The 104,388-nt window shown below is 41.4% G+C and overlaps 2 protein-coding genes, 1 long non-coding RNA gene and 1 pseudogene across 3 annotated transcripts; 2 read left to right on the forward strand and 2 right to left on the reverse strand.

The window, feature by feature from the left end:
• Nucleotides 1-3,966: 3,966 nt before the first annotated feature.
• On the reverse strand, nt 3,967-10,868 carry LOC141567886 (uncharacterized). The gene is made up of 2 exons (XR_012490828.2): nt 10,655-10,868; nt 3,967-4,708 (listed from the first exon to the last, which is right to left on the reverse strand). It is a non-coding gene; the product is annotated as an uncharacterized LOC141567886 (long non-coding RNA).
• Nucleotides 10,869-20,471: 9,603 nt separating this feature from the next.
• LOC109446954 (isopentenyl-diphosphate Delta-isomerase 1 pseudogene) lies at nt 20,472-27,175 on the forward strand (annotated as a pseudogene).
• Nucleotides 27,176-27,686: 511 nt separating this feature from the next.
• Nucleotides 27,687-75,331, forward strand: LIN9 (lin-9 DREAM MuvB core complex component). Its single transcript, XM_019730928.3, has 15 exons — nt 27,687-27,786; nt 39,576-39,608; nt 43,324-43,418; nt 44,890-44,994; nt 53,470-53,603; nt 54,957-55,082; nt 57,515-57,672; nt 60,632-60,765; nt 62,329-62,448; nt 62,721-62,822; nt 65,748-65,828; nt 70,006-70,131; nt 72,930-73,109; nt 73,261-73,358; nt 73,852-75,331. Exons 1-15 carry the CDS (start codon nt 27,708-27,710, stop codon nt 73,955-73,957), a joined length of 1,677 nt encoding a protein of 558 aa, XP_019586487.1. The 5' UTR covers nt 27,687-27,707; the 3' UTR covers nt 73,958-75,331.
• A 2,758-nt stretch (nt 75,332-78,089) lies between these two features.
• MIXL1 (Mix paired-like homeobox) lies at nt 78,090-84,108 on the reverse strand. Its single transcript, XM_019730849.3, has 2 exons — nt 81,218-84,108; nt 78,090-79,799 (listed from the first exon to the last, which is right to left on the reverse strand). The coding sequence occupies exons 1-2, from the start codon at nt 81,623-81,625 to the stop codon at nt 79,497-79,499; spliced, it is 711 nt and encodes a 236-aa protein (XP_019586408.2). The 5' UTR covers nt 81,626-84,108; the 3' UTR covers nt 78,090-79,496.
• Nucleotides 84,109-104,388: the final 20,280 nt, after the last annotated feature.

The raw sequence follows: 104,388 nt of genomic DNA on the forward strand, positions 1-104,388 counted from the left end.
ATCACTGATATACCTAAGAGCTAACAGTAATTCTCAGTGAATATGGCTTCTGTATTTGTGTGCTTGGTCTCATTCTGATTACAGATCTGGTTCATGTTCATGGTGCAGGGTCCACAGAGACTACAGGGGGTTGGTAGTGCACGTATCTATGAAACCCCAGAATGTGCCAGGCCGCAAACAGGGCATTGCCTCCTCTGAGGGGCAGGAAACCAAACACCAAACATAGGAAGGCACTCCACTTCAGCTTTTCACATACACTGTGGTGTGAAACTCATGGCAGCGTATTGTTCTGTTCAACACTAGTAGTTCACATACAGCACCTTGGCTCGTAGCACTGCCGTGTTTTTGAGAAGGATGCTTACATGCTTCCATTTAAATTCCCTGAAAGCTGGGTGGTGTCTTAGGGCATTTCTGGCCTTTTATAGAAGGAGATTAGAAAGTATGGACCAGAAGGTAGGGTCACAAGCAAGAGAAGGCAGCAACGTGAGCTGTGATCTCAAACCCAAAAGTTCTCCTGAGTTGTTTGGTGAGGAGACAAGGGACAGGCATCATTCAAGACCGGAAAGAAGAAAACACGTAGGTTCCCTCCGACTTGAGCTACACTTAAGTGATTATAGCAACAGGTGCAATTTCTGAACTGTGGCTCTGTCCTCCTGGAGCTGTTGTGACTTCATGCTGTTAATAAACTGAGGGCCATACAAACCCAAGTGAAGGGTTAGATTTCAGGTAAAGAAACTCAGCAGATCAACTTGATCACAGTGGCGTCCTCGTCTTTCAGTGTCCTTGATGAGAATCCGTAGCCTCTAAGCTGAGATCCCCTTTCCTGATCAGCCATTCATTCAGTATGGTTCTTGGGATCCTGAATATTCTGTGTTCTTTGCCTTTTTTATCGGCACTGAGAAAGGCAATTACCCTCACAGTACCTGATGAAACCAAGTATTTTTAGGTTGGAGTGATTGCTTAATGGGTTCCCTGTAATCAAAACTGATTTCTGTCTTAAAGAGAGCTTCACATTTCTGACTCCATATTTTCCTTTTAAAAGAGGGACGCTACCCTATCACGTTTCAGTTGTCATGGTTTGGTTTTCTTCACTTGGGGAAAATTCACGTCCTATGTCAGGGTGCTGCTGAAATGCGTGCCGTTAATTTTAAAATTTAAAAACCACTTAGCTCAGAAACTGTGCTGCACGAGAAGAGGTGCTGCCCTCCGTGTCCTGGTGAGCTGCCTCCCTCCTGCCTCTGTGTGCCTGGAAGTGCCCTTGGACGCAATAGCCCGGCTCACATTTCAGACCACAGTGTTCTGCGTGGTGGCCGTGCACCTGGTTTTACGCGCTCCGCGGAGAAGCACCACGCGTGCCTCCAGTGCTAACCGATGCATTTCGCACTGGCGGTTCGCTTGCTGCACTTGTGGTGTGGTCCTCTTGCAGAGGTGGAAAGCAGCTCCTTCAACATCCCAGAGCATTCTGCGAAGCTACCCCAGAGAGATTTGTCTGGAACTTCCCCTTGGGGTGCACCTCAGAACACTGCTTTTAGACAGGCCCCCGAATGGAGTCCCGCAGCAGCCTGGCCCCTGGTGCGTACGTAGTGCGTGCTCTATGTGTCCGGTAGTCACACCTAAAGCCTGTGAGATGCATTGTCTCACCCTCCAGAAACCGTGTCTTCTCACTGCTGAGATCTGAATATCAGAAATGATGTGTCTTCCCCTGTTGGGCTGGTTTTATTACACTCCAATGTCAGCAGGTACCTTAATAAGGATTTCGTGTTTCCCCAAGTGCTGTCATTGCCCTGTTTGAACTCAAAAGATTTGGAATTGAGCTTGTTTTGTTAAGGAATGGTGTTCTCACCACTTCTTCAGGCAGGGCCTTTCCCATTGTGAGTCATTTGGTGGTAATAGCTGGTGTAGTGAGGTCTGGCCCAGGGATAGCACCCCACTCGCCCCCTCACTTCTGCCATTTAACCACTGCCTGGAAGATGAGACAGCAGCCTCTATTTGCCCGTTTTTCTGGCTTAAAGAGAGCAGGGCGTTTTCTCATTGTTTACTAGTCTCTAATCTAGGTTACAAGAAGAGATTACTCATTTGGAAAAGTTAACCAAGAAGTGTGGCCTATCAGCATTTTCCTCTTTGGTGACTTGGCTCTTGTGTAGAAAAGGTTGCCCCCCACCAGATGCGTGGGCAGTGCTGGTCACAGGGACCCTGGAGGTCAGCCTTGTGTGCTAGGGGGCCTCCGAGTGCCACCATCATGGCCTGGACAGTCCTACTTCTGATCAAAGGACTCATTGCCCAGCAAAGGAAGTCAGCAGTGGGCTCATGCCTGTGACTTAACTGGTTTTGCCACACCTCCTACCACCCAGATGTGACCTAATTGAAAGGTGGAGTGGCTGCTAATGGCGCATACCTTGCAGGGATGCCGTTTGATCTTACAGGGTCCAGCATATGCCTTAAATCAGTGTAGGTATGTCACCCTCCCCAGAGCCCCAGTGTGTGGGGGGGGCCCCTTTCGCTCCCACCACATCTAATACCCACTCAGAACCTTTGCTGCCCATCCCCGAGTTCTGCTGGTTTGGGGGTCTGAGGCGCTGAGGGAGAGATGTTTCCCCTAGGGGACAACGGTTCCACTGCATCGGAAGATGAGGCCACTACCTTCCTTAAAGGCCACTCTGTCCCCCACAAGCAGAGGAGGTGGCTACTGTACCAGCCGGAGAGACGTTACCGAGGGGGAGATTGGAGCACTGCCAGGGAGGCGAGGAGGACGAAGCCGGTCACCAGGGGAGTCTCGGGAGCGCCTCGCATCCACAGCAGAGGTTAGTGGGTATCCGCAGCCACAGCAGGGCCAGGACTGGTGAGGACTCAGACCCTCAGGAAGGGAGGCTTGGAGCGCTTCACCAGTGAAGAACCACAGCCGCTCAAGTTCTGAGTAAGCGCAGGAGAAATACGGAGTGGGGGTGAAGAAGGCAGTTACGGGAACGACTATGGTTTTGTCACCATCTGTGGAAACAGGACTGAAGCAACCAGTTAGCGGGTCAAGTCTAGGGTTTGTGATGATGGGTTAGGACGGTTATAAACATAAAACTGGACTCTTGTCATGGAGTGTATAAATATGTAGATGACATTTGAACCCCAAATTCTTCACTGCATATAGGGCAATGGATTCTGAACTCAGGGATACTGTTGCACCCCCCTGGAGAACCAGCGACGGGCTCAGCTTGGGGGAAGCCGAGGTCAGGCCCTGTATTCCCGGGGTATTTGACCTGGGGTTCCCACCTGGCCGGCCCTCTCAGCCAAGCCTCTTTCACTGCAGAAAGATGACTCAAGCCGCATAAATCCCTGAAATCTTTTGGTACTTACCTCTGAGTTCTGAGAACGAGTGCTCGTCCCTGAAAAGTACTCAGCACAGTTCCTGACCTTGATGTGTGCTCGTTGTTCAGCCGTTGCTGAAATCCCAGACAGTGGTCTTGCTGGGGGCGGAGTCCAAACAGGAAGCTGCAGGTAACAAAGGAGCAACCAGGTACCAGGACAAAGAAAACCCTGTGCTTGGGGAGCTGTTGGACAGTCGGGAGGAAGCGCCCATGGCCATACAGGCGACCTTCGGCCTTGTCACCCTGTGAAACCTGACCACGACACTTGCCTTCCCGCTGGGTGGCTTCACCCTCACATTCTTCCCCGTCATCCTTACTTTGATGAGAATCCTTAGCCTTCACGGAAGGGAACCAGACTCTCCAATACTGTTGCCCCCCCCCCCCCAAGGCCCAGCCCCACTTCCAAGCAGGCCCGCTGAGGCTCAGAATAGCCCAGCTGCTGTCTCAGCAGATGGCCAGGCTAATTTTAGCCGTGTGGTGCTCACCCAGGGACCAGGCTGGGCTTTTTCGTTTTGAATAAGCCAGTGTGCAGTTTGGGTTTGGAGCCAATAATAAAGCTTTTGCGTTGTGATCTACGTGTCTGCCTAGCCCTTCACAGGCATTCCAGAAATACAATTTTTAAAGAATTTTGTTGGAACCAACAAGACCCCACACTGTAGGGCCGGCAGGCAGTAAGGCCAGTGGGGTGCTGGGAACGAGCCAGGAGACAGTGTTGATGGAGGGCCATGAGAAGCAGGTGGTGACACTAGCTCCTTCCTTCCTCTCCCTGATAACAGGCAGGTGGCCGGTCCTCAGGATTCTGGGTACTCTAACCTCTCATTGCCCTTTGTCAACATGAATGAAGAAAGCCAGCCCCTTAGCTTCCCACTTCACCCTCTGAACCACTTCTGGTGGGTGGGCTGCCAGTTGATCCTGTAGAGGGACCAATCAGGAAGGACTTCACCACAGGTGCCGGCAAGAAGTTCCTGACATCCTGGTATGAAGTAGGCAGATGTGGAAACTGAGGCGCAGACAAGTACGAGACTGTCCACAGTCCCAACACAAGTTGGAATCGGGCAGGTTGATCACCTGTGCTTTCCAGCGTGATGTGGCTTACTCATCACCCTGCTCCATGTGGGAAGATTGCCCTTCATCCAAATGATCTCAAAGTGGAGAGACAGCCTATTAGGGCTTGGAGACCTGTGTTCCAGCCTGCTTTTCCCTCTCTCTAGGCTGATGGTGAGTCACTGAAGGAGGTGGAGGACCAGAGAAGACATCAGTAGACTGAGGAGATCAGACTCTCGTTCCCGGCTTTCTAAGCTGGGTCCTTGACCGCTTAGAAAAGGCTTGATGGTCCTCAAGGAATCTTTCAACTACAAGAAAAGGAAATCCCAATTAGTAACAGCTCCAACAATAAGAACACGTGTGATCTCCTGTCAAGAAGTGGACAGTGGAGGATTGGTTAATTCAGCTCGATATTTCTCTTGGCCTTCCCTTCAAGTTGGGAGCTGGACTCATAAGGCAAGAAAGGAGGAGAGACTTGCCCCTCATCCTTCTCTTTGTCCCAGAAAGAAACACTTTTCTCCATCGTTCCTGGTAGACCAATCTCATTGGCCAGGGGACACGTGCTGGTGCCCCAGCTGCAAGGTTAGACATGGAATAACTGGTATTTTAGCCTGTTTAGGGAGAGGTGGGCTCTACCAACAAGGACCGAGGGTGGTGGCTGCATGCATAGCACTCCCTGGGAAGCATATGCAGACGTTCAGGCACAGGCACACTGTTTTCTGGGCAGTGGGTCCACAGAAGCCATCAGATTCCCAGCGGTCCCTCAGTGCAAGGACTTTCAGAACCACAGCTGTAGAGAATCACTAAAGTTCCCTCAGCTCCTCTATCGTGATTTTTGTGAATACCGTGTTTCCCCAAAAATAAGTCCTAGCCGAACAACCAGCTGTAATGTGTCTTTTGGAGCAAAAATTAATATAAGACTCTATATTACATTATATAAGGCGTGGTCTTACAGTAAAATAAGACCAGGTCTTATATTAATTTTTGCTCCAAAAGACGCATTAGAGCTGATGGTCCGGTAGGTCTTATTTTCAGGGAAACATGGTAAAGATATGAACCATCACGGAAATAGAAAATTCCCAGAATAGTTTCGATGGTGGTGCTTAGTGCGAATGTCGCACAGGCTTCAATGACACCCCTGAGGTCGTTGTCAGACAGCCCTGGAACCGCCAAGCTCTTCTTTTCCTCCTCAGCTTGGCTTTTGCTGTGAACCCGTGTCCTTGCCCTGCTTGTCTGGAGTTGAAATCCTTTGCCTGATGGGTTACCACATTCCAGTCATACTGGTGCTGCTTCCATTCCTTCTTGGGGTGGTGCCCAGAACAGCTCCAGCTGGCTGTGACAATCTCTAAGGAGATCTCCCAGCGCTACAGCCTGCTCTCAGGCACCTCCCACATTATCCCCCGTGCAGGGACCATCTCCAGACAAGCCCTGGCTTGTGGTAAACAACTGAGGAAACACATCTAACATCCCCGCCAAACGAATGTATGCTTGACAAAACACCTCTTAATGACATTACGTTAAACAAGCACAACTGGTGATCAAAACCATTTATGTTTCTTCCCCCTGCCCTTTTAAGATTGTTCAGTGAGGGCATCTGTCTCCTGCCACGGGAAGAAAATTCTACAGGCAGGCCCTGTGATTCCTTCTCTATAAAAGACACACATGATCGCACCCTACAGTGACTAAGATTTGAACAGAGTTTCAACTCAGCAATTGGAATGCCCCGTGCAAGATAACAGTCAAATCTCTGAACTTGATTTACCATTACCATATCTCCCTCCCTGCCTGCTTCCCTCCCTCCCTCCGCTCAGTTGGGGCTGCTTTAGGCTGGAGACCTGCAGTCGGCAAGGGACACAGTTGCTATTTCTCAGCCTCTGCTCTTCCTGTCTGAGTTTCTAGCCAATTTCAGGGCCCCAGAGAGGTGAAGGGGGGCAAAGGCTGGGGAATGGGAAGGATCTCCCTTGCTCTGGCACCTGATTAATCTGGCTCTGGCCAGTGACACTGGCTCTTTCTTAGGGTGCTTTCATCAGCTTTTCAGGGTGTCCCTAGTAGACCCCTCAAACATGGCAGGTGTATGTCTGTTTTGATCACCTGTGCAGGTCTTAGCACTCAGGCATTCACCTCCAATTTGCTGCTGCCAAACTTCCCCACCCCACGGGCAATACCACTGCACAAGACCCAAAATGACCCCTCGCTGCACACCCCCTGGTCACCCACCTATCCCTTGCCCTGACCTCTCTAAGAGCGTGGCCAGTCCCAGTGCAGTCACCTGCCAAGCGGTCAGTCCTGTGTCTTTCCCAGGTGTGGGACAGACCTCGGCCCTCCATGCCCCCAGCTGAGGGGTTACAAAGAAATCCCCTAGGAGACAAGCCATCCACTGCCCCTTCATAGCTGAAGGGGATGGGCTCCCGGCACATCTGTTTTCTGAGATAACCTCACAAAACACCCTCTTTCCACATACTGACCCCCTTTTCTACCCCCGAGCTGGCTGACGGTTCTAAGGGTCAGAGAACGTGTCTCAGACTGTTTCGTTTCGGCACATTGTATTTTGAAGTGTCCATCAGACCCCGGGTACCCTCATCCGAAGCACGACAGAAGGCACTATGACCGGGTACATGAGCACCTATGGATGGCTTTCTGCTGCCGCCTCCTCCCCAAGACCGTCATCTGCTGCCCACTCAGCCATTTTAGAACAGGCAAAGGCTGGTCATCTCCCTCAGAGGGAAGAAGGCTGCGGGGCAGGCCTGACCAAGGGGCTCGGCCTGCACAGTGGGAAGCCCAGGATGGAGACCCCAGCAAAACCCCCTTTCACACTATAAATCCCAGGTCCTGAGTGAAGTCTGAGAAGGCTGACTTAACCTCCAGGACCGCCCCCTTTGGGGTGCTGCCTGTCCAGTTAATCCACCAGGCCCTCTTCTGTGCTTTCACGCTTGGTGACGAATGGTGTCCGCTGTTCAGGAGCAGTGGGTGACCTCCACTGTAAGGACACTGACGTTTGGTTTCCCACGTGTGAGAGACCAGTGAGTGGTGTGTGGTATCTGCTCCCTGAGGAGTTGGCTCATTGTTTGTTTTGCACAGTGCGTTCATGCCACAAACTGCCCACTTCCATCCTGAGAGGGCCTGAGAAGGGAGGCCCCACTGCCAGACAGATGCCATTTGGCCAGAACCTCCCATTAAAATCCAGATCTCTGAGGAAGTGGACGGCGGTTCCTGAGCCTGACTGTTCTCTTCACAGTCCTGCTTGTTCCAAAGGTGATCAAAGGGGCAGCAAGGAGTAAAATCGGCAGCATTTCCAGGCCAGGAAAAAAACCTGGACCCTGTTTTAAAAACCCTTCGCTGCGTTGGTATTTTGCCCCAAGTGCTCAGCTGAAGCATTTCAAGGGCAGCTAACCAAGTATATTAATTTTTTCCCTTTGATCCATCAAAGCACTGGATTGAGAAAGCCGTTTTGTATCCAGATGCCTGTAAACACTTCCCTCTCCAGTTTGAAAACAAAATCATTACCAAGAAACGATTTTGTAGAAAGTCTTGAAAAATGTCCAGGTGAAAAGTTTAAATACATTCTGTTCTTTCTTATTCCAAGCAACCCTCTTGGAACCACCATCTTGGAAATTATTCATATTTAATAGAAAGCAAATAAATTAATGGACTGAATTAATTAAGGTGGCAGGGAATCGGTGAATGAATCTGAGCGCCTCGCTTACCTGGGCTGTCCTTTGTGATCTCTGTCTAGACACTAAGGACGACCTTGACTTGCAAGGTCAACCGTCCTACTTGGGTTATGTCTCCCAGTGAGGGAGGTCTCAGAACTGCAGCCAGTCTTCCTCTTGAAATGGAGTCTCAAACCCACAATCCGTAAATGGCAGTGGCACAGCACCTCCCTGTTGCTTGAGGATGAAATATAGTAACACAGTAAGTTGCAAAGACTTGGGGTTGAAAACCCAGAAGGAGGTAAGGAACGAGAGGGTGTGAAAGCAGGGGCTTGAACTATGACAAGGGTGGAATCCTGAGGGTTTGGTTTTGTGGTTTTGTCAGTTTTTCCGTGTCCTTGCAGATTTCCTTATCATAGTTTATTAGATTATACCTGTTGGAGCAGGAAGGGACTTTCGGTGTATTTAACATAGAGGTCGCATGGAGGGGCTCTGGAATCTGTGAAACCTCAATGTTTTTTATTACTAAATGTATTGGGGTGACAGTGTTAATACTGTATTTCCCTGAAAATAAGACCTAGCCGGACCATCAGCTCTAATGCGTCTTTTGGGGCAAAAATTAATATAAGACCTGGTATTATATTATTATACTATATTATATTATATTCACGGTCTTATATTATGTTAAAATAAGACCGGGTCTTATATTAATTTTTGCTCCAAAAGACACATTAGAGCTGATGGTCTGGCTAGGTCTTATTTTGGGGAAAATGCGGTATGTTATATAAGTTTCATGTGTACAATTCTATAATACATCCTCTGTATATTACATGTTCACCACCCAAAGTCCAGTCTTATTTGGTCACCATATATTTGACCCCTTTTATCCTCTTCATCCTCCTTCACCTTCCCCTCTGGTAACCACCCTTCTGTTGTCAGTGTCTATGAGATTGTTTGTCTTGTTTGTTCATTTGTTGCTTTCTGTTTTATATCCCACAGATGAGTGAAATCATATGGCTCTTGTCCTTTTTCATGTGACTTATTTCACTTATCATGATACTCTCAGGATCCATCCACATTGTCACAAATGACAGTATTTTATCTTATGCCTGAGTAGTATTCCATTGTGTATATGTACCACATCTTCTTTATTCAATCATCCATTGAAAGACACTTAGGTTGTTTCCATGTCTTGACTACGGTGAATAATGCTGCAATGAACATTGGGGTACACATATCTTTACAAATAAATGTTTTCAAATTTTTCAGATAGCTACCCAGAAGAGGAATTGTTGGGTCATATGGTAGTTTTATTCTTAATTTTTTGAGGAACCTCCATACTGTTTTCCTTAGTAGCTGTACCAATTTATATTCCTACCAGGAGTGTCCATGTGAAACCTCAACTTTGATGTGTAAAATTGTGTTGTGTGTGGATGTGGTGGTTTTAAAATGTATCTACAAATTCTTTGCTAATTTTCCTCTTGAACAGTGGAAGCTGGTTCCTCTCCCTTTCGGTGTCGGCTGTATTTGAGCAAACAGGTCATAAAAAGCATTGTGCTCCCTCCTTGCCCTCTTTCTTAGACTGTTCGCTCTGGAAGAAATGTGAGGATATGAACAGCCCCCACCAAACGCGTGAGTGAGCCATCTCAGGAGGGGTTCCTCCAAACGCACTCAGGCCTTGGGATCAGGGGTTCTCACCCTCGGCACTAGTAACATTTGGGGCTGGATGATTTTTGTTGTGGGGGTCTATCTGCCCTATGCACTGTAGGAGATTTAACAGCATCTCTGGCCTCTGCTCACTAGATGCCAATAGCACATACACCCCTTAAATGACAATCAAAAATGTCTCCAGACATTGCTAAATGTACTGGGGGGCAGAGTCACCCCCAGTTGCATTAAATGACTGAAGTCCTGGTCGACATCTTGACTTTAACTTCATGAACCAGAATCACCCAGCTAAACTGCTTCTAAATTCCTGACCCACAGAAACTGAGATACACTAAGCTCTTTGGGGGCACGGGGTGGGGGGGAATTTATTATGTAGCAATACATAATCAATTCAATGGGCATGTGAACTTTTCAGAGGAAAAGAGGGCTCCTTACCTTTCTTCAGGTTCTCAGGGGACACCCCACCCTAAAAGGTTTAAGAACCCTGGATCTAGTCCAACCTCCCGACCAATGTCAAAATCCTTTCCACAGCATCCATGAGTGTTGGTCAGTTACTGGCAATATTCAGGCAGTGTTGGTTTGGCCATTTCCAGTAAATATACTTTGTAAGGTCACTGCTAAACAGAACAATTTGACATATACGGAGCCAAAATCTGCCTGAGCTCCACTTATGTGGCTGGTGACCTGTGTTTTTTTTTCAGATTTCTTTCCTAGCTCCTCAATCCCCGTCAAAGTTTATGACTGGTCCCTGCTGGTGGATCCTGTGTGTGTGCAAGGTGTCAGATACCGCCAATTGTTCGTCCTTTCTCTCCACATCCCCTGAGGTTATGGATGTGCTTCATCCATAATTTCTTCCTGTCCCTCAGTTCCCTTGACTGCAGTGATGTTTATGATTTCCTTCATCAAGTCAGAGGACTCCCATTAATCCTTACTTACCTGTTTATCCTCCTTTTCTGGACTGCTTCCTTGAAGGCTCCTTTAGTCTGTTGAAATCCAACATGATACTTTTCCTTTGCAACCTTGAAACAAGTCTAGCCCTATTACTTCTAAAGCAGGCCATTGTGGGTTAGAAGTACTTGCCAGAAACTAAATAGAGGCAGAAAGTAAGGCTGTAGAGGAATGAACCTCACCCTTGGCAGAACTTATTCAACCAAGGAGCATGCAAAGGATATTCACTGGCTGAGAGCTTATGCAGTAGAAGACTCGTGCTCATTGGCCAAGGTTACACAGCAGTCTGTCTCACTAGCTCTCATTGGCTGAGAGCTTATGCAGTAGAAGGCACTTGCTTATTGCCTTCGTCCCCTATTGGCTCAGGCTCCACAGCATGGCCTGCTCTCATAGGGTAAAAATGCATGCATAGTACTCTTAGAACAGAGGAAAGAAGTTATTAATAAAGTACTGTGAAGAATTGTGTTGGTTCTGTTTTTAAAGAAAAAGGTTTCTAGGGATAAATAATCTTATCACTGAATGAGTGCTATGCAGGATGGCATATAAGGGTATGCATGTGTATTCACCCTCCTAGTTAGAAAATGGACTAACTGAAAAGTATTTGTCTCCTCAAAAGGCATAAAAATTGATTCAAATAACAGAACTTTTATTTCTTTTTTTAATATTTCTATTAAAATATAGCCAACATATAATATTCTATTAGTTTCAGGTGTACACCATAGTTATTCAACATTCATATACCTAAAGAAGTGATCACCATGATAAGTCCAACAACCATCTGACACCGTACCATGCTGTCACAATATTATTGACTATATTCCCCATGCTTTGTTTTATACCTGGAAATTTAGACCTCTTATTCCCCTTCCCCTTCCCCCCCATTTTTAAATTTATCAATTACAGTTAACATTCAATATTATTTTATATTAATTTCAGGTGTACAGCATAGTGGTTAGACATTTATCTAATTTAAGAAGTGACCCCCCCCCCGCCCGACTAGTCTAGTACCCACCTGGCACTATACATAGTTATTACCATATTATTGACTATATTCCCTATGCTTGACTTTACATCCCCATGACTATTTTGTAACTACCAATTTGTACTTTTTTTTTAACTTTTATTTATTTTAAGTGTGTTTTTCCAGGACCCATCAGCTCTAAGTCAGGTAGTTGTTTCAATCTAGTTGAGGAGGACACAGCTCACAGTGGCCCATGTGGGGATCGAACCAGCAACCTTGTTGTTAAGAGCACCGTGCTCTAACCAATTGAGCTAACCAACGGCCCCCCCACCCCCAATTTGTACTTTTTAATCCCTTCATCTTTTCCACCCTGCCCCCAACCCCCCTCCATCACCCCAACAAATCCAGTACCCATCTCACACCATACAGCTATTATAATATTATTGACTATATTCCTTATGCTATGCCCTACATCCCCATGACTACTGTGTAACAACAAATATGTACTTTTTAATCCCTTCCCCTTTTTTCATCTACACCCCCAACACCCCTCCCATCTGGCAACCTTCAAAATGTTTTCAAAATGTTTGGCCGCCCTTGATAATCTTGATAAACTACCAAAGGCAGTTGGTATGGTTACCGGTGTGTGTCCCTCTTTTAAACTGAGGTCCTGTTTATCATTGTATTCTTCAGGCCTCCTCATACAATTAGTGAGATTGTATTAATACACTTCCCAAGGATGCCCACCAACGGGGTGAATGAGGGCTGAAATCCAGCCCACTCTTCCCCAGTCCAGCTCTGTGCCTTGGGATCATATCCTCCCGGTGGAGGTGTATTTTTTCTGTTTTATCTGACCTGTAACTTTTTCTCATTCCCTAGCAGTGTCCTTTGAGTTCTCATTTCCTGAGCATTATGGGAGCCCAATAAATGTTGGTTGGAAGAGGAAAGAAATCAATGAAAGAATGAATGGATATACTTTGCTTTCAATGGCAATGAATGGGTGAGGTAGACGCTATTTTCAGCCCAACAATCATTCCCCTGCTTCCTAGCCCCATTTTTTTTCTGGTATCCACCCCTCCCCTACTTCCCCCCACCCCCACCCCCGACTCAGGGTAAATCCTGAGGAGTGTAAGCCAGTAGTTCTCAATAGTGGCTACACATTAGAATCACCTATAGAGACTTAAACAAAAACTCTCTATGCCCAGCGCACACCCCAGACCAATTCCCCAGGTGATTCCATATGCAGGGGCACCTGGTTGATAACCTGCCACCGCCGGTCTAACCGCTGGTGGTCCCATGCCCCTTGCTGGCACATCAGTTAGGAAACAGCCCAATTCTGGCCCGAGAGGCATGAGGAAAAGTCTGCTGAGGGCTTTTGGAAAAGAAGTCTTCACTGATAAGAAGTAAAAGAGGTGGTTCCTTCCACTGGGCATCGTGGTATCTGGATGTGTAGACAAGCTGTGACCTTCAGGCACCATAAGAGGAGCTCTTTCAAGGACAGGTTGATGTGCTGAGGAAGGCAAGGTGAGGAGCGAGAAGGGACCCAGGTTCCTGATCACCTCCCCAAACTCCACAGCCACCTGCCTGAAGGCACCTTCCTCCAAGAGTCTCATTACCTGGGACAATACCATTTCTTTATTGTTCCAGGCCATTTCTTTATTGTTTCAAGTCATTCCTGTTACTTAGAAAGATATCATAAGGACTTGTGAAAGGTTTTCCTCATTGGAGGGAAATTTCAGTGACTCTGTGTGTGTGTGTGTGTGTGTTTTCCCCCAAAGAAACAGCAACATGTGGAGTACATACAATAGAACCTGAGGGCAGAGGAGAAGAGATGCATAAAAAGCCAAGAGTTAAATATAGACAAAAATCCATATACATAGTTTGGGAGGAAATTATGCTTTATAAGAGGAATTAGAATGATACAGGAAGGAATTAAGAGGAAGTGCTAAAGAACTTGGAGAAGTTAAAACTGCTGGTGACTAATAGAGATGTAATATGGCTTGCTGAGCACAAAGGCCCAGGGGAAGGATTAGAATTAAATAACTGAGGTCGTAGGAGAAAGAACAAGTTCCAGGACCGCGCGCGTGGCAGCCTGGGAATGCACAAATAGTAGCTGTCAGATACCTGCTCTGTGTTTGCTGAGGCAGGTGACACAATAAGTCCAAGAACACTTGCAACCAAAGTACAAGGTTTGCTTTCAAACAACAATTGGAGAGCACTCTGTCCTGCATATCAGATGCACATAATGAATATTCAACTAGCAAATTAGCTGAATGGGGAAGCGAATTGTTGGGTTCGGACTATTGTGTCTTTGGAGTGTGGAGAATGGAAAAATCAGCCCAGTTGCTTGAGTGATTCTGGAAGGGACCATGAAATACAGGAGTTGGGTCTTGAAATTTACAGAGGATTTATTTGTGCACAGAAAGTGTAAGAGACTTAATGACATCATGGGGGGTGAATTCTCAGTGATAGATCCCCAGCAGTTGATTCAGGCCAACTAATTCCTATTAGTGTGTTCCAGAGACAAGTACATTATCGACCACCAACGCAATAGAATTTGGTATGTGACTAAGTGTGTTTAATTTGAAAAATGCAAAGTGTTCTACTCAAACCAAATCATGTATGAGCTTGGGAGTGACTAATATAATCCCTGTGCCATCTTTTCAATGTTAGCAGTTTTCACATTTTTTAATTAATAAGTGGGCACCATGTAGGAGCTTAACTGAAGACCTCTGTGAGAAATTGGAGTTGTCACAGTCACTCTGTAATGAGCAGAAACTGCCTGACAGCCACTGGCTAGCTGTGGGACCCAGGGAAGTTTCTTAAACTCTTGGAACATCAGCAAAGTGAGGAGAATAATGGTGCCTCATTCAAAAAGTGTGAGGATTAACTGAGAAAAACGTAGGTAGTATTAACTAATGACTGGTGTGTAGTTGGTATTGTGTAAATCTGTTAACTACTCGTTATTATATAAATACAAAATAATAATTGCCACAGGCTTGTAAAATAGTCTAAGTCCTAAATTCAAGCAGGCCAGAAAAAAAAATTACCAATAATAATCTAATAACCAACATTAACTACTATTAACATTTTTGGTATATTTCTTTCTAATTTTTTTCTATTTAAGATATTTTGGTTGTAAACCTACTATATGTACAATTTTGCAGTTTACTTTTCTGGAAGGAATGTGTTAAAATCCACACCTTCAAATTATAGTGTCCTTTCAGGTTTATCCAGGTACAGTCTCCTGAGCTCTTTCTTGTTTATAATGTTTTTGGTTTCATGGAAATGCCCATGTTTTGGGGACTCTGAAGTGTCGGTCTGCCTCAGGCATAGATGCCCTTTATCCTGTTCTCTGATTCTTGAGGGCAGCAGGTATCACCTGACCCAACTTTACACTGTCAGCTCCCAGCAAGTAAGTGCCTGACATCAGGACAGGACTGAGGAAATGTTGACTGACTGACTGACTGACTGACTGACTGACTGACTGAGTTAACAGGGATGTAGGTTGCTTGAAGCTCATTAAAAACTAAGGAGACCATTTTAAAATCAGCCAGCTTTGCTCTGAATTAGGTTCTCTCTCTCTCCACCCCCACTGTTGCTTATGCATATGTGGCAAAATCATGTCTAGATTATGACACTCATTTTTACACGACTTTGACCCTTTATCCCAAAATTGGACATTTTGGGTACTAACCAGGTACAAACTAGAGATCAAAAGGCCTGATTTGTCCTCTTAGGCTCAGCACTTACGAGCCGTGGCATTTCATCTCTCTTTCCCTGAGCCTGCAGTGCACGCCCCACCTGCATTGATTAGCTAAATCATCCTTTAAAACCCAGCTCAAGCATCATTCCATCCAGAAGCTTTTCCTGACCCCAGATACACCCCCTACCCTGCACAGTACCCATTGCCTCCTACGTTTATCACATTCTGCCTGTTTGCTTATATCTCCGTCACTGGACTGAAAACCTCTGGCAGGCAGGGACTTTTCCACTGTCAGTGCCTTGTACTTAGTTGATGCTCAACAAATGTTCTGGGAATGAAAATGGATGTGATCTTGGGCAAGTTACTAAATCTTTCTGAGCCTCCCTTGCTTCATCTATGAAGTGGTGAGAAGAATGAGATGATGGATAGAAGTGTACTTAATGTAAAGTGTGAATTAGCTCGTGAAACATGAAAACTTCCGTTACATATTGCCAGCATCCCCTGGATCCAAAATGACTGTCCTCCCCTCAGTAGTGTTTATTGAGTGGGCAAGAGTGGCAGGCAGTTACCTGAAACCGATGAGACCACAGAGGAGGCTTGTATGTTGAATAATATGATCAGCCACCATTTATAGTAGGTATAAGGCAGGTACTGTGTGAAATGCCTTAAGTATCTTATTTTTCTACTTTCATTATGATCCAATGAGGTGGGTTAAATTATAATTATGATTTAGCGTAAGGAAACTAGGCATGTAGAGGTAAAGTCACATGTCCAAGGTGACTGGTATTTTGTTCCATTGATGGCCCCCAATGAACCATGCCTCCCAATATGTATAGTCCCTTCATCCTGCATCTAAGTTGACCCATAGCTCAATTTAACCAGTAGAATGTGGCAGAAGTGATCACTGGGCCATTTCCAGGCCTGAACCTCGAGAAGCCAGGTAGCTTCTGCTTTTGTGCTCTTAGAAGCCCTGAGGCACCACGTAAGAAATTTGGCTCCTCTGCTGCAGAGGTCAGGTGGGAGGTAACCTGGGGCAGCAGAGCCCATAAGCCTTCATGGAGAAAGAGAGAAGGGGTCTCATAATTTGAGAATCAAATGTGTCCCAATATAATTTTACTTATTTCTACTGGAAAGATCCACTTAAAAGCCTCAGCACTGAATTACAAAGAAACACTGATGGAAGATCATCTTTTTACTATGTCAATAAACTGAGACTGACTGGCTTATCTGCTGCTCTGAAAGCAGGGGTACCTACCTTGGCTACATTGAATAATGGATATGGTCACTATTTATTCAAGGATGAATATGATTACCGAAAAGTAAAATAGAGATCTGACACATTTTGAAAAAGGTAATCTCAAAGAAAACCAGGTAGTGTTTACATGAGTTGTCTTTTTTGTTTTATTCACTAATCAAGTGTTTAAAAAAGATGAGTACTAAAAAGCCCAAGGAAGGAAGGCCAATATCAACAGAGCATGTTAGGATCTGAAATGTTAAGATTTTAATTATTGAGCGGACTTCTGTTTCCAGCCATGACAGTAATAGCCATCAGGCATGCTGTCTGGCTATAAGGAAATTGAGCAAAACATAGGAAACAAATGTTCTTAGGCTTTGTACAACTGTGATCCTTGAGGAGAGAAAGGGATTAAATGAGCCCAGGACACCTCGGCTTTCCGCCTGGAGATACTTCCCAGATTACGGTGGTGAAAGAAGAGAAAACCTAAGCAGAGTGGCAGTTTCACTAGGCTGAAGGACAGAGATTGGTGTCAGGAGGAATGGGTGGCTGGAGTTTGCAAGGCAGAGGAACAGAGAGAAAGGAGCCCAGAGAAAGAGCGCAAGAAATCTGCATAGGGATCCCTTTGACTCATGCCGAAGACTAAGGTGTGTGCATCTACATACCGCAGGTGAAACTCTACAAAGCTAGGCAAAAAATAGCCACGGGGAAATGTGAGTTGGACAATGCCCAGAGCTCACCCTGTGCGGAAAGATGTTTGAGTTCTGTTGTTAGTCCGTCCATGCTGCTGTAACAAAATACCATAGACCCATGGCTTACAAAGAACAGAAATTAAGTTTTCACAGCTCTGGAAGTTGAGAAGTCCAAAATCAAGGTGCCAGCAGATTTGGTGTCTGGTGAAGGCCTGCTTCCTGGTTCATAGATGGCTGTCTCCTCTCCGTATTCTCACATGGTGGAACGGGCAAAGGAGCTGTTGGGTCTCCTTTATTAGAGCAGCAATCCCATTCATGATGGCTCCACCTCCAAACACCATCACACTGGGGATTCAATTTCAACATTAGAATCTGGGACAGACAAACATTCAGACTATGGCAAGTTATAACCAATCGGAGAAAACGAAATAACAAAGAGGTATAGAATAAGCAGTGGAGAAGGAAAAAAATGGAATCCTAAAAAACTAATCAAAAGAAGGTAACAAAAAAGAAAACAAAAACAAATAGAATAGATGAGACCAATAGAAAACAACAAACAAGTGGCAGACTAAAATTCAACCATGCTGGCAATTATGTTAAATATAAATGACTTAAACATTTCAGCAAAAGGCAAAGATTGTCAGATGGATTAAAAAAGCAAGACCAAACTATATGCTGTCTAAAGAAATGTACTTTAAAGACACAGACAGATTAAGAATAAATGGATGAGAAGATGATATACAATAGTCTCCCCCATCCACAGCTTTGTTTTCTGCAGTTTCAGTTACCTGTGGTCAATCGTGGTCTGAAAATATTAAATGGAAAATTCTAGAAATAAACAATTTAAAAGTTTTAAATTGTCCGTTGTTCTGAGTAGCGTAAAATCTTGTGCTGTCCTGCCCCATCCTTCCTGGGATGTGAATCAGCCCTTTGTCCAGTGTAAGCCTCTTAGGAACCATCTGGGTTGTTACCTGATCAACTGTCGAGGTTTTGCAGTGCTTGTGTTCAAGTCACCCTCATTTTACTTCATAACGGCCCCAAAGGGCAAGAGTAGCAATGCTGGCAATTTGGGTATTCCACAGAGAAGCCATAAAGTGCTTTATTTTACTTTAAGTGAAAATGTATGTCTGTATAGGGAATAAAAAAACATAGTATGTATAGGGTTTAATACTATCTGCAGTTTCAGGCATCCACTGGGAGTCTTCAAATGTATCTTGGAAAGAAAAACAGATAAAAGAGGGCTACTGTACTACGCAAACACTAATAATAAGCAATCTAACTTAATATCAGACAAAGTAAACTTCAGAATAAGGAATAGTACCAGAGATACCGAAAAAAACATTTCATAGTCAGAAAGGGGGCAATTCATCAAGAAGAGTCCTAAGAATGTATATACCTAGTAATAGAGAGTCAACTTACAGGAAGCAAAAACTGACAGAACTGAAAAGAGAAATAAACATAGCCACAATTACAAGTGCAAATTTCAACAATCCTCTCTCAGTAATTGGTAGAACAGATAGAAAGAAAATCAACAGACAGAGATTTGAACATTATCAATCATCTTGACCTAGTTGATATTACAGAGCACTGCACCCAACAATTGCAAAATACACATTCATTTCAAGTGTCAAAGTAACATTCACCAAGATAACCCATGTCCTGGGCATAAAATAAGTCTCACATTTAAAAGGACTAAAACACTATAAGACTATGTTCTTTGACCACAAAAGAATCCAAAAATCAATACCACTCCACACTTATCGGAATGGCAAAAAAAAAAAAAAAAGAAAAAAAAGCCATAAAAGCCATAAAACTGATAATACCACGTGCTGACAAAGATACTGAGCAACTGGAAATCTCATTCATTGCTGGTAGGAGTGTCAATTGTCACAATCAGGTTGGAAAATGATTTGGGAGGTTCTTATAAAGTTAAAAATGCACCTACCATATGAGCCAGACATTTCACTCCTAGGTATTTACCCAAGAGAAATGAACGTGCATGACCCCAAAAAGACTTGTACACACATGTTCGTGGTAGCTTTATTCATAATACCCCCAAACTGGAAACAATCCAAATGTGCCTCTACCAGCAAGTAGATAAGCAAACTGCTGTATGTTCACACATTGGCATACTACTCAACAACAAAAAGGAGCAAACTACTGATACATGCAACACGGGAATGAATTCCAAAAACATTGCTAAGCTAAAGAATACAGACCCCAAAAAAGTACATATACTTATATATGGATCTTTCTGTACAAAGTTCTAGAACACATAGAACTACTACAAAGTGACAGAAAGCAGATATGTGGTTGCCTAGCACTGAGAGAGGGTGGGATGGATTGCAGAGGAGCACGACGGAAACTTTTTGGTGATGAAAATGTTGTGTATCTTAAATGTGGTGATGTATACACAGAGGTCAAAATTCATCCAACTGTACGCTATGTGTAGTTTTACTATGTATAACTTTGACCTCAATAAAGTTGATTTTTTTAAGTGTCAAGATGTTATATATTTAAGACTTGTGCACTTAACTAAATATATGTTATGCTTCAACTGAAAAAATCTTGAAATAGATTGTGGTACAACTATTTGTAGAAATTAAAGGCCAACATTCACCCACGATCCCACCCCCTAAGTAAACTAAGGTGTTCTCACTTTCCTCTTTGCTTCCCAGCCTTGGCACATACGCAGCTGAGTTTAACTACAGCATGGAAATATAGGTTAGTGAGGCCTCATGTTGCAAATGACCCCGGGGCAGGAATGCGGCCAGGCCTCAAGAAGGACAAATGGAACCAGACCTGGGAATACTGCTGGGGCTTTCTCCCTCTCCTCTGTCCATGCCTCCTGTGCGTCCACCCCTTTCTCTTCTTGTGGACTGGGTTTTTTCTGCTTTTTCTAACTGCAGGACAGAAAACAGGCAGAGGAAAAGACAATTTTGTGCCTGATTGTGTAGCCACTTGAAAAGTGACTAAATCCAGTCGTTTGGATCCCATTCCACAATCTACAGGAGAGACTCATTGATGTAGCTTCCCACCCTTGAACCCATCAACTGTGGCAAAGTGTGAGAAAGAAAATCTTGGGTAGGCTCCAGAGGAGACACGTTTGAAGCACTGCAGTGTTTGTTTAGTTCTCGCTGTCTGATGCAGACGTGGAACCCTCGGCTGCAGCCGGGCCAAGAATATTTAGGACACGACAGACTCATGTTAACATGCCTGAAATAAATACTGACAACTTTAATGAACAATGGATTTAGTTTCTGGCGGGAAGTGTATGCTTATTGATGAAAATAACAATAAAATTGGACCTAGAACCAAAACGAATTATCAGTTGAATGACAACATTCAGAAAAGACTATTGCATCGAACCTTAAGTGTCATTTTACTCAGAAAATAAGCTACTACTACAGCAGAGGTGAGAGGCTAAAATTGCCTTTCTGGGTTGTTTGACCAATACTTGTAGTTATCCGTTCGGTCTTCTAGAAGAACTTACAGAACATAATGCAACTGGCATAGGAAGGGCAGCACAGAGGCCTTTAAAAGCTGAATTAGAAATTCCTGTGGAACAGGTTTCCCCAAAAGACGTTATTTAACATAAATTCACTGCAAGGCTCAGTCTGATGATATTTGAGGTGAACATGAAATTGACTACATTGCATTTGTGAGGAAGACTAACTTCAGACCCAGATCTGGGTGACATGAAGAACTATTGTTGACATGTCAAAGGAAAAACTAGAACTGAGAAAAGCGGCCAGTGATGAAATCAAGATAACGTCATGGTTAAAACTGCACAGACTTTTCCCTTTACATGGTGAGGTAACTTTATTTGAATCAAGTTGTTGAACATGAAAAAACACAAATGTTGAAGGGATGGCTGAATGATTTTACAAGTACTGAAAAACTTGTCCATATTTGTGAAAAGCAAATCCGAGATGTAACTTACTTTTGATCTTCAATGATGGCACTAATCTTCACCATCCCCTCCCTCCACCCCCAGGATTTGACTCTGTTTGTTACTTGTGTTTTGTGGGAGGAGGCAAAGGCAAGTTTCACAGGCTTCCACTTACTCTTTTAAGCTTCCCCACGACACTAGCTCTTATCCCACAGGCCAAGAACCAAAGAGGGACCTTACTCCAACTGCCAAGTTCTACCCTCAGAGCCTGGAGAGATGCCCACCAAGTGTGTCGTCCAACTGTACCAACTGTAAGCCAGACTTCAATCAGGAATCCATTTATTACGTCCTACCTCCACCCCACACACCCCAACTTTAGAGGGGTTTTTTGATGACTTCAGGCCTATGACTATAAATATCAACTCAGATCCTGTGTTCAATAGTCCTTAAAATGTCTAGATGCTCCCTTTCTTCAATGTACAGTCACCTGAATAAATAGGTCCCTTGGAGGAATGACTAGGATCTTTACCATGTACGATTGTCACAGTGTTGCAACCTTCCTCCTTGGGACCTGGCCATCTCCTTAATCAATGTATGCCACATGGATACATTTGTTACCATTGATGAACCTACAGTGACACATTGTCACTCTGAATCCATAGTTTACATTAGGGTCCACTCAGCACAGAACAGTGTTTTACGGGCAAAGGATACATAGTAGTAACAGCAGGAGCAGTTACACAACAAAGGGGGTTAGAGACCTCAGGCACAGGCTTCTTTGTCCTCTCACTGCTGGATTGCACAGGATGGACGCACTTTGTCTCCAGGTTTCAAACAATCACTGGCCTCTGTACCAAGAGGTCCAAAATTGACTTATGGTGGGGATCTCTTCGAGTGAGCTGATCATGTAGGCATATTGCAGCTCCATGACCAGCCTTAACTGTTGAAATCCCCAAGCGTCCACCAAAGCAATAATTATTCAACAATGCTGACAAGCTGGTATGTTCTGCCCTCCAAACAATCCACAGACCAAAGGGTCACAGAACATCATTTACTATCTTCTATAGCATTGGCTGAGGGTCACCTTCATGCTCCAGGCAGCTCTGTGGGTAAGAATGCAGCCGATCCAGACCATGTCATGCAGGAGCCCCAGAGCAAAGATTGTCCATTATAGGAGACTCATGCTGGGTGGTAATGGCCTGGCTCTAGCAGCTCTGCCATGCTCAGGTATTATCTAGAAGCATCCTGGGGAGAGCATGGTGTCGACATAAATGCTATAGCAGATCTTAGGGTGTGGCAGTTGGAGGCTGTCAGCCATCTATGCTCCCCACAGCTGGAGACCTGAGAGGCGTATATACCTCCATAGCTACCAAAACCCATGTCAGGAAAAGTTTTCAAAAGCTGCCCCCAACTCTTGTGTGGCCCCCATTTATCGCTCTAGTCTTAGCTCTTGCCATATCTTAAACTCTCCAGCCATCCTGAACTAATTCCAGTTCCTGGAATAAAAGTCATATTCTTTCTTACCTCTGGGCCTTTGCACGTGACCTTCTGCCAATCACACTACTTTCTTCTTCCACTTCATCTCCCTCACTTCTACTCATTCTTCAGGTCTCAGTTCAGAAACTATTTCCCTGAGAAAACTTTCTTGATCTCCACCCTCCACCCAAACACACACACACACACACACACACACACACACACACACACACACACACATTCTACACCCCTATAGCATCCTGTCCTCAACCCTGTCTATGGTAGCTCTCATCACACTACTGTAATTGCCTATAGACTTTGTCTATCTTCCCTTGGACCATAAAATCGGTAGGGATAGGCATGATGTCACATTGAATTTTGCTGAATGCCTGCCATACAGTAGGTAAATATTTGCTGACCAACTAGTGGATAATTGCCTATTAAATTGCTTAAAATACTGAAGGTTAAGAAAACAAAGCAAAATCAATGCTTATCCAATCTTAATGTGTCCTTACATCTCATGGACACATACATGTCCCCCATCTTTCTGGGGCCACAAATCCACTGTGTGAAGCCATTGATCTTCTGGTTTGGGCAGCTCTGATTACAAGGTGTCCTCCTTGGGTGGTTCCCCTAGTTGATGCCCCCAGTTCATTTAGGAAATTCTGGAAAATTATTGAGTGTGTTCATGTGTATGGAGAGTCTCTCTCTCTCTCTCTCTCTCTCTCTCTCTCTCTCTCTCTCTCTCTCTCTTCCCCCCCCCCCATAGGATAATCTATCATAACTTTTTCATAGTTTATTACACAAGATATCTGGTGAAAGAGGTTGCTATTATTCCTTAAAAGAAATGGTGTTCTTCCTTAATTTTGGCTCCGTTTTGCAGACTGACAAAGAGGCCTCCATAAATAACCTGGGATACACCAGTAAGTTTTGCCAACATAATGTCTTTAGAAGTCGTGGTTTGGAAATACATTTAGTTCCTTCTGGGTACAATATAGGGAAACAGAATATAGAAAAGAGTGGCAGGGAGCTAGAGTTTCTGTGCACGGATGTGGGCCAGATATTTTACATAAGTGCCCTCATTTAATTCTCACTACGGCCCTAAGAAATAGGTTTAATGATCCCCTCCTGTTTTTTAACCAAATGATAACTTTTACCTGGGTCTCAGGAGAAACAGGTATTTGATTGTTCTACTAGGGGTTCATCTAAAGAAACAAGATCTGTCAAGAATTCAATTTGCATCTTCCAGTAGCCCCTTGGGTCCACAGGAAAAGTAGCTTCTCTTTCTAGCATAGTTTGCAGAATAGTAAGTAGAATGTTTGGCAGAAAAGAGAGTGGAAAGGAAAGAAGTTTGATACTGGTCTTTTGTTTGTAGCTATCCTTTAAAATGACCCAGAAGAGCACTTTGATTTTGCTCTTCATTAGATAAGGATTCTATAAAAAGTGAATAACACTAACAATTGTCACCCCAATAAATTTAATTTTTTAAAAAAGTGAATAACAAAGATTTTAGATCAAGACAAAAACCCAAAAAGTCTGAAAATAAGATTTTTCTTGTAACTGCTTTATTGAGATATAATTCACACACCATACAGTTCACCATTTAAAGTGTACAATTCAATGTTTTTTAACATATGCACAAAGTTGTGCAGCCATCACCACAATCAGTCAATTTTAGAACATTTCCTTCACTTCAGAAAGAAACCCTGTACACTTTAGCAGTTACTCTCATTTCCTCCCTGCCTCCACCCCACCCACCACCACCAGCCTTAGGCAACCACTTATCTACTTTCTGACGGGATGGATAGTCCACTCTCTAAAATGTCCTCAAGTTTCATTCGTGTTGTAGCATGTGTCAGATTTTTTCTCTTCTAAGCCTGAATAATATTCCATTGTATGTATATTCCACATTTTGTACATCCATTCACTTTGTTACTTCCACCTCATGATTTTTGTGAATAATGCTGCTATGAACATGGGTGTACAAATACCTCACAACCCTGCTTCTTTTGGATTTATACAGGCATACCTTGTTTTATTGTGCTATGCTTATTATTTGTGAACATGTGTACTCCAAAGGACGTTATCCATCCAGAATGCAAAAAGACAACCTTCAAAATGGGAGAAAATATTTGCAAATCCTATATCTGATAAGGGACTTATATCCAAAACATAAAGAAGTCTTACAACTTTATAGTAAAAAGATAAATAATCTAATTCAAAAGTGGGCAAAGGCTCCAAAAAAAGGATATAATAAACTAACAACCACATGAAAAGATGCTTATACAATCATGTTCAATTCGAATCCACAATTCAAGATTTAACAGCCCTGTGATGCTGTTACCCTTCCATCACAGAGGGAGAAATGGACGCACACAGTGGGCCAGAGTCCTGACTCTATCACCTGGTCGGTGTTGTCCTGGAACAAGTTACCAGGTTGTTGGAAGAACCAAGTAAGACAATGATTATAAAACCTCTCTCATAAATATCCAGTAAAGAACCTCACTGAAAATAAATGATTTATTTGTAGTCACGGATCTACTAGGGGTAGATCTGTGGCTGGTATACAGCTTTAGGCTTCAGAGTGTGAGAAGACTCATTTAGGTTTTTTGTGTTTTGTTTTTTTAATTAAAGTTTATTGCGGTGACAATGTTTAATAAAGTTACATAGATTTCAGGTGTACAATTCTGTAATACATCATCTATATATCACATTGTGTGTTCACCAGCCAGAGTCAGTTCTCTTTCCATCACCATATATTTGGACTCATTTAGGGTTTTTAAAATGCACATTATCAAGAGGGGCCTAAAAATACTTCTAACAGCAGACCTGCTGTTGAGTGTGTGACAACTGCCTTAGGATAAAACCGGGCCTGCCTTGGGCTAATGATGGTGACCATAGGTTACATTCACAACTTTTACTTCTCACTCCCCTAACCTACCTTGTGTTTATTTCTAGTCTTTCATTTTCAGAGGATTGACCTTTTCTTGAATTTCTCTCCAAATTGATAGTGTCCTACCCTCCATGCTGACAACAGGGATCCGTTGTTTTTCATGTTAGGAGGCAGATCTGAATGTGTTCAGATGGCACGGGAGGGGTTATGTTACCTATGAAAGACGGATTACTTCGTATAACTGAATTTTTAAACCTTCGCTGCTCACATCCTGCTGCACCTTCTATCTCAGCAAGTGGCAACACTCATATAACCAAGGCACAACGTTAATATCACCAATGGTATTTTCTGTTCTGAAGTAGTGGTAGCAATGGCTAACATTTGAGCCAAAATGTGCGCTAGAAATTACTATAAGGTTTTTACATCCATCAACTCATTTAATCCTCAAAACAACCCTGTTATTATCTGCATTTTATATGATAAACTGAGGCACAGAGAACTAAGAAACAAACTTGCCTGAGATTACTGTTTCCCCGAAAATAAGACTTAGCAGGACAATCAGCTCTAATGTGTCTTTTGGGAAAAAAATTAATATAAGACCTGGTATTACATAAGACCCGGTCTTATAGTAAAATAAGACCGGGTCTTATATTAATTTTTGCTCCAAAAAAGCGTTAGAGCTGATTGTCCAGCTAGGTCTTATTTTCGGGGAAACGCAGTATATAACTAGCAGCCAGAACCCCTACCAAGCCTTGGGGCTCCAGAGCCCACCCTCTGAACCCCTCCCGTAGCTAGTGCAGACGTCTCCCTCCTCTCCTTGGCCTGCCTACCCCAACAAGCTTGCTCCTGACTGATTTCCAGGACTCTCATCTTGTCTCAGAACAATTCATTTCCCACATTTTCCTTCTACCACACAAATAGAAACGTGCCACCCCCATTATTTAAAACCCAACTTCACTGCTCCAGGGCTCTTAGCAAGTTCAACTCCTTAGCCTGCGCTGGTCCGTGTACTTCTGTCCTCATCTGTCTACCACCTTTTAAACTTTTTATTTCTTGGAATTCACCCTAGCTGTATGTTCACTGCTTAACCATCCCACCTCCCATACATTCCTGGAGCTCAGAAAAGGGCTGGAGCTCAGAAAAGGACATTTGTTAAATGCATTGTCGAAAAGCAACAGTGGTTTATTCCTGGACAGTGCTACAGACAGGAAGTGGTGAGATCTTTTCCCCAGGCTTCTTTCAAACCTGGATGACTTCTCATCCAGTGTTCTCCTAACATTTTGATCAGAGCCCTGTAGCATCCTGTAGTGTTAAGGCTCATTGTTTTCCGCATCTTCCGCAAACCTGTTACAGGTTTTGTAATTCTCTCCCAGCTCACGACACGGTCTAGTGCCCAGTGGATGAAATAGCTGAGCGAAACAGTTGAGCTGCCGACCTAAATGACTAACTTCATGACCTCTCAAGGTCTCTCTTCCAGGGTCCACGCCACTCCGGTTCTGACACTGGGGCGAGGGGGTGTCCTCGACCGGAACCCCAAGTCCTGGACGGACAAGCTGTGGGGCTGCGGCCTGAGCCTTCCTCCCCGCTCCCTCCCTTCGCTTTCCCGAGAAGGGAGGATGGCGACGCCGGAGAAACGTGGCTTGTGGGCACCGTGAAAAATCAACTTCGAGTAGAGCCACCCGGAGAACGCGACCCCGCACGAAGGGCTTCTTTCCCGGCGCCGGGCCCACAGGTGCCACCTCCCTGCCCCGCCTCAGCCCGCCCGGGCTTCCCTCCCACCTTCCCTCCCTTTCCCCACTGGGAACAAACAGCCTGCAGTTCCCGCAGCTGCAGCGCGAGACGCGAACCGCGCGCCGGGAGCGAGCCCCGGAGGGGGCGGGCGGCGCGGGCCGGGAGCGGGGCCGGCGGGACTTGGGAGCTCGCGCGTCTCCCCCCGCGCTCCGGCGCCGGGCCCGGGCAGGGGCGGCGCGAGACGGGCCTCTCGGAACGGCATTCCTGCCTCCTCCCTCCAGCCGTGCTGGGGGCGCAGGGGCGAGGCGCGGCCCCACTCGGCGCCCCCCGCCCCGGGCGGGCGCGGGCGGAACCCGGGCTGCCTCCGCCGGCCGCGGCGGGAGCGGTGCGGCGCGGTGCCGCGGGCAGCGAGCTCCGCATTCGAACCTCCCTCGCAAAGACAGTCTCCGCCCCACAATGCACCGCGGCGGGCAGCCTTTGAAAAAGCGGCGCGGCTCGTTCAAGATGGCGGAGCTCGACCAGTTGCCTGACGAGAGTGAGTAGCACCTCCAAGCACCCCCACCTCTTCCAGCCGGCCGCCTGCTCCCGGGCGGCACCGACCGGGACGGGCGGCCGTGCCCTCTGCTCGGCAAGTGGGCGGACTGCCAGCCCCACCGTGGTCCCCCAGTCCTCCCACCCCGGTGTTGCCGCCGCGTCGCCGCCTTTGTTATGGTGTCTGTGTGTTGGTTTCTGGGGTTGTGGGAGCGCCAGGGCCGGAAACCGAAAGCCCGGGGGCCCAGCCCGTGCGGGGCGGAGGCGGTGGCTGCTCCCCTGGCCCGATTCGGGCCCCTCGCCGAGGTAGGGCAAGAGGGGCCCCCGGCCGCGGGGACTGCCCTCGCCGCCTGCACCGCTCTCCCGGCGCGGAGAGACGCCTGGCGGGCTTATGTAACTCGCCTGTCCCGGGGCCGGGAAGGACTCGGGCTGGGGAGGGGTGGTCACAGCACCTTCGTCTCGCCCCGGCCTCTGATCTTGTTCTGTCACAGTTCCTGCCTCTCCAGGCACTTGTGATCGTCACTGTCCCCCCCACCCCCCACCCCACCGTGTGTCCACCCCTGGAAGTGTTTCCGTGTCAGAGGGCTGGCCCCTTCCCCCGGGACCACAGGTGGCTGTGGACCTTTCCAGAGAGAATCCAGACTTGGGTACACAACTGTTCAGGTGGCCCCTATCCCACCGATTTCCTTCTGTGCGAATGTGTCTTAAGACTCATGGGGGTACCCGGGTCCTGGATGTGACAGTCACCGCAGGCTTACACGGTGCTCTTCCTGGGGTGCTCTGCCACCCCAGTGCATTGCCTCCTGTAACCGTGTGTACTCACCCTGCCATCTCAGACCTGTGTGTTTACCTGGAGGGTAGCAAGTAAAAGCCCTAATTCCGCAGTTTGAGCAGGACAGAACTTAATATTGTAATTTACAATGTTGTATCAAGTACATTAAAAAGGCGAATTGTGGAGAGGTCTTGAGCCACACTCACTATTCAGTCTATGTGTTTGTCATTTCTGAGAGTTTAGTGTAACAAAAACGAGAGGCTCAATCACTGTTAAATCTGTGTGTGCAAGAGGCAAATAGACACTTTCAAAAATGACAGCTAATTCTGTTTTCTTTGTGGGGTTATATACTCTTCATGTGTTAATAAAGTTAAAATGAAAGCGCAAGTTGCCAGACTGGTGAAAAGTTGTATTAGAAGAGTTTGCATTTTAAATTTGCTCTAGGCCAGCGAGTGCTAAGTTCCAATAGAAGTTTCTCCGTGATGGAAATTATCTATTTTGCCACCTCCAATTGGGTAGCTATTAGCCTACATGCGGCTGTGGAACTCTTCAGATGTGGCTACAGTGACTGAGAAACTGAATTTTCAATTTTATTTCATTTTCGTGCATTTCAATTTAAATAGTCACATGTGGCTAGTGGCTCTTGTTTTGGACAGGGCACATCTGTAGACTAGCCAGGAATTTTACTGTTTCGTGTTTGCAGAATACAGTTGATTGTGCTTTAGAATGCTCTCAAATAAGGGTGGACCTACTATGCACAAACTGCTTGTCATCTGAAAATCCTTGCTACCTTTATCGTAAAGATATTCTTATCACCTCTTAGAAGTCACAACCACTAGAACTGTTACTTTGCTTACTGTAGTCGCTCTGTTGAAATGAGAGGTGTTCTAAGTGTCTTTCTTACAGCTGTCATTTGGAACATTTGCTCGTCATCATTAAACATTTATGGAGGACTTACTATGGATCTTTGTAGACTTGGGGCTCATACTAGGGTTCTAATTCCAGCTACACTCTCCAACTGTATACCATCATTTATGTTACTTTGTGACATCTCTGGTACATTGCAGAGTGTGGAGGTGTGCATGTGTGTGTGTGTGGTGTACGTCTTGTTTAGCTAGATCACAGCTTGTTGAAAGCAGGGATTACTTTACGTGGTTTGTCACAGAATGCCACAGATCAGATATACATTGATATATATGGATTTGGATGTAAAGTAAGAGGCATTTTTCACGAAACTGGGGTACTGTCTTGAAAAGGGAAAGTAATGCCAATTTGATATTGGAAATAGCAATTTGTCTCTTTGCCAGTTTTAGTTAAGGGGCTAGCAATAAATTAGCCAATAGCCAGTATAACATTATCAATAATAAAAGCTAACATTTATTGAGTACTTAAGGTGTGCAGGTTGAAATGTAGGAGGGTCGTGGTTTGGTTGGGGCTGCTTATGGCATAACTAGCAGTCAAAGAGGCCCCTAGCTATTACAGTAGAAAATTGTACAAAGATATTAGTTTCTCATTCTCCCCAGTGGAGCCCCAGGAGGAGAAGAACTAAAATGACGAAAATCATAGAGATAACTGAGTATGGTTAGGAAAGAAACAACACTGTACGGGGAGCTAAAATAAGGCTCAAGAGAAGGGCAATAATTAGCAAATCCAGAAGTCTGGAGTTAGTCATCAGTACTCATCAGTCTTGGGAGATTGACTTGCTTGTCTGTTTGAAGAGGAGCTTAAGGTCTTCACTGGCTCACAGGAATAGGAAGGTATTTCAGTGTTTTCTGAATGACAGTCTTCCTCTCTGGGGGACTTCTGCGGGGGAGTCCTGTGGAGACTTAAATGAAACAGGTTTGATTCGAGAGAGAGTCCTGATTGGACCCAGCTATTGACTCCTTGTAGCTGACAGTGGTTGGAGTGCTCAGCAGGACTGTATATGGTCCCTTCCATTTAGGAGTTACCTGGTCTGCCGGGGACCCCTCTTTCCAGGTGCTTTTTGGTTTTTAAGGAGGGCACAGCTCACAGTGACCCATTGTGGGGATCGAACAGGCGACCTTGGTGTTATTAGCACCGCGCTCTAACCAACTGAGCTAATCGGCCATGCCTAGGTTTTTAATAATATTAGGTCACCTGGTTCTATGGAGCTGTAATGGGGGTAGAGGGGTCAGTGTGGGGGGCGTGCTGGTCCCCATATTCCCTGAGTGCCTGTTGAACCTCTCCCAAGTTAATGATAGAAGAAACAACAGAATTGAGGTCAGAGTCTACCAGCAGCCACCTTCTAAATCCCGGGGGCAGTACAGTCCAGGTAAGCTGTTGGGACAGAGCAGAGTCAGGGCCTCTCCATTCAGAAGCGAACAGGGATTGAGAGTCTGGGTGTAACGGGATACAAAAGAATGCATCTTTGAGGTCCAAGGCAGAAAACCAGCTGGAGTGCCCCCAGCACCTGAGTTAGTATTGAATATGGGTTTGGGACCAGCGGGTGGATAGGTACAGTAACCTCATTAATAATTTTCAAGCCCTGGACTAGACGGCTTTCTTCATGTAGCTTCAAAACTGGCAGGATAGGGGCATTGAAAGGGGATTGATGGCACTGAAAGTCCGTAAGTTATACATTTCTGTATCAGGTTGGAGCCCCTTACGAGCTTTAGCCTTGGGGGTACTTACTGTCTCTTTTGGAGGATGTGACGGGATCCTTCAGAAAGACCTCAATGGGATCTGCCTTAAGGGCTCTTCCTGGGATTCTCTGATCCCAAACCTCAGGATCAGCGCTGCTTCATATGTCCTGGGGTGCCCCTGAGGGGGTTTCTGAGACAGGAGAACTTCAGAGGTCTGGGAAGGATGTTCAGAACTCCGGAAGACCTAACACAGCCCCTGAAGCCGAGAGCAGGTCTCTTCCCAGCAATGGAGTGGGGCAGTTAGACATAACTAAGAATTTCTGAGTTACTAAATGTTCACCCCGTTGGCAAGAGACAGGCTGAGTAAGAGCCCGGAACCTAGGGGTTTCAGCAGTTCCTCTAACTGAGTGGGTTTCTGAGGAAATAGTTCCAGAGTGAGCAGTCACGACAGAGTAGGTGGCTCCTGGATCAATCAGAAAATTAACAGGCTTACCTGCCGTGTCCAGGATCCCTGCGGTTCCTCCCCTCTGATGGTGATGGTCTTCTGGGGAGCCACTGGGAACCCCAGGCCCTGTCAGTCAATCACAGCCGTTTGTGGGGAAGGAGTTGGTCCCCTGCTCCTTTCAAAGCAGGGGACAATCTCTCTTCCAGGGCCCTTTTTTTTGCACAGAGGCACGGCTGTTTTGGAGGATTAGGGCACCCCTTGCTCCAATGGTCTGGGCTTCCACGTTTAAAGCAGGCTCCCTTACCTGGCGTTCCTCTTCTGGGGTGGCCCAGAGGTGGCTTCGGCCTTGGTCCATCTGTAACTGTGGCCAAAAGCCTGGCCTGTCTCGGATCTCGTCTCCGGTCTTGCTGTGCCTCTCTTTCCTCGTTTTCCCTGTTTGAGTTATTAAAGACGTTGAAAGCAATGTCTATGAGTTAACTAGTAGGGGTTTGGGGTCCCATAGCTAACTTTGGGGTCCCATAGCTGCGGATGTCAGGTGCACACTAGCTAATAAAATGCATCCCTGCTACACCTGGGTGGTGGGATCTACATTACCGTGTTTCCCCGAAAATAAGACCTAGCCGGACCAGCAGCTCTAATGCGTCTTTTGGAGCAAAAATTAATATAAGTCTTATATAAGACCCGGTCTTATAGAAAAATAAGACTTATATTAGTTTTTGCTTCAAAAGACGCATTAGAGCTGCTGGTCCGGCTAGGTCTTATTTTCAGGGAAGCACAGTAGTATATTTGTGTAGGGCATCTACTAAGCGAGCATGAAAAAGGGCTGGGTTTTCATATGGCTCCTGTGTAACTTCTTTAATCTTATCATAGCTCACAGGCTTGTTTGTGCATCTTTTCATCCCCTTCAGGAGGCACAGATCCATGTGGTCTCTGTGAATAGTTCCTTCCTGCCTGATAATTCCAGTTGGGATCTTGAGTGGGAACAGCCATCATTCCCACCAGGTATTGGTTAGGTTGAAATACATATAGGGAGGTGGCACTTGTCCCCAAATACGAGTGTTTTTTCCTCTGGGGTACAGCAATGAGAGAATAATATTTAAGTCCCTCCAGGTGAAATCAAAAGACAGAGCCAAACCTTTAAACTCATCAGTGAACTTACCTAGATCCTTCAAGAACTTTCCTAAATGGTGTTTGCATTGATTAAAGTCTGACATAGAAAAAGGGACATGGACCTGGGTGGTTCCATGACGTTCCTCTGCCACCTCCTAGAGCAGGCATAGAAATTCTCCCAGCAGTTTAGAACTGGGTAGCAGGGCGTAGATGGGCCGGTATGGGGGTAGGGTGGGTGCAGTCTCTGGTGGACTCTCTGGGAGAGAGACCGGTGACTCCAGTGGGTCCGTGGGGTGTTTAGGGCCTGAACTGGGAGTCAGGTCAGAGGAAGTCTCTTTCTCTTGATTACAGTCAGGTGGAGGAACAAGGCTTCCATGGCAGCGATCAGAGTGCAGGCCCCAGTCCTGGGGGTTGTGTCTTAAGCAGATGAGTGCCTGGACCCGGGGGACCTCCATCCGCTTTTCTTCTCATCTACAGAGACCCATCTGTAGGCCGGTGTTGTAATTTAGGCTTCCATTTCCCATCTTCTAGTTTATACTGGGGCCACGCAGTGTTACAGAAGAAAATAAGCGTTTTCTTTCTAATACTGTTTCGTTTCAAGGTGGCCCAGTTCTGAAGAAGAAACCAAGAGAGTTGTCTCTAGGAACTGAAGAAGTAGTACCCATTTCAAGTCCTTGGGAGGTAGCCTGAAAAGGGTAAAAGAAGGGATTAGGGGTCTCCCGCAGAGCCCTCAAGGTCTGTGACTCCTGAAGAGGCTGGCCAAAGTGGGGGAGGTGGAGTATCTTTGGCTTCTCCCTGCCAGCCTCTGGTTGCCATGGCTATGGCCCGTTGCCATGGGCCCCTGACTGCCTCTGGCATCCCAGAGCTTATAGTCCCATCCCAGTGGTTGCTGCCTCAGGAGTTCGGATCCCTGCCCTGGCATCTGCAAACCAGAGGACAGGGGTTCTGTAAAGTTCCTGGGAGCTCCGTAGATTTCATGCCGTAGGATGGGGCATCCAACACAGGGGCAGACCCCCGTGACCTGGCGTCATTACAGTTCCAGGACCTCTGTAGATCCCATTCCCCTCTGGCCAGAATGGAACTTATGAGTTTCAAATAGGCCAAAGTGGCTAGTGGGGAAAAGGAGACCTCCCTCCCCCTCTCGTGAAGAAAAGCCTCCTGGTCCAGGTGAGACTTAATTTCATTGATTCCTTAGGAAATTGAATGGTGTGAACCTTATGACCGTTAAGCAAATGAGGGATTAAACAAACCTATTGTCCAGATTCTCTTTCTTTGGGGTCCCTGGCCTGGTGGTGGAAAGGTTGGTACCCTGTCTTAAATATGACCCCGACAGAGACAGCATGAAGGGCAGGTCCTTTCAGAAAGTCAGCAGAAAAGTGAGACAGATTTAATCCTTCACCAGTCGGAGAGAAGAGTAGCAAAGTAAGTGTGATTTTCAGCTACAGAGGCAAAGCGAGGAATCGGTTGGTCGTTCATGACTTACCTGAGATTTACTTGCCTGCCAATAGCGGGATAGGTGCAGGAAAACCAAAAACAATTTGGACAAGAAGCTAAAAGCGCCTGCGCTCAGAAGTGAAGGCAGAGATAAAGTCGAGAGCCCTGGCTCCCGAGATGCCGTACTAATCCCAATACTGGCAGTTACCACAGGAGGGGGTATTGTATGATTATGGAACCGGGTACCTGTAGCACGGATATTGTCTTGAGGTTGGCGTAGGCACCTACTGCCAGTCTGCCCCCATCTGTGACCCGCTCATCCTGTCAGGGGAGTCTTCAAGTGGCGAGCGCCCTCCTGGCTCTTAAGCGCTTGACCCACGCCTGCTGTGCGACTGAAGCCTCCCCGGAGTGGTCTCTGAAACAGAAAGAAAGCAGAGAGCAAAAGTGGCTTGCAGCTTTCTTCTTACTGTGGAAATTCAGTCTAGATGTCGACGAAGAAGAATCCCTTCCTTCATGGTTGCCACAGAGGTTGCTGGACAACAGTTCTTGGTGTACACAACAGGAAAGGATTCAAGGACACACCGAATAAGCCAAGCAGGCAGATTTATTAAAAGGATAGGACGTTCTTAAGATGGCGAGGGCAGGCAAGCCTGGAGAAGAGCAGCTGCTCCGAAGAACAATGAGACTTGGAAATTCCCTAAAAATGAAGGCACAAAATAGTCAAGACTTAGGTAGGGGTGGCATTATACGAGGTTGGACAATTATTATAAGTTCACGAATTCATCCTGGAAAAAGTGCTATACACCTCATTGCTGAATATCACTACGGTCACCTTCGAAGGACCCCCCCTTGGGAAGCTATGCACTGATGTCAGAGCCTAGTCCACCCTTCAAAGCAATTTTGGAACTCTTTCTGGAATGGCCATCAGAGTTGTCGATGTATTACCCTTGATGTCCTCAATGTCATCCAAATGCCTTTCTTTCAAAATTTCCTTTATCTTTGGGTAAAGACAGAAGTCATTGGGGGCCAGATCAGGTGAGTAGGGAGGGTGTTCCAATACAGTTATTTGTTTACTGGCTCAAAATTCCCTTACAGACAGTGCCGTGTGAGCTGGTACATTGTCGTGATGCAAGAGCCATGAACTGTTGGCGAAAAGTTCAGATCGTCTAACTTTCATGCAGCCTTTTCAGCACTTCCAAATAGTAAACTTGGTTAACTGTCCAACAGTTGGTACAAATTCATAATGAATAATCCCTCTGATATCAAAAAAGGTTAGTGACATCATTGCAACAAGTTCCCGAACTTCATTGTTAGACCTTGTAGGTGTTCCTAGGTGAGTCCTCTCTGACCATTCCTTCCTGTCTGAAGGAGGGATTTTTGTCCTTATTTGGCTCAAACAGAACTGTCATGGCGATACAGGGGGTGGAGGTTTCCCCTAACTGCAATGCTAATAATCCATTACAATTAGCTAAAATTCACCTTGAGGGGCAAGATGGCATCCTGGATCTGCCCTCTGCCACCGACATCTACCACCAAAATCTAGTTCTGGCTGGTCTCGTAGCAGCACTTTTTCTTTTTTTTCTTTTTTTAATTTTTATTGGGTAACATTGTGTTTTTTCCACGACCCATCAGCTCTCACGTCAAGTCAAGTCGTTGTCCTTCAATCCAGTTGCAGGGGGCTCAGCTCACCATCCCATGTGGGAATTGAACTGACAAACCTTGTTGTTAAAAGCTCGCGCTCTAACCAACTGAGCCATCCAGCTGCCCCACCGGCAGCTCAGAGACAGCTTGTTGTCTTCAATCTAGTTGTGAAGGGAGCAGCTCACTCGCCCATGTGGGAATCAAACCGGCAACCCTGTTGTTCAGAGCTCACACTCTAACCAACTGAGCCATCAGGCCACCCCGTGCTTTTTCTTAAGGACGATCTCATCTCCTCCCGACTATGTCTCCTTTTACCTCCTCCTTCCCTTCCTCCCCTTTTCTCCCCATGGCCCTAGTCTTTTTGCCTATGGTAACACTCTGAGTATAGTTACCATTTTATGTACTTGTTTATTGTGTGTCTTCTCCCACTAGAGAGTAAGGTCTAGAATAGTGCTATGTCAGGCATTCCGTGAATATTTGTTGAATGAATGAATGAACATATCCAGTTAGAACAGGATTCTAACTTAATCAAATTCACATACCTATAAAATCCGTGTTCTTAATTTAATGGGGTTTTTTTTGACTGATCAGAGTAATACTGACAGCATGATATAAAAATTATCCATGTGCTATGTGTCTTTTACGTATATTAACGCATTTAATCCCCATTTTACAAATGAAGAACCCAGTAGCACAGAGAGGGTAAGTGATTTACTTAAGGTAACACAGCCAGAACATGTCAGAACCAAGATTTAAGCACAGCTAGTCTAGACCTGTGCTCTCAACCACCATGCTATACTGTCTTTCAAAAAAGGTAAAAGGTTGGGGCCGGCCCGGTGGTTCAGGCAGTTAGAGCTCCATGCTCCTAACTCCGAAGGCTGCCGATTCGGTTCCCACATGGGCCAGTGGGCTCTCAACCACAAGGTTGCCAGTTCGATTCCTCGAGTCCCGCAAGGGATGGTGGGCAGCGCCCCCTGCAACTAAGATTGAACACAGCACCTTGAGCTGAGCTGCCACTGAGCTCCTGGGTAGCTCAGTTGGTTGGAATGCATCCTCTCAACCACAAGGTTGCCGGTTCAACTCCCGCAAGGGATGGTGGGCTGTGCCGCCTGCAACTAGCAAAGGCAACTGGACCTGGAGCTGAGCTGTGCCCTCCACAACTAAGACTGAAAGGACAACAACTTGACGCTGAACGGCAACCTCCACAACTAAGATTGAAAGGATAACGACTTGGAAAATAAAAGTCCTAGAAGTACACACTGTTCCCCAATAAAGTTCTGTTCGACTTCCCCAGTAAAATCTTAAAAAAAATAATAATAATAATAAGGTAAAAGGTTAAAAGTGGCAGGTCAGAATCCCCAAGATATAGTTCCTGCATTACTTTTTTTTTCCTTCAGATCTCTGCTCAAATATCACCTTTCAGAGAAGCTAATCATGAACACCTTAGAGAAAAGTAGTCTTCCCAGCCCCACGCCTCATTCCCTACCCTTATTATCCTTCATTACTTTTTTTTTCAGGTAGCGCTTATCATTTGGGGGGGGGGGGGGGGGGCGTGTCCTCTCACTAGAATATAAATTCCAGGAGAGCAGAGACTTTGGCTGTTCTGCGTGCTGTCCTATCCCAAATGCCTAGAGCAGGGCCTGGGATGCAGCCGGCATCCCATACAAATGAATGAATGAATGATTACTACTTTTTCTCAGATGAGCCGTATTTCTCGTGGTAGCTGCATGGGTATGTGCCCTGTCTACTACTGCTGCTTCCCAACTGTGTTGTATTGTTTGAGGGTTTTTTAGCAAGACTTTACAGCATCTCTCCCCGACTTCTTCCCCCACAAATTTACTGCCTTTGGTCATTAAACTTCAATTTGCCATACAGAAACTCATAAGGTGTCCTGTAAACCATTCTCCACATCTAGGCAAGAGGGTAGAGTGAAAGCAAGAGTGGCTTTGATGTTGATGGGTTGTCTGTTTTGTAAGCCTCTCTTACTGCCCTGTGGAGGAAAAGTCAATTGAGGTTTAAGTATCTGAGATGCATAGACATATTTCGTAGCTAGAATCGCAGTACTTTATCTGTTGCTTCTCATATAAAGTCTCTTGTCCACTTATATGAGTTGTAAATCATTGCTGCTTTTATTAAACACCAAGGAGAATTCATCTTTCTTCACTGAGTTTTGTACTAAGTTCATGTTCTTCTTTCTTTATCCCTGAGATCATTATTTATTGCCTTTTATGTTTTATGTGATAATATAATGGACTGGCTCCTTAAAGATTTTTACACACATTTAGAACGTGCCACTTAAAAATTTGTCTTTTTTCAGTGCAAGTAACTGACCAACATTAAAACATAAATGGATGTCACAGTAACTGAGATGAGAAGTAGCTGGTTATAAAATAAAACAAAATTGAAAATGAGGAATGATAAATAAAAATTTGACAGAAGGAAAAGGAAAAAAGGTGTTCTAAACAGTTTTAAATTTTAAAGAGGGAGATTTGCTCATCTATAATTCTATGAATAATTTCTACTTCGGAGCATAAGAAGGGTTTTTTCCCTGTTAATTTCTTTTATTTTATTGAGATGTAATTGACATACCATTGTATTAGTTTTAGGTGTACAACGTAATGATTTGATGTTTGTATATATTGCAAAATTATTACCACGGTAAATCTAGCTAATACCCATCACACATAGTTACATTTTTTTCTTATGGTGAGAACTTTTCAAGATCTGCTATTTTAGCAACTTTCAGATGTTTAATACAGTATCATTAACAATAGTCACCATGCTGTATATTACATCCCCAGTACGTTTTTGTCTTATAACTGGACGTTTGTACCTTTTCACCTGTTTTCCCTCACCCCCACCCCCCACCTCTGGCAACCACTAATCTGTTCTTTATATCTGAGTTTTTTTTGTGTTTTTTTTAGATGCCACATATCAGTGAGGGAGATCATTCTTATTATTTTTCAAATGGCTTGGACTTCTTTGCAACATACATATCCAATTCAGAAATGTCCAATTTAGTGCTCTCCCTTTCTAATAATAGAAACGTCTTTTCCTGCTGATTCTCCTACTTCCCTCACCCATAGATCCTATCCTTTATTCACTCCAGGAGCCCAGTGTTTCTCTCAAAGTGAGCCTTTGGCTTACCTGCAACAGAATCCCCCAAGGATCCTTATTAATCATACAGATTGTGTGTGTGTGAGGAGCTTCCTGGTTGTTCCAATATACACCTGAGTTTGTTTTAGTCAGTGAACCCCTCCAGTGTCATGCCCTTCTTGGCTGTTCTGAACTCCCTTTTGCAGCTTGGATCTTTTAAGTGTTGCACAAAACCTGCCTGCATTCTAGACTTCCAAGGGACTTATTCCCTGCTATGACAGTCCCTGGATAATTTCCATTTTCTGCTTTCTCCACTCTCTTACCACTTCTGATCTTTGTCTCAATAAATGTCAGTTCCCTTTCTCTTTTCCTTCTCCAGCACCAGCACACTTCTGGATGAGATCCAAAATTGCTTCTGTTCCTCCTCTTCCTCTTTCCACCCACATTTTTTTCTCTTGGAAATGTCTCCAGTTCTCACAACTTCAGTAAGACTCCCAAATGTCTCTTTCCAGTCCTTCGTTATCTGAATTCTGGTCTATAGCTTGAGTTGTCTGCTAGTTATTTCTAATTGCACATCCCACCGTCACTTCAAACTCAACATTGCTAAAACTAAATGGATCACGGGTACTCCCAAACCAAGTTCTTTTTCTCTCACTTTGATTATGCAATAATATTGATTTGTTTTATTGCAGGCTCTTCAGCAAAAGCCCTTGTCAGTTTGAAAGGTAAGAATCATAGCATCATTCTTTAGATATGGCATAGCTAGGAATTTAATTTTTTAAATTAATTTGGATACAGTAGTTTTTTTCTTTCTAAGTTAAGATTTATTATTGGTTTTCACTGATGATAACTTTAATTAAATATGCTGTTATAGGAGAATTGGTCCTTGGTTGTTAGAAATTATTAAATTTTTTCCCTAGACTTATTGATTAAAGAACTTTATAACATTCCAGACAGATCTTACTAGATTTAAAACATTTATGAAACAATTTTGCTAAGCTGTATTTTTGCATAATAGTTTATTTTTATTAACCTTGCCTTTTAAGTAATATGTCTCTTAAAATAAAAGAATGATAGTAATTTTCTTTCTCTGAGAAAAAAAGTTAGACATGTTTCTTGGTCTTGCTATTTCTTTCTGTAAGTACATGAGACCAACCCTCTTAATATAATTTATTTTGAAATTTTACCTCTTGAGCAAGATTCTACTGGTTAAGTAAATTTGGAACCAAGCTAGGTTGTCTCAAAGGTTCATTAGTACTTCTAGTTTTTTAGAACTACTTTTGTCTGGCTTGAAACACTTATCTTCCAGAATTATTCTAATTTCTTTGCCTGCCAAGATCAACCCCATCCCACCTCTTTTCTTTTTTCCCTTTTCCCTTCCCTTCCCTTCCCTTCCTCCCTTCCCTTCCCTTCCCTTCCCTTCCTTCCCTTCCCTTCCTTCCTTCCCTTCCCTTCCCTTCCCTTCCTTCCCTTCCCTTCCCTTCCCTTCCCTTCCCTTCCCTTCCCTTCCCTTCCCTTCCCTTCCCTTCCCTTCCCTTCCCTTCCCTTCCCTTCCCTTCCCTTCCCTTCCCTTCCCTTCCCTTCCCTTCCCTTCCTTCCCTTCCTTCCCTTCCCTTCCTTCCCTTCCCTTCCCTTCCCTTCCCTTCCCTTCCCTTCCTCCCTTCCCTTCCCTTCCCTTCCCTTCCCTTCCCTTCCCTTCCCTTCCCTTCCCTTCCCTTCCCTTTCCCTTCCCTTCCCTTCCCTTCCTTCCCTTCCCTTCCCTTCCCTTCCCTTCCCTTCCCTTCCCTTCCTTCCTTCCCTTCCCCTTCCCTTCCCTTCCCTTCCCTTCCCTTCCCTTCCTTCCCTTCCCTTCCCTTCCCTTCCCTTCCCTTCCCTTCCCTTCCCTTCCTTCCCTTCCCTTCCCTTCCCTTCCCTCCCTTCCCTTCCCTTCCCTTCCCTTCCCCTTCCCTTCCCTTCCCTTCCCTTCCCTTCCCTTCCTCCCTTCCCTTCCCTTCCCTTCCCTTCCCTTCCCTTCCCTTCCCTTCCCTTCCCTTCCCTTCCCTTCCCTTCCCTTCCCTTCCTCCCTTCCTTCCCTTCCCTTCCCTTCCTTCCCTTCCCTTCCCTTCCCTTCCCTTCCTTCCCTTCCCTTCCCTTCCCTTCCCTTCCCTTCCCTTCCCTTCCCTTCCCTTCCCTTCCCTTCCCTTCCCTTCCCTTCCCTTCCTTCCCATTCCCTTCCCTTCCCTTCCCTTCCCTTCCCTTCCCTTCCCTTCCCTTCCCTTCCTTCCCTTCCCTTCCCTTCCCTTCCCTTCCCTTCCTTCCCTTCCCTCCCTTCCCTTCCCTTCCCTTCCCTTCCCTTCCCTTCCCTTCCCTTCCCTTCCCTTCCCTTCCCTTCCCTTCCCTTCCCTTCCCTTCCCTTCCCTTCCCTTCCCTTCCCTTCCCTTCCCTTCCCTTCCCTTCCCTTCCCTTCCTTCCTTCCCTTCCTTCCCTTCCCTTCCCCCTTCCCTTCCCTTCCTTCCTTCCCTTCCCTTCCCTTCCCTTCCCTTCCCTTCCCTTCCCTTCCCTTCCCTTCCCTTCCCTTCCCTTCCCTTCCCTTCCCTTCCCTTCCCTTCCCTTCCCTTCCCTTCCTTCCCTTCCCTTCCCTTCCCTTCCCTTCCCTTCCCTTCCTTCCCTTCCCTTCCCTTCCCTTCCCTTCCCTTCCCTTCCCTTCCCTTCCCTTCCCTTCCCTTCCCTTCCCTTCCCTTCCCTTCCCTTCCCTTCCCTTCCCTTCCCTTCCCTTCCCTTCCCTTCCCTTCCTTCCCTTCCCTTCCCTTCCCTTCCCTTCCCTTCCTTCCCTTCCCTTCCCTTCCCTTCCCTTCCCTTCCCTTCCCTTCCCTTCCCTTCCCTTCCCTTCCCTTCCCTTCCCTTCCCTTCCCTTCCCTTCCCTTCCCTTCCCTTCCCTTCCCTTCCCTTCCCTTCCCTTCCTTCCCTTCCCTTCCCTTCCCTTCCCTTCCCTTCCCTTCCCTTCCCTTCCCTTCCCTTCCCTTCCCTTCCCTTCCCTTCCCTTCCTTCCCTTCCCTTCCCTTCCCTTCCCTTCCCTTCCCTTCCCTTCCCTTCCCTTCCCTTCCCTTCCCTTCCCTTCCCTTCCCTTCCCTTCCCTTCCCTTCCCTTCCCTTCCCTTCCCTTCCCTTCCCTTCCCTTCCCTCCCTTCCCTTCCCTTCCCTTCCCTTCCCTTCCCTTCCCTTCCCTTCCCTTCCCTTCCCTTCCCTTCCCTTCCCTTCCCTTCCCTTCCCTTCCCTTCCCTTCCCTTCCCTTCCCTTCCCTTCCCTTCCCTTCCCTTCCCTTCCCTTCCCTTCCCTTCCCTTCCTCCTTCCCTTCCTTCCCTTCCCTTCCCTTCCCTTCCCTTCCCTTCCCTTCCCTTCCCTTCCTTCCCTTCCCTTCCCTTCCCTTCCCTTCCCTTCCCTTCCCTTCCCTTCCCTTCCCCTTCAAGATTTTACTGGGGAACAGTGTGCTTCTCCAGGGCCCATCAGCTCCAAGTCGTTGTCCTTCAATCTAGTTGTGGAGGGCGCAGCTCAGCTCCAAGTCCAGTTGCTATTTTCAATCTTAGTTGCAGGGGGCGCAGCCCACCATCCCATGTGGGAATTGAACTGGCAACCTTGTTAAGAGCTCGCGCTCTAACCAACTGAGCCATCCAGCTGCCCCCCAACCTCTTTTCTTTTGTACGTATTAAAATATATGTCTGGAAAAGCATTTCATTATTTTTTCCCAATGTTAAAATAATTTTTCTTTAAAAAACCATACATAAGTAATGTAAATTTCATATAGAAAAATTAGAAAATACTGATAAGCAACTAGAAAGAAATGAAAATAACTATGTTGGGTATACTTGTCCCAGTTTTCTATGTCTCTCGCTATATATAAACATATCCTTTACATAAAAATTAAACTCACCCTTTATTTTCATAATATGTCTAATCACTTACTTGATTGGATCTTTTCTGGTTGCATACAACTCTGAAGATGTTTCTTTGAGTTAAAGGAAAACAGAAACTCCACACATTTCACTTTTAGATATCAGGAGTCTCGTATACTGAAGCAGAAAACATTTAGAAATATGCTCTGAATTCAAAGTTAAAAGGAGCTTTTGCCATTGCTCTCCTCTCAATTATATTGTTCTTATGAGATAGTTCTTGGCAAATTAGAATAGAGGAATTATTAAAAACCAAAAAGAAGGAAGCCACCGTTTTAATAAGAACATTTAATACTTTCAAGATGCATTGCCTTGTCAAATTATTTAGAGAGTTTGAAAAATCATACAGAAGAGATTTTTTTATCTGTAGTAAACTAAAATTATTATGGTTAAGTGTATGTTTTCCATATTGTTAAATATTTCAGGTATATTACTATTATTAAAAAGGCAGTGTTCATAGTATGAAATCCTTTGAACTAAGCTTAAATCTCATTAGTAATAATTATTTATTACAGAGGGAAGCTTATCTAACACATGGAATGAAAAGTTCAGTTCTTTACAAAAAACACCTGTTTGGAAAGGCAGGAATACAGCCTCTGCTGTGGAAATGGTAAGGAATTAGTTTTCTTACACTTTAGAATATAGCTATGTTTTCTTTCTATATTGTCACGTGCAGATTCTTACAGCACAGTAAAAATTTTCCAAGGTTTTTCCCCAACTCCAAACATTTGAGTCCTCAAGTGTCACTGAGCAGTATTTGATCACATTTTGATAAATAATCTGTAGCCTGTGATAATCTGGTCGTCATTAAACATTTTTAAGTCATTGCAGTTTGTTTACATAGGCAAAAACAAAAAAAACTTCAACAACCCTAAATCGTACTTTTTTTAGAACGTGAAAAATGTTACATGGCTCTAATTCCCTACGAAAAGATACATAACTAAATGGTAAGATACTAAAATCTTGTGTAGGTCAGGATTACCCTTGCGCATTTAGGGCTGGGAAGTAGAGATGAGCGTGTAGTTGGGATGGCTAATGATTTGGAGGCCTCGGCTCCTCCCATGCCTAGCCAGGTCGCCAGGAGGGTTTAGGGGTCAGTCATGAAACAAGCCTGGATCTGGGACAGACAGCAGCGGTCACAGTAGTAGCCTGGGCAGCTGGCATGTGCAGGACTTTCCCCACTCGAGCAGTTCTATCACCATCATTTTCTTCCTTCTCTCTACCAATTGTCAGGGGAGAAGGGACTTCCTATCGGGACTATGGAGTGTTGAGACTCGCAGTGGGTTTAATTTCAAGGATCCATACCTCTAGCCTTGACCCAGTTGGATGCTGCTCGTATATTGCTAGCCCTCTACACCTACCTCCATTCCAACTAGGCAGGGAGCTCTGTCTTGAATGATGGGAGAAGGATTTGAAAAAGGATGCTGTTGGGTACTATTGGGATATTATTTCTGTTGTTCTATTAATATTAATGAAGCATCTGAACCTCGGATGGATTGTAAAATTTTTCATATTTTAGACCCTTAAGTGTGTGATGTACTTTGGGTACTTAAAAATGTTACTTATACGCACATTTATCAAGTATCGTGTATTTTTATTTACAAAAGGAAATTCAGTTAACAATTTCTGACAGCAGATGTAGTATAATTGTATATACATTTAGATTTACCCTCCAGAGTGATCTAGGAACTTTGTCCCAGCCCAGCCCTGTGCAACAGATGTATCATGTGTTACACCCACTGGTATTAATTCAAACACCAACATAATGAGAACTGGAATTTCCAGAATTTATTTTCCTGTCTTCACCATTCTAGGCTGCCAGTGTACTAAGGAGACTTGGATTCTAGTTTTAATCATCAGCTAGGTGTTTCATTTATAAATACATCGCATAAATATGTGTCTTACTACCTTCTAAGTCTAAGATTATTTATATTTGACTTTGTGCACTTTGTATTCCCCATACTTCATCCTCTATACTGCTGATAATCCAGTTAGTTATATTATCCAAAGTATAGAATTATATTTTGGAACAAAAATGAGAAGTGTTCAGTCTTTTCATTATTAAAAAACTTCTATCATAGCCTTTCAGAAATTCAAAACGAAGTCGACTCTTTTCTGATGAAGATGACAGACAAATAAATACAAGATCACCTAAAAGAAACCAGAGGGTTGCAATGGTTCCACAGGTATGTGTGTGCTAAAATTTTGTTTCATGTGATAGGAAGTGAGCAATTGCTCAGAGTAATATAGTTTATTCTGTTAACATTTTGAGTAACAAATTCTTTTCTTTAAATCAGTGCTCCAGCTCAGCTCCTATTTTAGTTACCTAGAAAAGACCATTATTTTATTGATGGACTTTAAACCAGAATAGAAAGCCAGTCCTCAATCTTACAAATGCACACTTTTAAGCATGAAGATAGTGGACATGAAGCAAATGGATTTGGCAATATGGAATCAGTTTGGAGTTTTGCATGGAAATGAGAGGGGATTCTATTTTATCACTGAGAGAAAGATGTTGAGGACTTCTTTATCCAGAAGAGGAACATAGATAGCCTGAAATCTTATCTCTTTCATTTTTGGCATCTTTTAAAAAAAAAAAAAAGATAGCAGACATGTAAGAATCAAAGGAATGAGTGAAAATTGGATAAGGAAATATTAACTTCAAGAATAGTGTAATTTTTCTGTCAAATTTACTAATTTTGATATAGTTATTCCCTACTTCCCTTTCTTTCTTTTTTTCCAAAAGTGTAATAAGGTTTTCTAGTAAGATGGGCCGTGGTAGAAGTGATTTTCTTAACCAGGAATTGGGCATCATCAAATAGATTAAAGGCATGACCAACAATGTGCCCTACCGAAAAAAACCCCCAAAACCCAAAACTCTTACATTACTGTATGATAATTTCAAATAGTAAAATATGTTCATGTTCTATAAAATAAATAAAAATGTATTTTGAATTTTTTTAACATCAAGGACAAATGCACATAAGCATCAAAAATTCAGTTTTATAAAATTGGCACAAATACATAATATGCATTTCTTGACTCCGTAGGTGTTGGATACAGAGTTGAATGAATCTAAGAAATAGTTAACTACTATTTCTTGCATTGACTTTAGAAGAGCTGTGATATTAGGATGATTTGAACGACTTAACTCGGTTTAGATTTTTTAAATTTCCAAGTTTGTATTTTTCTTTTTTTTTCAGTTCTTTTTTTCCTCCAACTAATTTTTAGGGAAATTTTCAAATGTACAGAAAACTGTGGTCTTTATGACTATAAAACCATCCAGTCCCAACTCTATCCACTGCCTTCCTCCCCAGCCACCTCATCCCTTCTAGGACTATTTGACAAAGTCCTTTCCACTTCTGAGCAATGCAGAGAAAATACAAGACAAACATGATCTGAGACTTCTGAGTTTTCTGTTTTTTAGCCTTAAGATGCCTAGTTCTTTTGATCTCATTTACATGACATGGCTCGTTCCCTTACCCTCCTAGTCACATCCTCTAAATCTGTTGTAGTATGTCTGTGTGTTTCTTTAAACAGCTCTGTCCAGTAGTGAAATTATAAAAACCGACTTTTATTGAATTCTTAGTATATAGTAGGTCCTTTTCTAAACACTTCGTATGTATTACTTTGATTTAATCTTCGGCAATCCCAATGAGATAGGTTACTATTATATTATAATATTTCCCGTTTTTCAGATGGGAAAACAGATGTACAGAAAAGTATCTTGCTTAAGATCACAGAGCTAGGAAGCTGATACTAAAATGGCAGGCATCCTGTTTCCAGAGCCTTGCTTTTTTTGTTTCTTTGTTTTAACAGCTTTATTAAGATATAATTTAAAAAAAAAGATACAATTCACATATTATACAGTTAATCTATTTAAAGTGCATAATTCAATGATTTTAATGTATGCACAGAGTTGAGCAACCACCACCACAACCAATTTTAGAACATTTTTCTCACCACAAAAGAAACTATGTGGCCAGTAGCAGTCACTCCTTTTTCCATGTGTTGAATAAACCCTTAGAAGTGTAATTGCTACAACAAGGTTATTAACTTTTAAACTTTGGAAGATACTACCAAAAAAATCTATTCATAAAAGTTGTAGTAGTTTATATTTCACTAACATTTTGAATATATTTCTCCACACACTCAACAAGGGATTTTTAATACAGTTTTATATCCAATGAGCCTCATGTAAAAATCTGGGTCAATTAACTCATTGGAAAGAAAAGTAGCATTTTTTCTGACAATATTTTATAGTAATTTGTTATTTATGCTTAACAACTCATGGCATACAAAAAAGTGTTTTTACCTTAGAAAGTTAATTTTCTAAGTGCAGTGTGGTATCTTAAATTGGATGCTGGGACAGAAAATAACGTTAGTGGAAAAATTGGTGAAATCCAAATAAAGCCTGTACTTTAGTTAATAGTATTGTACCATGTTAATTTCTTATTTTTGACAAGCCATGGTTATATAAGATGTTAACATTAGGGAAAGCTAGGTGAAGGGTGTATGAGAACTCGACTATCTTTACAACTTTTCTATAAATCTACAATTTTTCCAACGTAAAAAGTTTATAATAAAAAAAAAGTTATTTTGACCTCTACTTACCCTCCAGATCTAGTTTCCTCATCTACTGGTAACCACTGTAATTAGCTTGATTGTTCTTTTTGACCTTTTTAATACTTCTAAAACTTCATGCATTGATATAAAATATCAGGTATTGTTTAAAATATGTGGTTTTCTTGTTTGTTTTTGTTTTTTATTGGGGAATACAGCGAGCAGTGTGCCATTCCAAGACCCATCAGCTCCATGTCAAGTCGTTGTTTTTCAATCTCGTTGTGGGGGGCATAGTTCAGCTCCAAGCCAAGTCATTGTTTTCAATCTAGTTATGGAGGGCGCAGCTCACTGGTCCATGTGAGAATGGAACCGTGGATCTTGGTGTTATGAGCACTATGCTCCTTAATCACTGAACAAACTGGCCGCCCACCGCTGGCCCAGCTCCAAGCTCAAAGCTACTGCTGCTCACTGCGCCATGTGGGAACCAAACCGGCCGGCAACCTTCGTGTTAAGAGCTTGCACTCTAACCAACTGAGCCATCTGGCCACCCCAAAATATGTAGTTTTAAAATTACATTTTTAGTATCATTTTGATGGTATTGTATCATGCATCATTCTGTAATTTGTTTTTTTTCACTCAAAAGTCTGTTTTTGAGATCTGACTGTGCTGATTGATTTAGAGGGAGGGAGGGAAGAAGGGAGGGAGGGAGGGAAGGAAGGAAAGAAAGAAGGAAGATCAGGCTTCAATATTTTTTTTTTACTGTTATATAGTATTCAATCTTTTATTTATAAATAATTTATCATTATAAATTCTCCTACTTATGGGTATTTAAGTGGTTTCTAAGTTTTTACTATTACAAACAATGCTGTAGTGAACATCCCAAGCATGTTCATACAAATTTGTAAGTGTCTTTCTAGGATAGATGCGTAAAATGTGGATATGCACATTAAACATTTTTTAAGTAGTGCCAAATTATTCTCCAAAGAAATTATACTGGTTTATACTCTCTACCAACAATACATCATACCTATTTTTCCAAATGCTTTCCAACTCAGTATATAACCAAACTTCCAGATTTTTGCTGAATTCATAATAGCATCTTACTTATTTAGTTGACATTTTATCTATGAGTGACTGAGAAATTTTTCATATATGTTTAGAAACTATTTCTTTCCTGTAAACTGTCTTTTCCCCATATTCTATTAGATTGTTGGCCATTTTCTTATTAGTTTGTCAGAATTTTGTATATATTAAGAATATTTGGGGGCGGCCGGGTGGCTCAGTTGGTTATAGCACGAGCTCTGAACAACAGGGTTGCCGGTTCAATTCCCAAATGGGCCAGTGAGCTGCTCCCTCTACAACTAGATTGAAGGACAACGACTTGGAGCTGATGGGCCCTGGAAAAACACCCTGTTCCCCAATTAAAAAAAAAAAAAAAGAATATTATTAGCCTTTTCACTGTTTATGTTGGTTGTGATTTTTTTCAGAGTTCATAGTTTGTCTTTTGACTTTGTTTCTGTATTTTTCACTGTGGAGGACTGAAAAAAATTTTAAGAGTCACATGTAAACTATCTTTTCTTTTTATGACTTCTCAGAAAGACCTTCCCTAGTCTAAAATTTATAGTTTTCGAATTCTCTCGTATTTCTTATTTTGTTTTTTTCAATGTTTAAATCTTTAATCCATCTGGAATTTATTTTGGAGTAAAGAATGAGGTAAGGCTGCAACCTAATTTTTTTCCAGAGGACTACTTTGTTGTCCTGGTAACATTTACTGAGTAATCCATCATTTATACATTGATTTAAAATGCTGCCTGCAACACAAGCTAAATTCCTGTATATATTTGAGTTTATTTCTAGGCTTTTTACCTCTTTATGTCTATTATGTCTCTGTATGTCCTAGTATCAAATTGTTTTAATGTGCCTTTATATTGTGTTTTAATGTCTGGTAAGACAGTATTCTTTTTTTAGACTTTCCTGAGTATTCTTGCACATTTTTTTTCCCATGTAAACTTCAGATTCAACCTGACTAGGAAAAAAATCTGGATGGAAGTTTTATTGGTATTTCACTAATATTATAAATTGATTTATGAGGTCTGACATATGTAACATTGAGACTACCTATCCAAGAACTGGTTGTAGTTCCACTTATTCAAGCCTTACTGTACCTAAGTAGACTTTGAAATTTTTTCCATGTCAGTCTTGCACATTTCTTAAGTGTATTCCTAGGTATTTAATACTTAGTGCTTGTCATTTTAGCTGTCATAAGCAGGATATTTCTTCAGTTTTATTGTATAACCAATTCTCATTTATATACAGAAAAGATAGTGATTTTTTTTAAAGATACTGATTTTTGTATATAAACTTTGTATTCATCCACTTTATTAAATTATCTTACTATTTTTTTTAATTTTTTTTTTAGATTTTTATTGGGGAAGGGGAACAGGACTTCATTGGGAACAGTGTGTATTTCCAGGACTTTTTTCTAAGTCAAGTTGTTGTCCTTTCAATCTTAGTTGTGGAGGGTGCCGTTCAGCTTCAAGTTGTCCTTTCAGTCTTAGTTGTGGAGGGCGCAGCTCAGCTCCAGGTCCAGTTGCCGTTGCTAGTTGCAGGGGGCACAGCCCACCATCCCTTGCTGGAGTCGAGAAGTTGAGGCAACCTTGTGGTAGAGAGCCCACTGGCCCATGTGGAAATCGTACCTGCAGCCTTCGGAGTTAGGAACATGGAGCTCTAACTGCCTGAGCCACCAGGCCGGCCCATTATCTTACTGTTTTTAATGGTGATGGTTGACTTCTTGAGTTTTCCGGAGCAGTCATAATGGTAATGCAAATTATGGCAGTGTTTTCTTCCCCTTAAAATTTTTATTCCTGTTATCTAATTGAATTGGCTAATTCCATCAAAACAATGTTAATAAATAAATAGGACAAAAACAGTGTTACAAAATAGTGGTGATAATCAACATCTTTGTCATATTTCTCACTTTAATGAAAATGTTTTTAATATTTTAGCATTAAATATGATACTGACTTTTGGATTAGAATAGGGAGAAATGTGTTTTATAGATTAAGAAAGTATCCATCTATTTTTATTTTCTTGGCCAGTCTAACTAAAAGTTTGTCAATTTTGTTAATTTTTTCAAAGAACTTGTTTTCATTGATTTTTCTCTATTGTTTTTCTATTTCATTTATTTCTGCTGTTTATTATTTTCTTCTTTCTATTTGCTTTGGGTTTTCTTTGCTTTTTTTTCCCTAGTTTTTCAAAGTGGAAGCGTAGGTTATTTATTTGTGATCTTTCTTCTTTTCTAATATAGGCATTTACCCAATAAATTAAGTTTCCCTCCAAGCATTACATTAGCTGTCTCATTTAACTTTTAGCATGTTGCATTTTCCAGGGATTTCCTCTATTTCTTTTGTATTAAGAGTTGTTTTAATGGATATTGAATTTTATCAAATGTCTTTAGCATCAGTGGAAATGATTATATGATTTTTATTGTTTTGATTTATTGATAATGGCAAGTTACATTAATAGTTTTTTAATACTGGACCATCCTTGCATTTTTGACATAAATTCCACTTGGTTGTATTGTATTCTTTTGATGTTCTGATGGTGTTTATCTGGTAGCTTTCTTTTTTTTAAGCTTTTTAACTATTGAGATATAACACTATATTACTTTTAGGTATACACTATAATGATTTCATATTTGTATATATTGCAAAATGATCACCACAATAATTCTAGGTAACATTTGTCACCACAATTACAAAAATATTTTTTCTTATAATGAGAGCTTTTAAAAATCTCTCTTAGTAACTTTTAAATATGCAATACAGTGTTATTAACTATAGTCACTATGCTGTATATTACATCCTCGTGACTTATTTATTTTGTAACTGGTTGTTTCTACCTTTTGACCCATGTTGCCCATTCCCCCACCTCCCACCTGTGGCAACCACCAGTCCATTCTCTGTATCTGTAAGTTTGGCGTTTTTTGTTTTTTGTTTTAGATTATGTAATACATATTAGTGAGATCATGTATAGTATTTGTCTTGCTCTGTCTCATTTATTTCACTTAGCATAATACCCTCAAGGTCCATCCATATTGTTGTAAATAGCAAGATTTCATTCTTTTTTATGGCTGAATAATATTCCATTATAAATATATACCACGTTTTCTTTTATTCTTTCATCCATTGATGGACACTTAGGTTGCTTCCATGTCTTGGCTATTGTAAATAATGCTGCAGTGAGCATGGGGGAGCAGATGTCTTTTTGAGATCCTGATTTTGTTTCTTTCAGATAAATACCAAGAAATGGAATTACTAGATCATATGGTAGTTCTATTTTTAATTTTATGAGGAACCTCCATATGTTTTCCATAGTGGCTGCACCAGTTTACCTTCCCACCAATAGTACACAAGGGTTCCCTTGTCTCCACATCCTCGCCAACTCTTTATTATTTCTTGTCTGTTTGATAATGGCCATTCCAACAGGTGATCTGATATCTCACTTTGGTTTTGATCTGCATTTCTTTGGAGATTAGCGATGTCAGCATCTTTTCATGTACCTGCTGGCCTTCTGTATGTCTTCTTTGGAAAAATGATCCTCTGCTCATATTTTAATCAGATTGTTTGAGTTTTGCTATTGAGTTATATGAGTTCTTTGTATATTTTGGTTATTAATTCTTTATCAGGTATACAATTTGCACATGTTTCTTCCATTCTGTAAATCGCCTTTTCATTTTGTTGATGGTTTCCTTTACTGTGCAGAAGCTTTTTAGTTTGATGTAGCCTGACTTGTTAATTTTTGCTTTTGATGATTATGCTTTTGGTGTCAAATCCAAAAAATCATCACCAAGAGCGATATCAAGGAGCTTACTGCCTCTGTTTTCTTCTAGTTTTATGGTTTCAGGTTTTATAAGTCTTGAATCCGTTTTGTTAGTTTTTATGTTTGGTGTAAGACAGTGATCCAGTTTCATTCTTTACATCCTCTTTTGCATTCTTTGTGTCTGTCCAGTTTTCCCAACACCATGTATTGAAGAGACTGTGCTTTCTTCATTGTATATTCTTGGCACCTTTGTCATAAATTAATTGACCACATATGTGGGTTTATATTTGGGCTCTCTGTTCCATTCCATTGATCTATGTGTCTGTTTTTGTGCCAGTTATCATACTGTTTTTGATTACTATAGCTTTGTAATATATGAGTAATATACATAGTTTGAAATCAGGGAACATGATGCCTCCAGCCTTCTTTATCAGGATTGCTTTGGGTATTTGGTGTCTTTTGTGGTTCCATACAAATTTTAGGATTGTTTTTTCTATTTCTATGAAAAATGCCATTTGAATTTTAATAGGGATTCAATTAAATCTTAGATCATTTTGGGTAATACGGACATTTTAACAATATTAATTCTTGTAATCCATGAACACAGAGTATCTTTCCAACCATTATTAAAATTATTAGAAATGAGTGATATTTACTGAGGATTTCTTTTATTAGGTTGGTGCAAAAGTAATTGCGGTTTTTGCAATTATTTTTAACCTTTTAGACCACAATTACTGTTGCACCAACCTAATATTATACTTGGGCACATTTTGTTTTCTATGTTACGTTGTCTTTATAAAAATAGTTGAGAAACTTTTTCTTCTTCTTCAGTGATTTTGGAACATTCTAACAGCATTGGAGCTCTGGTTTGATACAGAATTTACTGGTGAAACCTGGACCTAGTGCTTGCTTGCATGTTTTCTCTCACTCTCTCAGTAATAGCAGAGTTTTTACTGGTCTTTTCTGGCCCAAGAATCCTAGGAATATTTCTCACAAGCATCTTCTTCCTTCCTACCTTAATTGAAATTGTACTGCAGTGGTAGGGGCCAATATTTCACCTTACTTGTCAGAATATGTTATGAAACTAGAGACTTTAACTTTGTAAGAATTAATCAGAATGTTTATTTGTCAAATAATAACAAAAAATTCCATGTTGAATATTGTTGAATCTTTTTTAGTACTTAACCATGTCTACCTTTTGACAAATGTATTCAGTGTTATAGATGCTCATTTTTACTTAATGGAACTAATTAATCTCTGTTTTTTTTATTGTATAGAAATTTACAGCAACAGTGTCAACACCAGATAAGAAAGCCTCACAGAAGATTGGTTTTCGATTACGTAACCTACTCAAGCTTCCCAAAGCACATAAATGGTGCATATATGAGTGGTTTTACTCAAATATAGATAAGTATGTATCATGGCTTATGTCACAAATATTACTTGAACCAAAATTTAAGTTTTTCAAACGTTACAAGCTACAACCTTTTCTGTAGGTGTATTTTGATCCTATTTTTTCCTAAATTCCTTTTTCTATTCCTCATTCTGGTTTGACCCATTTCCATTTCTCATAGTTTTCTTCCCCGTTCTCTCTTTTGGGGAGGAAGTTATTACACATTTTTGTGAATAATGAAAGTATAATTTCTATATTATAATTTACAAAGACTATGGAATGGAGATCTCTAAAACAAAGCACTATTATTAGCAATGAATGAGACTTGTTTTATAAATCTTGGGATTTTTAAGTGCTGTGTAATAGAAACAGTTGATTCAATAAACTTTTTTTAGGAGGGTAGCCTTTCTCTTTGGTGGATACTATTTACACACTTTACTTATACATAAATATTTAAATAGAACATTAAGAGATTTGGATAAGAACTAATTGTTCAACTGAAGTTACTAAGGAAAAATTCTGATTTCTAATCCATCTTAATCTAATCTAATCCATTCCAGTCATTGGTGCTTGCTTTGCTGGCTACTTATATTTACTTCCGTTCTCTGCTTTCCAAAGAAGTTGCCTGCTCTGAAGCTTGTGAATCTCATTAACATTCATATTTAAGCCCAAGACATTCATGATCATTCATTGCTAAGACTGGTTCCTGGTTGCCCAAACTCATGAATAGAATTGTTTTATTTGTGTCCACAGATTTTCCATTGATTTAAGAGAGCTCTCAGTGTATCCTAGTGTGATCTGAGTTCTTCTGGCATTCCTGAGAATTAACCTAACCCTCTAGAGTGCTCCACTTTTCTTTTTTCAGCTCACAGTGGCCCATACAGGGATCGAACCTGCAACCTTGGTGTTATTAGCACCACGCTTTAACCAACTGAGCTAACCAGCCATCCCTCCACTTTTTCTAAAACTGATTTACTCTCAAAGAGGATTCCTTGATGATGGATTACCTGTGGGAGAGATACTTTGTAGCTAACATTATTTATCCTAACCAGATAACATACCAGTGCCAGGAAAGCCTCCCAGAGGACATACTCCTGGTAGGAGATTTAACAAAAATCAGTGTCTCCTGGACATCTCAAGCACAGACAGTATTTCCTGAGCAACTTTTACACATTATTTGTTTTACAAATGCCAAGGATTTAGTTTTAGCACTTTGAATATGTACCTATTGTATATATGTTTTGGGTAGAAGTGAAAGTTTGGCGTTTTGTAATTAGTTTGATGTTGAAAATTGGAATGTGTATCTTGAATTTTAGTCTCTTAAGTAACACATTATGTATTAACCATTAAAATACTATTTCTATTTTATAGACCACTCTTTGAAGGTGATAATGACTTCTGTGTATGTCTAAAGGAATCTTTTCCTAATTTGAAAACAAGAAAGTTAACAAGAGTAGAATGGGGGAAAATCAGGCGGCTTATGGGAAAACCACGGAGGTAAAAATAATGTTTTTGTTTAAAATAAAATCAGTATAAATTGGTAGGATCATTACTATATTGATTTTTTTTAATCTTCCGAAGGACTAGCACCAAAACATAACTTTTCAGAATAATTAATTGTATGTTAAATATATCCTGTTAACCAACTTTAATGACATTTTTATACTTATGCATCTTATAATTAAATGTGCAATTTAATTTTTGTTTACATCAAATGAAGCTTTTGAATATGTTTGTGTATATATATGTGTGTGTATATATATATATAAATATATATATACATATGTGTGTGTGTATATATATATCCCATTATGTTCCAAAAAATATTTAAGAATGCACTAAAAAGTATTTATTGATGCTATAAGATTATATATACATTCTTATCTTTTGTGAAACTCTTTTTATCACCTCAGGAGCCTTTCCACAAGTGCATTTCACTTTATTATATAAATAAAGAAATCAAGTGAATCTAGTGTGTTGCTTCCTGAGAATTACTTTTCATGTGAAATGACTTTTCTTTATCCAGTGTTATCCTGCTTTCTAACACATTGCAAAACCTTATATTACTTTTGAGTGGAATCTTGAAATATATTCAAAGAATTAGATCATTAGTTCTCATAATATGTCGGCCTTCCTAGTAAAAGCATGTGCAAGATTTTTTTAATTTTTAATCTTGGAAAAATTCAAGGAAGGCCTAGAAATATAAAGTGACTTGGATAAGTAGAAATGAAATTTAGTTTTAATGATTTCTGAAGATAGTGATGAAATGCAAGAATAAATTTTAATTGAACTGGTAATATTGTGTTTTATCTCTTATATTTAAAGGTAAACTTGCTGATGATGTTTTTAATATTTTCTTAATTTACAAGAACAAAATTAAAATGTGATGTGTTAGTGTTTTCGTACTGGTAATTTATGGTCTTTGGTAATCACTTTGGGTAATCTGGGGTGTTTTTGCTGTGACTACATGTTAGAGCAAATTGAGCTACACTATTTCTAATTATTTTCCATCACAATGGATAGTAGTCACTATTTATTTTACTGTTGTGTTATAATTCTGCAGTTTGTTTAAGAGTGTCATATTTCTCTCATTAATTTATCCTCGATTATCTTACCATGACATCGCTTAATCTTGTAGTCCTTTACTTCATCAAGGCTAATTAACAGTTAAAACCTTTATTTTTAACAAAAGTTTGTAGTTTTTCTTTTCTCTGAGGAAGTCCAGGTACAATACAGATTATTGATATAATAAACTTTTTAAAATATCCTTAAAAAAAAAAAAGATGAAACACCAGGAAGGAACTTAACCGGAAATATGCAGGATGCAGATGAGGAAGTGCAAAGACAGCATGACTTGGATAAGAAGACTCCAAATCCTAAATTAACCTGTAAATTAAAATAGTCTTCATAAAAATATCAGTAGGCCTTTTTGTTTCTTAACTACATGAACCAATTCTAAAATTCACATTTAAAAGAGGAGAAATCAAGCAAGACAATCTGAAGAAGCAAAGTAGTGAAGGGAGACTACATTTATCAGATATTAAAATAGATTATAAAGTGATCATAATTAAAACACTGTGGTAGTGATGCATGAATAGAAAGATGAATTCAAAGGGAAAGAAAGTCCAGATAGACTCACAGATATCTGTGGGAATTTCATACATGATAACAGTGGTTGTATCTCAAATACGTAGGGGAGAGGAGGGTTAAATTATTTATTTGATGGATATTGAGATCACTGTGTAGCAATCTAGAGAAGATAGAAATGATAATGACAGAAAGCAACTTAGTGATTGCTTGGGAAAGGAGAGTGTAGAAGTGTGAGGATTGCAAAGTAGGGCACAGGAAATTTGGGGGGTAATTGATGTCTTCATATGTTCATTATCTTGACTGATGGTTTTATGAATATATATTTTGTGGCATGAAACCTATGTTTAAATATCTTTGGTTTGTTGTAGAATTTGAAAATAAAAGTAAGACAGGCCCTAAAGATAAGAGTAGATTCGGTATTCATACTTCAAGGCAATAAGAATAATTAAAAGTTTACACAGTGGCATGTCTCATCTTTAATATCTATATTAGTATGGTCCCTGGGTGACAGGGAAAATGTCTGAATATAATATTAAAATTGAACTTTGTCCCTAAGAGAAAACCTGGGATCCAGATGCACTTTTGTCAAAGGATGGTGTCCAAATCCTTCTGCTTTATAGGAAGGAATAATCTAGACTTGCTTAATGTAGAGTCTTGCAATGCCCTGTTTTTAAAAAGCTGTAAAGGTACCTTTGAAAGGACACTTCTAAGAACTTATTTTTAAATACAGTACTCGAAAGAAGGAGAGGGAAAAAAGGGAATAATGAGATAAATGGTCTGATTTGAAGTTTTTGTGTAGGATAGTTATCAGTTTATATGATTTTTATAATTTATTCTAGATGTTCTTCTGCATTTTTTGAGGAAGAGAGATCAGCATTAAAACAGAAACGGCAGAAAATAAGGCTCTTACAACAAAGGAAAGTTGCGGATCTTACACAATTCAAAGATCTCCCAGATGAAATTCCTTTGCCCCTGGTTATTGGAACCAAAGTTACAGGTAAGTGAAGATAAGCTTATTAATGTTTTGACTTGTATTTTTTCACCAAGATAATGTCTATTAGAGAAATGGCTTTTAAATTTAAAAAGCTTAAACTATAGTTCTATAGCAATATACTGTAGAGGTTACTGTTGCTTCATCTGTGAAGTCTGGTTTTTAAAGTAATTGAAAAAAAGTGTACTGGTTCAACTCAATGCCTACTACAAACTGCCTCAAGATGAAATTTTAAATTCACTGGAATGAGTATAGCTATGTATTATTTAAATTTAAATTTTTTAAAAGTTATTCTTTTGCTTCCACATCATTTATTTTCCTTTTCTAACTAGTCTTATCTAAGTAGTCTACAAACACCATTATTCTTGTGATCTTTGGATCTAGAAATAGTCCATTTCTAATGACTCAATAAAACTAAATTATTCGCTAGGTTGTTTGCTCAAAATTTTGTAAGGGTATAAATTTTGTCATTTTATAGATGTGATTCTATGTATAGAATTCTATATGTAGAATCACATCTTCAGTTATAACATGGAAGGAAAGTACCACCAAATCCTCAGATTTAAGTTAATCTTATTCAGTAATTTGGTAAACTAAAATTACAACTTATGTGGTACAAGAAGTAGCAAGGTGTTTATACATGAGTAGGTACGTTAGTAAGTATACTGAAAGAGTTTGAGAAATGGCCGGATTAATCGGAATGTTTTTTGAAGGAAAGGGAGCCTTAGCTTGTGCCTTCTATCACTCTCTTAGGTATCACCCCACTCATTCACATAGTTTTCCAGTTAGCCAGGGATTTGTGGAGAGCTTATTTCTGCCCTTTTATGGCTCTCTAGTTTCCAGGATCTCCCTGTTAGCTTTCTGGCTATTCTGCTGCTCACCTCAGTCAGGGCTATACTTTGGGCTTACAAAACTGGGTTTTTCTTATTCTTTCCTGATCAAGTTCACCACTTTTAACTAGCAGAGTCACGGTGTTTTACCCACCAGTCCACATCTAATCTACCCTCTCTTGCAGCAACTGCTGGTTTTCATATTTTAGTCTCCTACAATTGTGTATTTTTAATGAATTGATTCTTGTAAATAGTTTTGCATTGAATATTTGTGTTCTGTTAAAGTGATACTGTGTATTGTACTTTTTTTTTGTCCATATAAAATGTGTCACATTGCTTAGTTTAATGCCTTAAATACTATTGTTCTTATATTTTTCACTCTTGCTGGATGTTTGCTGATGTTATTTCAGTCTGGATTTAAATAATAGTGACATAAGACTTCATTCATGTGAGGGGCCCCAACACTACCCCAATGGTAATTCACTAGAATGATTCAGGGCATTCAGCAGTCACAGCCTTGGCTTATTAGTAGAGAAGGATGCAAAGCAAAATAAGCAAAGGGAAAAGGTGCACAGGGCAAAAGTCCAGAGGAAACCCAGGTGCAAGCTTCCAAGAGTCTCCTCCCTCTAGTGTTACACAAAACTTAATTCCTCCAGCAACAAGGTGTAATAACACTTGTGAAATGTTATCTACCAAAGTAACTCATTAGAGGCTCAGTCCCCAAGGTATTTACTGGGGGCTGGTCACCCTTGCAAAGCACATTTTGGAATTCCAGACTCCCTGAAGGAAAGCAGGTGTACAACATAAATGACATTGTTTTCACAAACAGTCTAGGCACCTTTATTAGTATGGGAACAGTGGGAACACTGAAAATTCAAGTTCCCAGTTGCCAACCTTGCAGGCAGGTCTTACTAAGGATACATAGCAGTCTTGGGCCTAGTATGTTCATTCTTTTCTGCTCAGCATCTTTGTCTTTTTTCCCCCCTTTTTTCAGAAAATTAAATTTATTGGGGTGACATTGGTGATTAAAATTATATAGGTTTCAAGTACACAGTTCTATAATACATCATCTGTGTAGTTCTTTGTGTGTTCACCACCCAAACTCAAGTCTCCTTCTGTCACCATGTGTTTGACCCCCTGCACTCTTTTCTACCTCCACCACCCCCCTCTTTCCCTCTGGTAACCACCATACTGTTGTCTGTGTCTATGAGTTTTTGTCTTATTTGTTCATTTGTTGCTTTTAGTTTTATATCCCACATATGAGTGAAATCATATGGTTCTTGACTTTTTTCACCTGACTTTTATTTCGCTTAGCATGATATTCTCAAGATCCATCCATGTTGTCGCAAATGGCGGTATTTCATCTTTTTTCATGGCTGAATAGTATTCTATTGCATCTATATGTACCACATCTTCTTTATCCAATCATCTATTGAAGGACACTTTGGTTGTTTCCATGTCTTGGCCACCATGAAGAATGCTGCCATGTTCATTGGAGCACATATGTCTTTATGAATAAATTTTTTCAAATTTTTGGGGTAAATACCCAGAAGAGGGATTGCTGGGTCATATAGTAATTCTATTCTTAATTTTTTTAGGAACCTCCATACTGTTTTCCATAGTGGCTGTACCAATTTACATTTCTACCGGCAGTGTATGAGGGTTCCTTTTTCTCTAGACTCTCTCCAACACTTGTTATTAGTTGTTGATAATAGCTGTTCTTACTGGAGTAAGGTGGTATCTCGTTTTCGTTTTGTTTTGTTTTTTAAGTTGAACTGCACCCGTTGTTTCACTCATGAGTAATATAATGACCAAAGTTCTTTTGTTGACATTTTTTTTTTTGCAATTCAGGGTTTAAAGGATTGGTTTAAAAATATTTTCCTTTTATATATATATATATATATATATATATATGATTTCATTCATGTATCAAAGTAAGGATCATCATTTATAGTTTTGTTTTTTGTTTCAAAACTTATTTCTCTAAACCAAAAATAAAGTATGTACTTTTTTTCCAAACTATAATAGACAACACTGTACTTTCTATGTTTTAAATTACATGCTTGGAGCATTTTATGTTTGACAGTTCTTTGTATCTTCCAAACGTCATAATGCCTTTTTGTTTCTTTTCTCAGCACGGTTACGTGGTGTTCATGACGGTCTATTCACTGGACAAATAGATGCTGTGGATACTCTTAATGCTACTTACAGAGTAACTTTTGATAGAGCAGGCCTTGGAACGCATACCATCCCTGACTATGAAGTTCTTGTAAGTATTTCATAATATATTCGTATATATGCCCATTTAATGTGTCATGTAGAACTTTCTTAGAGATTGTACTTTATGATAGAGTCAAGATTTCAAATCACACTGGAGCAGAACTGTACTTAAGTCTTCCACATTTTTCAGAGTCAGCATTCCTGGATGGTACTGACCCACATAGTGCTTTATTGTGACAGAATTCATCACTCCTGACTAGATAATCTTGGGGAATAAGTTATACAACACTTTAATTCCAGCTGTTTTGTCAAAGTATGCTCCTTTTGCAAAATGATTTTAAAAATATGAAGTAACATCTTGCACTTTAAAATTTGTTTTCTGATTTTATCCTCAGAATTATGCAGGGTAGGTGTTAATTATCCCCACTTTTTGCGTGATGAAACTGAGACATAAATAATTACAAATTGGTTAATTTATTCAAGACTCTAGAGCTGGTTTCTTGCCAGGCTGAGACTAGAATTCAGATCTTTTGTATTTCTGATATAGTCCATTAGACTACTGGACCATTATTTCATGATCATGCTTGATTTGGCAATGTCATGGAAATTATATACCTTTTTAATAAGTTAAAACAAATTTAAGAACTAATATAACTGCAATCTACCAAAGTCTTTAAAAAGTGAATAATGAACTTTTTAATAACAAAATAATTTGCCTCTAAGCATTATGGAAATTAAATTGTTCACTTTTAGCCTCTCTTTTTTCATTTCTTTGTTATAAACTTAATTCTTAAGGTTTATGAACTTATAATTAAAAATCAAGATTTCTTTATTTCCTTAGTGCAAAAATAGAAGAATCTTCCTTTTCTGATATGTACTTTTTTAAAAGTATAATTTTCTGTTTATTGTAAGGGTTTCCTTATCAAATATAATTTTTAGAGAGGAGAAATAATAGAGAAAGAAAATTTCAACTAAATACAGAGCAAAACCCTTAGGTTTTTTCATTAAAGGATGAAATCTTTCAACCCCCCCTTTCAAAAAAGGAAAATTGTTTGTCTGTTTCATCAATGTAATTTCCTTTATGAGATCACCCAAATATTTCTCTCTGGCCAGATAAGAGCTGAGTTGTTTTTTGTTTTGTTTTGTTTTTCATTTATTGGGGTGACAATGGTTAGTAAAATTACATAGGTTTCAAGTGTACAATTCTGTAATACATCATCTATATATCACATTGTGTTTGCCACCCAAAGTCAGTTCTGCTTCCATCACCATATATATGACCCCTTTTACCCTCCTCTACCATCCCCATTCAGACAGTCTTTAACACAGAGACAACCAAGAGTGACCATAGAATACTTTTAATATTAATCTTTGATCCTCTAACTGTTTTGATCCTTTGGTCTTATTCTTAATTCTTCTGTTTTGTGTGTTTAGCCTTTTTGGTAGCAAAGTATTAATAGTATTTTCAATAGTATTTAAGATCTAGCCCTTTGATTTTTGTAGGATAATATATTCTATGATACATCATAGCATATGAGCTACTGTATAGCTCATGCTGAAATATAATTGGTAAAGTTCTACAAGTCTTGTTGACTTTTCTGTTTTCCCAAAGAGTAATGAGCCTCACGAGACAATGCCCATTGCTGCCTTTGGACAAAAACAGCGGCCTTCTCGATTTCTTATGACTCCACCACGGTCACATTATACTCCGCCTCTCCAGTCTCCGATTACGGTAACATTTTTAAAATATCATCAGTAATTTAAATGCTGATCAATGTGTATGTTCTTATGAAATACACAACTATTACAGAAACTTCAGGAGGTGCCCACATTATTTTGAGTTGTTAGATTTTAAATAAGTAGTTACTTCAACTCTGGAAATATTTTCCTTTTTGTAGGATGTTTAATATAATATTAATTATAGTAGAATTTGCTCTTTATCTAAATATAAGATACTTCCTTTTGCACAGTCAGTAGTTAAATGATACCCTTTTATTCCCATAGGATAATGATCCTTTATTAGGACAGTCACCTTGGAGAAGTAAAATTTCTGGCTCTGACACTGAAACATTAGGTGGTTTTCCAGTAGAATTCCTTATCCAAGTGGTAAGAATTTCTCTGAATGTCTTGGCTGTTTGTTTAAAAACTCAATGTCTTCTGTGTTGTGAAAGTCTTCCTAGGACCAAATGTTTTTTGTTTTTTTTTTAATTTTAATCATTTTATTGGTTTTAAGAACTCTGTTATTTCCAACAAAGCTTTAATATACGAGTTAGAAAATACTTACAGGTCTTTTTTCTTGGGCTTTTCTTGGGTTTGGGCCTTATTATTTTGCTGTGTTAAGGACTCACATTCTAGTCTATGCTCTGTGAAACCGAATGGTTAGCTGTTAATAACTCGTGTAAGTATAAAGCTTTTATTTAGTAACCTCAATGCATCCTGCCATTATCAGTCTACTCAACAGTTGTGATCTGTTGCCTAGCTCTTTAGTTAGGATGAACTTTTCTTTTCTGAGAGTAGAAATAGCTATTCACATGTTAGGTACTTAGTGATTAAATACCAGAAATCCAAGCCTAAGTTGAAACAAGTATAGAACTAATATATAGAACAGTTTTCCTAAATAGCCTGACTTTTAATGTAATGAGCCATTTGTTTTGAAAATTAGATTAAATTATTTAGTTTGAATTGTAGTCTAATAATGTTAGATTTGTTTCTTTTACTTTTCTGAAAAGAAGAACTACTTTGGCTTGAGATACAGTCTATAAATAAAAAAGTTTACATATTACATTATATAGCATAATTCATTAAAATATTCACAGTGTTACCTTTTGCAATTGATGTGATGTCGAGAAAAAGTCTTGTCATTTGTGTACATGTGTATAGCATTTTGTATTCTTTAATCATATGTTGTTAAATTTCCTTGCAATGTAGAATTTTATTATGCCTTTTGGCTTCACAAGGTAGATAAGATATTTTTATATAAAAAGTTGAAATTATGGAAAGAGCCAAAGCTTATGCTTTTCACAAATGGGACACTTGTGTTTTTTTGTTTTTTTTAAGAAATGCTTTCTTTAAATAGTGAAAGTAAAAACAAAGCTAATGTCATATTTGGACAAGACAGAGACATACCTGCAGAAGGAGCCAGAAGCTGAGTACTACCACACTGCTTCTAAAATATTGATATTTTTATTGATGCTTAGATGTTTGATTTCAGTGCTTAATTTTAACTTCAAAATCTATGTGTAAAGAAAGCCTAGTTAAAACCCTACTTTCATTATTATTCTAAGCTAAGAGGTAAAAAATAAAAGTCCTCTTATACGTTTGTCTTTTGTAATATGTAAGGTTTTATGAAACTCAGGTTTGCTCTTGTTAATATTAAGCTATGAGGTAAATGGATCTGTAGATGGATATTTTTATCTATTTCTGTTCCTAATATTTTTTCTTATTAAAAATAAATAGCATTAAAAATATTTTGCAAGTTTCATAATTCATAGTTTACAGTGAATTTTCTTTTTGAGGGAACTTTTTATTCCTGGGGTTAGGGATTTTGAGGAATCTTAAAAGACTGATACACTTTCTTAGAGAGGTCTCAGTTTTGAAAAAAATTAAAAGAAACAGAATGGTTTTCTATCAAAAACAAATAAGCAACACAAAACTGAAACAGAAACAAAAAAGGGGAGAGAAACTGTTGCTTTCATTCTACCTTTTACTGTTTCCAACTCTTAAAAATCACACAAATTTCTATAAAAACTCAGCAACTTAGAGAAGGGAGATTAGTCCAGAGCTCTGGACCTAGCAAACATTAAATAAAGGTCTGTGTGAAGAAGTGGTAACATACCTTACCTGGCCCTCTGCCTGTACCAACGTAGGCCAAGTTTTTAGAATTTTTATATCAAACATTTTAAACATGTAAAAGCAGACAGAATTGTATAATGCACTTCTGTGTACTTACCATCCAGCTGTAATAATTACCAACACCTCCTAGACAGTCCTGTTTCATCTTTACTCCCACCGACTTTCTCCCTTTTGTATTATTTGGAAGCAAATACCGGATAAATATCATTTATCTGTAAATATTTTATTATGTATCTCTGTGAGGTAAGGGCTCTTTTTTTTAAAGAAACATAACTATAATACCGTTATTACATCTAAAAAGTTAATTTAAATGTCTTAATATTATCAAATATTCAGTCAGCATTTAAATTTTTCAGTTGTCTCTTAAATGCTAAATGCTCTTTTCCTCCATACAACTTATTTGTTGAAGAAACTGGATTGTCCATAGAGTCTGCCAGTCTGGATTTTGCGGAGTGATTCCTTGTGGTATCATTCAATATGTATTTCATGTAAATTGCTCACTGGATAGAAAGGTTTGATTAGACTTGGGTTTTTTATTTGGTTGGTTTACTTGTTTTTATGTATCTACTTTTATAGGTGGTTATGTGTCCTGTTAGGAGACTCATACTATTTTATCTTTTTTTATGTAATGTTAGCTGCCACTGATTAGCAATGGCTAGAAACTGGTGCTATTCTCATCCTCAGTCCTTCTTTATTTCTTCTTCATTTCTTAGCTGAAGTAGTTCTATAAAGAAAAATTTCCCCTAATCTATTATTTGATAACCTAATGGTATAGTTTGTATAGGAAAGGCAAGATAAATGCTTGGCTCTTTGTTTTCCAATTTATAAAATAATGAGTTTGGTCACTAGATTCTCTAACAATGGTTCATTTTTTTAATACAGATTTTAACATATTTGTGCTTCAATCCATTGTAGTTATTCTTATTGGTCCACGAATTGTCCCAGTGAAAGCTTTTTCAGGTTGACTCCTTAGTCCTTTTGACATGTCCTGGTTGCAGTGGACTTTAACATTTTCCTGTCAGCTGATCAGATTTATAAAATAAAAAACCTGTGCTATATTTACATTGAAACACTAAAATCTGCTAAAATATCTTAGTGAAAAATTGGAAATTTGATGTCTAACTGATATACTTAAATGCCTCTATTTGTTCCCAAACATCTCTTCTTCTGTCTCTATAGACCAGATTATCAAAAATTCTCATGATTAAAAAGGAACATATCAAGAAATTAAGGGAAATGAACACAGATGCAGAAAAATTGGTAAGGCTATTTTTCTTTTGTCTTTGTCTAATTTTAAAATGGTGGGGACTTCTGTATCTAAGGATTTTAAAATATTTTATGCAGGAAAACCTTGAGATAAATGTTCTGTTTAAGTACTCATATGCTATCACTATCTCTTATTACACTGAACACATGCTAAGTGAATTAGCAGTGCAATACAGTTTATTATCCCAGACCTCATTATGCTGTTGACTGTACAGTTGAATAGGATTAATGTATATATTAGGTTCTTTGACAGTTTGCATGAGTGTAGAATCCCTAGCATTGGTGCCTCTGACTAAGGAACTCATTAACAGAGGTTTTTAAAAGTGATTCAGAATAAATAAAGAAATGCATAAGTTGGCATCTTCAGGTTATCTTGACAGTTTATATCCTGTTTTATTAATCTAATGAGTCCAAAATGGGAGTCCAATTTTATTCATAGGAGAGAAGTATCAGAGTTGTTTTTTTTTAATGTAGAAAATATTCACTAAGAAAGTTTTTGAACTGTATTGAAAGTCATAACTTGTTTATAGGTTGATAGGCTGGCGAATAGATTTTATCTCAAGCACCATCTCCAACTGATTGAAAATGGCTGCGTGGAAGTAGAAAAGTGAGGGAATGCTCAGTGACTGGATTCGGGGGACAAAGTGCTGCAGCCAATTACCAATGTCTGCCATAAGTATAGGAATAGGGAGACGTGACATTGGTCATCTCTGGTATGGAATGGTGTAAGGGGTAGGTGTGGGTAAACAACTGGACAAGAAGATACCTACCTGAATGAGGAACTGTCCTCTTTTAGAGTTAGAGTTTTGGGGTTAATTTTTTTTAATCTGAACATGAGTTTGAATTATCTGTTTTGAACCCATCATTCTATGAAATTGGAAACTGAAGACCAAAAATGTCAAGGGATTTCAGTCTTAAGATCATGCTGCAGTTTAATAGTACAGATACCAAAACAGTCTTCTTGGTCCCAATTTAACCCATCTAGGCATGATATGAAATTAGTATAATCAGATACACAGGCTGTCAAAGATTGAAAAAATTAGCCGTAACATATTGCCATTATAAATCCTAAACTTTAAAATGCATGTGTTTGCTTCTTTCCTACTGGACTTTAATTCTTATCTTGGCTTCTATCAGTTCTACCTCTAACCTTTATTCTATGCCTTTTCAATGCTCCTCCATTACCTTTCCTCTGATTAGTTGATCATTTCTCCTATTTTATGCATAATAAATTATTTCACTTTCACATTACTAGCCATGATATTTCCCTGTGGCTAGGATCCACACCTTATAGTATTGGGCTTGCCTTAGTTAGTGTTACCTACTTTTAAATAGAGGCCTGTTTTGATGTTGGCTTGGCTTCTTGGCATGTGAGAACTTTGTGGAAGTCTAGTTAACATGATATGTTCTAATATTTGTTTTGCCTAATTTATGATTAAAAATAATTCCCATTATAAAAATTCAAATATTGTAAAACTAATGAGGGAGACAGTTCTTTATAATGCCTCCCCCATAGATAATTACTATTTAGTTTAGCATGTGCTATAAATATGTTTATATATTTAGCATATGGATTTCTTCCTCTATTCATATACTATCATATGTGGTTTTAAAAATTACTTTTTAGCAAAAATGGAATTATGTCATTATGTATTGACTTAGTCTTTTAAATTTTTGTATTGTACCATCAATTAATGGATATTTGGGTTATTTTCATTATTTTGCTAAAATAGTGTTACAGCAAGTACCCCGTCCATGTGGTTTTATATATGTATTTGTATCTATCTGTAAGGCAAATTGTTAGAAAATAGAATGGCTGGGTCAAAGTATGTGAACCTTTTAAAGATTTAATGAGACTTCTAGTTTAAGATGGTAGGCTGAAGACGTGTTTTCCTCCTATCCTTTATAATTCCGCACAAAATAAGTACAAAAGAAATAAATGGTAATAAATTGAAGCAGACTGCTTAACAAATATATGAAAGATTCAAAAAAAATTTCTGACATATAGTTGGATGAAACAAAAAACCGTGGCTAAAGGCTGCATGGTGGAACCTGAAGAGGCTCCAGGCCCAAATTTTCAAATATGATGGAGTGCAGAAGTGAGATGCAATATTTAAAAAGGAATTGATTCAGTGTCTGTTTCCTCATTTCCTGTCTTCATCCCAGCGACAGAACTTAAATATCACATTTACCCAAGTAAAAAGTAGAAAATGAAACAGACACGTCTCTAAAGCATTTGAACATACCATTTGGGAAAAGTAAGGCTTCTTCTGCTTTTGGTAATGGTAGACTAGATAATTTGGATTAACCTTCCTGATCCAAATAGCTGAGGACAACTGTTTCCTTTGGAATAAATTGTGAAGATAACCTGCTTGGAGACACTGGAGCATTAACAAGGCGTTAAAGAATTACAGGGATAGGATCTGAAAAGAAGTAATCTCAAAAGGGGAACCTGGCGTTTAGTGTTGCTTTTTCCTCAGGGGCTTCAGCAAATTCCAGAAAAGGTGGCTTAGAAATGGAATGGCCTTCTTGAAAGGCTTACAAGGGTGGGGAGGACCAAAATTAGAGCTCAGAGACCCAGCAGGGGTTGGAGGAAGCTGGCAGACCTTCCATTTTCTGGGTTGTAACCCCAAAAGGCTACACTGGCCCAGCTTCAAATAGTCTCATCTCTAAAATTGAGTTAAGATGATTATGAACTCTGTGGCCTTAAAGCCCACCAGAAGTAAATGTAAGTCCTCTTAGACGAATATAGCATCATACTAGGCCTCCGGTTATTTCTACACTTTTTAACATACAGTGTCTAACACTCAATTGTAAATCCTAGACACAGTAGGAGACAAGATAACCCTAACAAAAGCTAAAAGGAAGTATAGACAATTGGCAAATTCCAGGTAATGGAATAGATTTTAGGCATAGATTTTCAATGCTTAATTCGTTTAAAGAGATTAGAAAAAAATGAGAATTTTAGAAGAGAAATGGAAACAAAAAAAAGAACCAAATGAAAACTCTAGAAATAAACCATAGCAATCAAAATTAAGAACTCAGTTGGTAGATACAACCACAGAAGATTAGGAACAGCTGAAGAGAGAGTTAGTAATTGAAAATAGATCAAAAGAAAATATCCAGAATGAAGCATGGAGAGAAAAATGGATGTAAGCTACAGAAGAGAGGATAAGATAAATGGGATATAGTGAGGAGTATGACATGTCTAATGGAGTAACAGAAGGAGAGAAAGTGACTGGGACAGAAGGAATATTTTAAAAGATAATGACTGACAACATTCCAAAACTGTCAAAAGACAACAGGCCACAGATTCAAGAAGCCCTATGAATCCCAGTGGGATAAACAAAAAGATAATGACTCCTAGACACATCATAGATTCCTCATGTAAAATGGGGATAATTATAGTATCCTTCTCATGAAACCCCATTAAACACTGAGAACAGTGCCTGGTCCTTAGATAGCTCTAGTCAGTACATGTTAGCCATCTTCATTATCACCACGAGTAAGTCATAACACATTATTAATAACTGTTAAGTAAGACATTTAACTTTCCTCGGCCTCAGTTTTCTCACATGTAAAATGACACGGCTGTATTAGATGATCTCAAGGGTTTCTCTTAGCTCTGTGATTGGGTACTCATGTAAGTAGTTTATCCCCATACAGGTTAGTAATTCTTTCCTTCCTTAACTGTACTTCCTGGAAGGAGCAGTTGGGCTGACCTAGTACACGATGATCTGCTCTCTCAGAAATCCTCTGAAAAAAGAAATGTGGTTAACTTGGGCTTGACTGGAGAAGTCTCACTGCATTAGAATGGAGAGTAATTTATTAGCAGTATCGTGATGAAAGGAAATGGAATCAAAGTCCATTTACACTTACTGGTAGGAAGCAAACTGGCAATGATAGTAACAGTTAATATTTATTGAGGAGTTTCTATATGAGATCTTATTTTAAAAAGTAAATGGCAGACATCAGGACGCTCCTAAGGACAAAGACAGTCTCCTAAGGAACAAATACATAATACTGTTATCACACACAAGAAGTGTAACATTGAGTATAGACAATTTTAATAACCTTTAGTTTGTTTTGGGTAAGTGAGATCTCCTATTAGATTATTGAAATTGCACTACTCAAAAAACCCTTATCAAAATCTGATTTTTTTTCTGCCCAGAAATCATATTCCATGCCCATCGGCATTGACTTTCAGCGGAGCTACGCAACAATTGTGCTAGAGCTTGAACAGCTGAACAAGGACCTAAACAAAGTTTTGCATAAAGTTCAACAGTACTGCTATGAGGTAGGTAATTTGCATGGATTTCTCTTGAGGGGCTTAATGCCGTGACTTCATATTTTAGAAAATCCAAACTAAGCAAGTATCTTTATAAGGGCCTTTAGCAGAACCATATTTTATATATGTTTTTACTCTTTACAGCATCATTATCGAAAGGTGCTTTATACCCAGTGATCTATCAGTTCTGTTGATGTTGTTTGTATTACAAATGATATAGATCTCCCAAAATTTTAGAAAAATAATTACTCTTAATTCCACTACCCCAAAGACTGTATTTTGGTTTATTTCCCTTTGGTCTTTTTTTTATATACATAGCTCACAAAGTTACGATCATGCTGTGTACACAATTTTGTTTCCTTCCTCTTTAAACTTTACATTAAAACTATGGATTCTTGAACTTCAAACATAGATGATAAGATTATTTGTGAATTATTATCATGCACACAAAATTACATATATTTATTTATAAAGGTGGTTCAACAGTTTCACCCAGTTTGAATTTCTTATTACAAGGTAAGCATGAAATGATTAAGATGAGATTAGAATTTGCAGTAAGCCACCTCCATTTGTGATAGGAGATTCTTAGTTAGCTTTTATGATACTAGCCTCATGAGTAAGTCCCAAAGATCTGCGATTGGTGATCTTGTCAATCCACTTGAATTGAACTGAAGGGAATGAGCTGTGATTACCTGCTAAACTCCGAGCATCTTTGTGCATTCCTCTAGCCATCAGTTATCATTTATTTTTATTTTCCTGGTAGTTGTCACTTATCTACACAGCAATGTGACTAAGCAGTTCTACTCCTAAGTACATACGTACCAAACAGATATATGAACAGTATTTACTGAAAGATATACCCTAGAATATTCATAGCATCACTGTTCCTCAAGCCAAAAATTAGAATTTGTCCAAATACCCATCAATACTAGAATGAATCAATCAACTGTCATAAAATTATACAATGGAATATTACTTAGCATTGAGAATGAATGAACTCAACTACGTGCAACACCATGGATGAACTCACAAATATAATAAACACTAACACACATACCTTGAACATAGTTTTTTGACTATATATCCTTAGTCTAAAGGTAAACCAAACTTTAAACAAATATTGAACTTTAGTTGGTAGGGTTTTTCCTCATAGTGGTAAGGATTAGCAATTCTGAAACTGTGTATTCTAGGATTGAGCAAATGAGTAAATAGGTATATTGAGAATAATGGAGTCAGGTGTCTCGCTGCTGGAGAAAGGAGTTAGGAAGAAAGGGAAAACTAGAACGAACACTGGTGTTGGGTTAGAATCAGAAGAAGTAGTATGAATTTGTGGTTCGTTTTATTTTTATGATATGGACATGAGTGAGCGTGTATGTGCTGCGGGAGCCCAGAGCAGTGGCACCCTGATGGCAGTGCACACAGCTAGCGCCCAGATCTGGGTTTCTAAACGCTGTTCTCCAATGAAAGGAATCAGGGCTCCTTGAAAAAGAGGCTGATTCCAGATCTAAGGCAGAGAAAGTAGAAGATGAGCCTGGACCATCTTACTGTGTCAGGGAAGTAAGATGTACCCCCAAATATATGGGGACATGTCAAAAAGAGCCAACTTAACAAGGTTCCCACTGGCCAAACCTGGGACAGTTTGAGCTTCAGCCTAAGTCACTATAAGAAAAGATTATAACCCATTGAATAACTAAGATCCATGAGTCCATAGTAATATTAATAAACTAATTTTTTTAATTAATTTTTTAAGGAAAAGTTCTTATAGTAAAATGCCAACTAATAAATGTAGAAGGAATGATAAAAGTAAGAAAAACACCATTTGGCAACCATCGTACTAATGATTGGTAAAAGCAAGAATCATCAATAGATGCTAAAATTGGTGGGTAAAAAAGTTTGATGAGGTACAGAATCTTTACATGCCTCAAAATATCTCTTCACGAATACTTACTACAAAAATTAATTACACAAATCTTTACTGTGAGGAAGTCTGGCAGACACTTAACTACCTTAACCAAGTGATCAAAGATAACATCACCAGTAATGGGACAGATCAATGTCACGTGCCTCCTAATCATGAGACTGAGAAGAACTCAGCATCACTTTTGTGGCGTTCCTGCCAAAACTTATAACCTCAGTCTAATCATGAGGAAACAGACAAACCCACATTGAAGGATATTATACAAAATAATTGACTGTCACTCTTCAAAAATATCAAGGTCATGAAAGACTGCGGAACTGTTCCAGAAGAAGGGAATCGAAAGAGACATGACAACCAAATGTATTCAGGGGGACAATAGCAATGTGTAGGACATTATTGAGTCAGTTGATGAAATTTAGATATGGACTGTTAGAAATTGGTATTGTGTCAATGTTAAATTTCCTGGTTGTGATAATTGCACTTTTCTTATGTAAGAGAATACCCTTGTACTTAGGAAATACAAACGAGTATTTAGGGATAAAGAGTGTAAAGGGGAAATAATTATATATACACAAACAGAGAGAGATCAAACGTTAAATCAAGTAAACTAAGCCATAAACAGTGAATCTGGATAAAAGGTTATGTGGAGTTTTTCTATTTTTTTTTTTTTTAGAAGTTTGAAATCATATCAAAATTAAACGTTATCAAAAATATAAAACAATAAAAAAAAACTCTTATAGGAAAAAAAAACTTCTGAGGTAAGATTGAGCATCATTTTTGTTATAAATACTAGTTTTGTAAAATCCAAATCTGAAAACAGGGCACAAACACACAGAAATGATCGTGACCTTACGAATGTTCATCTTCTGTTTCCATCACCCACATTCAGCTTGCGCCAGACCAGGGCCTCCAGCCTGCAGATCAGCCCACAGATATGAGACGAAGGTGTGAGGAAGAAGCACAGGAAATTGTTCGGCATGCAAATTCCTCAACAGGACAGCCTTGTGTTGAAAATGAAAATCTGACAGACTTAATTTCCAGGCTGACAGCTATTTTATTACAAATTAAGGTACATTTCCGAGAAAATATTTTCATTTTTACACCTAAACGAACTATGCTAATTTGATGCGAAAAATTTATGATCCATAGATTATGGCAGGTATTTTTCGTCTGTATCTGAACTATAATTCAATTAACTTTTGAAATATTTTTTCCTTTAGTGTCTAGCAGAAGGAGGAGACTTGAATTCCTTTGAGTTCAAATCACTTACAGATTCATTAAATGATATCAAGAGTACAATAGATGCTTCTAATATCAGGTAATTCATTAGATGTACCTTAATCTTCTTATGTTAAATTCATAATGATTTCCAGGACAAGCTTTAAGACTTACACATATTTGTGAAGTATTTACATAATTTGTATCCTTTAAGTAAATTGTAAAAGAGCTTTTCAGTTATATCCAGTCTGTTGGTAGAATAGGCACTCCATATGTATTTTTTCATATAAAGGAATCAGAAGACATATAATATTTAGGTTTCAGTTTAGCCTGGAGGGTCAGCTTAGAAATAAAGCTTCCCCAAAGAGAGTTTCATCCTCTCTTTCCAGCACTCTGTGACTCCTGGCTTCTTTCAAGCATACTTTTTCAATTACTACTGACATAGAATTAGGGTTAATGTAAAAGGGACATTTATTCCTTCCCTGGGGTCATTATGTTAGCTCTTTCTTTACTAAAATTCAGCTCTTCCTTTTTAAAATTTTTTTTTTTAATTTATAAAATCAAGCAATTAACTATGTTTCTCCTTTCTTTAGTTGCTTTCAGAATAATGTAGAAATCCACGTTGCACATATTCAGAGCGGCCTGAGCCAGATGGGAAACTTACATGCCTTTGCAGCAAATAACACCAACAGAGACTAGTAGGTTTAATTATTCCAACCACATAGGACATTGTTTTCGAGAAGTTCTTTTCCTTTATATAGGCTTCCAACACCAAATAACCTAACTGCTGGAAAACAAGGGAAACTTAAATCTCCAAATAAGGCATTTTAATATACTGTACTGCTTCTTAAGCCAACACTGCTGGCCAGCATTATATTTATTTTTCTTGTATTATTCAGCTGCAGTAGCAATGCTTGTGTTACATATGTTTATTAGCAAGTATTTTTAAACTGAAAATGTCTAAACATAATATAACTTCATGGAAGAATACATTGACCACTTTGTTAATGTGCATGAATTCAACCCAACACACGCAGACCACTGCAGAAGAGAACATGAAGAAACATGGTCTTTTTGTACATATGTGTGGCAATGTGGAAATTCCATCTCGAAAATGACAACTCCGGTTCATTTAGTAATCACCATCTCAGTCTTCAAAAGATAACATTGTGAGATATGGGAAGTCCTAGTTTGAAGGAAGGCACTGGAATGTAGATGGAAAATATGGACTTTACAAGTATACATGATATATACTTGCAATGTGACATGGTTCTGTAGATCATTTTATAATAATAAATATTTTAATTTATCATAATTTATAAAAGAAATCTTTGTTGAAAGAAAATGAAGGAGCAGGAAAAAAAACATTACTTGCAAAATGCTAAATTTCAGCAAGTGGATTGGGCATGTCTTTTCCCATCAATTCAGGGCAAAAAGTGCTATTGTTATGAGATTTATTTAAAAAAAAAAAAAAAGACTGATAACACACTATTTTCATATTTTTTTGTTTATTTGCACAACTTTTGAACCAGATTACTGGTTCAAGTCCAACAGTACACAATTTATAAAGTAAAAAGATTTTATAAGGAAAACAAATATAATAACCAGTGCTGTGAAATGCAGAAAAATGGTTTGTATTTGGTTGTGGTTTTGTTTTTAGTTTTGGGGGGTTTTTTTAAAAGGAAAACCCTGCCTAAAATGTTAACCTTGTAAAAAGTGTGTACTTGGAATTTTCTTTGTTTTAATATAGAATATTATAAAGTCAAAATATAATAAATTGTTTTCAGATTTGGAGTTTAAGTCATAGCTGTAGAAGTGGCTTTGATTCTTTTAGATGTCTCATAAAATGAGGCTTTTATATGTTAATGTATAATAAAACTGAAACAAGATTATTTTCCATTTGAAATTTTTGTATAGTTTAAAAATGCTTCCATATTCTTTGTTGGTATTGTGCCACTGCAAAACTTTAGTGCAGAGTTTATATTTAGCTAAACTGTTATGTTAATTAAGAAATGCATAAATCTTTTATTCTTAATATTTGTAATTCTAAATAAATTGATCTATGAAAATTAATATTGTCTACATTTTTATTCCATTAATATAAGTTGATAAATATTCCTTCTATTTAAGAAATTTTAAAGAATTGTAAATTTTATTTTTAGGGGAAACAGTACAGATTAATTATCAAGTCATTCTGAATTGCAGTACCATCCAATATTTTAAGAGGAGGTTATTTTCCATCCCTGAGTAAATTACTGTGGAAAACACTAAGCAAGTAAGTTACTTAGCTTACTATAGACATCGTGAAAGGTTGATTTTAATGTATTCTGCCTAGAATTAGGTAAGTATTTTTTAAACTTTTTTTTACACTTTACATTTCCTAAGGCTTACTTGTTGCACTTAAATTATACCTCAATTTGCACATATTTAATTAAGCTCTGTCCATGTCTTTCAATGCCATCATGTAGTGATGGCAGGAACTGTGCCTAAAGATATATTTAAATTTTATTTGTTTCTGGAAGAAGAAATCAATGTAATTCAAAGTAGTCATTTTGGGTCAGCTGTCCAATAATTTGAATGATGCTTCCACTACTTAACACATTTTTAGAGCTCTAAAGAAAGCTATCAAAGCCAGATTGAGCAAGCAAGCAAGCAAGCACATCATGTGTTAGGTAGATTTGATTCTGAATTACTTTAAGTTAGTTAAAAAATCACATTTGCTTGCTACCATTGAAAATCTACCAAAACATTTGCCTATTAAATTTTTTCTCTTGAATTCAGGCACCTTTCTCCATCTTCACTGTTAACTATTCTCAGCTCAGCTGCCATCAGCACTAGCCTGGCACATTGCAGTCATCTACTGATTTATCTCCCAGTATCCACTCAGCCATTTTCAAATGCAGCCATCATTAAGTGACATTTTTAAAAGGCAGAAGTGACCATGTTATCCCCATCTAAAGTCTGGTGGCTCTCCGGACAAATTCAGAACTCTTTTATGAGACCTACAAAGCCATGCGAGCCCTCCCCGACCCATTTCTCCATCCTGCTCCTCATTCCACAGGACCTTTACACACGCAGTATCCTCTATGTTCCCTTCTCATCATCCTACAGGTCTTACCTTCAGCATCACTATCTCAGAAGCTTCCCTGACCACAACACATCATCTCCAAGTCCTTACACACCTCTCCTTCCAGCACTCGTCACATTTGCAATTTTATATGTCTTTTGTCTCCGTGCTGCCCTCTTTGCTCAATGAGGGGAAGGACTGTTTATGGTTCTCAAACCATTTTATTTCCAGGCCCTGATAAAGTGTTTGTCGGCGCCAAATATTTGTGGGATGAATGAACAAATAGTTTCAGAAGAGCTCTTAAGCGACATTAGTGCCACTGGAATAAAAGTATGGTCTTCCATGATGACTGCCTTGAAAGATGAGATAGCACTCACTTGGATGTAGAAATTCTGTATAGGGGGTTGCTTTTAAACCTATCACGTTAGCATTAGTCCAGGCTGAAATGGCCAGGCCAGGACAGGCAGCATCATATGGCAGTGGATAAATGGGTAGACTGAGTTGGTCCTAGGTTTGAGTCCTGGCTGTCATTTACTAGCTGTGTGATTGTGAACCACTGCTTAAGTTTTTTGATCTTTAAAACAATAATAGGCCCTACCTTATATGGCAGTTGTGAGGACTAAACATATAGTGCCTGTAACACATTTAGTAGTTACAGTCTCTTAAGAGTTTGAAAGAGGTACAGACTACTTTTCTTAGAAGATCCCACAGTTTTTTAAAATGAAAAATGTGACAAGATTTAAGTGTTGGATACTTAAATTGTTCCCTGGGAAAAACAGAACAACACAATATAAATGCAATCAGACAATTAAAAAGCTAATCACGGGTGGGAGATGAGGGTTAAGGGTGTTCAAATATATGGTGATGGAAGGAGAACTGACTCTGGGTGGTGAACACACAATGGGATTTATAGATGATGTAATACAGAATTGTACACCTGAAATCTATGTAATTTTACTAACAATTGTCACCCCAATAAATTTAAAAAATAAATTAAAAAAATGTTTTTCAGTCTAAAAAAAATAAAAAGCTAATCACAAGATTTAGTGGACTGTAAGTTTAAGGTGTTACGTGTCTTTCAGTCTTATGAATGTATTTGTGTCATCTTTGGCCATGCCACAGTCTAAATGCGAAGGAAGCTCTCAGTGAGACCAGGCCACCCCCACAACAGGCCTTGGGCACAATGTTTGGCACATAGTAAGTATATTATTAAAATAATAATAGCTAATCTTTATCTCATTTTTGGTTTCAGACAGCTTTTAAGGGTTCAGAAGTCAAGTGTGCTACTAAAGCCTGAACATGTCCTGTTGCTTTTAATAGTGGATTTGCTACTCTGAAAAGTGCAAGCAGTTTGAATAACACCTTTATGAAAGTCAGGGCAACTGGTATGTACAATCTCTGGCATTCCTCGTAGCTCAGACTTCTGGCAAGCATTAAACATGAGTGCTGGCCCTAGCCCTGGCTTTTCATGAGCCTTCTCCAAAAGCACAGTGTACAAAGAAATCTCACCCCTGGTTACCTCATACACAAACAGTTTCCTTTGGCCCTCAGGAATTTGAAAACCCTCAAAATATCAAAATAATTTATCCCAGGCTAAGTTAGAAACAGTAATTTACATACATTCTTAAAGTATAAATTGGGAAAGAGAAATCTCCTAAAGCCAAAAGACTCATGTGACTAAACTTTGAACAAGCCAAAGATGTTTTTAAGCAAGTTAAATTTCTCAACACAGTGGCCTGCTGATAAAAGATTACTGGCTCTAAACGACATTTCCACAAACTTTTTTCTCTTAGAAATGTTTTTCATGGCCACATGTGTACCAAGCAGCTGTGGAGCGAATCACTGTATTAAGTGCTGTCGACAGGACAGAATTCATTTAAATAGAATTGCAATGAAACATTGGTGGAAAACATTTAATAACCCACTAAAGTTGGATAGAAGTACAGTAAACAAGTGCTAAGGGTGATGTCAGAGTGATTGAAGTAACAGGTACAAAATCAGGGTCAGAGGAAGTTTCAGACTTCAGAAAGAAGGGGTTCTCCAGTGTTTTGAAAAAGAGAGGTATTTGTTTGGTTCCAAAACTGAAAGGAGTGGCTTTGAGACAGAGCCCCATAACTTGTGGATGGGTGACCTTAAGGAGATCTGCATAACTGCCCTTTAGGCTACAGATGTCAGTTAGTTACCTGGCCGGGTAACCGAAAGGTTTTTATAATTTGGTAGCAATTGGAGGCTAATACGGATTTTCTAAACAGAGTAATTTTTTAAAAGTTGAGAAGCTGAGCCGTCCTGGTGGCTCACGTGGTTAGAGTGCCATGCTCCAAATGCCCAGGTCTCAGGTTCAATTCCCACATGGGCCAGTGAGCTGCGCCCTCTACAGCCAAGATTGTGAACAACAGCTCTCCCTGGAGCTGGGCTGCTGTCAGCAGCCAGAGATCAGCGTGAGTTGCTACTGGCAACAGTCAACTGCCAGGGGGAACGCAAGGCTCCTAACACCAGCATGGGTCAGGGACCTGTGTCCTACACAACTAGACTGAGAAACAACGGAGAAACAACAGCTTGAACCGGAGGGGGGAGGGAGAGGGGACAGAAGGGGAAAAAAACAAAAACAGTTGAGAAGCTACCTGCTCAGAGAGTTCTTCAAATAATCGGGATGCAGAATCATTGGGGCTACTACTGAGTGTAAAGATGACAGACCAAATTTAAAAAGTAGTAAGTCTTGGTGACAGGATAAGCATTGAAGGAGCTGGGTTAGAGTTTAAAGTTATTATAAGCCTTGGAGGAAGCATGAGGAAGATGGCAGCTATCAAGCACATGGGGAAACTGAGTCAAGGTGAGGCGTTCTTGTGAAGAAGGTAAACGAGTTCCAAAAACCCAGTCCAAAAAATAAGAACAGGACTGGCAAGGAGCAGGGATAGAGACCAAATTGAGTGTGCAGATTTGGAGATGCACAGGTAACAATGAATGCCAGAACTGTGTGTGCTACAGAGAAAGAACTGCGCCTGTGTAAAGGTTCATAGGGGGAGGAGCTTCACGGGTGAGAGATGACTGTTGAAACCATCATCAGCGTTCACAGGGATGTGTCCTTAACATGGAAGCCAGAAAGGACAATATTCTGATGTGTCTCCCTGGCTGTCAGTCATGGCTCCTCTGAGATCTGGAATTCTAGAATCCTCAAGAGTTACCAAAAGTGGAAAAGATGTGTTCCTCCCATGAGTCCAGCTTTGAACCAATGTCTTCAGTAAGAGAATAGGTTTCAAAATTTTGACTTTGGGAGCTAGGGTCAGAGCTGCCCCTGCCAACCCTGTTGGGGTCAGGCAGGCTGTTCACATCTACCTCAAGAGGCAGCTGGGGCTTCAAACATTTCGCTTCGGGTCCATGAGCAGGGTGGTGGAGGAAGGGCTCCGGCCTGGTTGAAGGTTGAAAGGATTTCCCACTCTGACGCCGTGACTTGGCACGCCTGTTCTGGAACCACACCTGGAAGAGGGGACGGAAAAACTGCTTTGAGTTGCAGTCCTTACGCTGCTGTTACCTTCATACCGTGTTACCCCGAAAATAAGACCTAACCGGAAAATAAGCCCTAGCATGATTTTTCAGGATGATATCCCCTGAACATAAGCCCTAATGCATCTTTTGAAGCAAAACAATATAAGACCCGGTCTTATTTTCGGGGAAATACAGTAGTTCAGAAGAAGTTCCAGTTTAACATTTCCTGGCTCCCTACTCCAGACAGAACCTTCTGGTTTTCAGAAAACACTTGGGCCTTTGGTTAGAAGTTCAGAGCACCTGGCTTTCTCCGCCTCACCATTCCAGTTGCAAAATTGGAATAATGCCTAGTTCTATGTATTTAATAGGGGCTTTTGCAATAAAAACTGGAGTCACAGAAATAGAAACACTTCAAATTTGAGGGAGAAGTGCTACTATGCTTAAAGATGATTAAAATATTTTAGAAAATTTATCTTTAAAATATACACATACTTATCTAAAATATACATACACTCCTTTGTCAAATTCATCCAGGAGGTACTTTGCTCAGTGGACTTCACGCTTATGAATCAATTTTTTTGCTCACTGTTTCCCAACGAATACTGAGGGTGTCCTGCTTAGGAAGCCTCTGTAGCCACCATTGAAACTGACAGATGGATTCCACCAGGGATACAGAAAAACAAGCCCCCTCTCTCCCAGGGTTCAAATGAGGGCTCCTGCTTACAACTGCCTTTGGACTCAGACGGAAGTTGTACAGACTAACAGGCATAAAAGCAGGCTTCTCCTCGCCACCTCGCTCCAGGATTCTAAGCTCAATTACTTTAGCCAATAAACGTACCTTGCACTAGATTTTTCAAACTGACAAGAAGTTCATTTGCTTCCAGCTTTGCCTCAAGATGCTACACCCCTTGGAACCAAAGTTCCACACCCAATGCCAGTCAAGAAAGTGGCCTAGGGGCCCAGGGGTAACTTAGTAAGCCAGCCCTGCCCTCTCTCAGCTACCATTCTCCTACTGGGGGAAAGCCCAACTGCCTCGTCTGTCTCTTCGTCGTGGATAAGAAGAGGTGTGAAAATATACCCATCACCTTCCAGCTGAGGATTTACTTTCTGACCATTTCAAGGGGTCGGCTAGCCTCCTGGGAGGGGCCCTTATTATAGGTACTTCATGAGATAGAAGCCATTGAGTGCATGCCTGAGTTAATTTAAAAAATCTCTATGCGGTAGGTACTGATATTGTCCCTATTTTACCGTCTAGGACACTGAGGCTAAAGGGAAGTCACTTGCCGAAGGTCAGGTAAGTAACTGGGCGCCAGGTGCCGCCCTGGGATCCTGGCTGCTAACCCTAGCCTCCCCCCCCCCCCTCCCTCCAGGGCGCTCTGGCGATCGCTGGGCTGTGGCGGGCCGCTCACCTGGATCCTGGACTCTGGGAGCAGAGTGAGTGCGGCCAGGCGCTCGCGCAGGTGGATGTCGGGGTACATGGTCCGGCGGAAGACGAGCTCCAGTAGCTGCAGCTGCTCGGGGCTGAAGGACGTGCGCTTGCGGCGCTGCGACACCGACGGGGCGGCCGTGCCTTTGGGGGCCACGGGTGGGCCCAGGGCGGCGCAGGGCGGCGCGGCGGGACCGGGGCCTCTCCCGAGAAAACCGGTGAAGGCGGCCGGGGCGCTGCGCTCCGGGCCGGGGCCCGAGGGATTCGCGGGGAGCAGGGCGGCCGCGGTGCTCTGGGGCGGCGGGAGCGCCCCGCCGGCGTGCACGGGCCGGTACGACGGGAACGAGGTGCTGTCCCCGAACTGGAGCTGGCGGGACCCTGCCGTGGCCATGGCTGTCCGACCCCAGTGCGCCGCAGGGAGGGGCACCGATTCCAGTTATACGGCCCCGGGGCCGAGGAGGGGGCCTGGGATGGCGGTGCGATCAAAGGGGTGGACGCGGGGAGGCCCGTGGCTCTTTGGGGTGCGAGTCCGCCCCCGGCCCTGCCAGACACCGGTGGGGAATAATCGCTTCCGCTGACCGTGGGATGCAGGGAGGGAGGCGTGAACTTGGGTCCGGGTCCCATCCCGCCCCTTCCCCGTCCATCCGCCCCGCCAGCTCCGCCACCGCAATCCACATCCCGAGAGAGCAGCTTTGCTCAGGGAGGGGCGGCGGTGGGGCCCTGGTGCGTGGGCGGGGTGGGGACACAACCGTCTTCCCCGGTCAGGTCACCCACTCGGTGCGGCGACCCTTGGGCCGGCCTATCTCTCGGGCGGTGAGCCTTGCCCGCTGTCCCGCCTGCTGTCATCAAAGGTATTTATTTACCCCCCTGCGATGTGCTAGACCCTCTACCAGGTTGGTTAAACAGCCCAGCCCCTGACCTCCAAGCCTCCCTAACACATCCTGAATCAAAAGGAGGGGGATGCAGATAAAGGGACCTCAAAGGAAGGCAGTAAATTCACCCTGAGGAAGGGGGGCGGAGGGCCACGCTGGACCCTTTTGTCTGGAATGTGGGTGTGGGCCTAGAAACAAGGGTACCCTCAGCACGCAGGGTTGAAAACATGCCCACCTTTAGCAAACGCGTGATTTAGCCTTTCTGGAGATGCCTGATGACGCTCAAGACCAGTCCAGCTGGAAGGGAGGAGAGGAAAGGGGCTCCATGGAGTTTCCACTCCCTCTTGCCTCTAAACTTTGGGCCTTGTTTCAGGGTCCTATTTCGCCCTGATGTGTGCTGCAGCCTGGCATATGTACCTGCTTCCCCTCCTGGATTATAAAGTCTCAAGAGAGCAGAAGCCCATTTTTCTCATTCAAGGCCATGGAGTGTACATCTATGCATCAGGAACCCCCGGTAGGCCCTCCACGAACACCTGTGGAATTGGCGGTCACTGAATTCACTTACTAGAAAGAGAAATGAGAGGTCCAGTGTAGGCACTGCTTTACCATGGAGTGGGTGGGTCCTCAAGAGATGAGCCTGGAGGCCCAGCTCTTCTTGCTTCCAGAACCGGAGCCCTCATTTCACCAGGACCATTCACTGGCCATGCTTCAGGGGGCTCTCTGTTGGGAGGGTCTTCCAGGTCCCTGTCCTGTTGCCATTCACTCTAGGACCAACATAAGGAAGAGCTGGGATATTTTCATCCTGAGTGGACTTTCTAACTGTCAAAGTAGGAAGGATTCTTGGGGCTGCTGAAGGAGTTCTGTGCTCAATTCTCTCCTGGTGGGGTGGGGTGGGGGTGTCAAGGACGGTGTTCCAGACCCCTGCACAACCCCAGGGACTCTTAGGGCAGCCTGGCTATTCACTGCCTGCCCCTCCATCTACCCCCACCCCCAACCCTCTTTCTCTTTCTCCCTCCCTCTTTCTTCCCTCCCTTATTCCTATGCCTGGTTATTGGGATTTTCAGGCAGAGGGTATATGGGATGGGAGGGCAGATCTATTTTTCTATGCTCATTCATTCTTCCATTAAGTCAAAAGCTGTTTCTCAGTGTCCCTGTCCTAGGTCGTGCATTATGCACATTCCTATGAAGTAGGTAGTCCTGTCCCAATTGTACAGAGCAGGAAATACTCTACCATCCCGGATGGGTCCACATGACTCCATAACCACTGAGCCAAGCTGGCCTCCAGACTCGACTCTGCTCACTGCTGAGTTCCCTGCCACCTCTGGAGAAAGGTGAACACCCTCTGCAGTCCAAGAGGGTGTTTGTTGTCTTTCAGGCTCATCGTACTCATTGGGTTCCCAGTCAAAGGCAGTGGTGATGAAGCCAGAACTAGACGAGCCATTGTTTAGCTCTGGGGACCAGGAAGCCAACCCCAGGAGGAAACCAGAGGTTCGCTTGCTGCTGGCTGCCAGCTAACATTTAATGGCCAGAGATGGCCCAGCAACCCAGAAACTCTGCCAAGGGTAAGGATCAGTCATGGGGGTTCTCTGGCCCGTGTGGAATCCACCCCTCCCGCCCGCTTCCCCCAGTCCTCTGGCTCGGCCTCATTTCTCTGCTGCTCTCTGCTCAGTGGTGAGGCCCCCGAGCCTGCCTGTTTGATAGTGTGCCCAGAAAATGGGCCTGCATCGTCAGTGGAAGTGCCTGATCATAAATGGAAACCTGGTGGTGGTGGGACAAAGCAATCTAACCATGTACGACCATCTTTTCTCTGTTGTTTAAACTGGTGGGAGGAAATTCCAGCATTCAGTTTGCAGCTCGACAATCCTGCAGGCCAACTGAAAAACCATTCTTTGCTTATGAGTTTTCCTGAGAGGTGGTGCGGCAATATAATCTTCTATATTGCAATAAGATTTCAGCCCTTCCCCTTCTCTCCTCTTTCGCCTAAAATGAAGCTTTAATTGTGTGTGCTTGTATATACCTAAAAAGTAACCTCCGTGAGGCTACAGTAGAAACCCACAAATGGAATTGGGAGTGAAGGGTTGGAAAGGGTCACTTTATTATATTCCCTTTGGTGCTGCTTTAATACTTTTTAAAATCATGTGCATATATTATTGTTATAAGTGCATTTTTGAAACCTAGTTTTTTGATGACTAAATGTGAAATAGTATTCTGGGTTGGATCCTTAGAAAAGGAAAAAGGACATTCGTGGGAAAACTGGTGAAATCTGAATTTAAAAAAAAATAATAATTTTTAAAAACTGAAGCAGAGGATGCACTGTGATGAATCTGAAAAGAGAGAGTACTTCACCATGAGAATGGATTTCCCAGTTCTCTTGGGATTTTCATTGAGTACAGTTAGCAAGATGTAAGCTTCTACAGGGTCTGTACAGAAGCTCTCGCTCAAAATCAAGTTATTTTCCACTTCTCCTTGGTTTGACAGACACCTATAAAATCATAGGTGATTTTCACTAACTCCAACATCTAGATTCCTTACTCAATCACCCTGCCACAAACATACAATGAATATTTGTCAATTCTTCTATACCTGAATCCTCGGTTGGAAAATGGAAAGAGCCTCATCCTTGGCAATATCTTAAAAAAACAATTATTGCAAGTTAATTTCCCAAAATAGATAATCTGTGAAATTGAAGCACATTTTTAAATAGGCGCCCTAAAGTACTTTCTTCTACCAAAACAAGTCAGTGGACCACCTTCCGAATAGCAAAGTGAAGTTCAGGGCTAGCAGAAGACACCATCACTGAGATCACAGGTGGGGGGCCCTTCCCCAATACCTGGGCTTGCTGTCTTGATTTGCTTTTGGCCGTTATTTATGTTTGATCTGCAGTCACATCTGTTGAAATAGATACAAGGGGAGTGCAAAGTGAAATAGAAGACAATCCTCAGAGACACTTCCTGTGTAAGACAGATAAGTATAAGGAAAGATGCAATAGAAAAGCAGTAAGCTAAACACAAAACAAAACAAAAACAAAATAAAAAAACATACAATCCACAGCAGCCCGGGCTGGGAAGGATGGAACCATCTGCGGCCGCCGTTCTGTTCTGTTCTACATCCTCAGTATTTCCTACCGCGGTTCCTGTCCCTGACTCCCCCAAATCTCACAGAGGCCTGCCTTTCCTCTCTAAGTGCTAAGTACTCTCTTCCCCGGCTCTCTTTGTTGTTCAAGCCAGGCCGTCCGTGCTGCTGTAAGACCTGGCTTGGGAGCCCTGGGTGTTTATTAAAGAGTGAATCAGGAAAAGGCAGCCGAGGGGAGTCGATGGCCCGACTTCCACTTTGAGATCCCAGGGCTGTTGGCCCCTTTGATCCTGGCCTCACTTTGATTTTTTCTCCTCTCCTGCCCAGGCCTCTTCAGGTTCCCAAAGTTTATTTCAGGACCAGTGCTTACAAGAGATTGAAAGACAACACCCCACCCAAAAGGTATTAATGTACCAGGAAAGTGATAAATGTTAAGAAGTTTTTTTCTGTTGTTTCGTCAGCACCATATAAATTCAAATAACAAACGCAAAACAGATTTTGAACCCAACATGTTGCGTTTTTTAAGATGATTCCTTTTCTTCTTTCAATGATTTCTTCCCAAATCCTCTGAGTAGGAAAGATCCCTCTGTGTGATTTTTTTCATGGTCCCTATTCACATAGTGAATCAATAAAGTTAAAAGAACTTTTCAACCTTGGAGAAAGGAAACCATACATTTTCCAAGCTTGTGTCTACACACTGGAAATGACGGACTGAAACAGCTAGCAGAATATTTGGTCCTCAAACCTAATGTTTGTCTGACTTCTGGAACGTGCCTCTTGAGCACTTTAAATGGGACTAGTGTGACTGAGGAGCTGAATTTTTTAGTTTATTTCAGTGGAATTAATTTAAATTTAAATAGCCACACATGGCTAGTGGCTACCGTATTTAACAACATAGCTCTATAGCATCATTTGGCAAATCAGTCTTTTTTTTTGATAATTTTTCATATGTAGATGCAAAGAGGTATTTTGTTGGTAAAAAACTGAACACCAGATTTGAATTCTAGACTCTCGTTTTTATTGTTTAAACAGAACTCTGGATCGTCAAAATGATTCCCTCATTTTCATACCAGACAGTCTCATAGATTTGGCTGAACAGTGTATAAAGCATTCATAAATGGTCTTTTTTCAAAAGCGACAATGTGAGAGCACTTGCTGGTAAACAGTTTATGATACTGCAAGTTTCTTTAACAGTGTCATTTGATGTAAGCCCCATTTTGTTTCGATCATTTTGTTCTTTTCTAGCCATATAATGAAACTTTGCTTCGGAAGTTCTCTGATTTTCTCGTTGGGATGTGACACGATATTGAATTAGCATATATCACATATCTTGCATGAGGTCTCATTGAACAAGGACAAGTAAAGGGAGAGGCATCAGGAGAACACAGAATCTGCCAATACCGGTCTTTTCTGCCCCCAAATAATTTATTAATGTGTTAGCAGATACCCAGAGTAATCTAAGGTCAATTCTGGACGCCATGTCCTAGCCAGCATGTATTGGGTGTGTATTTCTAAAAGAATTGCCTTTTGCTGGATATGATAAGTCTCTAATAGCTGAGGGACATCTGTACAGGTAAAATACCACCTGAACTGGTCCAAGGAAGTACAGATTCTTGGTGGATATAGGATATAACAACGAACTTTCAAATAGATTCTAATCCATTTTAGTGTACACTAAGAAACGTGGTTTTAAATAAACAGGTCCACTTTCTCAGGCAATTGGCCCTTTAGCTTTCATAGTAACTTGAACTTTCAGTCCCCCTTTGGATAGAAGAAGAAGTAACATTGGCGTCCTCCTCTTTCAGATCACACTCACGCGCTCCGAGCGCCAACTACACACCACACACCATTCCTGGCCTGGAATATTTAGTCGCATCTGAAAGTGACAAAACTATTAAACACTCCTGAGGTAGCCCTTTAAGAAATAATTTCAAGGGGCCGTCCCGGTGGCTCAGGCGGTTAGAGCTCCATGCTCCTAACTCCGAAGGCTGCTGGTTCAATTCCCACATGGGCCAGTGGACTCTCAACCACAAGGTTGCTGGTTCGACTCCTCGGGTCCTGCAGGGGATGGTGGGCTCTTCCCCCTGCAACTAAGATTTAACAGGGCACCTTGAGCTGAGCTGCCTCCCGGATGGCTCAGTTGGTGGGAGCACGGGCTCTCAACCACAAGGTTGCCAGTTCAATTCCTCGAGTCCCGCAAGGGATGGTGGGCAGCGCCCCTTGAAACTAAGATTGAACATGGTACCTTGAGCTGAGCTGCCGCTGAGCTTCCAGATGGCTCAGTTGGTTGGAGTGTGTCCTCTCAACCACAAGGTTGCCGGTTCGACTCCTGCAAGAGAGGGTGGGCTGTGAAATTTTTAGAAAAGAAAAAAAAAAAAAAAGAAATAATTTCAAGAGGCTAGACAGTACGATTTGAGGATCAATAAGAATAATAACAGCAATAGATTGAAACACATCAAATATGTTAAAATCTGTTGTTTCGTAATGATCATAAAAGACAAAAATTGGTCATCTTTGGAGGATTCTAGGGAACAAATCCTTTGTTCTGAAAAAATGGTAAATAAAGAGAAGGAAACAAGTATTTATCCTGCTTTTCTCTATGACTATAACTCAGGGTAAACAAACTGTTGATAGAGAAAAGATGCTCCTTACAGAAGTATTCTGCTGATAAATGAAAAAGAATGGTAGAATATCCCCATTTTGCAACCTCTAATGAAATCATGAACCTAAGCGATAATCATCGTTACTGCCTTGTAGAAATATACGTCACCACCTATGAACCATTCTTGCCAAAAGATAGAACCAGAATCGAATCCAGCACAAACAATCCTTCACCTGGAAGGTCCCCTTTCTTCTCCCTCAGTGTCCTGTGCAAGTTTCTGGCAGCTCTGGGCTGAGTTCTGGGGTATCTCCAAGAACTGTCTTATCTATTTTTAAGTCTCCTGGAGATGTAGAAGTGCTAGAAGTCATGTCAGCCAAGGTGACAAAGAGCCCAACTATCAGAGGGGCAGCTTAGAACTGTTCCTTTGTAAGTCTGGGAGAAGAGGCTCCCCGGTTTCAACCACAGAACCCAAGTGGGGTTTAAGAAACCTGCCCCCTATGGGGCCAGCCCCACTACTGCCTCAGACACGGGGTACATCCTCTGGGGCAGCCCTGTTGGGTTTGGGGTGCACTTTGGGGCATACACATCTTTTCATATGTCTCTTGGCCATCTGTATGTCCTCTTTGGAGAAAGGTCTATTCAGGTCCTCTGCCCATTTTTAATTTGGATTGTTTGGTTTTTTTGTTGTTGAGTTGTATGAGTTCCTTATATATTTTGGATGTTAGCGCCTTGGTCCTGGGCCCCTGAGCAGGAGCAGGGTGGGGGCGACAGGGGTCCTCTCCCGGTGGTGCAGAGCTGAGGAGCCCACCCCAGGAACTTTCACAGCAGCCGGAGAACCTGCTGCAAGTTCTCCATGTTGCCTCCTGTAGGCCTAATGGAGGATTTACCAGGCCCGGCCCCGCCTGGAGGTCCTGTGTGACCATCTGAGGCACCAATGGATGTAGGCCTTTGCTCAAGCGGTTTTAAGGAGCCTTTCCTCCCCATGGCTCTGGGGGGTGAGGGGTGATTGGAGGAGGAAACAGGCCCAGGAGGCCCTCTGACCAAATCCAGGGCTTACACCACCTGCTCCACCTTTAGGCAACTCTGCTCACCTCTCAAATCCCACTCGTCCACCATTGCTCCTGCTCGAGGGTAACCTGGTCCCTCCTCCTGATACTCTGTCCCAATCTCCTCTTGCAAGACCTGGTTCAAGCCCTCCACCCGCCTGCAAACCGCACTTTCTCTCTCAGGCCTGCCCTTAGCTGCCCACCTGAGTTCTGTGGTTCCCCAGTCATTCCACGTGCGTCCACTTTCTGTAGAAATCAAATATAAACCACAGAGAGAAAAAAAGACCCATAAAATAATCTATCTGAAGGCACGCCCTATCGACCCTTTCATGTAAAACCTTTTCTCTGTGTGTACATGTATGTATGTGGGGGACCATACACATACATGTACACATGTGTGGGTGTGTGTACATAGGTATATAAATTTCATGTATAGTTTTTGTGTAGACTAATCTTGTTTCCATAACCTGAATATAATTTTTTTGTGGGCATGAATGTGTAGTATTATTTTCTTCCCCAGCTGCCTAACTCACTATGAAATCTGTAATAGGCTCTCAAGACATTAGAATGAGTCATTGGAAGAAATCTCACAGCTGACAATCCAAACTCTGTGAGTGCCCAGGTGTGGGAAGAAGGGGACTGCATGGAGGAAAGGGACTTGGACACTTTCCCCTTACAGGCTTTCAAAGTATCTGTATTTGTTGTACAGCAGCCATTCTGAAACTCTTGTAATCGGCCATGTGTTCTAGGTTTGGAAGGACTCAGGATACGCCCAGGATATGCCAGGGGACGTCTTGGAGCTCCAGTTCTGGAAAGACCCTGCTTTCTTGGGTCCAGCCCTGCTTAGAAAGAGTCGGATGCTGGCTTGGGGTGGGAGAAGAATGCAATTTATTTCACTCCAAGAAGGGCCTGTGTGACTTGTGGTCTGAGCTGGGGCCTTGGAGACAGCTTTTATCTTGGCCCGAAGATGTTTTGAAAGCCTTTAGTTCAGGAGAGGATCAGAAACTTGAGCCCACCGCTGCCCCTGGCACATCCAGAAAAGAAGGAAGTAGAGTGGAGAGTGTGGTTGGAGGAGAGTGACTTGGGGGTCCCTGAGGCACCTTGAGTCTGAGGGCTGAAGAGGTGGGGTCTGCCAGGGCAGGATGAAGAGGGGCTGGCTGAGGCTGTTGTTTGGGGAGCATTCATCTCAGACTCTAAAAAGCCTCTCCCTGTTTTAGCCCCACAACTCTTCCTCACAGCAGGTGTAATACTGAACTGTGCCTGGCTGTCATTCAGCAGCCTAGATCCAGACAGGGCAACCCTCCCCACACATGGTCCCATCCAAGTGACCTCCCTTCCTCCCACGCCGTCGCCAGAGTTCCTGACCTCATGTAAATGACCTGGGCTTCTGTCTCATGCAGACGTGTACACACCCAAAAGGAGCCGTGACCCCAGGACCAAGACAGGGTCTTCTGCGGGCACTCCCAGCCCTCCTGTCTCACCACCTAGCTTGCTTGACCGGGTCCCTGTGTCATTGTCTCCTTCCCTGGGAGACATAAGAAGCTACATCTGACTTGTTCTCCACTCCCCCACCCCCAGCCCGGTATCTGGTATATAGTAGAGGCTCAATGAACATTTCATTGTGAATAAACATCGGGCTCAGCGTGCTCGTGCTACGTGAGCTTAGGCCGTCCCTGGCTTCTGTGGGTCAAGACTCCAACACCAGGCAGGGTGCACATTTGAGTTTGTCTTCACTTTAGTACCTCATCAGTTGTCGGACCTCGGACAAGCCCCTTAACCTCTCTGAGCTTTGGTTTTCTCATCTGCAGAATATGCCTTCAAGGAACAGAGGAGCTTACCTGCGAAAGGGCTTTTAGAGCTGGCTAGCCCAGGCCAAGTGTGAGGCAACATGCAGTGGTAACGAACATGCTACCGTGTTTCCCCAAAATAAGACCCAGCCGGACAGTCAGCTCCAATGTGTCTTTTGGAGCAAAAATTAAATAAGACCCAGTATTATATATTATATTATATTATATTATATTATATTATATTATATTATATTATATTATACTATACCTGGTCTTATCAGACCGGGTCTTATATAATATAATATCATCTTATAATACAATATATTATAAGGGTATAATGTAACATAATATAACATATATAAGACCGGGTCTTATATTAATTTTTGCTCCAAAAGACACATTGGAGCTGATAGTCCGGCTGGGTCTTATTTCGGGGAAACACAGTAGGAGCAGCTCGTTGATCCCCACTGTTACACATTATTGGTGGTACTGCAGCTTGAGTGAAGTGGAGGGGCTGTGTGCACTCCCTCTGGACCTGCTGCTGCCCGCTCGCAGTGGCGTCCCGGGCCAGGCTCCAGGCAGGCACCCAGACCACCCGTCTGTCACATCTCACACACTGCTTTGCAGTCAGTGTTGTTTCAGGTGTGCTCATCTTGGCTCCCATCTGGCCTGTGAGCTCCTGGTGGGCAGGGTCCCAGGTGGATGCTGAATTCTGGGACCAGCTCAAATGGTGGCTGCGCAGGCAGTGGCTATAGGAAAAGCCAGGCATGAGCTCTGGAGAGTGTAGAGGTGAGGAGTGTGGCACCCACACAAGGTGCTGAGACCCAAGAGGACCCCGGAAGACACCCATGCAAGAGCAAGGGTCTGGTTCAGCGTCTCTTTCAGGAGGACTCTCAGTGGGGTTTCTTTCAGCCGTTGCAGGTTTCTGTCAACTGAGTTATCCAGTTGGGATTTATCCACGGCTGGAGCCACTGACACCGGCTCCCAGAAACCTCAGTTTTGCTAGCAGTGAAATGGGGAAAGTGGTACCTGCCTCCTACCTTCTTCCTGGGCCTTCTTTGATAGTTGAAACTTTTCTCAGCACTTTAAAAGGTTCAGATGAAAGGCACTGATAGGATGAAAGGGTCTTAGGGCCACTTTAAGTTTCTCCCAGTTTTTGAAGCCTTGGAGAAGCGGCTGGAGGAAGTGGTCAGCTGTCAGGTACTTGTGAAGTCGCCCAGAGGGTGATGTCGCTGGATAATTAGCATGCCAATGAGCCACACCTAGGGAGTGAAGGCAGTAGGGGACCTGGGGACCCTTATCAAGGACTGAAATCGGTCATTTCCCTGAGGTGAGGGGCATAGAAAAATGGTCCCAGAGGATGGAGGCCAGAGAGGCAAAACCTTGGGCAACGCCTCCACCTTCTCTGGGACTGTTTCCTGGTGTGTAGAGGAGAAAGCTGAGAACAGGAGTGTTTCCCAAACTTGGCTGCACTCATGGTCACCTAGGGAGATTTTTCAAGTCCTGCACCTCGGATGGAATCAATCTGAGCCAGTGGGGGCAGGAGCCTGGCATCAGAAGTTTTAAAAACTCCCCAAGTGATTCCAATGTGCAGCTTAGTTTGAGGACTGGAATAGAGGGTTTCTAGCATTGTGTGATTCACTGATGAGAATGCACTTTCCCACACTGAGGAGTCTGGGGGATAAAGGGGGAGGTCGCGGGGGGTCAACTTAACCCATACGTCAACTTAACCTATATATCTGAGTATTTTGCAACACCTTCTGTGTACAGAACCATTGTTAATTTATTTCCAACCACTTCTCAATTGTACACTAGAAGGCAGAATATGGCAGCACTGAAATCCATATTAAATCTTCCCAGGACTCGTTTTGGTCAGATTTTAGTCTCCTTGACCAATTCTTTTTTGAAAAAACAGAGTTGCCAGTAGGTAATCCCATCAGGCTATTCTGAGTTTTCGATCTCTTCATTTCTACTGACCTCTTTGGTGGAAATCTGGATGAACAGTGAGCTGATGTGAAAGCCAGCTGCCAGGAGACCGGAGGGGCAGGAAGGAGCAAAGTCTCAAGTCATCAGAAGTGGGAGGGGTTTAAACCTCATGTCTGGCTCCTCTCCCTCTCTCGGCCTCTGAGGCTCCAAGTCAACACTTTAAAAAAAAAAAAAAAAAAGATTTTTATTGGGGAAGGGGAACAGGACTTTATTGGGGAACAGTGTGCACTTCCAAGATTTTTTCCAAGTCAAGTTGTTGTCCTTTCAATCTCAGTTGTGGAGGGTGCTGTTCAGCTTCAAGTTGTTGTCCTTTCAGTCTTAGTTGTGGAGGGCGCAGCTCAGCTCCAGGTCCAGTTGCCGTTGTTAGTTGCAGGGGGTGCAGCCCACCATCCCTTGCAGGAGTTGAACTTGTGGTTGACAGGACACGCTCCAACCAACTGAGCCATCCGGGAGCTCAAGTCAACACTCTTGTACCACCACGGTAGACTTGGAGGGGCACTGGTTGTGATTCTCACCAGGTGCCACCATGGGGCTCTGGACCTGCCCCAGGGCCCTGGGTGCAGAGAGCGAAACTGTGCTGCCTGAGGGTGACCAGGATTCTTTGCTTGATCCAACTTTCGTCAGGCTACTGAAACTTCTCAGAGCTGTCTGTGCCTTTCCTTGCAAAATTCAGAAGTTCCGCTCAGAGGAGGGTCTTTGTCACCATAGCTGACACTAATTGAGTTTTTCCTCTGAGCTGAGTTCTGCATTCAATGCTTCTATACTTTCTCTCATTTAACCCTTATGGCAACCCTGTGTGGTAAGTATTGTCACAATTATTGTTGCCGTTTATTTTATTTTATTTATTTTATGGAGATGAAATCGCATAGCATAAAATGAACCATTTCAAAGTGTACAATACAGTGTGGCATTTCATACATTCACAGTGTTGTGTAACTGTCTCGTCTGTCTAGTTCCAGACACTAGACTAGCATCACCCCCAAAGCAGACCCTGGGCCTATGAAGCAGTGATCCTTCCTTCCCCCTCCCCCAGGCCCTAGCAAACACCAATCTATTTTCTTTCTCTAGGAATTTGCCTATTCTCAAAATTTCATAAAAATGGAATCATCCATCATGTGACTTTACGTGCCTGGCTTCTCTCACTTGGTGTAATATCTTCAAGGTTCATCTAATGTGGCAAGTAGGTATTAGTACTTTATTCCTTTTTGATGACTGGATAATATCCCATTATTTTTATGGCTGCCCTCCCCTCAGCATATGTGGGACACAGAGGAGGTGTAAGGAAAAAAGTGCTGGTTGGTAACTTGACCCCTCTACAGCTGATCTGATTATAAACCAGCACTAATTGAAGGTTGGTTGGGGGGATTATGGTACATTCGTAGGATAGAATATTATGTAGCCATTACAAATTGTGTTGTGAAATAATATTTATTGTTGTGAGAAAATGATGTTTTGCTGAGGGGGAAAGCAAGGTACACGACAAAACAATATGGAAAATATGCCATTTTCTAAAAAATACACATATATATTCACAGAAAAACTTCTGGAGGGGTATCAAAATATTAACTCTGCTCACTTTTAGATAATGAGATTATGGGTTGAACTCATTTAATTGGGGAAAAATAATACAATAAACATTATTTAAAAAATCTGTTAGATGTATTTACTCCCCAAAGAAGCTATCTCAAAGGCCACTTCTGTCCCGACCCCCAATTCTCGGCAAGGCACAAGAGGAGGCCCTCAGCGGTTTTCAAAGCTATTCCCAGACCAGGAGAATCCATCTTTCTCTGGAAGGCCAGATGGTGGGGCGTGAGGTGGGAAGGGACTGATACCACAGGGGGGACTGGCCAGTCAGCTGGGCCGAGGGAACTTTGAGTCAAGTATGGCTTCTTCCACCAGCAGGCAGGGCCAACCGTTAACCACTCAGTTTTCTCATCCCTTACCATTTCATGGCTCAAAACCCTTACCTAGCTAGCACTGGGAGAAGGGCTAATTACACAGTACAACCAGGAATGTGGCCCCCGGCCCTTCCCCAGGTGTCTGAGAGACTGGATGGGCTCATGGTGTCGGGGTAGCTGTGTCCTCTACTCCCCAAAGTTCCAGAGGGTTCCGAGTCTCTGATTAGATAAACTGGGGTACATTGGTTCAAAGGAAACCTAGACACAACCAAAAAGAATTGGTAGCTCTAAATGTACTATCGTGGAAAGAGGTCACCCATAAAATTGGAAATGGAAAAAGCAAATGACCAAGCAAGATATATATTGTAAGTACATTTGTATGTTTTAAAAGGTTTTGTACTGTATATATATGTGTATATTTGCATATTCATAGAAGAAACTTCAGGAAAGGATACAGGAGAAACCCTTGGTAAGTGGGGCTGGGGAGTTTAGAGGTGGGAGAGGGCATTTTACTTCTCACCTCATACCCCTTAATGCTGTGCGAATATTTTTTATCACAAATATGTGTTGTTTTGAGATTAACTAAAAAGTAAATATATTAGAAAGAAGTTAATAAAGAATAAAGGATAGTCCTTTATCGAGAATGTATATGAATTATTAGTGATATTTATAAATAATATTAAGGATTATATTAAAAGATATACTTATGTTTTACATGAATTAAAATATATCGTATATTGAAATGTATTAACTATGATTAACATTAGTAAAAATTAATAAATAAAACTCATAACGAATAAAAATAATTAGAATATTGCCTGGTCCCACCGCCTGGCTTCTGACTAGGGGCATGTTCTCTGGGGCTCCAGCCCTGTTCCACACGCTGACACAAGAGCTGCCAGAGCCCTGCTTCCTGGACAACTTAAAAATGGTTGGTTTTTTAAAAAAAATAAATAAATAGATATAACCTGGTACACTTTCCTGTGCCATTGGGGAGGTCATAGCTAGCACACTCTTGGAACTTATTTTCAGGCCCTCTGCAATGAGGGTTTTATTTGATTATCACCTTTCTATCTGCCTCAGCTGGAATCCTGCTGTCTGACACCTGGAAAGCCAATACCCTGGTCCCTGCTCTGGGGTCTGTACACCACCTTTTTCCTGGGTGTCAGGACTTCCTGCTGTTTGAAGATATGCGGTGTGACTGGGCTGGTTCTGACTCTTTAGAATTACTGCCTCTGAGACCTCCCACTCGGTTCCCCCAACCCCCTGACGACCCCCTTTTTCTTCTGGGGCCACATCTGCCCTTGAGATATTTCTACTTTCCTCTGCTTTGGGGAGAAGAGCCTGGTGATCTGTGGGTGAGGCCGGGGGCACACGATGTTCTGCAACGCATGGGTCAGTACGCAACTTCCCATCTAACCTCCCACGTCCTGCTGGATGGTCACAGAGACAAAAAGCCTGTCTGCAATTATCTAGCACAGGCCTGTTTATTTTACAAATAAACACAGTGAATTTTTGCACAGTTTTATTATAACATGCACTAAACTTTTCAGGGAACTATCTACGTATAAATTAATTTTTTCTGAAGAGTTTCATATTCTTCCTCTGGTGCGTTTCTCCCAGGAATTTTCTTTTCAATGAGATCATCTTCAAGGCAAAAAAATGTGTATCAGACTCGAGTTCCAAGTAGTACATATTTTATTCACTTATATACATACATGTACCCTCGCCCTTTAACCTTCTTACTGCCTCTCTGTTGCTATCAGTCATTTCTTATCCCTCAGCCCCCAGGCTGCACTTACAGTTAAGGAGAGTTTGTCCATCATACAAATCAGCTGTTAGTACACAGAAGTCACATAGTCCTCACCGTGCTGAAATACTTTTCTCCAGCTTTGGGGAAATGATTAGATGTTAATTTAAACAGACACAGAGAATGTTTCTGAGACAACATAATGCCTGAGCCTCATCTGGTAAGATAAATTGCCTTATACTTCTTTTTTTTTGTTTGTTTTTGTTTTTGTTTTTTTATTTATTTTTATTTTTTTATTTTTTTAATTTTATTAAATTTATTGGGGTGACAATTGTTAGTAAAATTACATAGATTTCAGGTGTACAATTCTGTATTACATCATCTATAAATCCCATTGTGTGTTCATCACCCAGAGTCAGTTCTCCTTCCATCTGCCTTATACTTCTTAACACAATAAATGTATCTTTGGGAACTGAGAAGAATCAAAGAATATTTAAAACAAAAACAGAAAATCACACATGCTAATCACACAATAGATTGAATGATACAGTAACATTCTGTCAAAATAGATTTTCAGGGAGGCTTGTCATTTCAAACAGGCCAGAAAAAAAAATCCTAAAAGGTGTATTTTATACGCGTGGCTCTTTGTCCTCTCAAGAGTTACTTTCTCATTTAAAGTTTATAAATAATATTTAGAAAAAGAATATTTATTAGAAAACAGATTGTCTATATCAGTCAATTTATTGTGAGAGGTTATGAACAACTGCTTTTAATGTTCAAATGTCGAGAAGTTGGAAGGCAGAAATATATTTTGCAATTAAATATGTGGCACAGTATTTCCCTAAGTGGAAATCATTTATTTCCCCTATACCCTAATTTTTAAAAATGAATCTCTTTAAAACCTCATGGAACTAGTTAAACATTGATTATTTTTTCTACTTCTCTTTCAAATTTTTCCTCAAATTTTCACCAAGTTTCTGCTTGGTGTTTGGATAGCATTTGCCCTGACTTGCTGTAGAAGAATTTTCCTCAGCCATCATAGAAAGGCTGGACATAGTTCACTCCAAATCTTTCAATCCTAAAGAAAGCTCCACAGATGCCTCAAATTTGGGGGATAGGGAGGGGTAGCAGGGGGGCGGTATTAAGAAATTACCAACATGAAATGCTCAAAGAGTCCAGGAGACAGTTGTCAGAATAATAAGAAACCTGTTCAATTCCATCTATAGCCTTTCCTTTGGGCCATTTAAACATGAAGCTTTTTTGTTTTGTTTTGCTGTTTTAACTCCATATCATTTCTAGAGTTTACTGAAATCTCAAACACAGGAGAATAACTAGAGAAACTGTCATTTTGGGATAACATGTAACTTCTTACATCAGTTTTCTATTAGAAAAAGGGTACTTTTAGGATTGGATTTTGTCTTATGGTATCTTACTACAGTTTGCTTTCTATAAATGACATTTCATTTCTGTAAATGAAATAAGCAGGAAATTAAACCAACTAAAATAGAAATGCTAGGTTAAATTCTGACTTGAAGACTTTGGTGGAAATTATAATAGAGCTCACATTCGGGACCACCCACAAACCACTAAAGGAGTCCTATGTGTCCTCCCTTACACTTAAAACCATGTTCCTTTGTCATTATAGAACTTTACTTTTCATGTACTTCATTTGGTATAACGGAACCATCCTATATACTCCATACAATCATCTTGGAAATGAAGCACGAGCCTTTGTTTTAGAGAATTAAGTTTCTTTATTAAAAAGGTACTCTAAAAGAGAAAGTCGTATTTATGAATAAAAAGTCCTTTGTGTTACTTCTAGCAAATGATCATTCAATGAATTTTGCAATGTAACTTTTTCTTCTTTGAAAGTAACTTGCACACTTAACACTTTTTATTGTCTTGGGGTGACTTTCTTTTTTCCACAAAAACCCAAATAAAGACATCGTACTGATTTACTCTCCCTTCCTTCCGGTTTACTGAGTTTAAAGTATGTATAGGGGAGAATGCCAAATAATGTATATAACACGCCAAGACCCTGATGACAACGGATCCTTAAATAACACATATCCTCCCAATAAAGTAATGCAGAACTTGAAGCGTCCAAACAGGTTATAGGAGACTGGAGAAGTGTTCATAATGATCCAATATATTGATAAGTTCACCATGAAAGCTATTACTCCACGTAGCAGCACCATAAGCAAAGCAGAAACTGACCGGGGACCAAAATATCCTCCTTCTCCAAACACTGGCTCAAAGAAGGGTGCAGTGACCAGCAATGTGACAGTGACATCGGAGTCTGGTTGTACAGCAGCTGCATCGAGTTCACTTGTAATTCATGCTGTTTGCGTGGTACCCGAAACATGTACGAGTCGGTAGGTTCCTGTATTCGGTGAGCATCACATGAGTACACCCACATTTCTCCGTCTCCTTACTTCTCTTCACTTTGAGTCAGACAATATGCAATTGTGCTTTCTTCCCAACAGTCTATTGTCTCTATACTGTATTTTCTAAGCCTTGGATACAGCTTCAAAAGTTATAAAATCTGCAATGTGCTGTGCTTTGATAGAGAAGGTTTTCCGATAGCACAGGGTCGGGCTGACTTTCATCACTGGCTGGGTCGTGGCCCATCGTGTTGTTCAGGGAGCTCTGGAGAATTTATCGTGCCAGTTTCTATTCTAAGGGTGCGTATGTGTGTTAACACATAGTCCGATAAAGTACTGTTTTTATCATCCCATTGTGTAGCTGGAGAAACTGAGGCACGGAGTGGTTATGTAACATGCTCAAGATCACGCAGCTAGGATGGTTGTCACACTGGCGCCACAATTGTGCAGACCTGCCCTAGAGTCTGGTGTGCTTAGAATTGTACTCACCTCTCTGTTAAATAATGTACTACTATGGTGGAGCTCCTGGACCCTCTTTCCTCTTCTGTGAAATGGGTTCATAATATCCTCAAGAGACGTTTGAGAAATAAACGAGATAAAGCATGGGAAGTGCTTGAGGCACAGTATGTGTGAAATAAATTCACTGACCATTATTAATATCCTGGCCACCCCTCCTCCCCCTGTTTATCAGGATGGCAGTTCCAAAGGGGCATTGTTGGTGGACCCTGGTCTTGTAAGGACACGCCACCTTGAGGAACACACTTGATCTGCTCTGAGGAGGGAAAGTAATGGCTTCTGGTGGCGTAGGCTCCTAGCAGCAGTGTGCAGAGCACAGAGAAGCTGTGTTTGTGTCGTCCAACTGCCCATCAGCAACTCAAGCTGACTTTACCTGGCAGGGCCTCCTCCAGGGGGAAAAGCTGTGAATATTCTGTCTATGAAATGCAAGGGCCCCACAGCCCAGAAAAACTCCTGAGATACAAGCAGACCGGAGCTGGAGGCACTGCCAGGGCTTCAGGGTGGGGTCTGATGCGGTTTTGGAGGCAGACAAGGAGGCTCCTCCACTGGCTCTGACAAGGGTGTGACATTGCTTAACCTGGGACTGCATGTCCTCATTTTTAAATGGGGACAAGAATGTTTATTTCCAACGGCTATTGTGAGGCTTAAATAAGACAATGTATGTAAAGAGTTTAGCTTAGTCCCTGGCACATACTACAACGTGTTCCGTAGCTATAATTGGTGATCTTTAATGGTCGGTTCTAATTCTTAAACAGTTCTCCCTCTTATTGAGCTGAAACTGGTCTCCTGTAACTTCCTCACTTTGCTATGATATCTGCATGCTCTTAGAATTATTCAGCAAACATGCATTAGACATTTCCTGTGTGCCGGGCCTATGAACACAGCTGAAGATTAGGACCAGTTCCTGTATACGGGAAAAGTACCTCTCCTCCGCATGAGAATCGTTGGACATGCAAAGAGAGCCATCACTGATTCTGACAGGCCCCTTTCCCAGGTTCAACCTCCCTCTGCCCTACCCGTTTAGCTGCACTTCTTGCTCTTGTTGCGTGTTGATTTTACTTAAGGCTCAAAAATATCCCTCCTCCAGGAAGTCTTCCCAAACTGTATTCAGTAACAGTATCTCCCCTTTTAGTCATTCTGTCATCACTTGGGGACCCAATTTCCATGCTTCCTGTTTGTTTGCACTTGTCAATTTTCTGGTGTGTTCCCATTTTTCTGGAGAGCAACTCAAGGCTCCCGGGCACTGGGTAAGGAAATGGAAGATAACACTCCTAAGCCACAGCCAGGATCCTTCAGGAAACCTTGGTCAATCTTCAACTTGGCCACCAGGGAGCTCAAGCCGAGTGCAAGTATAGGAACGCTGCACTGTCTGAGTGCACGCTGGAACTGGAAGGAGGCACAGACTGGCTCCCAGGTACAGGACCAGTGAGTGACCAAGCTATGCTGGAAGTTGGATGTTTTGCTTTAGTTCTGTGCTCTTTTAGAAACAGCCCCTAAGTATGCCCAAGCGAGGGCACATCAGAATTCGTGGAGCCTGAAGCTTTTTGAGTTATGGGGGAAAGGGGAGTGCTTTAAGAACAAGAATAGAAAATTAGGTACAAAAATGAATATTTGTTTAGGATGAGAAATTAAACTGTAATGAATAAAAAATGTTAAAAAAACTAACTAGTATGCCAAAATTCAAAAGACACAGTAATAATAATAATTATTATTATTATTTGACTTCCTGACATGTCTTGATGCTTATTTTTCTTGCTATATTATTTTGGCTGCATAGTCCTTGGTCTCCATATGATAACAATTTCATAATTTAATTTTCTATTAAGAGAATGGATATATAATTCAGTCTTTCCTCTAGCATGTCTAATTGAATTTTGGTTTTTATATCCATCATTTAGAAAAGTTTCATCATCCAGTGTCTTGCCTAAGGCAGACCCGCCCAGAGCCCCAGCCTTTTTCCTGTCTCTGCAGCTTCCAGGCGGGGTCACAGCGGCTACTCCCCGCAACTGCGCCTGTCACGCTTCTCCCACTCAAGAGACAGCCACAGGGCCGCCGATGCAGAGGCGAGTCTGGCAGTCGCAGGAGCGCCGGGCGTGGAGAATGAGCCCGTGTGGGGCAGCGCTACCATTTCCGGCCAGCAGGTGGAGTTGGGGGCCCTGAAGCTTAAGGATTAGTGTCAGAGCATCTTCTGAACAAATCCTTGGAATCGAGGCCCTCCCTTCCCGAACCTTTCACTTCTTTTTACTGTAAGTTGAGGATATTACTTAATAATTATCAGTATTATTATCACATGAATATTCGTATTTGCAAGACACATGGAAGATATATCCCACATCGCTAATGCTGATTAGATCTCAGCATTGTTTTTTTAAACACAAATTTCTGTAAGTCTTCGATTTCTTTCATTAGACTCATTTTTACTTTTGAACCTGAAAAAAAAAATACATAATTTCGTAGTGGACAGCGGTCCTTAGGAGTGTTTTGGGTGTGAAGGCCAGAGAGGAATGGTAATAGCAGCAATACAAATCATATCTTATCTGTTCAGGTATTTTATAGTCTCTACAGCACTTTCACAGACATAAGTTAATTTAGTCCTATCAACATCTTGTGATGGAACCACGGCAGGAACAATATCTACTTTTTACAGATAGAGACAGAGGTCCAGAAAGTGGGCCTAAGTTTGCGCCAGCTACAAAGTGACAGATTCCGTCCCTTTTCTTTACCTACGCTGGCTGGCTCTGTCAGCTCGATTGCACATCTCTTTGGAATCGATCTCTTCCTTATCGTCTCCCTATGCTGCTCCTCTTCAGAATCTCGTTGGCTTCACCTGGGCTAACAGCAGCTTCCATTCTGAGCCCCCTAGTGCCAGCCCTCACCACCACCACCTTCAGGGCAATCACTGGCCTCCCTTCTAGACCCTGCACATCTGACCCCTGCTTGTTTCTTCAGGCTCATCACTTCTCCCTAACAGGATCTGGGCCAAGGCTCACTAAACATGCCAGGCTCTTAACCCTCAAGGCAATAGCAAATGAATGGGATTCCTTCTGCTTACAATGGGTTTCCACATTCTTCAAATGTAAAGATGCACAGTGATCAATCACAATGATCTCCTCTCTGATCTGAAGCTATTCCCAAACCTTCCAGGCAGTACGCCATTCTCTTTCGTCTATATTAGAGTCACAAACGTCCATGCCTCCAATGGCCAGGCAGGTAACACTATAAATAGACAGAGTTTGGTGTAAACTGATCAATGGCCCGTGATAAATAGCAAGGACAGTGCTATAGGTTGGGGATTTGTTGCAAACTTGAGAGCGCATGTCTGTCCTCAAGGAAGCCTCTACATAGCTCTAGCTCACTATTGTCTAGACCACTGCCAGGCCCAGTGTCACCAAATTTCTTAATTTTTAACGTAAGTCAGAAATCTGGATTTTTTTTTACATTAAAATTCCAGATTTTAAAATGCTAGCAACCAATTGAGATTTAAAGCACTGTAAGCCAAGTAAAAGACATTGGTGGGCAGGCTTTATCCTGTGAGCATCCAGTGTGTAAACTTTCTTCTACATTTTAGTGGAACTTTGTCTATGAACAGTGGCCGACGTTTATTAAGAGCTCACTGTGTGCCACGCAGTCCTTTTCCAAGTGCTTTACGTGTATCTCCACATCCAGTCTTCTCAACAGCCTAAGGGGAGATACTTTATTATCCCCATTTTACAAAGGAGGAAACGGAAGTTAAGTAACCCGCTCAAAGCAAGTGCATTCTAATTCTGGCAGCCTGGCCCTAATACAGTGCTTCTCACATATCTCACCTACTGAACTGTGATTCCTGCATTTTAGACACCACAGACACCCACCTTTGGGTTTCCTACAGTGTCTGGCATACGAGGCACTCCTTACATTGAGCTGAAATTATACTGCATGTTATAGATGTAAATATACCTTCATTCATTCACTCAGTAAAACCTTCAGAGTGCCTACCATGTTTTCTGTCCTGTGTTAGGGACTGTGGGAGTCCAGGGACATGGCCTTTGCCCTAGGAGCACAAAACAGTTACAACTACTAGAGTGTACTGCATTACTAAATAAGACTAACTGCAACATTTTACTAAGTACCAATTATTAATTCACCACATAAAGCAGGAAACGTATAATTAAACCCAGTCTCTGGTGATCTAACAGTATTTCACAAAGATAAAATGTGTGGAGAGAATGAAGGGAAAGGTTGATTTTAGGGAAGAAACTTCAGAGAGCATTTCAGAAATGGTAACACTTCATCTGACAAATGATTGAATGGAAAGAAGCTTAACTGAAATTCACACGACAAAGATGGTTGGTTGAAAAGTACTCTCTTTTGTATAGGAACAGACTTGGGGAAGATATTTGAAAGGTTTCAGAAAATACTTCTTACTAACTCTGTACTTCCTCACATAAAAAAGATAGGAGTATGGAAATACAGGTAGTTTCTCTGAACTGGTTATAGAAGTCAGATTCTATTGTGACAGGACATTATAACAAATGTCTATTGGGGGAGGGAGGGATTACAGAAGGGTTGATGGATGTGTTTGCTATCTTGATTGTGGTAATGGTTTTACAGGTACAGTCAAAACCTATCAAATTGTAAACTGAGTATTTGCAGTTTATTGGATATCAATTGTATCTCAATAAAGTTGTCAAAAAAGTTTCCTAGACTCTTGCTATTCAAAATGTGTTCTGTTGGGGTGGCCGGTTAGCTTAGTTTGTTAGAGTGCGGTGCTCTTAACAACAAGGTTGCCAGTTCGATCCTGGCATGGGCCCTGTTAGCTGCGCCCTCTGCAACTAGATTGGAACAACTACTTGACTTAGAGCTCGTGTCCTGTCCCTAACACAGGACAGAAAACATGGAAAAACACACTTTAAAAAAATGTGTTCTGTAAACAGCAGCTGCCACCCAGAATGCTTATTCGAAATGCAGACTCTTGGGCCTCCCTCCTGAGTCAGAATCTGCAGTTTAATAAGATCATCAGGTGATTCTCACGCACACTGAAGTTTGGACCTCTTATTTTCGCGAATGTCTGGAACTCATTTCCTACAATGAGTTGTTAAAGGGAAGTTATATTCACTAATCTTTTTTAGGTCACCAAGAGCAATTAACTACCTACAGGACATTCCTTGATAGTTCTATTAGGAAGAGTTTAAATGTTTGATCTAGAAGATGTATAGATTTTTCAAGAATATTCAATGTGTTAAATTCCAAAACAAACAAAAA

This window comes from Rhinolophus sinicus, chromosome 6, assembly GCF_057876585.1.
Source record: "Rhinolophus sinicus isolate RSI-liver-muscle chromosome 6, RSI-T2T, whole genome shotgun sequence".
NCBI classification, from domain to species: domain Eukaryota; kingdom Metazoa; phylum Chordata; class Mammalia; order Chiroptera; family Rhinolophidae; genus Rhinolophus; species Rhinolophus sinicus.

Excerpts from the sequence above, each read along its gene's own strand:
- MIXL1 (XM_019730849.3), bottom strand. The coding sequence starts at position 81,625 with ATGGCCACGGCAGGGTCCCGCCAGCTCCAGTTCGGGGACAGCACCTCG. Across the intron at positions 79,800-81,217 it reads TCCCAGAGTCCAGGATCCAG|GTGTGGTTCCAGAACAGGCG; the intron begins GTGAGCGGCCCG and ends CCCCTCTTCCAG.
- LIN9 (XM_019730928.3), top strand. The coding sequence starts at position 27,708 with ATGCACCGCGGCGGGCAGCCTTTGAAAAAGCGGCGCGGCTCGTTCAAG. Across the intron at positions 57,673-60,631 it reads TATTGGAACCAAAGTTACAG|CACGGTTACGTGGTGTTCAT; the intron begins GTAAGTGAAGAT and ends TTCTTTTCTCAG. Across the intron at positions 60,766-62,328 it reads TCCCTGACTATGAAGTTCTT|AGTAATGAGCCTCACGAGAC; the intron begins GTAAGTATTTCA and ends GTTTTCCCAAAG.